Source organism: Mixophyes fleayi, chromosome 3, assembly GCF_038048845.1.
Source record: "Mixophyes fleayi isolate aMixFle1 chromosome 3, aMixFle1.hap1, whole genome shotgun sequence".
NCBI classification, from domain to species: Eukaryota; Metazoa; Chordata; class Amphibia; order Anura; family Limnodynastidae; genus Mixophyes; species Mixophyes fleayi.
In genome coordinates, this window is record NC_134404.1 from 187,267,345 (window position 1) to 187,411,523 (window position 144,179).

General features: G+C 39.3%; 2 protein-coding genes across 3 annotated transcripts; one reads left to right on the forward strand and one right to left on the reverse strand.

The window, feature by feature from the left end:
• Nucleotides 1-12,784: 12,784 nt before the first annotated feature.
• Nucleotides 12,785-95,078, forward strand: ARMC2 (armadillo repeat containing 2). Its single transcript, XM_075202884.1, has 18 exons — nt 12,785-12,870; nt 17,789-18,007; nt 33,428-33,500; nt 34,767-34,938; nt 37,348-37,522; nt 40,207-40,280; nt 52,761-52,856; nt 62,316-62,491; nt 69,962-70,064; nt 71,922-72,145; nt 73,355-73,500; nt 76,160-76,259; nt 85,475-85,793; nt 87,570-87,692; nt 88,454-88,567; nt 90,461-90,593; nt 93,958-94,118; nt 94,790-95,078. Exons 2-18 carry the CDS (start codon nt 17,799-17,801, stop codon nt 94,942-94,944), a joined length of 2,553 nt encoding a protein of 850 aa, XP_075058985.1. The 5' UTR covers nt 12,785-12,870; nt 17,789-17,798; the 3' UTR covers nt 94,945-95,078.
• A 15,490-nt stretch (nt 95,079-110,568) lies between these two features.
• Nucleotides 110,569-119,638, reverse strand: SESN1 (sestrin 1). Of its 2 annotated transcripts, none has more exons than XM_075202886.1 (10): nt 119,386-119,638; nt 116,452-116,517; nt 115,474-115,563; nt 115,040-115,222; nt 114,687-114,923; nt 113,697-113,844; nt 113,352-113,464; nt 112,468-112,658; nt 111,809-111,953; nt 110,569-111,142 (listed from the first exon to the last, which is right to left on the reverse strand). In XM_075202886.1, the coding sequence occupies exons 1-10, from the start codon at nt 119,461-119,463 to the stop codon at nt 111,056-111,058; spliced, it is 1,338 nt and encodes a 445-aa protein (XP_075058987.1). In that variant the 5' UTR covers nt 119,464-119,638; the 3' UTR covers nt 110,569-111,055. The 2 variants fall into 2 exon arrangements, with proteins under 2 accessions (XP_075058987.1, XP_075058986.1); XM_075202885.1 differs by having other exon boundaries at nt 115,474-115,674.
• Between the last annotated feature and the right edge of the window lie 24,541 nt (nt 119,639-144,179).

Below are 144,179 nucleotides of genomic sequence, written 5' to 3' on the forward strand. Positions count from 1 at the left end.
TTTCTGGTTTACAATAAAATTCATTTCCTCCATTGTGCCAGCGTAAAACATCTTTCCTGAATTACCTTATGCGTTTTATAACTAAGTGACTTCGTCAGAGAGTAATACAGAAGTCAGCTGAAAAAGCCTACATCTCTGCTGCACAGAACAAAACAAAAAAAAAGTGTTGTGCAGCAAAGGGATATATTTGTTCAGCTGATTTTTGCATTACCCTTTCTGATTCTAATCTTCTTTTGATCATATCCTTGTAATACCATCACATGACCCATCTCTCTTAGAAAAAGGAACATGTAGACAGGGCTGCCAATAGGGAGCTTGGGCACAGGTGCTTCATTAGGGGGAGTTGTGCACACAGCCTGGGAGTGTCTGACTGCAGACCAATAGAAAACTGCAAGCTCTGCTAGCGGTCCTCGCAGTCACGCTTCCCAATCTTGTCTAACATTGCTCTGTACAGGGCATATGGGGCCAGAGCTTTGGGCCCCACTACTGCTCTGGCAGTAATACGTAATTCAGCACTGTTGCAAGCCCCCCAAGTCAGGCTCAAGCCTAGGTAATTTGTACCCACCCTCCCCCTTTCCCTATGCATGCAGCACTGTGTGAGTCTTTCTGTATTGCAAACACAATAGCATGTGAATGTATATTTGATAAGTCTATTTATATTTTTTCCTCATTCAATATTCACATATAAGGTAAAGCTGGGTACACACTACAGAAATTTCAACCAATTTTTTATGCCGAGCAATTTTACATGCGATCGATGTTCCGATCGCTCGGTCCATGGACTGCATACACACTAGCCTTGTTTAGGACGATAAAGGGAAGAGCGGACGTCCCTTTAGCGACTTTTTACAGCCATGTTGTCGTGAGCAATGACTAATTTTATACTCACTGTTGTGGATCGGTCGGAAGTTTATACACACTACACAAACGAGATTGGAACGAAAATATTAAACGGTACGACCAACCAAATGAGGCGACAATCGTCCATTTGGGCAGACTTTCGACCATCGTGTCACTGCACACACTGACCCGACTTTTGAACGAGCGGTCGCATGACGGCTGATTTAGCCGATTATTGGATGAAAACTGTGTAGTGTGTACCCAGCTTTAGTTAGTAGTAGTGCCTTGTGCACTATGTATGAACTAAAAAAAACTAAGTCCCCGCACTGCTGTCTTTGTTATAACATATGCATATGTTTTATAACCAGTATATTTCAAAAAGATGTGTTTTATGCATGTGTGTAAGGGCTCTTTGTTCTTTATAGGTCATACATTCAACATAAGGCACTATGTAAAAAGTACTTTACAAAAGGACAAATCCTTAAGCTTTATTTTGTAGCATAATGTGAAAAGTATCTTAAAGACATAATGAAACATCAAGGACAGGTCATATGAAATTTATGATGTAATTGTATAATGTTATAATAAAGACATTTCTTTTTATGTTAAGAATTAGAAGTTATGTTACCATGGTGTCTGCAAGAACACTATGTAAAAGCAATTAATTTCATAAGCCTATTGAGGTAGAAATAAATAATCTGGACAATAACAATGTGTCTGCTTTACCAGCGTATCTCTAGACTTAAAACTTTTATGTTTGAAACTTTCCTTTACTCCTGCTTGGTTTAGGATGCATTGGGACAGGATGCAGTTAGAACACTTAAAAGGCAGTGTTTACTTGCCACATGGAATCATATAAAACAAAGCCAATATAGATTTACTATATAAAAACAACTAGCAGTCAAAGTGGAAATTTAGAAGTGGCGGTATGGAAATTTAGAAGTGGCGGTATGAAACGTGTGACAGGAATGTAAGTTGATGGAATTTAACAAGTTTTACAATAAAGGCAGTAGGAGAAGTGATGGTATGGCATATCACCGTATACACTCCCACTTCAAACACTGAAAACAGCTAAATAGTGTACGACAACAGTAGGCAGGTCGCTCACTTGGCTCTCAGCTAGTTGTTGACCAGCATTCCTACTATGTTCACTAATTTTATTTTTCTGTGTCTAGCTGGCTCATAATAATAATGATAATATGCATAAAACAAGAGAAAATGTTTTAAAAAAACTCAATGGATTAGTATATGAAAACAAAACATAAAATAGTTTAAATCAAAAGGTTGCAACCTTTGCATAGACAAGTTAGCAATTGTCAATATTTTATATACAATAGATAGTGGATTATGATATATAAATTATATGTTATAAGTGTAATTGTATGTGCAGATGAATGAAGCACAGAAAAAGTCACAGTTCCACCATGTTGTTCCAAGTGAGAAAAGTCTGTAATAAATCCCAATCTAGCAGGACCAATGAGAAGATGAAATAAAAATAACAAGTCTTACCACCTAACAGCAAGACACTTGGAGGAATAATTATAGGAACACCCTTTGTCCAGGGAAATCTTAGCAGTGAAATTAGGGGCTGCTGGGAAGCATTCATCAGTTCCTCAGCTGCCCCATACCTCTCCATCATCTCCACAAGCTGGACAGCTGTATTAGGGTCCCCGTGGCTCATCCACTTGCGCAGAACAACAGGCAGGGACTGTAGTCATCGCTCCATGATGACCCTTTCCACAATTTGTGGCCGTCAGTCTCAGGTTGGAGCCACTTCTTAGTGAGATGGATTAGGTCATGCATCTGTGAGCTGGTAGGTTTATCCACCTGGTATCCCCAGCAATTAAAACAATTTTGACTCCCAAATGAGTCAGGATTTCGGCTTATTTATCATAATTCTAAGCATCAGTCAAGTTTAGGTCAAAATATGTCTTTTGTGATTCCCCGGACTGCAATGGAGCCAATAGGCCTGCCCACTGACTTTTAGGCCAACGTTCTCTCTCTGCAGTTCTTTCACCTGTCGTTTGGTAGGCTTCCACATCATCATCCTTGGTCATATTCTGAAGAAAGTAACTAGCCTGTATGGAGCTTGAGCTAGTGGTAACCTCTGGGGAAGCTTTTCCCGACAAGGCGGCGAAAGACTGCACCACCTCTTATTTTAATTCACAAGTAACATCATTTCACACAGTTTCAGTTTTTTTACCTTGTTTTTTTAACAACTTTATTTATGTTTTATGTCACACATTGTACAAATATACAGACTGGTCAGGGAAAGATATAAACAGTAAGCATCATGAGATAAAACCAAGAATATGAAACCAGCACCCAGGTGGGGCAATCAAATGTTGAAGGTAGATAGACAAGTTTTGATAGCAGAGGAAGTATTAATAACCTCGACGAGTAATGCAAGAGTGCGACAGTGTGCATGGTAGGCAGGGGAAGGATAAAAGAGAAGAGGGGGGTTGGAAGCCGAGGCTGAGACTTAGCCCGGGACTCTTGGTGACCTGTAATTAGACAAAGCGGGGTAGTATGCGGTACTTAGCCCACACATTACCGTTCAAAGGAAGAGGACAGACACATTTTTGACTTATTCGGGTGGTGTCAGACGGGCTATTATAAATGAACCAATCACACCAAATTTGGGAAAATGTATGGGACTTCTTGTTTAAATATGCTGTTATTTTTTCCATGGATGCCTAACACCATATTTTATTGAGAAGTTGCTGTATTGAGGTGATGTGTGGATTTTTCAGGGGTTTCGCAACCAGACATCTGGACACGTTGAGGATCTGAATGGAAATTTTATCTGAGTATTTGTCTAGGACTTCTATAGGGGAGCCCAAGAGGAAGGACCATGGGCATTTGGAAACCTGGACTGTAGTGACATCGCTGATCAGAACGGTGACAATATCCCAGAAGGACACGATCTTTGGGCAAGACCACCAGATGTGAACCAATGACCCCTGTTCCCCACAGCCACTCAAACACAAATTGGAAGTGGACCCATAGATTCTTTTCAGATGGATAGGAACCAGGTACCAACTGTAGTATATTTTGTAGGCATTTTCCTTGACAAGGGATGAGATATAAGTCTTGGAGACCCGTTCTCCAATTGTCTCCCGCGTGTTAACATCTGGCGGTCTTCCCAAGTCAGCCTCCCACCGGAGTTCAGTTGCTTAGAGGAGGTAAGGTTATATAAGATGGAGATAATACCCCTCTACAGGGATGTGCGTACACATAAAGACTCTAAGGACGTTAAAGGTCTCTTTATCTCAGGCTTAAAAAGGAAGTTGATAGTGTCTCACTTGTACGTAAGCCAACGGGCTGACTCTGGGGAGGTCAAATTACTTTCGCAATAGTGGCAGTGAGATATATTGTGTCCGCGTTCAAAATGTCCCTCATCATCCTGATGCCCCAATCCAACCAGAGTCTGAACTGAGAGAGGCACCGCCCCAGGAGAAAAGCAGGGTTCTGTCACTTGCCTTGTTTTTAATATTATCGCTGGTGGTACCGAACAGATTATTTGGTGAACGGAAGCAATTCCGCAACTTCAGATAAAGTTGCAAATTTCACATTAAAATGAAAACTTGCTTCTTAAAGGCAACTTTACAAGCCATTGCCACTTTACATTTCCCCTGCAAAGTCACCGATTTCCGGTGACTTGCAGAAATCGGAACTTGATACATTTACCCCCTGGAGTTTATCGTACTATTATAACAAGCTAACTCCTCAAAACGCTCCCGCTGACGGACTTTCCAACCTACTGTTATAAAAAATAAATAAAAAATAAATAAATAAATAAACTGTCCGCATAACTATTTTCCCTCTTCCAAACACCCCAACTCTACCCCCCCCCCCCCCCCCCCAGCTTCCTCAAACATACTGCACACACATCTTAAAAATATATTTTCTCACCAGGTATATCTGAAGGTAATTTTTCAGAATTTAGGATATGTAATTATTCCAGTAATTTTAACTATATTACCTGATGGATTATTGTAATCGTTATATGTTCACCTCATATATGCCATTGTTTGTACTATTTTATGTGGTAATCAAAATAAAACAAACAAAAGAGAATATATTAATATAAATATTAAAAGAGTAAAATATAGGGAAAAAAGGATTTACAAAATTCTAAATATCTGCTAGGAATCCAAACTGTACTAGATTATTGGTCACTAAAAATATATAGTGGCAGGACATTTATATTCTGACCTGAAACCACAATATACTTCCAATGGTATAGAATCTTCATTAGTTCCTTATCCATTTGGGGAAATAAAATATATATTTCTGGAAAGCACATCCAATAAGTGTCCAATATTCACAACTATGGGCCATTATTACATTAGATACATACTGACCTCTGCATCATAATACACGTCTATTCCATTAAGCTCTAAAGTCTTATTGAGGTCCTCTAGATGCAAGGTATGTAATCTAAACCTAAAGAGGGCCTCTCTGAAATAGAATTTCTTAAATATAATATTATTAATTGTATTAAGTACATATTACCCAAAGCCCTGATTTTATAGGATTATTTTGAAATCACATAAAAATAAAATTATTATTCATAAAGTAATAGAGTATGGTAAAAAAAAATAAAAAAAATTGTAAAACTGTTACCTGGATCTCTGCAATGTGCGGTGTATTCTTCAGACAGATATTTGTTGAGGAAGGGGATAAAGAATTATAGGATACAAACGTTTTCCTCCATTAGAGAGATAGAAATTAGTTTAATAATGCAGTACAAAACTTGTCAAAGACACTATAGATCTTGGAGATTACTGCAGTTTCCTACAGAAATCCTTGTCTGCTGCAATTTATCTTTATTACAAGAAATACAATCTTAGACCATTAGGCACAGATGAAAAGTTAAAAAGACACTGTAAGGAGTATGGACGGACTGAAAATATCAACTCATTATACACATAAGCAGTCATTCTGATTTGCTGCCTTTTTCATAAGAGACAATAGCAGAGTTAATCAAGTGTACACTTCTCTGTGTTTTTAAACTGAACTTAACTGGAACATCTGTTATTATTAACATCTTATTTTGAATTAACCAGGCATAGATTTTTAAGCACATAGTAGTTTTAAAGCCCAGCTTTTGCTATTCTTTTGTGAACTCAGCACAAAAAGCATATTCACAGCTCTAAAATAAAATGCTCTGACACATACCAAAGACCTTCAATAGCTCTCTGTACTCCCCCCTTAGTGACAGCCAAGCCATTGGTCTGTGTCTGATTTGAGGGCTCTCCTGCTACTGGCTGAGGCAATGTGGCTTAACTGAGTTGATAGGTAGGGAGCAGATGACGTGATGACCGATTGGGTGCTGTGTATCCAGGAGAAGCATGTTATGTATAGCTATTTAAATCTCAGCCAAATGATGCAAGCAGTGTTGTCTGCTTCCAAAAAAAAGTAGAAAAAAAAAAAAGCTTAGGAATAACACAAACTAAGAGTGAAATCTTGTCATACTGAATTATTCAAGTACTGAACATAAGTAACCAAGCATACCTCTTCACTGACCCACATAATATAGTACATTTACAATAAACATTTCTGCCATTAATTTATCCTCAAGTTACATGATGTTTGGAGTTAGACATAGGACTGCTCTGAGACTGCAGCAGGTAGTGTCATTACCTCAACAAAGAAAGCTATTTCCAGAGGTTGTACAATTATATGTCTTTGTGACCTACATTTAAATCAATGCACGCACTATAGTTGGTAATTAATTTAAATAAAAAAAAAATAATCATTTACATACTTTTTTTTGTTTTAAATGTTGCAAGATCAACATTTTTCTAGAGAAAAAGCATCAAAAATTGCACACCATTTAAAGCACTGATCTTTACCAAATTGTTTAGTTACAGTTTATTTATATTGTATACAGTGGAGAAAGTAATTGGGCATGGTTCATCAAAATTTTGTTTTATCGAAAAGATTAAAACTTACAAATTGAGAGGATGCGATAATCCGGGTCATGTGACCGTTTTATTAAGGAAACAATCACATCCAATTTTTGCCTTAATATAGCACATGAAACGACAAATGACTATTGTCTGGGATCTTTATGCCATTGCACCCACTTAGTTTGGAAATGTTAACCTTTTGGATAATAAGCAGATATTCTGAGTGGGGAGTGCTGTGTTACTAATTTTCTCCTCTAATAATGGGATGAGCAGGTCCAAAATAATAACAAAAAAGGACTCTTGTACAATAACAACGAGGGCATGTGTGGAACAAAATAGAGAAAGATTAAATATGAAAAGTTATCGCATCCAATTAGAAAATACCATACATAGATCAAGTCACCAGAAGGTGGACAGTAGATAGCCTGTAGTAATATGTGTAATTGAAGGATCACGAGGTGTCTAAGCTCAAGATAATAGATAACACCAAATCTGAATGATAATTAGTTGCACCTCCAAACAGTAACCTCTATTCTTCACAAAGGATTTAACTACAGGCTGCTATCTGGCGGTGTGGCCGAGTCCACCTTCAGGCTGCTATCTGGCGGTGTGGCCGAGTCCACCTTCAGGCTGCTATCTGGCGGTGTGGCCGAGTCCACCTTCAGGCTGCTATCTGGCGGTGTGGCCGAGTCCACCTACAGGCTGCTATCTGGCGGTGTGGCCGAGTCCACCTACAGGCTGCTATCTGGCGGTGTGGCCGAGTCCACCTACAGGCTGCTATCTGGAGGTGTGGCCGAGTCCACCTACAGGCTGCTATCTGGAGGTGTGGCCGAGTCCACCTACAGGCTGCTATCTGGAGGTGTGGCTGAGTTCATATTTGGTGCTGCGATCTTCATATTCCTGCACTGAACTAAGAATACTTTATGTTGCGGACAGTAAAGGCTGCTCTTTGTGTAGACATTTTTCTACTGCTTTAGACTAAATGTAATTTTCAGGCTTCTATTAACATACAACTTATTAGAAATTATAATGTATTTTCAAATGAAACAACAAAAGCCCTATGTGCTCCCATACCCTTTCCAGATAATTCATTCCACCTCCTCCAGGCTTGTTGTACCCAAAATGGAGACCTGGGTAGCAGGGGCGGAACACGGCATAGCAATGACCCATATCAAATTTTGCAAGAGGGTGCCCTGATTCCAGTCCAGTCTTTCAGAAGGCCTTGCACTGCTCCTGCCTTTTGGGGCCTAACTGCACATGTTTAGAAGAGGCCCTGCTTTGCTCCCACATGGAAATGGGCATGCACATGGGCTGGTGCATGTGCTATGAAGCCCTGGGCCTTCTAGCGGCCACACCCCCTGCAGTGGCAGTAGTTCCTCCACTGCTGAGTAGAAAGAAAAGTGGGGCCATCTGCACTGTAATAGCTAAACCATCTCTGCACAATTGGAAATTCTCTATTGACAGCTGCACTGCACACAAGCCCCATTGCTCAGACCCAGCATACACAGATTGCCCATTGCAGACCTAATATTTTTATTTTATTTGTTTTTTCAACTGTGCCCCATCTCCACCACAGTTAGAGGAAGGTTACATTGCTACATTGAAAAGAGTAATAAGCAGCTGTTTCTTAAGATAGTACTTTCTACTCGGTGCCTCACAGAGACTGCCTTACTATGTCCATAGGACTGGAACGGACAGCATGTGCAGCAACTTGCACATTGAGTGTACAGCTATTAGGGTAGGCACTTCCAGTATGAGGGTGTTGCCCTTCTGCTCCAAGGGAGGTTTCTGACCTCCCTGAGCTCGCCTATGTTTAGAATATGGATACTATTAGGGCTTGAGGTCTGAAGCATTTGCCATTTATGTATGTGCACAATTAGCAGATAATTCCAATAAGAGGAGAACTGCATTTCTACATGCAATATTAAGCCATTTACTGCAATTTAGCAAAGCGTAACTTCTTGGCTGAAGCCTAAGACAAGGGTTAAGCATTTTTCAGCCCGGAAGTGTAACTTCTTCTTTGCTGTATGGACACAAAATTTGAAATCACTGGAGGAAGCCATAAGGGAAGGCCCACTGCAAATTACTTTGCTTTTGTATGTAAAAAAATACAAATGGTAAATTTTAGGCAGTAGGTCACAACTTTATTGGTAATTAAATACCACTCACATTAATAACAAGAATGCATGGCTTACCCCACATCTGGTGTGCCTCCTCCAGCTTGGCTAGAATCTTGGCCTATATGAAGCCCCTCCTACCAAACTACTGTTCTACCATCTGTTACTGCTGCCAGCCAGGATTATTTCCGTAGGGTAAGATTAGTAAGTTACCAGGCTATTCAATTATGTTTTTGAACATAATCAAAAATAGAAAAATCAACAAATTGACAGACTACAAAAAAATTTCACAATCCTTGAGCTTCTTGTTATTTTGTATTGCTGTTACTGGGCAGGTATCATCTTACCCAATGGAAAGAGTTAAATATTTGCCTTTGGTATTCACCCTTTCCGGCCCCAACGTTTGATTCACGGTGCTCACTCAGGAGGTATCAGTTTTGTCATGTTTTACTTTTTCACAACTAATTGAATCTTTTTTTTGGGGGAGAAATAGGGCTTTCTTTTGGTACCATAATTGAGTGAATGTTTTTTTATCTATAAGCATCGTATACGGAAAAGTGGCACAATTAAAAAAAAAATACACTTTTTTCCAAATTTTCTAAATTGTAACAATGCTAGCAATGCTAAATATATGTATTTTAGAGGCAGCATGATGGCTTAGGGGTTAGCACTTCTGCCTCACAGCACGGAGTTCAATTCCCAACCATGGCCTTATCTGCTTGGAGTTTGTATGTTCTCCCCATGTTTGTGTGGGTTTCCTCCCACACTCCAAAAACATACTAGTAGGTTAATAGGCTGCTATCAAAATTGACCCTAGTCTCTGTGTGTGCATGTATGTTAAGGAATTTATACTGTAAGCTCCAATGAAGCAGGGACCAATGTGATGGAGTCCTCTGTACAGCGCTACTAAATTAGTGGCGCTATATAAATATCTGCTGCTGAGACATATTGTGTGTGTTCGCCGCATGCTGTTTATTGGTGCAGTGCCTTGTATCCATACACACTAGAGTTCATGTCAGTATAACTCATACATACTTACTAGTTTTGATAGTTACGTATGCATACAAGAACATGTGCCATCAGGAACAATTGTAATAATGCATTTTATGTACAGTAGACATTCATAACATCCCAATAAATGTATTTTATAGTCATTAATGACTATTAATAATAGGTGACATGAACTGGATTTTTGTTTATTTCTGTGTGTTCTCTTAAAACATTATATTCTACATATGTATTGGACATATCCTGCCGTGTACTGTCTCTAAGAGCAGAGCAGACCTAGACCTGTATTCAACAACAGATGTAAACTAAGATCTACCTCTAGTTGAATATGGGTATGCCTGATTTATGTACGTGTAAAAAAAACAACACAATTTGCGTTCACTTTGCATGCCTTAGTGAATCAGGTCCTGTAAGAGCATGGTAATACATAACCTGGGGCTTTCCCACAACCTTAGCTCTGAGGTCAGGGGAAAGCCCCAGGTCATAAACAGACCTAGCAGCTGAATTTCTTTCATAATGCAGTGGTAGCAAGAGCTACTTTGTTTCGTTTGTAATGGTTTTTAATTTTCTCAAGCACGCTCAGATGGATTGTTTGGGTATCGTGCAGCAGGACATGAAATGTTTAGTTTTTTTTGTAATGGACATGGCTTTTATTTAGGTGCAAGCTGATAGATTGAGGGCTACCCTTTTATATGTTTTTTGGGTCAAGATATTAGATTGAGGGATATAAATTTATGGACATGGAGAATCCTAGATTACAGATTAGGATTGGCGAGTATTACATGGGTGGGTGTTTGAAATAAAAAACAAATAAAAACTTTTTAAAACGAGGTGTGTGGTTTATTTCAATTTGGTCTTGATGCAGTACAGGTCCCAATGCAAACACCAGCACTCTGCTGTGCTGCCTAATTCAACTACTCCTAGGCAATCCCTCTACTCTCTTCCCTCTCATAGCACATAGGTTATTCTCACCACCACTCCATTCAGACATTAATGCACCATCTTCCTACTTCCCCTCTCTCCAACCATTTCTTTTACTACTCAATAACACTACCCTTTCTTGCCTGCACCTTCAAAATGCTAAATACGCCCTCCTATATTTGCAGTCTACACAAACTGGAAGAACCATCACACCCACATATTGCTTTCCCTTGTCCGCTTTCTCACCCAACTCCTCCTCTAGGCTGCTGGTGATATCGCCCCCAATCTAACATCTCTCAGCTGCTCTCCCTTCCCTTTTCTTATGCATTCTAGAAGGATAGATCTATCTGCCCCTCTGACACTGCTTCCCCTGCAGCTTTCTCAAATGGGGGACTATCCCTTACCCACACTGCTCTACCTGGTGGCTGTCAATGTGGTGGAAATCTTACATCTATGGTGCTGAATTACAAACTACTCTTCCCCAGCTTCACTTTCATTCTTCTATAACCCTTCCCCCATCGTTCAAAGTACACACCACCTGTCTCTTCTCTCCAATCCCCCTGTCCATCCAGCATATTACCACCCCTCCCTTAACTTTTCAGCTCTCACTCTCCTATTTTGAAATCTAAACATTCTCTATGACAATGCTAAAGACTCTGCTGCCTCTAAACTCCTCTCACTTACCTCATCCTCTGGTCTCTTCCAGTTGAGGTAATCTCCCACCCATTGTAACGGACACTCCCCGTACCTTGTGTTCTCTCATCTGTGTTCACACAGCGACATGTCCTTGACCAAGACCTCTTTTCAAGCTCACTTGTACCACTCATCTCCCGTTACCAGCGTGTCCTGCCCTGAAGCAGCAGTTTCATAACATTACACTTAATGTAGGCCTTGACAAGCCAATTCCAGCCACCTGGCATTGTTCATGGCAATCCAAACCCCAACTTGAAAACAACCCACCTTCAAAAGTGCTCTCAAACCACCATTCTGTCTTACTACAGTGCCCTCTCTCTGACCAAGCAAACCTACATTAAGTCCCTAATATCCACCTTTCTACCAACCCTTGCTGTCTCTTTGCCACATCCAAATTGTTTCTCTGCTCACCACCATCCATTCTTCCCTCTCTGGTCTCAACATCACTGCTATCTGCAAAGGCAAGATCAACTGTTAAATTTCCATCCACCAGATCCAACACCTCAAACCCATCTTCTCTTCAACTCATCAAGTCCACTCTCAGTTCTTTCTCTCCTGTTGTTTAGGATGAGGTATTTGCAATCTTCTCTTCCTCATCCCCTTAACCTCATTCCTTTCCAACTCCTCTGTTGTCAACTAACTAGTGTGAGAGAGAATTTCTGGCTCTCTGTAAAAGGAGGAGGGTAGAAATAAATCTTACATATTTGGTGCATAAAGAATTAAAAAGATATTTAAATACAAACAAAATTTAAAGTTTTTTCCTCCTTTAAATTTCTGCCCTGGAATCATTCCTTCAATATTGACCAAGTGCACAGTACATAGTCTTTCAACTGAATGCAAACTTATCTACTCTCATTTCATGGTCTTTTAAGGTTAACATTGATTGGAAAAGGGTATTTTCCATGCAAAAAATGACTCTACAGCCATGCTCGGTTAATACCTCATGATAGTAATTGTAGTGCACCAGCCCCCCTAAACATTACTGCAAGTGACATGTTTAGATGCCTCTACCAGGTAGCAAAGGGTGCCTGGAAATTATTTTAAAATGTTGACAAGTATACTTACAACAAAGAAAAATCATTCTGAACCTTTTGTAGAAACTATTATACAATGAATAGTTCATGGAGACTATTTTGTGAGGTGAGGTAAAGAAACCACAGCATTATCTAGTTTCAACGCCTGTTCTCAGTACTCTCATTACTTAGGTAATTCAACTCTCAGCTGAGCATCCATCACACCAGGTGATACTAACACTGGGCCCGCCTCAGTCATGTGGCTAGTGCGCAAGCGCGGTGCAACTTCTAGCTGGGAAGGCGGCGGTTTCGCTCGTATTGTTTTTCCAGAAACTAGGTATCGTGGAGCTACGGGGACAGGTGAGTTATCTCAGGATATGGATTCAGTGCAGACACCGGTTACACACGGTCGGTGTCTGTACAGTGTACACCGATACCATGCGCGGTAGGGTACTACCATAGATACTGACTCTGGGTGATACAATGAGGGTAAGAGGTGCGCGCGGCCGTTACCATGGTGACAGCTCACGCTGCTCTGCTGTCTGTAACCTGCACTCCACACGTCACGTTACATATTACTGTGAGTGAAATACTGTACATGCACTTTGCACAGTGTACAGTGACTGGTTATGTTGCTATTTTTATGTATTGTTTAAGAAGGATTAGCAGTTTTATTTAAATTACCACAATCCATTGCTAACTTGTGCTTTGTGACGTAAGTTATTGCGTATAAATGTAATGGTACCAAGGATCCATCTGCTTTCCTTGTGACTTATAATTGTTCTATCTTTTGCAATTATATATTTTTTTACATTATATACGCATTTTTACTTTTGTGTCTTATATCATTATCAGAGGCTGGGTTGGGGGCATCTGCCCCCTCGAATGGTCCCATAGGGGGCTTTCATGGGCTGGGTGACTGGACTACCTACATTTTTATTTTTACTTTAAATTGAATGATATTTTCTGCACTATATAAGATGTTTACTTTATATTCACTCTTGCCAAATACTAAGCTTTCTTTGTGATTCTGTAAGTTGTATATAACAACATATTGTATATGCAGAGCTGTAGCTTAAAATCTTAGTGCCTGGAACGAGAGAAAAATGCCGCCCCTCCCGAAGTCCTCAATTTGATCCAAATGAACCTAAAATATTAAAAAACTGCGCCCTTCTTAAGCGTTGCACCCTGAACAGTCACCCCTATTGCACAGCCCCAATTGCATGTATTCTCCATTAAAGGTAACCGTTAATACGTAAATTCTGGTACCTACGAGTACTGGTAATGCCCTCCTGAATATGTAGTCTCTACCCCTCGAAGCTCACTTTTGAGTTGCTCTCAGTACAAGACACATTACTATGGCTTGCCTGGGTTCACCGTGGAACTCCACAATCTACCCAGTTTATTCTGTCAGAGGGAACAAGATACTGCACTTTACAGTTGATGCCATCTTGATGTACTAATCCAAGCACTTACCTTTTCGAGTGTGCACAAGTGTCACAAACACGCTCCCAGCGGCCGTGACTTTGGGGTGTTTGCTGTATGAGGTAACACATGATTCCAGCCCGCAGTCTCTCTCTCTACCTATCACACAGATTATATACCTACTGAATCACCACCAAACAGCGCTCTCACACCCTCCACACACTTCAGGTTTGCCACCACCTATTGAATACGGGCAATAGGACTTCAATATACTGTCCCCCCACTGGAACCCAAGGCTTCTAGCTGCTCACAGACTAGCAAGACCCACACCAGCAAACAAAGGGTTAATTCTTCACACCTCCAGACTGTTACACAAATGTAAATGCAAGCATACACTAAGCTTGTTAATCAAATGTATTAACAAATCACACACTGCCATTCAAAGGGTTACCATGGTCAACCTATATTCTTAACAGGCTAATGGATTCGTTAGAGTATCAAGGACGAAAATATTAAATTATAGATTTAATATACAAAAGTACAGGGCATTCAGATATAAAAAATAAATAATAAACAATTAATAGACTGAGATTACATACACAAGCAAAGCAGTTTAAAGTAAAAGGGGTTACATCCAGAGTAGCATTTACATGAGTTGATTTTCTGGCCAAGGGAAATTGGCTTGGAAGATGGACAGCTTATCAATGTGAATTGATTTCCCACAAGTCCTTTCACAACACAGGTTTTTAAGCAAAATCAAATGGGACTGCATTCACAGGGGCAGTGTGGATGTTAATGTTGGGGGCGGAAATGTCCCCTGGGTGTCACCTAGGGTTTGTTCAAAACTATTCCTAAAGTTTTGACCTTTGGTAACTTCTCTCAGATATATCCCAGAGACATAACTCCCCTTTCAATAAACCGGTCATAATCTCCCGCACATTTAAATACCAAACATGATGGAATTATGACGATGTGACATACCATTTATGGGCAGCACGGTGGTTAGCACTTCTGCCTTACAGCACTGGGGTCATGAGTTCAATTCCCGAATATGGCCTTATCTGTGAGGAGTTTGTATGTTCTCCCCGTGTTTGCGTGGGTTTCCTCCGGGTGCTCCGGTTTTCTCCCACACGCCAAAAACATACTGGTAGGTTAATTGGCTGCTAACAAATTGATCCTAGTCTGTGTGTGTTAGGGAATTTAGACTGTAAGGCCCAATGGGACAGGGACTGATGTAAGTGAGTTCTCTGTACTAACTAGTTTTGCGATTTATCTGGTCCGGTAAAAAAAGCACAGATTCAAGACCGCAAAATCCACCATTGATGTACGTATCAGAGTGCCCATACAATTATTTACTGATGGTATTATGGTTCTGCTAGGTTCCCTGGCATCTTCCCAAGTGCCTTAGACTCCTGTTGGAGGAACCGTGGCCAGCTGGGGTCCTTTTTGCTCATCTGGTAGAGCTGCTCTAAACTTAAGTAATTCTGGAAGGAAGTTACTTCTAGCCCCCTTGATCAACAGATCCCGTTTAATACTAATAGAATTATCATGAGTGCTGCAACATGTCAAAAAGTAGCCTCATGGAAAAGACCCCCCCCCCCCCCATGCCCCATCCATTGTCTCTTTCTGCAACCGTTTGTGGCACACATATCATCAGATGGAGTGCAAAATGAGCATTTTGAGAAACCCTCTGCATCTTTCTATAAAGTGGCTCCATGGATCTCCTTCCACAACCAACCTCTCCCAAACTTTAAGCAAGAACTCGATATCTGTTCTATGGGGATTTCATTTAGTGTGTTTGCAAACCTGTGTATCTCTCACCTACCCCTTCTGCCCTGCCGCCCTTATTCCTAGTCCTTCCTTCCTTCCTTCCTCTTGTATATCTATATCTATATCTTTCTTGTATATCACAAGTTCCTGGCTGTACTCGTACATTTTGTTCTTGTGTTGCAGACTGCCTTGTGTATTTTTGGTTGTTAGCATGTTGTTATTATTCTTTTTCTATAAACTTTGTCAGTAATGCTTCTGATGCTTTCAATAATTAGTATTTGGATTGAAAAAAAACCATCTAGTCGGCTAGCAGACTCCACCTAAATAACAGAAGACCTTCCTCTCTTGATGGAATCTTGATTGGGTGTTTTCTTTCGTAACAAGAGATCATTCTCCATAGCCCAACAGGAGACCATATTTTTGCCTGCTTACCATATGTTCAGATGTCTCAACAATAAATTAACAGGTTATATTTGAGCCCTGCAAACCTCCATAAAATGTGTCCCTTCCATTCCAAGTATTGTTGCCGCACTTGCAATGAGATTGGTGATGTCTTTCATATATTCTTGCACTGCCCTGTAGTTCAGACTCTGTGGACGGAAATTTTCAGCTTAGAGATGTTACACACCCAATACTTACCTTTTTACGGGAACTGGCACTCCTTCATCACTCTCCCCAAGTACCATCTTGTGACAGATATGTGGTTGGCCACATCTTCATCACTGCTTGGGCTTGTATAGCTCAATCATGGAAGGATCCCACACTTCCCATCTCCTCACAAAATAATTTCTAAGGTCCAATTTGGTTTTCGAGATTGAGACGCTTTACATGCCTTACTCATCTGCAGCATCTTCCCCTTTAATTAAGTGCTTTAGTTGGCATGGGTATACCTCTGACAGCCCCTTGTAGCCAACCTACCCTTGTGTCTTTCCCACTCGATGTTAGTTTGGTTGAATCCCCAAATCCACATCTGAGCTTCTTCTGGTTGCTCTACATACCCTTTTGGCCTTGCAATGTTGTTGTTTCTATTGATGGAAATGTTTATACTGCTTTGCCTGTTTTATTGTGTTCACTCCCCACCATGTACCATTTTCCTTTGGTTTACTGTTTTTTCCTCTGTCCATTTTTTGCTCCTTTGTATCCCCAATAACTGCAAAACTTTAATAAAAATTTTTTGGATGTTAAAATAAAAAATCATTGTAAGACTCTCCCCAGGGAGAAAACACACCTTACTATTGGCCATTTTACTGGCACACACAATGGCCATAGCAGTGGATGAAAAAACAAGCATTTTCAATCAAACATCCCTATATCAAATATGGTTTATGCAGGTGATTTTTTGGAAACATATAAAGTACTAAAGAAAGTGAAGCGCTTTCTACCAGAGCAGTTGCCACTTCTTGGGCCAAGAATGCAGTATCCTCGTATTATCAGATTTGCAGAGATGCAACCTTGGCCAGCATGCAAACTTTTATGCGTCATTGGACAACCGATGTAGATTTTTTCTAAGACAAAGTGCATGTAAAGGTTTACGAATTTTAAAGTTATAGTCACTCCCTAATAGCCATTTTTGTTCTTCTTTCATTGGTTAGGTGATATCCTGGTAAAGTAATGGAAATTTAGAATTGCATTGATTGGTATTTCCTTTTTCAGGAATTGTCCAGAACAGCACCCCTGTGGTCCCACCCTATAATAAATAATTTTCTGAGTAGTAGCTTGGCATTGTGCATTTTTATTGTAAATACCTGTATGCTTCTGTCAATGAGTTGGTAGTACTCATTGGTTAGCAGCTCTCTCTGTACAGTATTGCTTAGAACAGGCCAAACTGTGGCTCTCCAGGTGTTGTGGAACTACAAGCCCTAGCATGCTTTACCTGTAGATAGCTGTTTGCCGTCAGCACATGCTGGGACTTGTAGTTTCACAACACCTGGAGAGCCATAGGTTGGACAGGCCTGGCTTAGAATGTTGACGCTATTTGACTGAAAGACAATTATAATAATAATATTTTGACCATGTATTTTCATTTATTCTTAAGAAGTCTTTTTTCTGATGGTGTCACTTGTAACTGAAATAAAATTAACAGGAAAAGGAAGATGTACTCTTCACGTGATAAGAAAACTGACCCTTTTTACCAACCTCCCACGTCTGTACAAAAGACAAGCGCTGAAATAATTAATGAAGCAAGACATTCTTTACGAACATTGACAACCAAAAGGCCTTTTACACCAAGAGAGGATCAAAGAAAGCTGTTTGGACCATCATCATCTAGGACATCGGACAACAGACCACCTTCCTCATTTAGGTAAGGGATATATATATTTTTTATTCCTGTGTTTGCATATATGAAATTTGAAACCCAATTAACGCAGCTATTTTTTTTGTTTTTCTCTCGCATGGGGGTTCTTTCAGTTCTGCTAACCTGGCAAAATAGAGGGCTTTCAAATTGGATTGTTACCATGTTACCATTGTTACATATGTGACATCATTATTTTATAATTGGTAATTTAAGTGTATCAGCTATTTGCTTACACACAAGTATTTGTCTTTTAGTGGTGGTTAATACGTCCTTATACATAGCACTTAAACTGATGCTACATTTGTGCCATGTTTCTAATCTTTACATGGGTTGAAGGAAGGAACACAGTGTCTGTGGATATAGAAATAGTTGTGTTAAAAGGAATAGTTTTTCAGACCACTACAGAGATGTTTTCTAAAGGCTAATGCCACTATTACCATATGTCTCAACAATAAATTGATTAACAGGTTTAGTGGTTTATTAGTTAGCACTTCTGCCTCACAGCGCTAGGGTCATGAGTTTGATTCCCGACCATGGCCTTATCTGTGTGGAGTTTGTATGTTCTCCTTGTGTTTGCGTGGGTTTCCTCCGGGTGCTCCGGTTTCCTCCCACAATCAAAAAACATACTAGTAGGTTCATTTGCTGCTATTAAATTGACCCTACTCTGTGTTTCTGTCTGTGTGTGTTAGGGAATTTAGACTGTAAGCTCCAATGGGGCAGGGACTGATGTGAGTGCGTTCTCTGTACAGCGCTGCAGAATTAGTGGCGCTATATAAATACATGATGATGATGATAATCGCCATAACCTAACAAATATTCTAATAAAAGCCTCACCTAATTTGTTTACTTAGCAAGTTTATAGGTATTTGTAACAGTCTAAAGTACTCTTACATTTCCTTCTGGTTGTCGTGTAACTAATGTAACAGCATAATTCCATTGAAGATTTAAAGCAATAATAAGGTCTAAGGTATTATTGAATGGACCATCCTTTTTTCTAAATATGCAGGAGGGCAGGTATTTTGGATATTTATCCTGGATTACTGTATTCCAAAAGAGGATTTGCATTTTGAGTAGCATATATAGTATTTTTTTAAATTTAACATGTTACTGTCGTTTATTTTCTTGATTTTTTTTTTTTTTTGTATGTAATCCATATCTTAGTTTGTTTAGCTTTTAGTTTTTTCACGTTTTAGTAGATTTGTATTAAAGTTTGAGGGGAAAAAATATACTTTAATGCCTTTAACGTTTGGTGCTTTGAAATCAAACCATAGCTGATATAAATATTAAGAAACATGACTCTCTGAATTTGCTTTGTGTCACTAAGGAGCAAATAGATTGTCTCTGTATTTTTTTTGTGAAGAATATTCTCCAAAATCATTATTAGTTGGCAGAGGATCGATTTCTTGTCGCCACCTTAAGGTGCTTTTACGATCAGCATGTAATTGTATTTATACTAGAGATGAGTGGGCTCGGATTCCGCTAATCCGAGCCCACCCGAACAGTGCAGATCCGAACGGGATCCGAGCACTGTTCGGATATTTCCGGCGGGCAAAAAATTGAAAACGAGGCTCTGTCGTCCAAGTCTCGCGTCGAATCTCGCGAGGGGTGGGAGGGAGGGCCCAGAACAATTCCATCTTGTATCTCTTTTTTTGGCATTATGTGCTCAAGCTACCTCGGTGCAACCTTTTGGCCTAAAAACAATATTGTGAGGTGTTCAGAATAGACTGGAAATTAGTGGAAATGATTGTTATTGAGGTTAATAATAGCGTAGGAGTGAAAAAAAACACAAAACTTGTTTTTAGCACTTTTTATGTTTTTTTTCAAAATAAATCCGAATCCAAAACCTTAAATCTGAACCAAAACCTTTCGTCAGGTGTTTTGCGAAACAAATCCGAACCCAAAACCTCAAGCAAATCCGAATCCAAAACACGAGACACCAAAAGTGGCCGGTGCACATCCCTAATTTATACAGGGTTTGTATTATTGTAACATTTAATTATTGCAAAGGTCCCCAGCCGGCTACTTCTTGGTTGAGTAGTACACTTCAACACCTCAACAACAATCCAAAGGTATCCACATCTCCATACTAAGAGCAGTGTTTAAATAACAGTGGGAATACCACTTGTTGATCTTTTAAATTACACTTTAAAAAAGCAAAATGATGAAAGAAATATGAGGTGCAGTATCTGCAAATGTTGTCTCATATTTACTAATTTTACATCCCCTTACATTTGGATTCTGTAATGTGGAGAGCGTGAGGAGTGAGTATGAAAAGTGATTTCCTAGGCTCTGTCACGCTCAGAGAAGATAAAGTAAAATGAGACTGGGTTGTAAGGGTAAAGAGGTTGTGGTACACATAAAATTAGTATTTAGCCAAGTTTAGACAGGAGAAAAGGTCGCAACCCCGGAAGATAGGCTATTTAATGTGACTCCTTCCATAGCTGAGTGAGGCAGCGGTAGTGTCAAACTAGAGGGTCCTGGTGTCACACCATGATTTTGTAGGCTGATTATGATAGGGGTGGCTCCCTGGACCATAAATCCATTGTGTCTGTAGTGAAAGCGGTGGTGGATTCCAAGTGCTGAATGTGGTGCCATGTCATTGGGCAATGCAACCCGAGCAGCTGATGTCACTTCTGGGGGCACCGGTCACTAGTATGGTGGCGGTGGTGTTTGTGGAACTGGTTCAGTTCACTGATTCTTGGAGGCACAGCCTGGAGCATGGATCTGGAACCCGCCCCACAGAAGCTTAAAGATGCTCATTGTAGTTATGCCCATAGCTAGGGGTCTTTTGGTTCAAATATAGCAGAGATAGATAGACATTCTTATACATTCCCTTCTTTTAGTACTCTTATAGAGACTGTAGAGAGGAAGAAGACCGTAAATCCCATAATCTTATATGTGGAACCTATGTTAAGAGTTTACCCGATGATTATAAAGAAGCCTTACGCATGAATTGTAATCCACATAGATGATACAGGGCAACACCCAGAACAATTTAAAGAACTCATTGGATGGATGATTAAGTATTTTGTATCAAAAGAGGATCTTCAGCCTAGCCAAGGGGATTTAAAGGTCCAGGTCTCAGAAGTATATGGAGTTTAACAGCATGTAGGAGGTCTTCTCCGTGGAATCTGTATAATCATGTGGCAAGGAATATTCAGATAGTGAGAAAAGGGAACCCAGAGATAGTTGGTATATTGATTAAACATGTTAATAGACTATGGTGCTCTAGTTTGTCTATCAGCTAAGACTGATTGAATGTTAAAATACAGGGAACCTCTAAGATACCCTATGTACAGAAAAGTGAGAAATATTGTTTCAGCAGGAACAGTGATTAAAGCAGAAGTAGCTATGATATTTGGTATTACAGGCACTGAGAATTGGATAACTTGTTTGAAGATATGCTAAGGAAGGTAAGCAGACATAATCTTAAAAATTAAAAAATCCTGAAGAAAGGAAATTGATTTCATGTGTGAGGCATTCCTGGAAGCAATTACTTTTTCAGCCAGAAGCATAGCATCAATGTGGTAGCCAGGAGAGTACTGTAGCTGTGCCTTTGGACAACAGATCATCAATCAAAATATAGGTTACACTATCCTTTTGAAGGTGGTATCATTTTTGGCAATAAATTAAATTTGATAACCAGGAAGTCCACAGAAGGCAAATTACATTGCCTACCAATCATTATGGCAGTAATATAAAGCAGCCAGGACATATTCCTCAGGTAAGCAATATTCAAGACAATATGGAGAGATTTCAAATAAACAGCTTTTTCAATGCTTCAGAGGCAAAGAAGGAAGATGCCCCAGAAATCCACTGACTCAAGGACAATGCAGTCTTCAGCATGTTTGCTGGGAGGCAGGATCACAAAGTATTTGGAAAAGGATTACACAAGATCAATGGTTTCAAGACAATATAGGCAAGGGTGACAGGATAGAGTTTTGTTCTGCACCCAGGAAGAATGTGTTTAAGAAATCACAAAACCCAGCATCTTTGGCACAAGAAAGGCATTGTGTGACAATTTGAAAACATTAATGAAGAAGTTTATCACTTTTTTTTCAACAACACAGAAAGTAAACTGCTTTTACTCCAAAATATTTTCGTTAAAGACATGAGGTTTTCAAGCTGTGCTAGACTTAAAAAGTCTCAATCAATTTTTAGAAGCAAAACATTTTGGCATGGAGTCAATCAATTTGATTCTAAATGCCATCAGGAATAGTGACTTACTGACGTCAGACCTACAAGATATCTGGACCCCCTGTTGCGCAACATCACTGCTTCCTCAGGGTGTTCTTCTTGGGACACCATTTCCAGTTTACATGCCTCAATATCAGAGGACAGAGCAGAAGCTGCAACAGTCGCTTTTCCAAGTTCAACAGTAGCAATAGTCCTCAATAAGAGTTTGTCAGACTGTTAGAGATGTTTTCATCTCCGATAAGATTGCATTTCAGAAATAAACCAATGGGATCTCATCGAAAGTCCCTGGATCAAGTCCAACAATGAAAAATAAGATAACTCCGCAAGAATGAAAGCCCAATTTACCACAAATTCGAGCTCCAGAGGATGGGCTCCTTAACAAGCAGAAGTACTACAGTTGGTATGGTCATCAAAAGAAATTGCATGCAGATAGCTTGGAAGGAAGAGCAATATAACATTTTTAAACCAACAAAGGGACACAGGAGTGTGTCCATTATGACAGAAGTACAGATTACAGAAGTACAAGACAGAAGAATCTAGCATGGGCAGGTGACTATTCAAAAATCCCTGGAGACCCTGCATATAGCAGTCCTAAACAACAAATAGCAGACTAGATTGGACAGATTTGTCTAGGGGGAATGAAGACTAAACAGGGAAGTGTCCAAGCAGGTCACAAAAAAAAGGTTCCTAAAGGATCACAAGAATCTCAAAGCACAGAAAATGGACACATTGATAGAACCATGGAGTTACAAACTAAGTTATATATTCACCCCCAATACCCCTCGTAGCTTGCACACAGAAGAAGGAGGGGGTTCAAGTGATAGCAATTGTTCCATATTGGCCTCACTGGCAGTGGTTCACAGGCATGGGAAATGGGCCTAGAACAGCTCTGTCTGGTCTCTGCCTCCTCATCCAGATCGGTTACATCAAGGGCACATCTGTCATCCAAGCCCAAAGACTTTCCTTGAGAGCCTATTAATTGAATGGTCCATTCTCAAGAACAATGGAGTCTCAGACAAGGTAGAGAAAGAAAGAAAAGAAATACTGGAGTAAAGGTTGGTGCAAGATCATAATTATTAATCCTGTGGATGCAAATATACCCTAAGTTCTGGACATGCTTCAGGAGGGATTGCAGAAGGACCCAATATGCATTAAAGGTGCAGATTTCAGCACTCAGTTTACTACCAGTCTTTAGTCCAGAAACACACTATTTAGTGGGGGAATTTGTCCAAGCAACTAAATGAATACTCCCCTGCATTAAATACTTTCTGGCACTACAGTCCTAGAATTTCCAGTGTCAGAATCCAGCAGAAGAGTCAACTCAAGGTTTTTTTGTTTGTTTTTTTAGGTGACCTTGAAAAGTGGGTGAAATTCAAGCATTGTGGTTTAAAGAACAATTCCTCAACATATACAGTGAAGATGACAACAAACCCAGATTTTTTTGGTAGTGTCAATTGTTCATATAAACTAGTAAATTGTACTTCCGGGGGTAAATGTATCAAGCTGAGAGTTTTCCGGCGGCTTTGAAAAACCAATCAAATTCTAGTTATCGTTTATTTAGTACATTCTACAAAATGATAGCTAGAATCTGATTGGTTGCTACAGGCAACATCTCCACTTTTCAAACCCGCCGGAAAACTCTCAGCTTGATACATTTACCCCCCAGACTTTTTAGTTAAGAGCGAACTCTGTATTTTTCAAGGGCAGAGAAATATAGGAAAAAAAGATAATTTATTTTTAATCCTGAAGGGTTCACGCTAAGGACAAAAATCATCAAAAGACACACTAGCACAGTAGGTTCGACAAGTAAAAGTATAGGCCTATAAGAATAATGAACAAGAGGTGCCAAAGAAATTGAGAAGACATTCAACAAGAGTAGTGGTGACCTCTTGGGCACATGAAGTTCAGACTTTGGCAAATTGCCGATGCAGACTGGGCTTTGCTATGTACTTTTTCCAGACGTTGCCTTCTGGATATGTAGCAGCAACTGACACACAATTTGGAAAAATGAACAATAAATACTTTTATATGCAGAATCTAAATTGGTTGCACTGATTTATTCCTTTAGAACCCACCCCAGAGTATTGCTTGGGTACATCACATCTGTAAGAGCTTTCATTTCATTAGGGAGAGACAAACTATGAAATGAGCATTCACATTATATACCTTCTGGGATGGCAACCTTTTTTCCTGTCTCTACTGGGATAACCCACCAGTAAGGACTGCCTTGGAGTAATTCAAGAGAATGCAATTATTAGTGAGTACAATTCACTTATTTTCCCTTCATCTCAAACTTTTTATGATTTCAATTTCTAGTATTAAATGGAAAAACAAACTCTGCTGGTTTTCAGTTACATCCAAAAAGAACAAATACAGGAAGCTTATGCCAATACAGAACGAAAGCATCTTGAAGATCTGTTGTTATTTTAGAAAAGCATATGGTTTCAGTTTAATAATTTCTCATATTACTCAAACTCCCACATGCTCTTGTTTTCCATGTGAGAGTCATGTTTTATTTGAAAATGCACGGTTTGTTTAGACAGTAAAAATGAAACAATACATACTTTCAAGTAAATTGTCACTTTCTAATGGTAGATATTCCATTTTGAGTAAGATTCTTTCATGTATCAGTGTTTCTGACAGTTGAACGGCCTTTGTGTGTGGCCAGCTATAGATGCATGGATCTTTTCCATTAAAGGTCACTGCTGGACAGTGAAATATAATGTAAACATCATCTGGTTGTTTTGATTGTTTAAGTTAAGGGTGGGGAATGTGTGGCCGGCGGGCCGTGTAAGGCCCGCAAAATCGGTTGTTCTGGCCCTCTGCGGTCCCCCACTTCTCCGCCCTCAAATATTTTTACAAAAAATTAAGTAAAAACAAATGTGACAGTCCGGACCGGCGCAGCAGTTTGTACCTCTTTCCAGTTTCCAAATGTTGGGAGGTACGCTAAAGTATGAAAGCAGTCCCATGTTCTTTACTAGTATTTTAAATATAGACCGTTATTTGAAGCACATTTTCCCACATTTTCGCTCTTCTTTAGCAGACGGATCCACAAATATTGCAAGGTATTAATTTATACATCAAATCCATATGCTGCTCATAATTGAGGTCTGTACCTTTCACACCATGGCTGAAACATACCGAAATTGAAAATTAGTATGTGCTCTGTTTTTGTTTGTATAAGCGTTTACTTTCTTATGCTGTCCTAATTGAATTGGCATGCACAGTAGGAACACTTCTATATCTGCCTTATCCTTGACTGTTTGGTCTGACTCCTGGCTTTAAGTAACAAGAGAGGGATCCCCACATAATTGCCATTGTACACAATTTGGCTTAATGGTTTTATAAGCAATTGGAAAATTCTGAGGTCATAATTTCTCTCTAGTTAATTAAGAACTACAAAGCAATACATGAACTGGATTCCTATTTGCATATATTATATAGTGTGGGAATCTAACAGGGATGAACAAAGTAGGTAAAAGAGCAAGAAGCTATACATACAAGAGAAGGTTAGATGGTGCATGGGGCAGATAGCAGCATGCAATATTTTGGAACACCGATGTCAACTGATATGCAAGAAAACTTTACCAAATACTTTACTAAACACAGTTTGCTCAGAAACAACTTTGTGATAATCCCCAAAGTTATACCCTAGGGCAGTGATTCCCAAACTCAGTCCTCCGGGACCCCTAACAGTGCAGGTTTTCCATATCTCCTTGCTGGAGCACAGGTGTAATCATTACTTACTGACACATTGTAACAGATCCACAGGTGGTATAATTACAAATTATCAGTCACTAATGGATACACCTGTGCTCCAGCAAGGAGATCTGGGAAAACGTGCACTGTTAGGGGTCCCTGAGGACTGAGTTTGGGAAACCCTGCCCTAGGGCATATGTTTAAAGCTTGATATATGATAGGAGGAGTCGCTGAGGGGGGGAATAGCCTGATGCTAACTATTTTATGAGTGGCTAGTTTGATTCAGATGGTGGTTAACAGTGGGTTTGGCCTCATAGTAGTCTGTAAAGGGGCCCAGGCTTGAAAAGTTGTTTGGCATATTACATAAAATGTCTGATGTTTTCCATATAATTTAACAAAATGCTATTGATTGAAGTGGATAGGGAGGGTGCTTTTCTCTCTTTCCAGTTGGAAGCAAAGTGACATTTTGCTGCGTTTAGGATATGTCTTACAAATTTTTGGGTGTGTCGTAGGGTGTTCAGTATTGGTCTAGGCAGAAGGAGTAGTTGCTGGACACTGGTTATAGTTTTGATAAGATTGTGGATATTTGTACAGTAACGTCTTACATAAGGGCATGGCCACAATAATGTGCCTCTGTCCACACTCCAGCATAAGTCTGTGGAATTTGGGAAGATGGAGTGGAGGCGTGTTGCACCCAATACCATCTATAAAAAAAACTCCTTAGTTTCTTTAACTTTACTGAATTTGAACTGTTTGCTAAATTAGATTTCATTTTGGACCACTCTGCTGGGTCCAGTGTTTTCCAGCTATTTCATGACAGTCTTTTTGTTGATTGTGTTTTAACATCCGTTGATAATGAGTTGAAATTCATTTTGAGATTTCACTGTAAATTTGGGTTTCTCTGTGTAAGGCTGGGTACACACTACAGGGTTTTCAGTCAGTTATCAGACCAATCACACGATAAACGACCGTTCGGGTCGATATCACATTAGTGTGAACGCTGTAGCGATGAACGATTATCAGTCCAAAGCACATCGTATTGTTTCATTTGATTTTTAAACAAAAGTAGAAATATGTCATTCAACGATAGAACAATGTTGTTCCAATTCTGCAGTGTGTATGTACTCATGACCAGCAGTGTCCATAAATCTCTATGGAGTGTGCAGAGTCAAGATCTTTTCAGCCGATGATTATGACCGACGAAGAGCATAGATCTGAAGGTAAATCTTGCACAATGTGTTTAGTGTGTACACATGAATCTGCATTTGACTTCTGAGATGTCGGGGTTTCTGTGAATGTGTCCTGCTAGTGGTTACATTCCTAATACAAATATTAAAGAAGACAGGGAGCAACCCGGCCTCATGATCTTTCTGATCTGAAAGGGGATGATGAGAAGCTAATTGCAAGCATCAAAGCTGTTGTAGTATTGTTATATACCCCCATCAGAAGGCTACTCTGATTCCTCTGCTCAGCAGAGATTTTTGTATAATGGGTCATTCTAGCCTATCAAAGAGCTTTTCTACGTCAAGGACCACCACCAGAGCCGGGACTGCCTTTCAGTTAGCAACATGTATTAAATGAATGATCCTAATGCTGTTGGGACAAACCCCATCTGGCCAGGGTGGACCAGGGCAACTGTGACAGAGCCCAGTCTTTTAGCCAACATTTTTTGCTCTATTGAGTTGAATAAACCTACCCACATGAGGAGCAGGACACCGCAAATTACTTATAATAGGATGTGGTGAAAACGACTGGACTTGGTCCTGCAAAACGCTTTTTTCGAGTCTGTAATCTTCTCAACAGATCTCCTCATGGATATGAAGATTGGGCTGTGGTAAAGTGGGGGAGATGGCATGACTGCAGAAAATGTTTAATTTTCAGCTGTTGTGTCTTCCCTTTCAGTTTGAGATTGTATAATGAAGTGTAGAAGTCTTGAAACTGATTTGCTGTTTTTTGGAGGGGTCATAGGTTAGTGTGCGGTCTGCACATAAAAGTGATACGATTCTTACTTTTTTTTTAAACATATTTTATTGAAAGGTTTTCCAAGTTTTAACAGCATGTAGGTTAGGGCATAGACCGCTCAATCAGTATATAATGTTATTAAGAACTTGGTTATCAATACAATAATACATCAAAATTAGAAATGGAGGGGGGGGGGGAGCCAAAGAAAAGAACAATAGAGGAGGAGGAAACACAGGTTGGGAATAAGAGAGGAAAACAAAGAAAGTGGCTAAGGGGAAGATGCATGAAAAGGAAGGGAGGGAAGGGAGAAAAAAAAAAGAAATAACAAAGAGAAAGGAACTCAGCCTGGTGTCTTAATGAATATCAAATCTCATATTAAATGGCTGATATTCATTAAGTTTATGGTATCAGTATCTACCTCAAGAGGTGTTTGATTGTTCTACTCCGCAAGACGCAAGCCAAGGTTGCCAGATGTTCCGGATTTGTTTGGTTGGTCATGAAGTTTACTTGTGTTCGCAGCGATAAGTCTGCCAAATCCTATTAATTATTTCAGGCATCACTGGGGGTTCTAAGTGTTTCCAATTTGCCGCTATCACGCACTTGGCAGCATTAAGGATATGGCTCACTAGTGCTGTTTCATGTTTGTCAGTGGCAGGTTTTTGCCTGTGCAGGAGTGAATAGGAATGACATGTAGGAATTTGTATTGAGGTTATTCTAAGGATTAAATTATGTATCTTTTGCCAGAATCTGACCAATTTAGGATAAGACCACCAAATGTGTAACAAAGAGCCTTCTTGTCCACAAGATCTCCAACAGGAATTGAATGCATCGGGGAATATAGCTTTGAGACGAGTGGGGACCAGGTACCATCTATAAAGTAGCTTATATGCATTCTCTTTAGTCCTCACGCAAATAGAGCTTTTACCGATTCGGGTCCTAATTTCAGCCCAATCATCAATTTCCAGTTCAATTCCCAAGTCTTCTTCTCGATCCTTGATAGGTTGATGAAATGCCACCAGAAGACTATAAAATGTCGAAATTAAGCCGTTGGTGGAGATCTATTTTTGACAAAAAGTTTCCAAAGGCGTTAATTGGTAGAAGGTTTTAAACGCTAAAAGTGATTGAAATAGATGCCTTAGTTGAAGATATTGATATAAACGTTTATGGGGGATGTTGTATATCCGCTGTAGATCTGCAAATTCAGGAAAAAATTGCATAGGTGCTATATCTGTCATAAACCAGAGCCCACGATTAAACCAGTGTTGAGAAAAGGATTTTTACTGTGCATGAGGCAAGGCTGGGTTGTTCCATAACGGAAACATAATTTCAGGATTAGCTAACAACTGAAATGTGCGAGTACTATAGTCCCAAATCTGGAGTGAGAAACGAGTAGAAGATGGGTGCGAAAGGAGTGGTGGACGATGTTTAATTGGAATCTATAAAAGGGTGTGTGGCGAAAGCAACTGTATGCTATTTGCCTCTATGTCAACCCATAGTATAGTGCCAGACGAAGAGTGAAATAGAGCTAGCTGGGTCAGATGCGTAGCAATGTAATACTTAGAAATATTTTGAAGACCCAGTCCTCCCTCCGAGGTCCGACGATGAAGCGTGCGAGCTTGGACCCGTGGTCGTTTGCCTGCCCAGACTAAACGCGCAATTAGTTTCTGAAGGGTTTTAAGTGCCAATGAGGGGACCTTTGAAAGACTCCAGCAGGTGGGGCGTTAAGTTAAGAGGAAGGATTTCGGATTTGTCCATATTGATTTTAAAGTTAGATAGCTCGCCGTGTTCACTAAGTTCTCTCTGTATGGAAGGGAGAGAAGTAAGGGGATTAGTAACTGTCAGCAAGATATCGTCCGCATATAAGGAGATCTTATAATCAGTCTTGCCCGCTTGAATTTCTGTGATTGCTAAATTGGCTCAAACTCGAGAAGCTAAAGGTTCCATCGTTAGGGCGAACAACGGAGAGGAGAGCTGACATTCTAGTCGAGTGCCATTAGTGGTTTGGAACACCGGCAACACAGCTCCATTAGCCCATACAGTAGCAGAGGGATTGAAGTACAAAGAAGCTAGACCAGTCATAAATTGACCCTCAAAGCCCATCGCCTCAAGAGTGGCTCTAATGAAGGGCCAGAAGACCCTGTCAAAGGTCTTTTCTGCGTCAATGGAGACCACCAGAGCAGGGGCGTGTTTCCAGTAAGCTGCTTCAATTAGATTAATTGCTCGTCTTGTATTGTCCGATCCCTGTAGAGCGGGAATAAATCCCACCTGGTCAGGATGGACCAGGGCAGGGATCACTTGAGCCAGCTTATTTGCCAGCAGCTTAGCAAATAGTTTTAGGTCTACATTCAGTAGAGAGATGGGTCTGTAGTTCTCACAGTAACTAGGCTCGTGACCCTCCTTAGCAATAACAATGACATCTGCTCTGGTGGTATCCCTCTCAAAGCTTTCACCACTTAGTACTGCCCTGAAAAGTGAAAGAAACATCGGTGCCGTATCAGGTGTAAATTTTTTATAATACGATGCAGTAAGGCCATCTGCTCCTGGTGCAGCCAAGTTTCTAAGAGACTTGATAGTCTCTTTTCTCTCTGTCATCGTAACATCTGCATTAAGTATCGACAGCTGCCCATCCGAGAAACGTGGGAGAGAACATGTTTGAAGGTATTCATGTATTCGTTCATTGAAAATGTCTGGGGAGTCTGCTGGCGGGGGAAGGTTATATAGTGAGCTGTAATAAGTACAGAATCTTTTTGCTATAACATGGGAGTCATATATGAATTGCTGTGTCTCATCTCTAATGGCCACAATACGATTGCATGAACGCTTATTCTGGAGTCTACGCACTAACAGCGTGTCAGCCTTGTCTCCTTTCTCATATAAACGCTGTTGAAGCCATTGAAGTGTTTTAGCTGCTTTGGTAGCCAGTAGTTTACCTAACTGCCCTTTCAGGGTTAGAAGTTTAAGATAGGTTGTGCGTTTGGGGTATCTCTGATGCTAGTAAGAGCCTGTATTTGAGACTGTAAGTTGGCTACAATCTGCTTGTTTATCTTTTTTTATCATAAGAGGCAAGGCTGATCATACAGCCCCTAATAGTTGCCTTATGGGCTTCCCATCTAACAGTAGGGGCGGTTTCTTCTGGACTATTGTCTGCTTGAAAGTCGCTTAGAGCTTGTCTTATCTTACAAAGATTCTCCTTCTTTTGAAACAGATGGTCATTTAATCTCCAACGGTACCGTGGCACAAATTGTGGCAGGATATCAAGACGTAAAAACATAGCTGAATGGTTGGACCAAGGAACTGGAATGATGTTAGCCGATCTCAGGCTCTGCGTCGTACAAGCGTCTACAAAGATCATACTCATAAGAGTATGTGCCATGTGGCATCGAGTAATGCGTATAAGCTCTGTCACTAGAGTATAGCACTCTCCACGAACATATGTAAGCAACGACTGCAAATTAGAACCTTCACGAATAGCACACTTGCTACGCAATATAGGTAGTAATCGTAGGTTTAAAACGGTATTAAAATCCCCTCCTAATATTCTTTTTCCCTCTTTAGATTGTAAGAGTCTGGCAAAAAAGTGAGAGAAAAAAGTGCCTTGAGGTATTAGGTGCGTATACCGTGGCTAAAGTAATAGGGGCATGCGAAAATGAACCTGTTAGTGTGGTGAAGGATAGCTGTGCCTTTGACCTTCTGCGAAGAGGTTGAATAGAATACGTGCGGATATTGTCTACATTTAAGAGTATGTTTAAAGTGCGTTTTTTGGAGTATTACAACTTGCGGAGAGTGCCGTTAAAGGTACTGAATCAATATTGTGCGTTTCTGCGGAGTGTTAAGACCATTAACATTAATGGTTGGAATTGAGAGAGTCATGGTTGATACCAGTGATAGTCTGACCAAGGTCGGCTGGGGTAGCATAGTTGGCGAAGTAAGACACCAGGTTGAGACAGGAAAGCTAAAGAGAAAGGAAAATGAGTTAGGGGGGACTTAGGGGAAAAGTCTAGGGGGAGAAGACCGTTTGACTGGCAAGACATGTCTTCCGAACAACGGAACCAGTACATCCTGTGTACTTGGGAAGCGTGGTGGGTGGTAACGTAGCAGAAAGGGGACACTTGGTGGAGGGGAATCCAAGGGATTACAAACCGGTTAGCATCTGTATTTGCAATTTAAATAACATTCAAAAGACATTCAAATGGGAGAGAGAAAGTATATAAAGGAAACATTGGAGTATTTTAAAGAAACAACACTTATAGTTCAGATAATTACCTGCGTTCAATAGCCATAGTAAACAATAAACTAATTCCCAACCATAGGGACATTCTCAGACCGGTAAACACATGTTTGTCTATTGTGGTGTTGCTAGTCTAGGCAATTATTTGCATCCTGATCTGGGAGGCAGTCCATCAACAATGAAAAAATACTACTGACCAGCCGTCCCCAAAATCACGAGGCCATTCCTTCCTATCGTATCGATAAAAACAATGAACTTTGCAAACAATTGGACTCAACATTTGGTCAATTCACATGAGGACTTTTACGGGGATAGGATTCTCTTTCATGTACATGTAACTTTTAATATCTGTGCAAGAAGGTTGTCTGCCCTATCTCAATATTTTAACAAAGTGTTTTCATGGGGGTTTTTTTTCTTGGTGTTCAGATGTCAGGATTGAGATTTGCATTCTTCCTCTGCTTTTTTGGGGAATCTACACAGTGTGGCCTTATGAGCCTTCCATAAGGTATTGTTCATTCTGTAGTAATTAATTGTTTTTATAATCTCTAAGATGTACTCTAGTTTGAGATTTAGACGCCAGCGATATTGACCTTGTGCAGGGTTTGGAATTAAGAGTTCCATCTCAACTGCTGCATGGTCTGTTCAGGACACAGTGGAGATCTGGAGGTTGTGAAGTGTCTGTTTAGCCGTGTGATTCTATGAGAGAGATTTCAATGCGCGAGTAGAGGTTATGTGGAGCTGAATAGTGGATGAAGGCTTTGCTGGTGAGCTGAAACTCTCGTCAAGCCACATATACAATTTTAAATTATAGTTATTAATTTGCAGGCTTTTTTGTTGTGGGTGTGATAAGGCTTACTCGTATTTTAGAAATTATATTATCGACACTTAGGTGGTATGATGAAATAATATTGCTATACCTCTGCGCTTTGCATTAGCTTTGTTGTAGAATGGGGATTTAACTTATTAGCTAGGAAGGCTTGTGAGGCCCTAAAATGTCTCTTGCAAAATGATTATATCAGGGCTCTTGACATTTGAAGTATTGCATGGTCATTGTGCACTTCGTGGGGGATTGGGTATTTTACATTGTATGCCATCTATCTCACTGTTATTTATTGCATGACTAAATTATGTGATATGTACTTATGCTTCTAATCTACTAACATGGTACAAAAACTTCAGTTAGCAGTCACAAAGTAAAACTACTCAATAATCGCATAGCAAGACAGTAAAGTATTCTTACCCACATCCTGCTATTCTAATAACATCCTTTTTGCATGAACCTAAATGGCTTTAATTCCACTTACAGTATGTGTAATAACATCTTTTGTTTCTTTTTCCAGTTTGCATGCCCTTAGCTTTGAATCACCTGACTCAAGACCTGTGTCTGGGACACGCCTGAGCCCCTTGCCACATGTGAGTAACTCGGTACAGGTTGTACTTTTTTTTTTATATACAAAACTGTGAGGATATGAGGTTCTTAGATCACTCAAGTCGACGACAGATGAAGATGCAAAGGTACTTTCATTAAATTGCAATGTATGTCAATAGAATGGCAGAAGTCTTTAGCAGTCGATGTTCTCTTTGCCTTGTCATTTTTTGGGCTATTTTTACCCACCTGGCAAAGTCCCAATATAGTAACAAGATAGACCAGAGTATGACCTCTTCAGTCCATTACTCCAAACTAGCGCGCCTCTGGACTTGTGGACTTTGGAGACAAACCCTCCGCTTTCAGTTGTACCATCACATCACACCCACTGATACCCCTAATGCTCTGGCATGCACATTTTATAGGCACAGAAATAGCCTCCTCCTACCTGAGTAATAATATATATATCCTATATGATTTAACCTATTCAATTAGCAAAGGTCTGCTATACATGCTGGTATTAACGTTGTGCAATATAATATACCTTCTATACACAGCACAATATAATGCCCTGTTTGCTTTCTGTGCAGTGAGTTATTAATTACACTGAGGCAGAGAGTTTGCCATTCAGTTGCCATCGGGACTAGCAGGCCGTCCTATGCTTATGTTTTCCGGGCAAACAATATCCAGGCTGCTGACTACACAATAGAAGGCTGGACCTGGATGAATAATTGGATTAAGATATAGGGCTGCTACAAACAGTCTTAGAATATTAAACTACATGTAACAGTATGCATACCCTATTAACTGTGCACATTTTACCATCTACATTATGTCATTACCCAACTAATAACTATACTCAGTCTGCCATTTTAACTTGTACAGAATAGTTACTGAATACACATTGCCAATTTGTTACATCACCCACGTGGTTTAATTTAAACATTACGTCCCAATATACCAATTCACCGATAACATCACAACATATGAAATGTGACAGACACACTATTCATTATAATGTTTCAACCTTGTGATTACACCAGCTGCATGATTACATTACGTATATTGGTGCGCAAGCCTTACACAGGATAATGTTGATAGTGGTTGCATTATGATTTTAATATTGTGTCCTTACCATGCTTTCCTCACACAAACATCAAAGTAGGTATAAGAAATTCAGCATGTGTAAGCAATCATAGTATAGATATATAGATAAATAAACCAAAACAACTACACTGGCATCTCCGGGCAACTGGTAGTAGAAGTACAGGGTTCTCCGATTGTCTAATCCTTTTATTTACTTTATTTCACAGAAGCCAAAGCTTCCTGTATCTCCAGCAACAGATGATGATATTGCACCAACAGTCCCTCAACCACCTTCACATACAGTACAAGCGGGGAGGCCCAGTGTAACTCATCCACGCTTGTTCAGAGCTACATCTCATGGACAACTATGGAATGATTCTCAAATTAACCAACGAGAGGGTATGTGTGTGTTTGTGTGAAAGCAGTGACTCTTCATACGGAGGGAGACATAGGGTTTAAACTACATTAGTTTCACTGTGCCATCAAGATTACATTTTAGACTGCTGACAGTTATCTGCTACTACATGCAGATAAAGCATTGTCTGTCCCAACAAAATTGACACCTGCTAAGCATAGGTATTCTGATATCATAAACCGCCTCCATTCTGATATCATAAACCACCATGGAGGCGAGCAAAATGCTTTTCCAGTATTGACATAATTTTCAATACCCCCACAGCATCACCTTCTTCTATTTTACACTTAACAGACATTGGTGTGGACCTTTTGATCCAGTTTTATACAAATGAACGGAGGTGTAATTAGAGATGTGCAAGCAACTTTTTGCCTGAAGGAAACACATTGAAGGGACTATCAGCCGTATCAGCAGGGCCGGATTAACCCGAGGTCTAACTGGGCTATAGCCCAGGGGCCTCGGGCATCCAGGGGGCCCTTCAAACTCCTCAGCAGCATTATTGATCGGTCGGGGGCGGGGGCGCCCCCGGCCCGATCGATGCTGCTGAGTACTGTCAGTGCAGTCCTCCGTCCCGGCGCGCTGTAGTCTGCTTACTGAGGATATCTCGCGAGAGTTCATGAACTCTCGCGAGATCTCCTCAGTAAGGAGCTTACAGCGCGCCGGGACGGAGGACTGCACTGACAGGTAAGTGCTTGGGGGGGTCCTCGCGGGGGGTGGGGGGCGGCGGACGGCTCACATTGGGGGCCTCGCGGGGAATGGAGGGCCCCTTAGCCCAGGGGCCTCCATTCCCTTAATCCGGCCCTGCGTATCAGACAACTATTCAGTGCATATGTTCACATTGGGCCTCACATAAGTGCCCCCCCCCCCCCCAATTCACATTGGGCCCTCATTACCATCTGTGTATGCGACTCGCCTCTTGCAGACACAGGAGTGATCCGTTCTGCAATGGAGCCCAGGGGGAACTGCTATGTAGTCTATGGAAAAGAAAATTTAAATGTATGTTTAATAAAAGAACAGAGTCCCCTCTGAGCAACTTATTATAATTTGGATTGACCCATCAACTTTCTGCAGTGATATCTAAATTTTAATCTGAGGGGCAGGTGTAGGAGGTACGTGTAGAAAGAAGTTTTGAGTAAATTAAATTCCTGCTGTAAATCCATAATTGATTGCAATTTGCCATCAAAGAAAAAATAATGTCTGATTCGCACTCTACCATCAACTTTAACCGATTTGTTTGTATAAGATTAAGGAAGTTGAACACGTAGGGTCTGAGTCATTTAGGAACGTGTCTGCTGGTTTTGTGCTTATCATTCGCAAAAATAACGCTGCACATGCTCAGAACCGGATTTTACACAACAACGCAGCCACGTACAAGTCTGCTCCAAACGCAAACAACACTTACTACAGGCTATGATTTAGGGGAGTGAACAAGGTGTGGAATAGATGAATTTAAATTTAATTTATAATCATAAATGACTATAGTATTAACAGGTAACATTAATTGCTTAATATTTTTCTGTGCATTCTCTTGAGGTTATATTCCACATAGGTATTGTATGTATCCTGCAGCATCTGGTGTAGTAGAGCAGAGTAAACCAAATTAAATTATTTCTGGGACAGTTAGTGAAAGGGATGGTAGAAATCAGCGATAAGTAGGCCGAAGCTAAGGAAAACAGGGCTAGCGAAGCCGTCCAAGAGGTACAGAGGGAGATGGAATAGTAGAAGGAGCACATAAGGAAGGAGGGCCCTGCTCCTGAGAACTTACATCCTAAAGGAAAGGGGAAGACACAAATAGGGTGGTACTAACTGGGGGAGAGAGCCAGGACACGGGAGTTAGGAGGTGGGCTGATAGAATTGAAGAAAGAAATGAGTCTTAAGGACATGCTTAAAGCCTTTGAGAGTAGATGCTAACCTGATGGAACGTAGAAGATCGTTCCACAGCAGGAGAGCAGCCCGGGTAAAGTCCTGAAGACAGGAGTGAGAAGAAGTGATCAGTGAAGTAGTGAGGCGGTGGTCACAGGCAGAGTAGAATGGACGGGTAGGAGTGTAGGTAGAAATGAGATTGGAGATGTAGGGAGGGGAACATTGCTTAAGAGCTTTTAAAGGTGTTAAACTATCTGTTCTCAAATACCACTGCAAGAGACAACAAACAGTTGTTGTTATTACAGTACTTGAACCAGGACGTCGATTTAGGGTTACCTATACCTTCAGTGATAGTAACTAGATATTGAGTTGTGTATTGCAGACGAGTTATTGTATATAGTAGGAGAACAATGGACAACCTGTATTTTTCAGAGATTTATTTATCAGAAAAGTAGCTGGTACCAAATGTTAACTTAATTCGGTTGGCCATAATTTTAAGAAATTTTACTGTTTAATATTTACTGATACAGGAAAAGACTTTTCCAAAGATGCTATCTGTACCACAATTGGCACATCTAAAAGAGAAATAACGTCCTTGTCACTTTATAACCATGTGCCCCAACTGGAACCCAATGTTTCTGTTACCCCAGAAGTGCAAAGAAGAGCTCCTAAGACACCAAGCCCTCCCAATAGCAAGAAAAGCCGGTTTGTATTTAAGTGTTCATTTTGACTATTTGTACTGTACCACTGTGTAATTTACCCATTGCTGCTTTGAACTGTGAATTTGGGCAGACCATTTGAATATTATTCTCATTTTTCCATATTTCAATGCTCTCTTTATATAAATACCATAGCCTTATAATTTAATATTTGGACCTGGAAAAATATAGATGATTGTCTTGTATTGGAGCATTTTCGCTCACTTCTTTTTATTCCATTCAACCTCATAAAATGAAGGCTGTGTCTTTTCCCTTCACTAATGTATTGCTGATCTTGTAGTACATTGCCAGATGTTACAGTAATGTGTAATGATGATAAATAATATCCAAATGAGCTGAATTTTCTAAGCGGAGAAAAACATCCAAATGGTGAAAAGAAAGATGGAAATGATTTCATGTAAATAAAACATAGTGGCTATTTTATGCATTTGCTGCATGAACATCTAGCAATAATGGACATTTCTTAATGTTTGCAGGTGCCAATGACCTTCTGCCTAAATTGTAACAGTGATGAAGAGGAATACTTTGGTCATTAGGGGATTTAAAAAAAAAAAATGAAAAAAAATAATCCTGCAGTTCAACGATTTTTGATTTGTTTACTTATTTTTAAATCCACCAGAGATGCTTTGTTTAAAGCGAGCGCATTAAAGCTCTTAGTTGACAAGACAGACCTCTAGTGGCAAAAACTGTTTGTGTTTTAATATGCAGCAGTAATGAACACATCCAACAAAATTTAACAATATCTGCCTCTTAGAAAGCTGCGCTAAATTAATTTAACAATAAACCATCATAACAAATGTCACCTATGTCATTAAGACTACAGCACTTGAATGTTCTTGACACAACAGTGTCCCATTATAACTGAAGAAAGAAATAGCCACAAAAATGTGTATATTTGTGCCAGTTATTCACAGTTGGTGCGACTTTGTAAATTACTACTTTATTAAGTATTTTGAAAACATGAAAGGCAACATGTAACCCATAGAATCCAATAAGATATGAAATATGACCAATCTAGTGTATATTAGACTAGTATTTATTATGATTTATTTACCACTCCTCGCAAGCTTACAGTCTATTTGGAATTAGGAGTTTAGTACATGAGATTAAGTGGCACAGATTGCATATTGGTCCACTCAGATTGCAATATGAAAGAGTGCTTAGTGGGGCTATGTGATCTAGTCACACAGCATTGTTGGTTTAGGAGCCAGTAGGTTTGAGTATAGGAACAGAAAAATGTAAGTTTTTAATGAATCATGTAGACAGGTCGTAGTAAGGTAGAAGAGACTAGGTAGGTTAAGAAGGTGGCTTAAGAATTTTATAAGCTTTTATAAGTTTTCAGGGAGTGCTTAAACGTTTGGAGGTAAGGGGAAGGTTTTATTGTACAAGGGAGGAAATTACACAGTGAGTGATTTTATGTTGGTAGAAGTTTTTTATATTTGATTAGGTTACAGTACAAGCAACCAATGTAGGAACTGGCAGAGTGGAGAAGAAGTATAAGAAAGTTAAAATGGATTATAGCGGTGAAAGTCTGTTCCGGGAAAGACCAGTAAGAAGGGAATTGCAATAATCAATGCAAGACCTTTTGTTTTTGCTCTACTCTATAAGCGATGTGATCACAATGTGTGCTGGTCTCCTATCTGCCACTTGCCAAAAGCACAAAGGCCTAGGGCGGTGGTAGTCATGTTAACGGCTCTCATTATGCCGACAACTAGTATATCTACAAAATAAGTCCGATTTCCCCAATGCCTGTAGAAAGAAAGAGAGGCTTACCATAAAAATGAGTCTACATGTCCAACATGCTTCTGCTATATACCGATTGATGGAAATCATGTCACTTTCTAGTTACGTCACTTATCAGACCTACAGTGATATTTTGGGATTTAAAGCGGCAATGCCAGGACGACATTATTTCCTAATTTAAAGGTTAGGATCAGTGGTATGGTTAAAATTGCAAACACCATCAACACTTTTATATTACACACGGGGCTGCAATTGCCGCTTTAAATCCCGAAATATCACTGTAGGTCTGATAAATGGCGTAAATAGAAAGTGCCGTGATTTCCATCAATCGGTATATAACCGAAGTATGTCGGATATGTAGACTGACATTTTTATGGTAAGTTTGATGTTCCTTTCTATAGGTATTGTGGAAATCGGATTTATTTTGTAGATATTCTTGTCGGCATAATGAGAGCCGTTAAATCGTCCCCAACGCGCCTAGGGATCCTGTGGTTAATGCACCTTGCCATTCACAATATAGTGAATGCTAACGACCATCATGCCAAAAATGATTTTGAAATGTTCCTAGTGTGGTTGGCTTTGGTGTTCTATAGTGTGGACAAGGAGGAATGGGGACCATAGGAATAATTTTTTTTCCTGTGTCACCATGCACTTTACAAGCCAATATAAAAATGTAATGGGCCCTAAATGCACAGATTTCCCACGGTTGCATGTCTGACAACCATTTGGCCTAGGAGACTGGTAACGACCTATTGGGTGTCACTATGCTCCTCCCCCTTGTATTATATGATAAGTTGTTAGCCATTAAAGTGTATTTAATGGGAATAATGTTGGTTTGCATTAAGCTTGCTTCTATACTGACTTTTTCTTCTATACTGACTGATTCTTTTTTTTTTTTTTGTTTTTTTTGTTTTAATAACGTCCAAGGGATGGTGGTGGAAACAAGAGCAAATCTTCATACTCCAATAAAACTGAGAATACCTTACATTGTGACAAAACAGGTACAGATTACAGCAATTAGACTTACCAATTCTTGTCAGCAAACTATTTTAGTCAAATTGTCTACAGTTTGTAAACGCAGTAAAGCTCGTTAACAAAGCTACAAAAACGCGGGCTTCAGTGCTAATTGTTTTGTGACATCATCTGCTTTTTTTAATGTGGAGCACATAAATGTTGCCATAGAGGAGTTGCAGGCTCAGGCACCCCTGGTCTGATTGCATGTTCCACTGATACTGAAAGCTAAAAGAAGTTAGCACAACCCCTGCAGGGTACAAACTTAAACATAGCAATTTCTGCACATTTTAATTTCAATTACTGTTTGTTTGGCTTTAACATATTGAGAAAAATAAAACCTTGACTGTAACGTACAAGTGTTTGAGCGCCTGTCAGTTAGCACTTAACACCTCCTTTGGAAGAAATTGCATCTTCCAAAAACTTCTAGGCAGTTAAGAGTCTTTCTGTTCCTGCATTAGTATTTTCTCCCCACAGATCTCTAAGAATATTCTATTCTGGGGACTGTCAAGACCTTAATCTTTCATTCCTGTACCCTGGTTGATTTTGTGGTACGAATTTATTCACTAATGCATTCAGATATCTATATGTAGCCTTCCCCTGCTTTATAACTGTCAATTATCTTTAGTTTCTAGTTCGGAGTCAGCTGATTAGAGGAACCCATAGTTATTTAGAGAAGGCACAACATCCTGAGCATTTAGAAGGCTCAGATTGTTTGACTCCTTAAATGTTTTCATTTAGGTTAATACAATACCTAAGTAATCAATGAAGTTTTGGGAACTTACAAATAAATAAAATTAAGTCAACTGAAAGTGTGCACAAACTTTTGTATGTGCCACTTTCACTGTTTTATTTTTTTTTTTTATTTTTTTTTACTCTGCAAATAGTGTTTGTGCATTAAAATGTGTAGCATTTTGTGGATTCCGATTCACATAGCAAATTCAATCTGACCACTGTTGAAAAACTTTTACACACTACTGTATAAGGTATACTATATAAAAGAGACTGATTTAAAAATAATGAACCATTCGCCAGTGGGAGCGACCACTCCCGTCCTGTTTGGGGTAACAAACTGCAATAAAAAAGAAAACAATCCAGTTCAATAATACGATCAGAAGAAAAAAAACATGTCACATTTTGGTTTTGTACCTTTTCTGGAAAGTTGGAACAGTTATAGTTGACCAGAAAATTATTTGGAAGTTGCTCACTCCATGCTGCCATGATGATAATAAAGAATTTGCTTTGTAATAATATAATATGGTATATAAAATAATAACCGAACATATTTTTGGAGCTTTGTTGTGCTGCTCATTTGGCGTCTACCTTGATGAAAATGTTGAAACACTGTCAAGCTCAACAAAATACTGTACGTTTATAATGTTTAGTCAGAAGTACATATTTTCTTTAAAAAATGACAGTTGTTTTGTAGCCATTGCATTCAGTTTGTTAAATTTAGTTACATTAGTTCATGTATTTGATACTTTGTCTGTTTTATCATCAATAGTTCTATTAAAATTTTATACGTAAGGGGTGAGGAGGTACAGAAAAAAAAAGGGAAAGGAGGGGGCGTACAGAGTGGGGAGCAGACATAACAGAAAATTACTGGTTTTATGGTTAGGTATTTAAAGTACATAACAACAGTAGACAATTTGGGGAGTCAGGAGTTGAGGACTCAACTAGAAACTAGGGGTATATCAACCGGATCAGAAGTGGGGGAGCTGGTCATTTCCAGAGGCCAAATAAGTCTGGAACCTTCTCCGTCAGTTGTAAATTTGTGCAATAACATCCAATTTAACAATGGAAGAGGAAGGAGCCATAGAGTATGGGGCTTCTAATGTCTCCCTACGAAAGCTAAAGTGAATTTTCGTAATAACTTAATGGAGGGTAGGAGGAGATCGATGTTTTTGCGCTATTGCTGCTCTAGCGACCACCAAAATATGAGCCCAGACATAGTGATAGTGTTTTAATGGTTGATTGGGGTATAAATAGAGGAGGGCAGTGAGTGGGATTGGAGTTAAGGATACAGAGGTAACTCTCCGGACTAGGTCAAAGACCTCTTTTCAAAGGGATTAAATGATGGGGCACAACCAGAACACATGTAGATGATCTCCTGTATCTCCACAGTTGCTAAATAAAAGTGGGCTCCCTAAGCGCAATAGGTGTAATATATGTAAATGGTGTCAAGGTCAATCGTTATAATATAATAAAACGTTTATTCACAATGGGGATACTAGAACGTTCTGGCCAGAACAGTAATATGTCATCAATAGAATAATATAAAGTTCGAACTGGATAGCGTGCAACAAAAGTCAAACTCCATATCGAGCGCCAGAAGTAACAAGTGCGGTAGTACGGGTGCTGGTCCAACAGGGCCATATAAAGGCTGTGTAGTTACTCGCTGGTCAGTCACATAAGTAGATGAGGGTTGCTCAATGGTCATCAAAACGAAGAGTCCAGTAAGTAAAGCAAACCTCCGGTATACGGAAATAAAGTTCCTTAACTTACATATGAAATAAGGCCGCCATTGCTGCTCTCGGTCTTCTCCTTAATGAGTTCCACTACCTCCCCATAGTGCCAGGGGGCGCCGCTTGTGGATGACCGTGAAGTTCTCGGCAGTGGTCGGGGCTCGTCGGGTTGAGTTGCACATGCACACATGTGCTAGTTTGGTCAGTTGTGTGTGTTGTCGGCCAGTGCCTGATCGCAGTTCTCAAACGAAACAAGGTGTGCTGCAGCAGTCTTGTAGCATTCTCATCCAGAATGCGTATGGGATGTGTGTTAGCTTTGTATTACCAACACGTTTCACCCAGTGAATAACAATGCCTCCTTGGTGTTGACCAAGAGCAGCCCCAACGGCCTTATTTCACATGTGAATTAAGTTTATTTCCATATAGTGGATGTTTGTTTTACCTACTAGAATTGGACTCTTAGTTTTGATGACCATTGAGCAACCCTTATCTATTTCTGTGACTGACCAGCCTTTATAGGGACCTGTTGGACCACTATCCGTACTATCGCACTTGTCTCCTCTGGCTGTCGATATTGAGTTTGCCTTCTGTTGCATGCTGTCCAATACAAACTTTATATTTTTATTTATGAGCAATTTCTGTGCTGTCCAGAACGTTCTAGTATTACCATTATGAACAAACATTTGTTTTATTATATTATAACAATTGTCTTTGAAACCATTTACAGACATTATACCCATTGCGCCTAGGGAGCCCACTTTTATTTACTATCCTCCTGGGAATTGAGGAATCCCTATCCCCATTTTCTCCCTGTGTGGCTGCAAACTTTAGGGAGCACAGTTGACCCATCACTTTTGAACAGTTACGCCAACAAAATTTATAGTGACTAGGCCAGATCTTCTGGAGACGTGCTAGGGTAAGGTAAGGTAAGTTCGATACAATAGTTTAAATAACATTTCCACATTAGAACATTTAGAAACTGTAGACCGGTTACTATATATGATTTCCCATTGAGCCGGGGAAAGGGAGGTGTCGAGATCCTTACACTGGGGAATATGTTTGGTAGTGTCGGGCAGTCAGGAAAGGTGTTGGTACCAAAAGGTAATACCGCCTTAGTTAAGCAAAGATAAATATTTTGCTGGTCTAGTACTTCCCGAATGGGGAAGGGAGTTAAGGATGCTGCAAGAGACCTTTTTTGAGTTGTCTTTTTTTCCCCTCAGTAAAGAATAAAATATATTTATTTTATTACCCTTAGTTAGTTTGGCATGGAGAAGAGGTGGGGGAAGGTGGATTGGGGAATTTTGGCGGCAGAGAAATCCGATCACATGACACAACCGCAAGTATTTATAGAAGTCTTTGGACAAGATGTTCTATGTGTCCTGCAGCTGTGCAATGGAGCAGAGCCACCTAGGGCCAAATAGGTGTGCAATGGAAGAGGTTTCTACATGGGCCCAACTGGAGATATCGAAGTCAGGGAGTAGTATAGAAACTGTAAGGAGAGAGAGATTACTGGTCAGGGGGGAGAATCTGTAGATGCTCCAATGGTTCTGTCTCAAACTTTAAGAGCATTAGCTAGAGAGGTTGGGAAGTTAGGAGAATGGGACCTCAAATGTTTGGAGAATCAGATCAAATCTGATGCAGGGCACACAGCATAGAGGGCTCGTTCCATATCTATATTGCAAGGCCGGGAGGGACCAGTCTCTAATTTGAGAGAGAATGCATGCTTCCAGATATCTGGTCAGGTGAGGCAAAGCAAAACCCCCAAGCCTTTTACATAGTGTCATACAGGCACAGGACAACCTGGATGGTCGGCCTCTCTAGATATAGCAGAGCATCAATAATTGGAGTACGGACATAAACTTCTTTGGGAGAATATAGCAGATGGTGTTGAATAAATACATGAGCTTGGGGCGGAGCATTGTTTTAAAAGCTGCCACTCTGGCTAACCATGAAGCCTCATGTGTCATCCAGAAGCGAGATAGTTTGTGGAATTGGGCTATTAATGGATGGTAGTTGACCTCCAATATCGCTGAGATGTTTGCAGGGACATGAATCCCTAAATATTTAATCGATTGTTCTTTCCAGATGTGTCTAAATCTAGACTTCAGATGGGCCAAAGAGTCCGGGGGTATATTAAGTGGAAACGTTTCAGTCTTGGTGGTGGTGATGCCAGAGTGTAGTCTGATGCCTGCCAATTTACTCAATATGTGGTGTAGCGGATCTAACGAAGTTTCTGGGTCAGAGATAAATAACAGGACATCATCAGCAAATAAGCACAGACTGTGGCTTGTCCCCCCAAGATCGAAGCCCTTACAGGACTCCAATATTTGCAGGTGTTCTGCCAGGGTCTATATTGCTAACACATATATAAAGGGCGACAAGGGACACCCCAGCATGTCCCATTAGTAATGGGAAAGGTAGAAACCCGTTACTAAAAGCTTTAGCAGATGGGCCGTGATAAAGTGCCATAATAACCTGCAGGAAAGTCCCCTGGAACCCAAATTTAATTAAGGCTTGCCTCATTATGTCCCAGAGCAATCTGTCAAATGCCTTCTCCGTATCCAGAGAAAGCATGAACAGTTCGACACAGCGTCTAGAGATATACTCTACGAGATGGAGGACTCTACTCGTATTGCCCGATGCCTGGTGCCCCAAAACGAAACCCACCTGGTCAGGGTGAATGAGGGAGGGGTATGATCCTATTGGCAATCAGTTTGGCATAGATTTTAAGGTCCATGTTGAGGGGGGCAATTGGCCTATAGTTTCCATTTCAACTTTGTCTGTTTTAACTGCATAGCTCTGCTGAACTGTTTAAGGTCTTTGCTAATTTACTAGAAAAAACAAGCTCTTGCAGCGCTAGACAATAGTAAATCTAAAAACACAGAGTAAATAGAAATATATTTAGACATATAAACTCCTGGTCACCATAATAATCAAATAATCTGTTTAACCAGCAATGTATATAAAAACACAGTAACTTGTCATCAATTGACAAGAACTCAGTCAAGTTAAGTCACATAAAAAAATAAGTTTAGAGATTAATATATGAAACTGCGAGCAACTCGCGTCGTTGTGAGAAGTGAGCGTTACGTGAGGATGCATCCCGTAAAGCAGACTAGTTGGTACACTGCTACTATAAATTCATAGCAAGATAAGCGGGACAAGCGATAAAAACACTTGACAAGAGTTCAGGATAATAAACTGAATGGTAAACTGACGCGTTTCATTACATAATGTAATTCCATCAGAGGGAAATCTAAGTAGCTCCCATGTAGCTGGGGGCTCTTACTTACATAAAACTCATCAAATCATTAGCCTATCAGATACCACTAGATTATTTGGTGTACCAGGAGAAACTGAGACCTAACATTTAACCTCTGGGTACCAAAATCCACTGAGTCAAAACACAAATATGTATACAACAGAAATTGTAACAAAATAATTATACCAGTTGTCACAGTGATAAAGTCAAAAACAAATAGTATATAATGAATAAGATATTGGATTATATCTAATGTATACAGATATATAAACAACTAAATAGATGGAAATTATTATTAATCTTATCTTGCAATTAGAAGTTGTATTCTTAAGGAGATGTGCTAAAATCTATAGTATATTATAAAGTTCCACAACTTCATTGAGACCTTCTGGATGAAAAGTGTTAAGCTGTTCCTTCCAATATACTTCCTGTTTACATAGCTTTCTAGATCTGTTACCCCCTCTAATGGTAATTTTAATATGTTCTACCCCAACAACTGTCAGACATGTTGGGTCTCCAATGTGGACTGCAGCATAATGTCGTGAGACACTACGTGACAAATATTTTCTAAGGATGTTTCTTCTATGTTCAGTAACTCTTTGAGAGCTCTAGTAGTTCTAACAATGTTCTGTAGAGAACATTGTACATACTTTGCCTTTTTACTAGGAATGTTTGTCTCCAACTGTTGTTGGTGGTAAAAAAATAAATATATATTGGTTAATGCCCATAACATTACTCTTTTTATTTATTTAATTTTCTGCTTTCGCCTTCAGTATCTCTACTGATTTTGCATATATACTATACAGAGTGTAAACAAAATGACGTTGGTTATTTTGCACTCATCAAATACATTATAAGTGCTAATCTAGATAATGCAACCTGTATTCTGTATCAAAGCAGGGAATGTTAGTTCCACACATTCTAATACATGTTAAGCTGACAAACTCACGCCATCTCCTTCCCCTCTGGCCAGGCCTACACTAAATATAAACATTAATTCAATCTGAATTTTAACATAATTACTGCTAGGCTTTTCAACTGGGTTGAGTCTCTTACCTAGCCAGCTTTTAAAGGCATCTCCTCCCCAAGCAATAGCCGCTAATAGACACTTAGAGAATCGACACAATTTGGATAGAGAGGAGAGCTACAATATATATATCTAGGAACTAGCTCTGGTAGTAGCCTTTGTTAGTGATATAGTGTTATGGTGCCAAAAATAAGGGTCACCACCCAGTAACTCAGATTTTTATTTTTTTTTAAACTCTTTATTTATGCAAAAAAAAACCCAGAAGTTCCATATAGCAGATAATAACAGGGAAGAAAAACATTTGAATATAAGGGCCAGAACATGACAATTGAGAAACGGGAAGAAAGTCAGGCAGATGACAAATTGTTAAACAAATTCCTAAACATAAAAGGAAGCAGTAAATTAACCCATAGAGAGGAAATAGGTTGGCCCAATCAAAGATTATGGAAGACTCAGCTGCCTTGGAACTCTAAATCGATGCTGCTTTAATTTTTTATTTTTTAGAGAGAGAAGTAAGGGAGAAAAAGAGGGGGGAGGGGGGGAGGGGTGGTGGTGGTGGTGGTGGTGGGGTGGGGGTGGGGTAAGGACCTGGTAAGAGCTTCTGAAGAAACAGCCTTTTAAGTAGCGGGCATATTTGCTTGATGAAAAGAATACCAAAAATTCCATACCTTTTTGAAATTTATAATTTTGTCGTGGAGAAGACTGGTGATGTATTCCATGGAGGCCATGTACCACACACGAGAGACTACACTTTAGAGGCTGGGTGATGAAGGGACTTCCATTCCTTCGCTATCTGTAGGCGAGTAGCTGCACAAATGTGTTAAACAAGTCTAGTAACTCAGATTTTTGAACATTAAGAAATGCTTTTAATTATCAGCAACGTATTTAAAAACATCAGATGCTTAGGCCATTCAGGGCACTGCCTCAATGTCTTGACCCTCACTATCAAGTGGGCAGCTGGGCCGATTGTCAATTTAGCTGAAGTGGCTTAAAGTACAACAATACTCAGTTAATTTACTGCTGGGGTTCCTTCCTCAGCCAGCTAATTTCTCTCTTCTGGCGCATGATACACTCGTGTCCTCACTGCGCCCTCTCTCCTTGCCTGCCACCTGCACATCTGTACTGAGCCCCTTTCCTGCCACCTGCACATCTTTACTGAGCCACTTTCCTGCCACCTGCACATCTGTACTGAGCCACTTTCCTGCCAGCTGCAGGTCTGTACCGGGGCCTTTTCCTCAGCTCTTCAGCATCTCAATGAGGTATAAGGTGGGATATAGCGCCTCCCTATAACAATGTTGGCTAACCTGTGACACGCCAGGTGTTGTGAAACTACAAGTCCCAGCATGCTTTTCCAATATATATAGCAGCTTATTGCTGGAAGGGTATGCTGGGACTTGTAGTTTCACAACACCTGGAGTGTCACAGGTTAGCCAACACTGCCCTATAAGATAAGGAGTGGGGCATGAGGAGAGGAGAACAAAACAGGGAGCAAATCAGTGCCAGTTGATCTTGTGCCCAGGATTATAGATATATTTTTTTCTATTAGCCACGAGCACACTGCAGTGTCTCACTGCTTGCTTCTATTTTTGTTCGTTAAACTTGACATGTTTTGAAACTTTGTTTTGATTAAAACTTAAAAACAAAGTTGTTTGTCATCCATAAATGTACCTGGATAAAACCGGTCTACATAGCAGGGTGTGTACGTACCTGACAGTTCCTAGTCAGTGCACTGGAACCAGAGCAGTTACTGAGAAAGGAGTGCACTGTTGGACAGGTTAATTCAGCAGTGTAGTGTGCTACTACCATAAATATTTAATCTGCTTAAAAACAAAAAGCCTTTCTCTTTCTTTAATAATGTATTCTGAGTAAAGTAATACTTCAGAAATGTTTGTGTCTTTGCAGAGGGCAATTTGATGAAACATCACATATGCATTATTATTTTGGGCTACCCCTGACACATGTTGCTGTAATACTCTGCTTTCAGCTGCTGCTTGGGCAAACTGATGTTTGATCCATAGGATCACACATCCAAGTTTTACATACCATGCAGTGCATACTCTGATCAGGATGCGAGGGGAAATGAAACCATTTCCCAATACCTTGCAACCAACGCAAAGCCTCATTCAATCCATTCTTGTTTAATCAATGTACCGGTAGTACCCCTTCACATAAGCCTTAATCCTACTGCCTCGTCCATCCCACTGCCCCTTCCTTAACAACTCCCTCCCTCTAGGAGGGGATGGGGGCACTGTGAATCTTGTATTTTAGGCCCTGCCCCCTGCAATTAAATGACGTGATTGTGTCATTTCATCGCGTGGTGGGGTCAGGATGATGCAGATAATAATTACCTGCACTTCTGGGAATTCTGGAGTGCCCCAGACATCCAGGAGAGTTGGCAAGTATGCTTAACATTCAGTGCAATTCAAAAATTAAAATGGTCTTCTTTATGGTGGCATAATGTAAAATGTACAGCTTATGACCACTTACATCTCTGGTTCATGAAGTAGAGCAAGATTGAACAATTGCTGCTTCTCCATTCATAGCTGAAGCCACACCTGCATATTTAGGACACTGTCCTAATGCGATCTGATGCAAAATAAAAACATTCAAATGCAGTTTAAATTAAATTACTGTCATTGTCCTACCCATATTTATTCCACCCATTTGTATCATGTACAGAATATTTCTGTTACATTGGATGGTTTAGTCAGAAGCTCTGCTTTTTCATTGCTTTAATGTAGAGAAGAAACGCCCTCTTTAGCAATGAAGGCTAGCATGTTGGACAGGTGTACTTAAATCTAAAATAATGTTATAGTTCAGGTATATTATTTATATGTATATTATGTATCATGCTTTATGTATATGTGTATATATATATATATATATATATATATATATATATATATATATATATATATATATATATATATATATATATATATATGTGTGTGTGTATATATGTAACATATATATTTATTTTAATGCAAGCCATGTGCCCTTCAACACATACAACAAATAGGACCCCACACACATACACACACTATACCTCAATGCCAGAACCGGCTTACACAGTGCGATGCTGCCTGCAAAATAAGCTGCCATTTACTTTCATTGCAGCTCTATGTAACAGGTTCCATAAGGCTCCATTATAGAACTGACTTTTTAGTACTTATCTTTGGGGAACTTTCTGAAAGTGGGGGGGTAAGAGGCGGGGGATCATGGACAAAATATGGTGACAACTCCTTTAACTTCGGACAGTATGCCATTTGTCCATTACATCCAACCTATCCTAAATTAGTGCCTGTTTCACAGTCTTATGGCCAGACTATTGTCTTTGTTTACACAATTATTCCATAATTGCTGCCTTCATGCTATTCTGTTATATAACAATATATTTATCTATATTTTTATTTTACAATAAGAAAAAAAAAGTTTTGCTTAGAATTTATAGATTCTAACATGAATCTTGATGTCAGACTATTGTATTGTAGTAATGTTTATCTTCTTTTCTTACATTATTGTGCCAGATGTAGGATATAACCATGTCTCAGCAGGAGTTTAGAGGTTTGTTTTGTTGAATAATTTCTTTTTGCAGCGGTGAGTACTTTGAGGAGACAATGAAGCAAAATATATGTCTTGGTATTTGTGGGAGAGGCTTCAGTATTACTGCAGTGTTGCTAAGGCTTCTAAGCTTCCATGCTAAAAACAGTAGCCAATCACTGAAGACAGGGTAGTTTTTTTTTGTGACCAACTGAAAGAAGTGTGAGTTGTTAGTACACCACCAAGACCGCAATAACTTGGCAGTCGTCAGAGCTCATTTGTTTTTTCAAGTTTCCTGTTCATTATCTGAAACCCAAAGTTATAGATGAAAAACCACTCGTCTCAAGATTATTTACGTGGTTAGTAAAGGAGAAAGAGAACTAAAAGCATAGTTATGACTTGCTTTCTAAAAAAATAAATCTAATTGTATGTATAAGTATATGTGTATATATGTGTGTGTGTGTGTGTGTATATATATATATATATATATATATATATATATATATATATATATACACATACACTGTATATTTTTACTTGTATGTATTTTTAACATTAAAAATCAGTGGACAATCTTTTGTGTAAACTTATTGTGTACATTGACTTCTATACAATGCTATGAATATGACATGTTCTTATACTTTGCACTATTGTTGCCCTTTTCATCAACACATTTTAAAAAGTACTTCGTTTATAAAATGTTATCATCTCTGCTATAAAGGGGACTGTTTATGATTCACCATATTTTTTGAAGATTAAGAACAGATACATTTTTTACAGTGCCATAAACATAGATACTTTTTATGCCCTGTCTATAGGTAGAGCTGCTTGCTGCTATTAAGGTGTTTGCAACCTAGTGTCCCACACATGCATTCAAAACAACAGTACTCACCGGCTATAAATTGTAGTTTCTCTCCGCAAACATCCACCTGCTCCTCAAATTGTGAGAGACTGAGTGAACTGCCTAGCAGCCTTTTAACAGCACCTTATCAGGTGCAACTCCTGACTATCCAACAACTTTCTATCTCTCTGATAAACCTGAAATGGGCCATATAAATGGAGCCTGCCCTTCTCTCTACAATCAAAACCCCCAGGGACTATTACAAGTATTTCTTACAACTGAAGACAATCTCTGGGAAGCTTTTTCCAACCACAAACAATCTCCCTGGGGTTGTAAAATACAAATGACAGAAATTCAGGACTTAAATACCTGCCATTCACTACTTTCCCAGTCTTTCTTGCACAGCAGGATGCTTGCCATCAGGGTCAGGACACTGTGTTGCTGGGTCCCATGGCAAAATTTAAGTAAGGGCCCAACAATGCCATTCTAGTCCCCTATTTTCTCAATAGAGCTGAGCGGGAGCCTTATGTGAGCATGCTTGGGCGGTAAAGCAAGGGAAACATTGCCAGGCCCCGTTGTCTCCTAGCTTGTCATTTATTTATTTTTTAGCAATATATGATATCAAATACAAATGCCCTAGATTCAGGAAATCAAAATAGAAAAGAATATAACAAAAAAAGTAATTAAATACCTAGTCATTTGTGGGTAAATCTCATGAAATAAATGTGTAAGTAATATACTATTCTAAATGTTTGTTAAAGATTGAAATGATATGAACACTCTAATAAATGGGGTCCTTTAAATTTCTAAGGCACAGACAAGTATATTATAAAAAAGAGAAGGGGTATATTATAGCTTCTGCAGCAAGATTCACGTGTAATTGCAGCCTGGTCACTTGGGCAGATAGTTTATGATAGCAGATAACTAAACTGCAGACGTTTTTGGTTCTGTCTGGTACCCTGAGGTTGACCTTTATCAGAGAAAACCACATCCTAAAAGAGGTAATTTATAATGAGTTATTTGAAAAAACACAAAGTAAGTCAATTATATAAAGGACAATAGCGGCATCACTAAATACTGTTAAGAGATAAGAATTTTAGTTATCTAATCACATGCAGACTATACTAAACATATAGGTATAACCTGTGAATAGCCCCTTGTATCTGACAATGTTTTGTCATAAGTATAAATGTCAGTTCCAATGTCTATGAACAATACACAATTCTTAATTCTATCCTGCAGCAAAATGAATTATCTTTCTATAGCACAAATAAATTGATTTTGTGTGCTCATATATTTCTCTATTGCATACTGCTTTTTCCTTTGGACGTGTAGAAGATGAAGCAACAGCGACTGAAACGGAGACAGAGGGGGAGACTAATTACTGGAATGAGAAAATATCACCAATTCTGCAGGTCCTGGAGGCACCAGGTATGGAGGAAGTTCAGCTCTTTGTACAAAAATTAAAATCATTCTGCAGTTCTGAAAAGCAGTTTTTTAGCTGAGTGGGGGCAGTTGTTATACTTTGCAATAATATTGACACATTTTGGAGGTTTTGGTCTAATACACACTGCTGGCTGTAGTGCTCACATTGTGCCTGTTATAATAGGAGGAACAATAGTTTATTCCAGTGTAATAGGACTCTGGGCTCCAAGTGCTGGGTGACATGTGAAATCAGCCATGTGGAGCACCCGGGAAATAGGTGCTGGGGAGAATGCTGCCTGTGGTTCTTTTATGTCATCTCCAGTTTCCCGACGTGTGCTATTGCCAGAAGACACTTTAAACACATGCTGGTATTGGTGCTTCTTATGTCTTTTTAATCTACCTTGTAGGGTATATCAGAATCCTTTTCGATCAGTCTATAGAAAGCAGTCTGAAAGGACAATTGGCAATAAAAAAGTAAAAATGTGCTTGTTTTGGTTAGGAAATCACTAAAGGGAAGATAAAATGTGTATATGACTTCAATCATTTATTTGAATGGACTGTGTCTTTTCATGCGTTTTTAATGAGTTTTACATGTGCAAAAAAGCTTTCTGCCCAAGATGTAGCAAGTTGGGATTATTTTTTTATTTTTTTTTTGGCTGCTCTTGTACAGTAGATTAATAAATATATATTTATAAATTTGTTCTGTATTACTTTTATTATAACTTTGGTTATTCCTTTGATTGACAGCAGGGCAGTCGAGATGGAGGGATGTGGCTATAGAGCACCCCCCTCCAAACTGGGTATTTTAAAATGTTACCTTGCAGAATTGAGACACATTTCTGAATTTATTTAATTCAATAATACCCATGATTTTTTTTAGATGTTACAATACTCATGTTAATCTATCTTACACCTCTTTATGAAGAATTATACCCCACCTGTCTGTGTAAGGTTTAAAGGAGAGAATTTTACAGTAAGCATTAAAATATCTGGGTGGATTTGAAAATGTTTGGCGTAAGTATTATAAAATTACTTTCTGCAGTGGGAAGCAGAAAAGAGATTGTATACATGATGCTCTCTATATGTTCAATACATGTAAGGTCTTGCATATTTATTGTATAGTGGAAAACTATTGCCTTGTGCTGATCCAATATGGTTACCAGAATCAATAATGGATCAATGTGAGAGCTATGACCCTATTGCAAATGTGTACCTTCCACATTGGGTTCACTATGGAAATCTGGCGACATCATTTTAACGTCACTTGTAAGCCAACCTAGGTCACCCTGTATTCCAGCAATTAAAGATTGGCTAGCATGAGATCACTATTACCAGTAATCTTATGACGCTAAGGAAGTAAAAACAAATAAATAATACAACTACTTGAAATAATTAAAAATTTAAATTAAATAAACTGCCTATACACCCCCAACTCACTCCACTGCACCTTGAAACCATGTTGCCCACTTTAATTGACACTGATACATTTGTATCATTCAGAATGAATGTTGCCCAAACCTATTTTAAAAATAAAAAAAGTCAACCCCTAAAATTTTCTATGCCAACTTCCAGCCCTATCTTTCCTTATTCCCAAGATAGATTTTTGCAGTTGCTACATATTTTATATCGCCTACATTAAACTATGTTCTTATGTTCCTGGCCCTATAACCTTTATACCCAGAACAAACCGTTTTGGTTTAAAATTCTAGGAGTTACACTAATTGCGTTAAAGTAACGAAGGTTAGAATCATGGCAATCTGCCCCACCAACCCCTATTTTTCTTGTTTTTGCCCATAAAATGAAAAACTATGAACATAAGTATGTTTTTTTAAAAAAAAAAAAGCGCAAAACAAAGAATTGTCAGTCCAGAAGAAAACCAGTATATCATTTACCAGGGTATATTTGAATTAATAAAGTCATTCCCAGAGCAACAGGCTACAGTTGCACCTCTCTATCTTGCCTTTATATTGTGGTCTACAATTCCCTTCCACTTTACTGCATACTTCATAATTATAGCCTAGTAATGATAATTATGGAAATTGTATGTTAATGTTGTCTTGATCTATGCTTATATCTGAAAGTACTTCAAGCTAAATGGTTTTCTGCACAATGACTGTGTGTAAGCAACAAAGCAGTTAATATATTTTGTTGATGGAAACAGGCATACTTTCGGGGCCAGAGATGCGATGTTATCACAGAAGAGTAATCAACCCAAGGGCGGGCTGGAGCGTGGGGCAGGGGGGCCGATGTCCCCCGGGCCGGACCCAAAAACACTATTTTGGGCCGGCCCTAACTTCACTTACTCGGTGGCTGACCCCTTCTCCGGGACCAGCCACCTTCTCATTGGCTGCTGCCGAAAGCCCATCCTCCCTTCTGTTGTGACATGGGACGCGCACCACGTGTTAGGTGTCGTCCCATGCCAGAAGACTGCAGAGCGCGCGGCGCGTATAGAACAAGGTAAGTGCGGGGTTGTGTGTGGGTGCGTCAGTGTCAGCAGCATCTTGTATGTATGTCAGCAGCATATTGTGTGTGTGTGTGTGTGGCAGCATATTGTATGTGTGTGTGTGGAAGCATATTGTGTGTGTATGTGTGTGTGTGTATATGTATATGTGTGTGTGTGTATATATATATATATATATATGTATGGGGCCAGTATATTGTGTGCGTCTGTGAGAATGAACGGCCAGTAAATGAATGCAAAATGTGTGGCGGCCAGTAAATTAATGCTGTGTGTGTCTGGGGGGCAGTACATGAATGGTGTGTGTGTGGGGGCCAATAATTGAATGCTGTGTGTGTGGGGGGGGGGCAGTAAATGAATGTAGTGTGTGGGGGGGCAGTAAATGAATGTAGTGTGGAAGGGAGGGGGGGCCTTAATATAATGTGGGAGGTAGGCTATTAATTTAATTGTGGAGTGCAGGTGGGGGCTAATTATTGGGTGCTATTTTATTTGTGGGGTGATGGTGGGGCAATTTCATTTAATAGTGGGCCTATGAATTTATAATGGGGTAATTAGACCTTTAATTTAATGCTGAGGTGGTTTGGGAGCTACTTTATTAATTGTGGGCTGGTTGTGGAAAATGAGGTCTATTTATTAAATGTGATTATGTTTTTTTAATGCCTGTGATTGTTGTGGGAAATGGTAATATTTGTTAAATGTAAATGCCATTTAAATTATTGTTGGGGCTGTTTGGAGGGAGGGAAATAGGTTTATATATTAAATGTGTTTGCTATCTAATGTCAGGGTTGGTTGGAGAGAAAAAGATATATTAAGCAAATGTGAATATTATTTTAATGTTGTGGCTGGAGGGAGGCCTAATTATAAAACGTGAGTGCTATTGATTTAACATCGGGACTGGTTTGAGTTTTCTAACTTTCATGTACCCATTTTTTTCCAAATAGGGCCTCCAACATTCCAGGATCCAGACAACCAGCAAATGAGCTAAAGTAACCAGCAGCCGCAAGTGGTGACAGTGACAAGACAGGTAGGAGAGAGCAGGACAGTCTGCCAACTGTCCTGAATCTGGTGAGACAGTCCCAAACTTGGGTGACTGTTCCGCTTAGGACAGTTGGGAGGTATGTCCCGCTTCACCGTGTACTGCTTGTGAAGGCAGAACTGTGTGCACCTAACAGTAGTGCACACAGTATTGCCTGTGTATTTGTCTAAAATGATAACCATGCTACAGCTCTGGGCCTGGGCATAAAAATATATATATATGGATTAAGCAACACTACAATAGCCTCTTTTTATATATATATATATATATATATATATATATATATATATATATATATAGATAAATATATATTGTACCAAAAACCACCCTTTAAGGATGGGCTGCTGCTGTGTGCTTGCCCCACTGGCTGGAATCTGCCAGCCCTCCCCTGAATCAACCCTTTTTATTACCCAGTAAAGAGCCTCAAGGACCATACAGGTTTGACTTACATATTCAAATTTCCTTTTGCTAGAAAGGATTGTATTTGGGTCACTCCAAGTTCAGTGTGTATCCCCTGGACCCAGCACTCAACTGTTCAGGGAGGTCAGGTCCTGGGAGTGTAGAGATATGGAAAGAGGACGCTCTGGCTAACAGCAGTCCAATGCTTCTTCAGGCGCAGAAAATTACACATTTTAGCATGCTCGAGGAGCAGAAGACGAGAAGTGAAATCAGAGCCCGCCACTTGTTAGGAATTTGGCACCAGAGAGACAGGAGAAGCTGCTAAGTTTGCTGCCTATCTCAAGAGGAGCTAATGGACGAAACAAAGCAGTGCAGCTGAAGCCTGTAAGTCTGCCTGACAGCACAGAAACTCCTTGGAGAATGAGTGCTATGAACAGAGAAGCTGCATAATCAGGCACAGCCAAAAAGGACAATGCCAGTATAGAGAGGCTAAATGGAATGATGAGGACTGCCAATCCCTTAGAGAGAGCTGTTAGTCTTACAGGAAAAGCTGCCAGCTTACTAGAGACTGCTAGGTTTCCAGAGGGAACTGTTCATGTTAGAGTGAAAGCTGCCATTTCCATAGAGTACTTTGCCATGTCAGAGAGCAAGCTTCCAGACGGTGTCTCGATCTGTTCCAAGTGTCGGAAAAAAATGAGAAACAAATCTGAATTCCATTCAAAGTACCTGCTACTATTTCTACTCTTTTTCCACATGAGACCCCTCCAGGCTTTTGATCTCTACATCAAGAGCCCACCAGGTGTCCATAGCATACAGTCAAGTCCATAAATATTGGGACATCGACACAATTCTCATATTTTGGGCTCTATACACCACCACAATGGATTTGAAGTGAAAATAACAATATGTGCTGTAGACTTTCAGCTTTAATTTGAGGGTATTTACATCCAAATCAGGTGACCAGTGTAGGAAGTACAACAGTTTCTATATGTGCCTCACACTTTTTAGGGGACCAAAAGTAATGGGACAATTGACTCAAAAGCTATTTCATGGACATGAGTGGGGGTATTCCCTCGCTATTTCATCATAAATTAAACCGGTAAAAGGTCTGGAGTTGATTCTAGGTGTGAAATTTGCATTTGGAATCTGTTGCTGTCGACTCTCAATATGAGATCCAAAGAGCTGTCACTATCAGTGAAGCAAGCCATCATTAGGCTGAAAAATCAAAACAAACCCATCAGAGAGATAGCAAAAACATTAGGTGTGGCCAAATCAACTCTTTGGAACATTCTTAAAAAGAACGCACTGGAGAGCTCAGCAACACCAAAAGACCCGAAAGACCACGGAAAACAACTGTGGTGGATGACGGAATAATTTTTTTCCCTGGTGAAGAAAAACCCCTTCACAACAGTTGGCCAAATCAAGAACACTCTCCAGGAGGTAGGTGTATATGTGTCAAAGTCAACAATCAAGAGAAGACTTCACAAGAGTGAATATAGAGGGTTCACCACAAGATGTAAACTATTTGTGAGCCACAAAAACAGGAAGACCAGATTAGAGTTTGGCAAACAACATCTAAAAAAGCCATTAAAATTCTGGAACAACATTCTATGGACAGATGAGACAAAGATCAACTTGTACCAGAGTGATGGGAAGAGAAGAGTATGGAGAAGGAAAGGGACTGCTCATGATCCAAAACATACCACCTCATCAGTGAAGCATGGTGGTGGTATTGTCATGGCGTGGGCATGTATGGCTGCCAATGGAACTGGTTCCCTTGTATTTATTGATGATGTGACTGCTGACAAAAGCAGCAGGATGAATTCTGAAGTGTTTTGGGCAATATTATCTGCTCATATTCAGTCAAATGCTTCAGAACTCATTCGACAGCGCTTCACCGTGCAGATGGATAATGACCCGGATCATACTGAAAAAGCAACCAAAGAGTTTTTTAAGACGAACAAGTGGAATGTTATGCATTGGCCAAGTCAATCACCTGACCTGAATCCGATTGAGCATGCATTTCACTTGTTGAAGACAAAACTGAAGGGAAAATGCCCCAAGAACAAGCAGGAACTGAAGACATTTGCACTAGAGGCTTGGCAGAGCATCACCAGTGATGAAACCCAGCGTCTGGGGATGTCTATGCCTTCCAGACTTCAGGCTGTAATTGACTGCAAAGGATTTGCAACAAAGTATTAAAAAGTGAAAGTTTGATGTAGGATTGTTTAGTTTGTCCCATTACTTTTGGTCCCTTAAAAAGTGGGAGGCACATAAAGAAACCATTGTACTTCCTACACTGTTCACCTGATTTGGATGTAAATTCCCTCAAATTAAAGCTGAAAGTCTGCAGTTAAAGCACATCTTGTTAGTTTAATTTCAAATTCATTGCGGTGGTGTATAGAGCCCAAAATATGAGAATTGTGTCGATGTCCCAATATTTATGGACTTGACTGTATATAAATTTCCTGCAAAAAACTGCACTACACCATACACAAGGCTTGAGCACCGGTACAGCGGCCCATCTGAGCTAGTGGCCTTGAGCTACTTAACACTGCTGTTACTACTCATCCACTCATCTTCTACACTTATTTGTGATGATTACCAGACCATTGCCAGTGTTGGGAATACTACTCCCTTAACCTTATATTGCTATCGGTAACATGGTTACATTGCTGTTATGAATTGATACCACTGTTATGTTCATGCTAAACCTTGTACTGTTTCATTATTGAATGCCACGCAATTAAGTAAATGTTGATGCCTATAGTCTGCTCAGAATTTGTACTATTGTTTTTTATGCCACTTGTATTTCGTGGCTACTGTCATTTAAACTACCTTATTTGAAGTACTCTTCCTTTATTCTTTACTTACTGATATAATGGCCTTTCAGTGGTCAGGCCACTTAATAAACATGCCAGATGCCTTCTCCTCTTTTCACCTGATGTGTATGTGAGACATAACCAGCAACTTGTGAGTCATCCCCTGGTAGGCCTTGCCAAGAACTACAGCTCTGAAGAGCGAATATGACTTGGGTGGAGGCAATGCATTTGAGAAGTGGTGAAAGGAACTGTGAACTTATCCCAATACAAGTTAACCTGTGCATGATACTCATGCATTCTAGTCAAATCAAGCTACTTAAGGTGTTAAAAAGGTTCTTGTCAGGCATTTGGGGCTAGGCCAGGCCTCCTCAGGGGAAGAGCGTTACTTCCCGATGCAAGCACCCTTTTTTAACGTGGTTTTGTCCACATGTCACCACCTAATCATTCTTCTCCATCACCTCATCCTTCATCTTTATCGCCACATCCTTAATCTCCATCGTCTTACTGTTCTAAATCATCTCGATACACAACGTTTCTGCTAAACACCTTATCGCTGTGCTCAATTAGTCTTCCTTGAAGGGCAGTATTCATAACCTGCACTTTCACATCACTGCTTCTCCGTACTCGTGAAAATGCGACATACAATTGTCCATGACCAAACACAGGCTCTGGCAAATAAATACCCACACGGTCAAGAGTTTGAGCCCTCAACTGATAAATTTAGCCTTCACTACCCCTCCCACGGGGGGAAGGGGGGATGATGGAAGTTAACTGACTTCACTATTATAATTTTTTTGTCTAATATGTCAGTATACCAAATTTCAAGTCAATTGGATGAGCCCTTTCTGAGAAAATATTTTTTTCCACACACACACACTAACACACACGCCGCTAGGCTTATATATATTAGATCCCCCCCTCCACAAACTCTGAGGTACCCAGAGGGGCAAGAGCTACAAGTGTATAATTCTTTTGTGAAACACAATGGATCATAGTAATGCTCTCCATAATATATGTTTGTGAAGACCTCTGTCTAAATTTGTAACCTCTAACGAAACAAGATAATGTGTCCATAACATATACAGGCCACAGGAAGCAATAGTGATTTTTTTTCCCAAGGAATCAATATAACATAATCATGTTTTATATGTATATGTGCAGAAAATCATACCATGTTTAGAAAAATGAATGCCCTATCTGTGCTATGTCCCAGAAGAGCATTATAATATATTTTTAGAATCCATTATTAGAACTGTTCTTCTACAAAATGGCAATCAATAAATATACCAGCACACATCTCTCAGTAATGTCACAGAGGGTTTTGAGCAAGAAAGAAAGCTTAAAAAGATAATACAATAATTTGGAAAATTGTCTACTTTAGCCTTCCTCAGGGGGCAGAATTATTTAATAACGTTCTGTCTTTTGAGTCTTTAAATAATTTCCATATCAGATGGGCTTGGTTTTTATAAAACTACATTTATGCAGGTAATTGTTTGGTTTACAGTATGTCTAATTCAATTAGGTCAGGACTGCATTTTCACATTTTTTTCATCAGAAGAAAGAGATTGACTTTCTGTTGTGCCTTTTTGCTGCTTTTATCTATATCTTATGCTGTTCTATAGCAATAAAATATGGCTAAAATAGCTTTTGTTGAAGCTTATAAGTGTCCTGGTTCTTCTTTTAATTTGCTAATTTTGATAGAGTACACCTCTATAAGATAGCTTCATCTCTTGATAACATTAATGAGTGCTAGTTAGAATTTTCACGTTATAAGAGTGTCAGCTCCTGAACTAATTCTTAGTGCTAGCAGTACTTAATGTTAAACCCTTTCACAATCACATGTCACACTTGCCCATGTGAGTCTTGTCCTGACAGCATAGTATAAATGTTTTCCTTTTACAAAGTATTTTACAGAGTACGCTAGTTTATAAAGTTATAGCTTCATTAATAAGTGTCTAGTTCAGTTTGGTTTAACCAGGGCAAAGTTGCTATTTTCTTATTATGAAGTTTTAGATGACTTTTAGGAGGTGTGTTCCTTAGATTTTTATTGCATTTTGTTATTATTCTGCCAGTGTTCCCCTGTGACTTGAGTACAGTTCTCATTGTAGTTGTAGGGATTTCCTATTCTGATATGAACCAAACTGCACTGCAATTACCGGAATAAAACTTGTATATGTGTACAGTGGTATTCCCAGAACTGATATGTAGTATAAGAATGAGAGGAATTGATCTCTTTGGCATAGCTCTGTTATTATTGGTACATCATTATTCGATTTGTATTTATAGTTATTTACAAACACAGCTTTTCATTTTATTCTGATATTGGTGATGTCTATTATTTTAAATTGACCTATAGTTTTTGGTTTTTGTTCTTTTTTTGGTGTCTTTATAGTAGGAGGAGTAGAACCTCCTTTTTAACTGTGGCTGAAGTCAGGTTTTTGTTTTTTTTTTTGTTTTTTTTTTTAACCAAATGCCCTTTTTAGGGCTTTTTCTCTTATCTGTATTATCTGTATTGAGATGTGATTAGTCATTAAAAGCTTTTATATGAACAAAAAACAGCAGGCAAAAGCATAAACCAGCTTATATGCTTGCAAGGAATACTGGAACTTGTAGTGTCACATCACCTGGAAAGCCACAGGTTGTCTCAGTCTGATGTATGTTTCAGACTACTATACTGATTTCAAGTTTTTGCATAAATGAACATAATTTGACAACTTTAACAGGTACAATTGTTCTTTCATTTGAGGTAGAGACAAATCTTGAAGACCTCTGCAGACTATGTATGAACTTGCACAAGACCTTGGATGATGGCAATATGTTGGGCAAGAGATGCAAAAGGCGATCTCACATGTTGAAGACTCTGTTCAAGTTGGTCGACATTGGTTCAGATAGGCTTGATCTTAGCCTGGCAAAGTTAATTCTAGCGGTAAGCCTACAACTTTTCGAAGAGAAAAATGTATAGCATATAAATGTTTTTCTAATTAATTTTCAATGTACAATTCTTCATATGACTTAAGATGTTACAATTAATATTGAACAGTTTAAGTAGTTGGCCAGTACTAGGTGTGAAAGATTGAATTTTTGGGGTCTTTTTGATATAGCAATAAACATTTACATGGACCTGTAGATGATAGGACTTCAAACAAATATACACGATTTTTCATAGCTCCATACCAAGTCACTGTAAACCTGAAGAATCCGACCGTATTCAGTCCAAGTGAATCTGGGTGGAAGTAAGCTCTAGCTAAACAGTACTTGCCGCATGTAGGCACACATAACAGACTGCAGTATACACAAATGCGTAATAATAAAAGGTGACATCAGAATACATTAAAAAAATTATTTAATATAAAATATAAGAACAACTCAACAGTAATATAATTTATGTAAATGTTTATTTTAAAAAAAAGTTTTATTTACGTATTTAAAGCAAAAAAAAAGTAAAGATGCTTTCAATGCATACTGTACATACAATGCATTTTTTATAGTCTATATAGCTGACATAATTTCCTGGGGGTAAATGTATCAGCGATTTAAAATCACGGCAAATCCTGGGTGGTGACTCACAATTTTAGTCCCCAGGTCGCCAGATGTATTAAGTTGCGATTTTTACCCCTGCCACGTGTCCCCCTGCTATAGTGCCACCCACCCCGGCTGGTTTGCTTAGTGCTGGTTGCATGAAAATTGGGGGGACCCCATGCAAATTTAACCCGATTTTCACGTAACCAGCAGTAGGTTGGCAGCGCTTGGGTTCATAGTGGTCGGGCGGGTGGATCTCACGCTTTTTTCTTTTTTTTTTTTTTTTGGAACATTTATCTATTTTTAAACGTTTGACAGCCACCGGACCTCCGGCTCTGTAGGCAGAGCAGTGTAACAGTGATGTATTTACTAACCACGCAGCTAGGAAACAGCGTGTTGTATCTATTTAAAGCTAACGTAGGAGAGTTTACTTAATCGCAGCTTCATACATTTGAGACTTGTGTAGCTAGAGTAGCAAACAGTCAGGACTTTGATCTCTCTCGATATTGGAAATGGCGATTTTGACAGAAACACATCTCAATACACCTGCAAGATAAAACACCCGCAAGAAAAGCGCGAGATATTTAAAATCGGAGCTTGATACATTTACCCCCTGGTGTCATCTCATCACCTGACTGGGCAGGATCACAGCTGTTAAAATGAACATCTTTCCCAAATGGCTATATCTCATTTAGACTCTTGCGGTGGCAGTCACTATATCATTATTGAATATCATTCAGGAAGACTTTACCCACTTTATTTCGAACAGTAGTTCCCCAAGACTCTCAGCTAATATTTTGAAGAGTTCTATTTCTAAGGGTGGAAGGGATCTCGATCATATAAAATCATAATATTTGTCATCACATTTTTCCAAAGTAGCCCTCCAGCCACAACCTCTTAGCTTGATATTGAATCTGGCTTCCTAGGTTGGCCTGACCTGACATCCCTGTGGGGCTTTTCCAAAAAGCAAATACCTCTTATACCAAATTACTTCCAATACTTAAATTTGCAACTAGGCTCTGAGACCTTTAGTCATTAAATGTTACCTCCTTGCTCTCCCACCTGGAGCTATCATGCGTTCCTTCTGCAATTGACTAAAACAAGGTCCCTCATCTGGATTTTAGCTAGCCTCAAATTTCTAGCTTATTTCTGTGGACATGTTTGTTGGCTGTCCCTGGCAGAACTTCAATAGGAGTCCCTCTCCAAGATACTGAGTCCACCTGAGTTTTTCCAAATTCACTATTTTCTGCACTCCTTATTCCTGGCATACACTCTTTGCAGAAATGTTCAAATGGAATCAGATCACAGACATAACCTAACAAGTAGAGGTTTAATTTCTAAAATTTATGGTGTTATTCTTGACCTGAGATATTTTGAGATAAGCGGACAAAGTCGCTTTCCTTTTTCTTCCAATAGTCCTTTCCGCCCCCACCCCTGCTCACTCCCTTATTGTCCTAATCTCATGTTTTACTAATTCTTTAAAATGTGATTATATTTTTTTAGATACCTTAATTCTCTGTTCCATTATTTACTACCCTAGTCCTCTCAATGTTAACTCACAAGTTTGGCACTCCCTACCTCCTAGCTCCTCATCCTCTTTGTAATATTTCCTTTGTTCTAGTTGTGTTTTCTTATGTAGTTGCTTGCTCTATAGTCTCTTGTATTGTTTTTTTACTGATTCTATTGTTTCTCTTGTCCCTTACTTATCTGTATCTTGTTCTGTTTATTTTTTGGTGTTTGTGTGGCGCTGCGAAGGGCTAGTTTTGCATCGTCCTAAAGGGTTTTTGGATTTTTGTGCCAAGCCAGGACCCCGTGGATGTTTGTTTGTTTTTTGTTTGTTTTAGTTTTGGTTTTTTTGCCAAGCAGGAAGTCCCTGGTTGGATGTAGGTGAGTACTACATTACAAATATTTACAAACAGGTGTGTGTGTGTGTTTTATTTACATCTGGTCTTGATGCACTACAGATCCCAGCGGGTCCTGGGTGCCAGGGCATGCTGGCACTTGTGGTTCCCCAATTTCCAACATGCCCCGGTAGCCATGGGTGTGCTGGTGCTTGTAGTATTACAAGCACCAGCATGCCTGAGCAGTTAATAGCAGCCTGGGCATGCTGAGACCTGTAGTGCACCAGGGACAAAATGGTTTTATTACCATTGAATATTTATTGTTGTCCCACACCCACCACTCAGGGGTGTGGTAAGAGCCCTAGTACTTTCAGCCCTGTGCTGTCATTATGGCAAAGGGACCCCACGCTGTGAGTTCCCCTGTACCCTGCTATAGTGCCAGCAGCCCGGCTGGCAAAGCCTAGTGCTGGTAATAGTAAAATGGGAACTCCATGATATCCCCCCCCCCCCATTTTGTTAGTACCAGCATAGGCTGGTAGCAGCAGGGTTGGTTAAGCTGTTTGGGGAGGATAGGCTACGTTGTTTTTTTTGTTTGTTTGTTTTTTTAAAAAAATGTATTGTTGTTTTATTTATTTGTTTCTTAATGTAGCACCTTTTAATTTAAAGCATTATGGTGACATTGTGACTGTCGACATTACAAGCTGTTGACTGTCAATGTTATTTTAACTTTGGTGACCTAATAACTGTTGACATTCTGAATGTCGACTGTATTGTGGCCAACATTCTCAATATCGACATTTTTATTGTTGACATTTCGTACCAAACCCTAAATGATGCGGTTGAAACCAAAGGTACTTACTAGAAGCCCAGGACTTAAATCGGCCGAACACCCTTACTGTACATTGCCTATGTTAGAGCATCCCTTTCCTCCCCCGTTCTGCTTCTCAAGTGGTAGGCAGACATAAGTGTCAATTGCAGTCAGACATGAATTGCATGCAATTGCGTTCATTGGCATAAGGTTCGTTTCTGAGCATGAGCAGAGCTGTTTCATGCAAGACACGCTGCGCAAACTGAACATGAATCAGACCCAATGAGTCCAAATATCAAACTGCATTTTTAGTCTAAAAGCCAAGTCAGCTTTGGTTTTAAAGCCATGTGCTTCACTTTAACCATAGGTCAAGAGCTACCACATTCTTCTCATTCCTCTTTAAATGTTACATTTTGGGGCAATTCTTGAGAATTTTCCTTTCTTTTAATCAACTAAGGATTTCTAAATGCAGCTCATTTGCATTGAATCTAGATGTGGGTTTTTTTGTTTTTTTTAGGGGGATGTTTAAAAACTTCATACAGATTTTTAAGAGGGTCAATATCAGCAAATATCAAAGTTAGACTTACTGAGGCATATTCAATTCTTGGCGTTATAGGCAAAAATCTCGAAGCGCGCGCACTATTACCGTTATTACGGTAAAAGTGCGCATAAATACCGTTATTACGGTAGTTTTCTCGCTGGATTTCAGCTTGCGGCTTAGGGAGCCATAATAACGGTAATAGTTTTAACGCCGTGGGGAAACTAAAGAATTGAATATGCCCCACTAAAATCTTCATCTTTTCAGGGGTCAAAACACTTCACAGCTTGAAGCTGTTACTAGTATGGATTATTTCCTGTCGGGTATCTTACAGTATTTTTCTCTCACATGAATGTACAATGGACACCCATGTTTACTTTAGTAATACAATAAAATGAATAATATGAATGTGCTTTTCCAGTTAAGAAAAACAGAAAGTTACAAAGTTATTAAGGCTAAAACATATATAGCTATGTAGCAAGGGATGAAAGCATATGGTTTCAAATGTTGATAAATATGTATGTTTAGTTTCTAATATTCGGGGTTCACCTCAGCCAATAGATTAGAGATGTACTTTATCTTTTAAGAGCAACATTTTTATAACTTTTGGGCACATTCCCATATATGCACTTGAAAAATGGGTAAAAACACATAAAAACGAAGGCATGCTTTATATGCAATTTAGTTATCTACTTTAATTTGTTTCCATACACGTTTTATGTGTTGTGGTTTTACCCATATAATCTATCGTTCTAGTTGCGCACATAAAAACATGAGAAATAGGGAGTCTGGTGTTTTAAAATTTTAAATGCTGCAGTAAAATTTTAGAATGCACTGTTGGGAACAAGCCCATAAAAAATCATTAATCCTATTTTTAATTCACTTTTCACTTGTTAATTAGAAGATAAAAATCACATTAATTGTGTATAGGTGCGAATGATTCCTTATAGTTGGGGCTTAATGAATTGAAAAATGCTTTGTGATAGTCAGTCATTTATTTTATTTAAAGGTATCCTGTATATGTATGGTGATGTAAATAAATGTATTATCTATCTTTTGAAGTCTGTGCTCTCCTTACATTTACTGCACCTCTGCTGACCACCACACGTTCTCTGAGCTTCTTAATGCCCTCATGAAGAGTGGAGAGAAACTTCCTCCACTGCAGAGGGTGCAAGTGCTATGGGCCTGAAGAGAGGTATCCCTCTGAGAGTGGAGTGGAGACCTCTTTTAAGCATGTGCCAGTCTAGCTCAACTCTGCTCTTATGAGAGGAGAGGAGAGAACTGTTTCATAGTAGAATTATATTTTTCTATTTAGCTTTTATTCCACATAAACAGCATTATTTCTCTCTGTATTTGAATACAACCAATATGAACTGAAAACTCTGGAACTGTGGCTAGATTATCATAAAATATGGTATACTCTTGGCTGACTTTGCCAATCAATGTCCTCTGTTATCAGCAAGTTTAGACTTCAAATGCTCCCTGCATTACCCTTCAAAAATTTGCCGACAGAAAGTCTGATATTCTTGGTGAAAGAGGACTCCCTCATGACCTAGCCCTGTCACCAATGTGTATTTATATATTTGTAAACATTATTAGAACCAATTATTTTATATAGTGCAACATAAGTTCTGTTTTTTGATGAGTCTGGGAGCAGTGAGCGTAGATGATATGTTCCTCATAGTTCTCAATAGATCACTATTTTGATGTGGAGTTTATCTGAGTTCATCACTCAATGCAGTGAAGGGTGTTGTACCCAGGGCTGCCAAGAGGAATTCAGGGCCCCAGTACAACCAAATTCATTGGGCCCCCTTTTATAGTCGAGCATGGCGCAAAATTTTCCGTGGGTGTGGTCGGCCATTTGGGGGTGTGGCAAATGCACCATTGGGCGTAGCTAACATCAAAATCACTAGGCTCTTAATTCGCCGGAGCGTCACATATGTCCAAGCACTCCTGACTTTCAGGACATCTAGCACCACAGTGTAGTATACAAAGAGTGCAGTGTGTACAGAAACAGTTCAGTCTTGGCCTGCACCTTACATTGGGCACAACACTCACCAAAAATTGCTATTGTCCCTACTAGAATCACAACATTTCACACACTGTGCTGCTCTCTCCTACCTGTTCTTCTCACTTTCTCCACCTGTGGCTGCTGTTTTGTTTAGTTGCGGCTTGTCTGGATCCTGGAATGTTGAAGGACCTATTTGAAAAAAAAATGGCTACATTTAGAAAATTACAGCCAGCCCCGGCGTTAAATCAATAGCACCCATGATTAATAATTAGGCCTTCCTCCAGCCCCAACATTAAAATAATAGTATTCACATTTAATAAATAAACCTATTCATCAATACCTATTTCCTGCAACCATCACTGCCATTAAATAATTCATAGTCACATTTAATAAATTTACCTCATTCTCCCCAAACTCACCCCTATATTCAATAGCCCCCAAACCACCCCATCTTAAATTAATAGTCCCCACTATTAAATGATCTTACCATCACCCTACAAACAAAATAGCGCCCATTAATTAGCAGCCACCTACCTCACACACACTACATTGCAACAAGCCCCCTGTGCCATCACACACACAATACTGTGCCCCTTCATCACAACTACACTGTGCCCCCTCTTTCCTCTGTGCCTCTCTCCCCCATTATCTTTCCTCTGTGCCTCTCTCCCCCTTTTTCTTTCCTCTGTGCCTCTCTCCTCCTTTTTCTTTCCTCTGTGCCTCTCTCCTCCATTTTCTTTCCTCTGTGCCTCTCTCCTCCATTTTCTTTCCTCTGTGCCTCTCTCCTCCATTTTCTTTCCTCTGTGCCTCTCTCCTCCATTTTCTTTCCTCTGTGCCTCTCTCCTCCATTTTCTTTCCTCTGTGCCTCTTTCCCCCATTATCTTTCCTCTGTGCCTCTCTCCCCCATTATCTTTCCTCTGTGCCTCTTTCCCCCATTATCTTTCCTCTGTGCCTCTCTCCCCCATTATCTTTCCTCTGTGCCTCTCTCCCCCATTATCTTTCCTCTGTGCCTTTCTCCCCCATTATCTTTCCTCTGTGCCTCTCTCCCCCATTATCTTTCCTCTGTGCCTCTCTCTCCCTTCTTTATAGTACTGTCCCTTTCTGTTCTTTCCTCCCCTTGCCTCTGTTTCTTTGCCTACCTTTTGTCAGCTTCTTTCTTTTCTTTTCTCTTCTGTCTTCTTTCTTCCGGCTTGTGCCTGGCTGCGGTGCTCCTCACTGACTGACTGGCGTGACTTGATGACATCACGCCCGACAGTCAGTGTGAATGAAGCAGAGAGGAGGAGCGCAGCTGTCACGTGAGTATGTATTTATTTATTTTTTACTTACAGCTCCCCCCACCAACGAACGAGGCGTACCCGCGACGGATCCCCCGCAACCCCCCCCCCCCCCCCCTGTGCGGAAGGGAAAGAAAAACAAAAACAAAAAAAAGGCAGGAAATAAAAAAAAAAGTGTTTTTTTTAAATTAACAGTGAGGGCCTGGTATGGCCGGGCCCGGTTAAAATGTACCCGCCCCACCCCCCCTCTCGGCGGCCCTGGTTGTACCACAGATGGTTACACAACTGCTGTTATAACTGTTATTAGCTAATGGTATGTTTCATCTATGTGGATTTCTAAAAGTGTCTTAGGTATTTGATTTTTCTGTAAGTAATGAGAGTAAATTATTGTTTCTTTATGTCCAGCTGAAGGTGAGTGGCAAAAACCTCTTAAATATCTGCAAGCTTATATTCAAAATAAGCAGAAGTGAAAACAATGATCAAATCTTCCAAAATTATAAGATGACTGGTAAGTTTATTCCTCATTTTATTCTCTTCTCTATTTTGCTCAGTAATGCTGGCTCAGCAGCAGATACACACTATGATCATTAGCCACATATTTATCTAATGTTTTGAAAGACCTGACAAAGCACTTAGATATAAACTTTCATCCAATTAAAAATTGTTTGGCCATGAAAACATTTTGGAATTAATGCTAGTGACACACAGGCTGATTCTGCTACTCTGCCCGAGCGCTGAGCTAAAGAATCATATTTACCAATTTACCCGCCCACATGGGTAGCTAGATTGAACAGATCTGGCCATTTAGCTCTGCATGTGGGCAGCTGGATCATTTGGGGATCTAAGTGTGGTTGTGCTTGTCTTATGGCTTAAATGTGTTCTACATTGAGAGCTGCATACACAACATTTGCTTACTTACCAACAGTCCCAATTTTCCCAGGACAGTCCTGATTTTAGATGACAGAATGGATGCAATGTGATGGAAAAGGGGGCATGGTTTGGGCAGATCTGATTTTCTGCAGCTGTGACATATATTGTCCCAAATTTCCACTTGTTGGCAGAAATGCAGCTTGCACCACATAGATACATACTTATTAAGGAACTATCCAGGCTGATGTGAAAGAGTTAAAGCTACCAAACTCACTTCTGCACTCCTGTTATGGCATGAAATCATCTTCACCCCTAAGCATAACAAAAATTGTGCTTTACAGGGGAACTAGCCTGTGTTGCTCAATAAAATTTAAAAAATTGCACTTTTTCTCCCGCTGTCAAAGTAAATTATTTATCCCGTTATTGTTTTAAAATAATGACTATAAATCATTATAGCTTATAATACACCAAAGACATAAGTTTGGTATAAAGTATGTATTGAAAAAACACTATTTTAGTTACTAAGGCAGATAGCAAACTGTATAGTTCCGCTCGGGGTTATTTTTCAGACACAAGATATGGAACACTTTGTCGAGCCGTTATTGCTATTGGGTAAATATGTCCTCCAACAGGGGGCTCTCTTTTTAGTCTCGTGCAGATAACCTGAAATGTATAATTTTGCAAATAATAGTTTACCTGACTGCTCCTTTATTCAGCATGTAGTGTGTGACTGCAAGGCCATGATAGTTTACTTTTTATTTCCATTTTGTAAAGGAATATGGACCTCAAGGATTTTCATAAATACCAGAGTGCAGACTGACATTCTCTTTTTCCCATTATTGTTGCAGGGGGCAAATGTATAGAACCGCAACTTCACTATTGTGTCAAACGTTAAAAATCAAGTAAACAACGTATGGCGTAGTATTTTTCCACCAGAAGCACAACATAAAAGTTAATACCACTAAATCGCAAATCATCTTAATATCATTGAGGGGGTACAAATTTAAAAAAAAAAAAAGTGCTGTCCTTTTCTTTAAAAAGTAAAGGCCATTGAACCATTGCCGATGCGTTTACTACACAGATGTTATAGTTAATATACATTGGGTGGCACAGTTGTTAGGTTTGCTGCTCACAGGGCTGCATTATGGGTCCTTTTCCGACCAGGGCACTATATGTGTGGTGTTTATATGATCTCCCTGTGGTTGAGTGGGTTTCCTCCCAGTGCTAGGGTTTTCTCCCACAGTCCAAAAACATTCTAGTAGGTTAATTGGCTTCTGACGGAAAAAAACTAGTGTGCCTACTTGTGTGGTAGATATTTTAGACTGTAAGCCCCACTGAGTAAGGACTGATGTGAATGATGAAAAACATTCCCTGTAAACTGTTGCACAATATGATAGAGCTTCGTAAATATAGTACATATTTTGGCAGTAGTCACACATTAAGCAAGCCCCTTGCAGTCTTTGCTTTGTCACCTAACAGGCAATGTTTCCTACAGGTGTCCTGCTAGATGTCCTGCAGAACGAAGATGCTCAAACGAACACTGAGGCTTTCTTGTATTGTTTGGGTACTATCAAATTCCTGTCTGGAAATACAGTTCTGCTCAATGAATTACTCAGAAAACAAGCAGTGGAAATACTAGTGGAGTTAATGAAGCAGATCATCCATTTCAACAGCGTTCCAGAAATTGCTCCTTCTGATATGAGCCATCTACTAGTACAGGTTTGTTCAGTCTGTAAACTGTTCTTATCTTGGCCGCTTCTTATCATGGGTATAGTTTGTGTAAAACCCTTCAAAGGACCAGTCCATTGCCAAATTAGAAATGGTAATGTTTGTTTTATTCTGCAACCAGGAAGTTGTTTATAACTTATTACCCAGTGTTCCAGTGGAATGATCCATATTTTTCTTTTTCATGTCAAAGACTGTTGCTGAACAGAGTGTTCCCAACGCAACATAAGGACTATATGTTTATTATAATGGCAATACTACTTGTGCAATATTTAAACACTTTGCTAGTGTTGACATTAAGCAGCTTAGTGTGCTATTCCTGACACTAGCCACCTACCGAAACTTGTATAGTAACTTCAAACACTTTAATTTACCTGTAACCTGTAGGGTTTCATTTTATGCAAAATTCAAGGAATGGAAGAGGTGATTTTAAAACTGATCCCACAAACTGTGTATGAATGTGCTGTAAATATAAGCATATTTTATAATACAGAGCTTTGCACACAGGGATAAGTGTTTTGACAAAGCACCAACTACACAGCAATGATAAATACAAGTTTACTGATGATTTGGAGAGTGTAAATGAAAAACTTTACCTGAATCTTATCCAATGTGGTTGTCTCTGTTTTGGTCACAATAGAAACATAAACATTAAAAATAAAAGTGTATGTTTTACAGGTGTGTGTGTGTGTGTGTGTGTGTGTGTGTGTGTGTGTGTGTGTGTGTGTGGTCCGTGTCCTTATAAAACTGTAAGACATCTGCTGGCTATAGAAATAAATGATGATGATGAAGACATACACTTTTATTTTTAATGTTTAAGTCTCTATTGTGACCAAAACAGAGACAACCACATTGGATAAGATTCAGGTAAAGCCTTGCTAGCACTATTGCCCATTTTTATACCAAATGCGCAGTGACAGATAATTAGAGGTATCCTGAGAAGTAGAGAATTTGAGCAGTGCCATAACCCATACCCATCTGACAAAAATTACTATTTGAAAAAGGAAAGACAACCCTTGTTTATCTTCTGGGGTGAAGGCAGCAGCTTAATTCAGGCTTTAAAGATATGATCTCAGTAGCAAATATATGTATTTTTTTTTATATTTTAATTCTATTCTCCTATCACATGTGTAAACAATTGTAATTTTAACGAAAAATTAATGTTCATGTAATAAGAAAAAAAAATTGTTTTGATTCATACAGCTCACTGCAACACTGAGGAATTTTGCTGATCTTTCCCAGTCTCGGCCAACATTTCTTGGAAGTAACGCCTTAATGGAGTTTTGTGTTCTCTTGGAGAATTATATGTATGATAAGGATATATGCACCAATGTTTCACGAATACTCAGGTTTGTCTCTCAATTATTCTTTTAAAAATTATCTGATATTAATAACAATGTTCTATAAATACATGACTGTTATATTCTGCTCCTTGAAGGTGTGTACATGTTGATCACTTGCCGCCTTACTTATGCTCTGTTGAAACCCTTTTCATTGATGTGTATCCTACTGAATTGCCCTGTGTATTAGAACTCCTATTGAAGCTTAGCGGTAAGGCTGGATTACTCCAGAGGGGAACTATTGGGAAGGGATAAGGAGATAATTTGTCATCTCATTACATCAGGCCAAAAGGCCCAGGAGAGGCAAAGCACAGGGTGTGCGCAGGCAGGACAGGGTCTCTGGGCCAGAGGAAGAAACATATAAGAGGTCCACCTGTCACTTCTGTCTCAATGTCCACCTAAACAATAATGGAGGGGAATGCCATTGCATGCATTGTGCCAGCTAAGCTGAGTAGTAGTATTTTCAAAAATTAGGCATGCCTTGGCCACCTGCTGGAGAGGATCTTTGGAAAATGTGGGCCTGAATCAACATTTTTTTACCAGACCAAATAGAGTGCATCACTAGTTTCTGCAGCAAACAGAGAATCGAGGGAGGGACTCCAATTAGCAATGCATGTAAGAGATATAATAATCTCAGGAGGACGTTTCTATTCTCTAAAGTGAGAAAATGAGGTTATTCCATGAATCCAGGTCATTTTTAATGTGGTTGAGAAGTGGGAGATAGTTTGCTTGAAACAACCTTTTTAGTAAGCATAACCACCAGATACTTCATTTGGTTGGAGTAGTCTGTCTTAGAGTGATAAAAAAAAAATGTTGTAGAATTTCCATCTTGGTCGTGTTTACTTTAATTTAGACACAGCTTAGAAAATGCTGAATCACAGCAAACTGGTTTTAGAGCTATATTGAGGGGTTCCATATAGGAAGAACTATGTCATCTGCGTAAAGAGCAACTTTGTGATTACCAGATACATCTGGATAACAGAAATATCTGGGTTCAACCTAATTTTGGAGACGAGCGTTCAATAGACAGAGCAGAAAGAAGTGGATATATAGGGCAGCCTTGTCTGGTTTCATTGCCAACAGGGAGAAAAGGAGCAGTACATCCAATCACAGGAACCAAGGTTGTTATGGTATAGAGCTGAAACTCCTGTAGTCTTGAAAACTATAGGAGGCAAGAGCTCTCATAATGAAGGGCCACCACAATGCTGTCAAAGGCCTTCTCCGCATTGAGGGAAAGAAAAATAGTAAAGGCAACCTGCACTCACTTGCATGGTGAATTAGATCAGTAGTTCGCCTGGTGCTATTTGTTGCCTGATGGCTTGTTACAAAACCAACATGATCTGGATGGTTAAGGAAGGGAGGACTAGACTGAGCCTGTTAGTGACAGTTTTAGCATATGTTTTCAAGTCCACAAAATTGAACACAACCAGTATTTTAGCCCTTGTCATGGCAGGGTCAAAGGTCTCATCAAACACATTAAAAAGGCAAGATCAAATTAAAAAGCCAAATAAGTTTTAGGAGCCAGAATACCAGCACATTTTTTAATAATATAAGGCCTGGAGCTGACTTTACTTTCACAGACCGTAGAATATCAACTGTTTCCTTCTCCAAATCTCAGAATTTAGCAATTTCAGAGCCTCAGGGGAGAGCTTTAGAAGATTGCATAGTGCACATATTCCTCTATTGCTTGCTCAAAATAAGAGCGTAAGGGGTGGGAGGGACCTAGCTTATATAAGCTAAAGTGGAAGGATTGGACTTCTTTCATAATTAAGTCTGGGTGATTAAAGGACCTAAATAACCAAGCTTTTGATTTGCAAAATTGTATTGAAGGTTTGCCTTAGTCCAAGTCGCCTAGCAAGGAGCGGTGTCCTCGAAAGTTAATTGCACTTTAACATAGGCTTTAACAGATGATAGAGGGATTACTATCATTATGACTGGTGCTAGCAGCTGCTTGGTGCTCCTGGTCTTCTGTGTACAGCTGTGAATCCATTTTGATAACAGTACAATGTGACTGCAGATTAAGAACAACACTGCCAGCCCTATTATTTCTATTTCAGCAATGACAATTAGCAATGGAGCTCTCCTCTTTCTGTTTTACCTATAGAAGTACAATGTGACTGCAGATTTATAAGACCAAGCCTGTCAGACCTATTATTTCTATTTCAGCAATGACAATTGGCAATGGAGCTCTCCTGAATGTCACTGGAGACTTTGAAGAACACTGCTACCCCTACCTATGATTTTGGTACCCCGATGGATTAGCAAATTGTAGGAATTATGAGTTGTCGTGTGAGAGGGCTTGGTACACACAGAGCTCCTGAACAATACATCCAAATGTGATGGCGCCCCCACAATTTGTTTAAATAACTTAATGTGTCACTGTTAGGAAGCATTCTTAGTAAGTAAACAAAGAAAAATTATGTCCCTCACATTTCATAAAACATGACTATTTATTGTTTCCTTAATTTATACTAAAAAAGTTCCGTTCTACCACTAGACAATTTTGTTGTTATCTTGAGTGCAAGCAGAGGAAATAAAATCCATATGTCATATTTTTATTTTTAATTGATAAATATATTTTAATTACCATAAGGGCACATTAACCACAATGGCACATAAATACGACTTTGGTGTTTACCTTCTCTTTTCACCTTTTTTATTTTTTCAGCAAACTTTCTCTCTACCATGATTGCTGCATGGCTCTAGCAGATTGTTCTAATTGCTACTCCGTATTCTTGTCTGTATTGAACAAACATCCCAATAAACAGGTAAGATATTTGTCTCTACCTATGAAACATTAAATCATGATATTCACCTGAAAAAAACAATGTAAATGACCAGTCTCACTATTGGGCAATCCATTTGTAGTGCATATATCAGTACCAATCTGCTGAGCAACTTATTGTAACACTAAAGCTGGGTACACAATAGTGAAAATTACCCCTGATGCGATTTCTGTAATGATTTTACCAATGACTGGAAGTTTCAGGCGTACAAATCTACACAATTTACCTTTTATATCTGTGATCTTCATCTCTCATAACCATCTGCTGAAAAGATTGACTCTGTACACCCTACAAATATCTGCCTACACTGCTGGTCGTCTTGCATACACACTTCCACATTTGCCAGACATCATTCCATCGTTGATAGTGATTTTTAAATAAAAACAAATCAAGCGATACGATGTGCTTTGGTAGGATAAAACACGATCGTTGGAGTGTACACACTGATGCGATATCTGACCAAACGGCCATTTGTTGTGTGATCTGCATGATAATTGTATCATTGTGTACCCAGCTTAACTGTGTACTGCACACAGGTTACCCAGTTTCCAAGACACACTGGGCTTTTTATTAATATCTGACAATAGAGCTAATTTTCTATTGCCCCTTATGTCAGTGATGGAAAATCACCTATCGCCATAATTTATTATGAAAAACCTCACCAAGACAGCTGAGCGGTTGCCTCACTGACACTGTACTGGAATGGTAAGAGTTAACTAACCACTTTGAGTTAAGTTAACTCTGAGGGGAATAAGCGCATTTGTGACTTGGCTATAGCTTTTAGTTCCACACTAATTAAAACAAACAATACAAATGAAATGATAAAAAATAGATTAAACTATTACAAAATGTTCATTGGGGAAAAAAGTTTGTATTCTACAAATAAAGCATTTTTTTTCATTACTCTTCTTCTGTTATCAACATCCTGTGATTGCAATATCAGAACAAGGATTGTAGAAGTACTTGTTCCCCATGAGCAGCATGAGTCAGTGGAGTGCTGGTGTTATAGTGACGGTATAAAGAGGGTGCAATGAATACATTTTAGTACACTTTGATGTACTAAGTGTAAGGGTGGTGGTATAAAGGATGAGTTCTTTAACACACTCCGTCATCCCACTACCAGAAGTACAGCTTCCCTGTAACCCCAGTTGTCAAAAGCTGCATTGTCAGGGGTGGGTGTACTAGCCCTTTAAGACTGTCCCCATCATATTGTAAGAGAGGAGTTTGTGTTCACTACTGTAAAGAGCACAATATGATTGATTGTAAACTGCTTACAACCTATTCATAAGCTGTCCACTATGGTAGTGGACTCCCCTTCCTTATTTCGAACTTACACCCAATAGCTGGCGAACGCAGCATTGGCAAGATAGTCTGTACAACCCTTTTAAGCAAAACACAATATCACACATACTGCTGCTGAGTCACTATACTTTTTTAAGGTGAATTATTTATTCTCCCAAAAAAAATTTGTGCATTATTTTATTGCTTATGATTCCTATTCAAATAATGAGCAGTGTTTTACATTGCAGCTGAAACCACTAGCAGATAATATGTATAGTGGGATACTCTTCATTTGATTAGTAAGAATCCATACCCAGGCTAGAGTCCCAACAAAAAAAAACAGCACTAGCAGAACTATGAGAAGAAATGTGTCTGGCAGTATTTAATATATGCAAAATGGAATCTCCCTAAGGGGGAAAAGCCACAGTTTAATTTATTTTTTTCTTTAGTGCATGAGACAGGCACAAACATTTCCTAGAAATCTGAGCAGAGTTGGCAGTTTGTTCATGTGCTGCTACTTAGTCAGTATTAATGTGCTTTAATGCCACGCCAGTCAAGGGCAAATTGGCCGTTTGTCTATCAATAAACCTCTTCTGAACAGGCTGTTTAGTTCCCACCTGACATGATACATCAAACATTGTACCACAAGGAGATGCCTGTAATACCTTTACTAAATACGATCCGTAAATACATTCTTATTTCCAGAAATACATTGGAAAAACTCAGATCTTCCAGTTTTTAATTTGTGCAGAAAACACATGCAATTGACATTTAACAGTGAGTGGGTGTTAGTAGATTTTAGTTTCTCTGAAATTAGAAGGAAGTTTTCTTTATCAGTCATTGTGTAGAGGACGTTAAGCTGAATTGTGCAAACTGCCATACTTGGTGGAAATGCCAGGAGAAGGAAGAATGTTTTGTGTTATGAAATTAGTGATGGCACACAATGGTTACAATGGCTAGAGTGTGAGGGTAACTGCACAATTGTGTTGCATACTGCTTTGCCTTATGTAATGACAATGAAAGGTGATGAAGGCATCCTCATGCGCTGTATGCTTATAGTTCACTCATTTGGATGGACTCATCTATAGTCTATAAAAACTGAATCAAAAGGACTTGTACTTATTGGCAGAGTAGGATGTTAAACATAAATGTTCATTGAATGGAACCTTACTGAATTCATGAAACACATATGTCCCTAAGCATGTGCATTTCAAAGCTGGAGACACATGGACATCCCCAGCCTGAAAATGAATACAATAGGTGCTGACATCCTAGTGTTACTGCATCGCATCATTGATTACAAGTGATTTTGCTTTCTGAATTCCAATATTTTCAAAGATTTCTCACTCCTTTCTCTCTATGATACACAAAGGCCCACATGGAAAGTGGCCGTGCAATATGCAGGTATGAATGGTACAGGGGCAATATGCATTCAATGCAGAAGTGTGAATGGACGCTTAGGAGTGAGATACTTGGCGTAATAAGGAACTGCATAAAGCATGGCAGATAGCTTCTACAGAGCATTTATACATTTCTAAAGTCCTGGAACTTCATGAGTTAAAGAAACATGGAAGACTTGTTTTGATTCCTCCCTTAGTACAACATTTTCCTGGGCGTGTTGACACTTGTGGTCAGGGAGCATATGTTATTCATTTATGGCCTTTGAGTCCAAGAATATCTGCTGTTTTTTATTGGAATAGTGTGCGAGGAAAATATTATACTTTGCATACCTTAGTCTGTCTGGGGTTTTTTCTTTTGGAGTTTGTGGAGTGTTCTGTGGACTTTTTCCTGGGTTTCTTCTACTCTAATTACTGGTTTAATGGGAGAGGTTGGTAGCCATATGCGGGCAATCTAATATTTTTATTGCAAAATAAATGACAATTATACCCTATGTTGTATGAGCTGGCAGAGGCAAGTTAAACTCAAACCACCACAGTCCCTAGGAGGAGGGTTTATTGCAGAAATAAAACATTTAAGGGAGGTCTCTTTCCTAAGAACAGAGTGGCTCACTTGGTTTCCTGCTGAGATACTTACTGGTCAATCTAGTATTAGGTTCTGAAAGGTCTAGAGTCCTGGTGGTGATGTCACAAAAGTCCACAGAGCTGCTGGCACTGTGTCTGCCAAGGATACCCAAATTATCTTCACATGAGCAGAGAGAGAGATTATCTGATTGAGGTGTCGTAGTAGGTCACCCTGCTTCTTTATCGTGCTGAAGGCCCCATGGTCTCTGAAAGACACTCATGTCTATTAACTTGCTGTTTCTCTTTCCATATACTAATGTCTGATAACTGTTGAAGGAAATCTGCATCTCTACGTTGTATGGTAGATAGTCCGGCCCTGTGATTACTTGCCAGTGTAGCCTCTATTGGCATTGCCCCTGGACTTACCCAATGATACCAACATACCCTTTGCGGAGCATCAGGATAGTACTGTTTACTCCTAAAGTCATTGAGAAGTTGCGTTGTAACACAACCATATTACTGAGAGAGTTCATCCCATAACTCAAACTCAAATTGTTGCCTTGGATTATTCAGTCAGCAGCCAATGTATGCCTACCGCTTGGTCAGAATGTTTATAATACAGAAATGATCAGTGAAGTACTTGCATTATTATTTTTTTTTACTTTTTGGTTAGTATATGTTGTATAGTGTGTGTGTGTGTGTGTGTGTGTGTAATGTATTGCAAGCCACTTTTAGAGAGATCAGCATGACAGGTCCCAGTAAGAAGGTAGTGATTCTGCATGCTTAGCAAACATAAGTTTAGCAAAAAATTAAATTAAACTCTCGTGCGTCTAGGATAAAACTCAACGGATCTCTATCTTTCAATATTTTAAATAGCACCAGGCTTTCGCCATTGATCTTTGAGCTATACATGAAGACCCTTGCGAGAGCAATTGGAGCTAACCCCAATATATCTGGAATTGAGGTGGGTGGCCGGGAATGTAAGTTGTCCCTGTTTGTCGACAACCTGCTAGCTTCGGTCTCACTCCCCAGTGTGAGTTCCGCATTTTTGGAGCCCTCTCAAACTTCAAAATTAATCATGTAAAATCTGTGGCTATGAATCTTACCGCCCACTACCAGGTAGTTGAGGATTTCAGGAACAGCTTCCCTTTCCACTGGCATCCTTCCCACCTCAATTACCTAGGGGTTGGATTGACTAGAGATCTTTCACAACTCTTTCACTCCAATTTTCTGTATAATCTACAGTTCCTATGGGCAAATGATAAAAACTGGTATTTTAAACAGATTGGTAGAGTTAACGTGATCAAAGTGAACACGTTACCTAAAATTTTATACTTGATGCAACACTAACAATTCATATCCCCCAAAATAGCTTGAGAACGTCCATCGAGTGATCAAGCGATTTATTTTGGGAAAGAACAACCCCCCTGTCTCCAGCAAGATAATCTATTTTGACGCAAACATTTAAGGGGACTACAACTCCAACATATATATATATATATATATCTATTATAAAGCCATTACGTTGAACATAATTTTAGAATGGATGAGAGCCAAAAGGTAGCTAGCAATGGGTATCTATTGAGAAACACTTTCTTCGGATCCCATCCGAAGAAAGTGGTTGCTGAGCGTGCCCTCATTTACTCACCCAAATATATCGCCCTCTCTTGGTTGCTGGTAGCAGTTGAGATCACTAGCCTACATTTCTTCTGGGATCTCTCCTCTCACTTCCTTTTTGTCAAACCTGGATTTTTCCCCAGGTATTCACCTTCTAACTTTCTGAGACTGGTCTCGAATGCGATTCTTCAGGTCAGGCCAATTGGTGGACACCATTTGCTGAAATTCAGTCTTAGTGTGGCTTACCTAATGCAGACTTCTGGAAGTATTTACAGGTAGGGCACTTCTTGCACTTCGCTAAATGAGCCCAAATAGTTCAAAGGCGTCTCGCCTCTTTTGAAGCTTTGTGAGTCTCTGTTTCCACTCCCTCCCATACAATATTTCTCTATACCGACTTATTGTAGAAAACTTGTCAGCCACATTTCAGAGAAATAGATTTAAATAGGGAAAGAGATTTAAATAGAGCTAGCCCTGCGGAGAAGTTGCGGAAAGTCATTTTGTTCACACACGTTTGTTCCATCAGCACCTCTGGAGTGAAGACACAATATAAAATACTGACATGCTGGTACAGAAATCGAAGTGTGCTTCGGAAAGTATATCAGACTCCCTCTGATGTTTGTTGGAGGTGTTCGACGGCCCCAGGGAGCTACTTACACATCTGGTGGGAAAGCCCCTGCATGCAACAATTTTGGAAGAAAGTTAACTGAATCATTAAAGTTATTTTAAATTGTGAGGTTCCCCTAGATTTGGCTTTTTTGGTTCCTAAATCTGTTTAAAATTCCCATTAACACATATAAAAAAATCGGTACTGAGCCACCTGAATAATGATGCATAGTCCTCCAATCCCCCATCACTTAAAGTTTAGTACACTCAAATTGATTACTATATGTCAATGGATGACCTTATCTCCTCAGCTAATGATAAATCCTCAGACGTTGTCGTTACATGGCTTTCTTGGTTGGATTTCAAAGAAACTGTTATAAAGACTACAGTCATGGCCAAAAGTTTTGAGAATGACACAAATATTATTTTTCACAAAGTCTGCTGCCTCAGTATTTATGACGGAATTTTGCATATACTCCAGAATGTCATGAAGAGTGATCAGATTATTTGCAATTCATTTCAAAGGCCCTCTTTGCATGACCATGAACTTTATACCAAAAACAACATTTTCACTGCATTTCAGCACTGACACAAAAGGACCAACTGACATCAGGTCAGTGATTCTCTCATTAACAGAGGTGAGAGTGTTGATGAGGACCAGGCTGGAAATCACTCAAAACGCTTGTCCAGAGAAGGAAATGTGAGCACTACCATCAGTCCTGTGTCATGTCAACAGTAAAGCAGCCTGAGACCATTCATGTGTGGGGTTGCTTCTCAGCCAAGGGAGTGGGATCACTCATAATTTTGCCTAAGAACACAGCCATGAATAAAGAATGGTACCAAAACATCCTCCCAAGAGCAACTTCTCCCAACCATCCAAGAACAGTTTGGTGATGAACAATGCCTTTTCCAGCATGATGGAGCACCTTGCCATAAGGCAAAAGTGATAACTAAGTGGCTTTGGGATCAAAACAAACATCAAAATTTTGGGTCCATGGACAGGAAACTCCCCACACCTTAATCCCATTGAGAACTTGTGGTCAATCCTCAAGAGGCGGGTGGACAAACAAAAACCCACAAATTCTGACAAACTCCAAGCATTGATTAGGCAAGAATGGGCAGCCATCAGTCAGTATGTGGCCCAGAAGTTGATTGACAGCATGCCAGGGCGAATTGCAGAGGTCTTCAAAAGGAAGGGTCAACACTGCAAATATTGACTTTTTGCATAAACTTAATGTAATTGTCAATAAAAACCTTTGACACTTATGAAGTGCTTGTAATTTTACTTCAGTATATAATAGCAACATCTAACAAAAAGGTCTAAAAACACTGAAGCAGCAAACTTTAAACCAATACTTGTGTCATTCTCAAAACTCTTGGCCAAGACCGTACATGTTTGTGGCAGACAGGGACAGCTAAGCTCCCAATTTTTGTGACCTTTTTGTTTTTTTCCACATGGCCCTCCTGTACCTTTCCATCAATTGGAGATGACTGTTTTCTGTGATTGTTGTTTCTCTGCTGGTTATGAGCGGTCCCCTCTTCTATTTCATTACATGTTTTGCATTTCTTCCATTTGTTGTATGATATGTTTGAAAATGGAAAGTATCGGATTGTATTTTATTATGTCATTGCTTGTTCTCGTTTTCATTGCATACTTTCAATAAACACAGTTCAAATTTAAGGAAAAAAATAAATAATGAAAAGAAAAATGTCACTCTCGTTCCAATTCCATTCTGTGATACTGACACATTTTGTATAAGAACAAAAAGAGGGAAAGCGCAAAAACCAATGTAGTTGAACAAATATGTTCACAAACAACACATGTATAATGTAAATGATAGGTATATGTTTATAGCCCTTTCCGTGAATAGAAAGATGGCATCAAAGGGCTTGAACGTTCAATAAAGAAGCCGCTGGGAACAGGTTGGACACTTACCCTAACGCTGTCCCTATCATTTACATTATACATGTGTTTGTGAACATATTACTACCTTGGTTTTTGCGCTTCCCCTCTTTTTGTTGTGGTTATATTTCTTCAGGAAACAGCACCTTGACATATCATTATCTGGAAAGCGCTCACTATAACACTCTATATACATTTTGTATGAGGGTCACACACTTATGCAGAGATGTGTGAATGCAACACAGAATGAATATTGACCAAACTTATGGACAGGGTGCCACATTTGGTATTCCTATACTCAAAAAGACAAAAAACAATTTTGGGAGTAATTTTGTATGTTTACTTTAATTCTCTCTATGTTGCTTGATTTTACTAGAAAATGGCCATAATATACAGATACATCTTGTCTACTATGCTACCAAAATAGAACCCTAACAGCCCCAAAATAACAATATAGCATTCACCAGGGTATTCTATGAAATAAAAGATATTCCCGGTGAAACTAGCACATCTTCTAAAATTAAATTTAGTCTGAGTACGAAGATATATAAAAATCATTTTCATTTAGGGGTTAAATTACACTATATTAGCATTTTTATTTAGAAATCAATATAGTTATATTCCAATCATGTCTGCTGATGAGATGATAAATTTTCAGCTTGTACGTTCCCCCAGTTATGTTTGCTAAATATTTTGCTTTCTCGGTCTGCCATCTTTGCTCTTCAGACATATTTTTATATCACCAGGCAGGCAGAGTTGGTTATAATCCGTTGCCCTGGGATATCACACAACTCTGTTGTGCTGTCTGCACAGTATTTTATTGCATTCATTATATTCCAAGGCCAAAGCATAAATATCTCTGCCTAGAGATATGATTATGGAAAAGGAAGCTAATAAAGGTTGCACACGGCAATAAATTAGTATTATGCTAATTTATTAAATATTCAGAAGTTGTTACATACAACATACAATACAATCAGGCCTGATTCATCTTCAGACGTAAGTCCCATTGCATGTCCTATCTTGAAACTCCCTTTACGCCAGTGAGTGCAAATGCATGCAATTCAGGTCCAAACACAAATGGCACTTCCGACTGGCTATGATTTGATGGGCAGAACAGGGGAGGACATGTAAGCAATGTACAATAAGGGCATGTCGAGGTCAATTGCATGTACATTCGTCAGATTCAAGCTCTGGGCATCTCTGAGGTACGTATTTTTTAACCGTATCACTAGCACCAGCTACAAGGACTGACTGATGGTGGTGACTGGCCCGTATGCGTGCCACAACATGTTTTGCAAGTAAGCGAAACTGTAAAAATGCATTTTATGTAGAGTAGCCATTAAGAACATCCTAATTTATGTGTTTCATGTTCTAAAAAAAAAAAATTTTTTTTTTTTATATGTATTTTTGTTAATGATTATAGTATTAAGAGTTGTTACTGTAGTATTATTTTTATTTTCACTGCGTTCTGATGGGACTTTATATATACTTTATACCCATATTCAAATGAGATCCGCTCGTAGTGAATACAGACGTACATGCGTGCAATTTCCTTGACATTTTAGGTTAGTAGCATTGGTTACAGGACTCTTTCTTTATTTAAAAGCATAAAATATACAACATATTTTCCATGATAATCTGCATTTTAAGTCAGATGTGACTGCTCACTCCTGCTTGCCATTGGCTAATAATATTTATCTACTCTATCCAAGCTGAGATGTAGCAGAGCACCTCTTTACCTGCTTAATGTCTTGATGTATCATGCTCTGTCAATTCTGTTGTACAACATACATATTTTTATAGTTACTAAATATTTCCCTTCTCTTTAGGACCTTGTTGTGCGCATAGTCTTTATACTTGGGAATCTTACAGCTAAGGCTGATACTGCTCGCGAACGATTTTATAAACTGAAAGGAAGCATTAAAATTCTTCTACATTTGCTGCACACATACTGTGACCTTGATATAAATGCACGGAGGTCTCAGTCTGTTGAGAAGGAGAAAACTAAGAACCAAAATATGCCTTCTGAAGTAGAAGATATCTTAATTAAACTAGTAAGACTCCTGGCAAACCTGTCCATCCATCCAACAGTCGGCAGAGACCTAGCTGCTAACCAAAATTGTGTGTCATGTTTAATGCAGATTCTAGGTAAGTCTGTTTTCCTGTTTGTGGCAAGTATTACAATTCCTTAATCTTAACTTTTTGTAGTGGAACCCACATCTCCTCATTATACACACTTGTGCCCTTTAAAATATCACATAGTGATTTGTCTGGCTGATACTTTGAGGGAGATGTTAATTTCCAACCTTTTTTAAAATTGACCAAAATCTCAATGGATTACTCTGACATTTTGGGGGAGATTCAATTAGCCGCAAGGTATCCATTGTTTTTTTAAAGTATATTGTATTTGTTTTGTGTGTTTTCATTCCCTGGGTCACCCCAGCAGTGTTATTTTTTTTTCTCACCTTAATAAAGATTGAAGTGTTAAATGTATTATTTCTCACTGTCATTTTGCTCAGTATTGAAAGTTCTTACAACTATTGCAATATTGTAATTGCAGTGTGTGCTTTTAATATTCATCTTAATGAATGTAATAACAATTAAATGAACTACTTAATTAAAGACATCACAAATCTCTCTTGATGTGGTAATAAAATCAATTAACACTGATGTGGAGTTCCAGGGACATGGCGACAACAACAAAAAATGCATTGGAGTATAGCAGACAACCTCCAGCATGGTGGTCAAATGTCAGAGTAGTCCATAACTAGCCTATGTAGCGAGAGAGAGAAAATCTCTGTATATGTTATATGCCAATTTATTTCAGCGACCCATTCAGATCTGTAGTTTGTATGTTCATAAATTATTTTATTTTTATTTTTTTTTAATCTTATTTGTCTTGCTCTTTATGAACTTCTCTCGAATGAAACCACTGAAAACGTTTTGGCGATTTTCATCGTGATAAATTACATTTACCATTCATAAGCCTTTCATAGACTTCACCTGCTCTACACATAGCACTGAAAAAATGGGTGATTTAAGTGGTGTGGTGATTTGTCACTGTTCATTGGGGGAGGGGAGGGGGATTCAATTATTTTTTGGCCTCACATTGTGATCCTGCATGCACTTCCGGTTAATACGGTACTGAAATCTTTGCTAATTTTTGCTTGCAGCTCATAGAAGTGTGGGCAAAAATAAGCACTGATTTCAGATCAGATATAGCCGCAGAGCCTCATCCAGCGAGGCTATTAATTGATAGGATTTCCCTTGATAGAGTCTGCAATTATTAAATAGACTTGTAAATGAGAAAATAAATGTTTAGCAGATATCCCGATATAAGATATGACTTGTGATGGATTGTAAGACCCACAGCAGCACTTCTCATCACCCTTTATTGTAAGAGCATGTGTTTACTTCGTGTACCCCTACACACAAACCTCTAGGGGTAAATGTATCAAGCTGAAAGCTTTCTGGCGGGTTTGAAAAGTGGAGATGTCGCCTATAGCAACCAATCAGATTCTAGCTATCATTTTGTAGCATGTACTAAATAAATGATAGCTAGAATCTGATTGGCTTTTCAAACCCGTCGGAAAACTCTGCTTGATACATTTACCCCCTAGTGTAGCATGTTTATTTGATATCCATATAATAAACATTAGAGGTTGCTAAATGCAGAGCAATGGTTTCATGCAGTTTCCTAATTCTGCTTTTTTTTCATGTGTAATTCAAACAAAATAAGTATTTAGTAAACTAAATCATTTTTAAATTTATTTTCACTGTATCCTAAGCAATCATTAATGTGAAATGTGGCTTGGCAACATGAGGTGCAAAATCAGTGAAGACCTCTTTTAACCTTGACTTCATCATTTAGTAATTATTTTACAATTTACAATGTTCTTGATTTTTTTTTTCCTTTGCAATTAGAATGCAAGGTGACTGGTAAATGTGAAGAACTGGTGATCAGTACTGTGGCAACTATCAGCAATTTGTCTTACTATCAAAATGACAGCTCTGTTATTGCAGACAGAAGACTAGAGATCTGTAAATGTAAGTATTAAAAGAAAGCTTTAAAAGAGTGGTTTGATTTGACTCTTTGTTGCTAGACAGAGAATAGGAAAGTCCTAGCTCTGTGCTTCATGTGATCTGCCATATGATGCCACCATATACATTATCTTTCTGGGCAGAGAAAGACTGGCTTATCTTGCATGGCTCTGTAATGTTATTATATTTGTGAAGGATGAGCATGCTTCTTCCTCCGGGGTAACAGGGTTAAGGTTGAGTATCCTATTTTCATGAAAGAGCTTAAAAAGGTGTTTATGAAATGGCAAAACTATATTGCTTATATCCTAGTCTGGGCTTACTGTAAGCAAATACAATGGACTACTGCTCCATACACACTGGGTAAATCAGTAGAGTTTTAGATCTGTGAAGGTTGACCTTCACAAGGTGGACACATATATAGAGATCATTCAACTGTATGGTAGGTGAGACCTCTGTGCTTACTAAAGGACATGAATCGCCTTTAATTGTTTTACTCTGTGTGTATGTAACCTTTCCTATTGGCTGTGAGATGTCACATCAGCAGACAGGAGCCAATAAGATTACAGATCATCAAAAAAACTTTCATTCTCATGCTAACCCTTAAAATGTGCTGTTATTAACTAGAAGTCTGAGTTATATAATGCGGTATATCTCCATTATGGTTTCCCTGTAAGCCTTTTTGATTTCATTGGGAGGTGCAGGGGCTTTAGTAGTAATCCTACTTCAGAAGAGTAAAACGCAATAAAACATGCTTATCTTATTAATAGTGCTATTAAAACTAATGCTGTCTAACAACATGGAGAGAATTTTGGAAGCAACCCGAGTGTTTGGCAATCTCTCTAAATACCAGGATGTGCGGGATTTCATTTTTGAGAAGAGTGGTGAGTTTCAGTATTTATTACTGCCCTGCTGTGATGTCCTTTGCTTCATGACACTAAACGTAAATTATCATCATCTACCCTGCTGTGTTGTCCTATCTTTATATTACTCCAACATAACCAGTACTGTGTGTAACTCAATCCTAATTTCATAGATGACCTATAATCTAACACTCCTTTTACAACACTATACACATGTTAGCGTTCTCATTAATCTGAATAGCCCTATAATATAACTTACATGATCAGTGGAAATATAAATCATGTATTTGAGAGCCTTAATGAAGACATCTCTGTCTACCTATTGGTTAATCTCTGTATCCCTCTCTGCAAATACACTAAGGAGGTTATATATAAAGCGTAAAGCATTTGCTGCATGGGGCAAAAAGGTTTTGAATTTGCTGAATATCTAGATTTCCGCCAAGGCTCATGGTTTATGGACTAGGATGGTGGGATTTGCGGAGGAGCAGATGTTTGCACAGGCAGGGGTAGGAGTTGGGCAGAATACATTTTTATCAAAGTATGGTGTAGGTCAGTGATGGCTAACCTGTGACACTCCAGGTGTTGTGAAACTACAAGCCCCAGCATGCTTTGCCAGCTATCAGCTAGTTATCTACTGGTAAAGCATGCTGGGGCTTGTAGTTTCACAACACCTGGAGTGTCACAGGTTAGCCATCACTGGCGTAGGTGCTTGTTTTGCAGAGCATTTCAAAACTGTCATCTCCTTATGTGGAGTGAGACGATTGAAGTTAGATAAATGAGTTACAAGGACACATATAGGGTCTCTTTGCTGTGTGCGCCTCTGCATGGCCATTTCTTGCACCAGCGTAGAGCTTGGTATCTGCCTATACTTTTCATGGAAGCCAGATTTAAATATGTGTATATTTTTTTTTTTTTTTAATACGCTGCGTAATGAAATGAAAGAAAACCAAAACTGTGCATTAGTCACCAAACAAGCGAATAAGGGTCAATAAATCGTTTTGTTTTGAGCATTTCCTTTAAATGCACAGATTTTCAGCAACAGATCTCAGTGGTACTTTCCTTATTTCACCAAGACTTAGTGTGAAATATGCAACTTCCCCAGAATTACCCAAAGGAGAAGAACAATTCTACAAAATAATATAAATGCTGTACTATAAAGCAACACACTGCCTGGATCCATGGACTTGATTACTTATTCAGTAATCACTAAAGTTTAAATTTTGCTCCACACCAATAATACGTTTCGTTATTAGACTTCACCAGGAAGGATGGCTTGGAGTGACACACACAAGTTTAAAGCAGACTCTTAATACACATATGGGCTAATTAACAGGCATTGAAATAGCATGATATACAACAAAAACTAATACAGTAATAAGACACTTGTATTACAAATGATGGATAGCTCCTAAAAAATGTGTTATATTTTAATAAAAATAAACATAAATTAGGACTATTTCCTCTAGATGGGCTGAAGAACTAAACTTTCACTGTCATATTTGTAATGGGATGTACTGCACTGTGAATGTAGGCAGAATATTGTACACTGCAATTTAAATGACAGCTTCTTCTATGTAATATATACTATGAAACCATGATCAGTATCGGGGCCTATTTCTGCAGAGACCTCCACAGGAATGAGCTAAAATGAAGAAATAAATGGGTTTATATTTTATTATGAAAATGCTGAGATCATGTCTCCTGTCTATGTACATGAAAAAAAATCAAAACTGATATATCCCTTTTAATGATATATTAACATTGTAGCTTTAACACCTATAGTATGTTTTGCTGATAGGCCTCTTTTACATGTATGTTATATTAGTCTGAATTTTAATAATTTAAATGAATCATTACAAATCTTCAAATATATGATCAGATTTTTTTTGTTTCTTTCTTTTTGTACATGCATAGTGTACAAATTCATAGTTACATTACTGGATGCCAGACACCAAGATGTCTGCTTCTCTGCCTGCGGGGTACTGATTAATCTGGCTGTAGACAGCAATAAGAAAACGCTATTGAGAAAAGCAGGGGTAATTAAAAAGTAAGTGCGAAAATGTGTAAAATCATTTTAGAACATGTACAAACGTAACAAACATGTAGGTTTGATTCTGTTCTGCTGATGTCAAAAAAACGTGTTCTTTCTGTACTAATTTGACTGTAATAGTCAATGGGTTTGCATGTGTATCTTTTTAAAGAATTATTTTGTGATTTACATAAAGATAGAGCAGTCTTTTATGTGTATTCTTTGAACGTTTAACAGCTACACCCAAATTGTTCCACTTTCTTTAATTCGCCCTGTAGTGCCTCTGACAAGTGCCCTGGATACAACATTTTAACAGGTTGCTTTTTACATCCTGTGTGGGCTGCCCTATAGTTTAGAGTTATTGGAAGATCGTCATTAGATTGACTGATGAGACATTAGGACTTTGTAATATATTTGACCCTGGCATTGAGTGCTGGATGAAGTGGGGACAGTGACATCTACAGTGGCTACTTGAACCCTTCTGGCATTACTGTTTAAACGTGTAAATTTGGCTTCACTGTTGTATGAGCTAACTTTGCTATTGCTGACCTGTGAATTCGATAAAGTTTGTGGGTCTTGGATTCATCCTTTTCCTATGGTCATTAATTATGTATAATGTATGGCATTAATTGAGGTCTTGTCATGTTTCTGTTTACTATTTAGCTTTTTATGACACATGAAGCTGAAGTTGGAGTAGATTTGCCCAGCTGCAGTCTTTCCAAAGTTCATTGTCCCCTTTGTTTCTCACCCTTATCCTCTTCTCTTTATCTGCATTGTAAATTTGTATGTTCATTTCTTTATAAAAGCAATGTTGTTGTTGTTGTTGTTGTTCTTTATACCATGCCAACATTATACGCAGTGCTTTACAGAGCATGTTTAATCATTCACAAGTCCCTGCCCCAGTAGAGCTTACAGACTAAATTCTCTGCCATACAAACATACTAGGGTTAGGTTTGTCATTTTCACCTCTTAACTACCAGTACTTTTTTTGGACAGTGGGAGGAAACATACAAATATATTTGCTTTTTTAAAGCAAAATGTTGTGTTATTAAAAAGTTAGAGAAATAGATGTGAAGAATGGGATATTTAGTTTTGGTGTTTACCATTTTTAGATTTGTTTTCACAAGAGTCACTTTGGACTTGCTCTGCCTACATGTATCACATGACCTTTTGAAAGTACAGCAAAATCAACTCTACTCAGTTATTTATATGGTTGGTTGCAATTTTATGTTAATGGAGCCTGTGGAATAGAGGAGGACTCAGTGGAAAAATATGGCTGCTGGTAATAAATGATGTTTTCCATACATATGCTCTGCTTCCAGGGCCGGATTAAGGGAATGGAGGCCCCTGGGCTAAGGAGGCCTCCATTTCCCTGTGAGGACCCCCCCCATGATCCGAGCCATCCCCCCGGTGAGCCGAGCCGCCCCCCCCCCCCCCCCCCCCCCAAGGCACTTACCTCCTTCTCCTGGCATTGCAGTCCTTACCTGGCGCGCTGTACGCTCTTTTCAGTAAGGAGACTACAGCACGCCAGAGAAGGACCGCAGTGAAAGTGCTCAGCAGCATTGATCGTGCCGGGGGCGTCCTCGCCCTCGACCGCTCAATACTGCTGCTGAGCACTTTCAAGGGCCCCCTGGATGCCCGAGGCCCCTGGGCTGTAGCCCAGTTAGCCCTAGGGTTGATCCGGCCCTGTCTGCTTCTGAAAGTGCAATTCAACAGAATGTACAGCAGTCAAGTAAAAGCAAAACAGTCTTAAGTACAAGGTGCATCTCAGCAGCTTTGTAATGAAGGGGTTAATGAGTGAATCGCGGCATCCTGGCCAAGCAGTCGGTACCAGGATCTAAAAAGTTGGCAAGTGTGTATTACGAGTAGGAATCTGATATTGCCATTTAGGAAATCAGAAACAATATTCTCCCCTTCATTTTTTTATTTTTTTTTAAATCGTTTTTTTTATTTTTCAGTTCTATTGATTTTCAGGTATCAAAAACAAGAGTAAAATAGAGAGATACAGAAAAGGTGATGGGTAAATCACAAAAATAAAATGCATTTTCTTGTATCACAGTGATCAGACTACTTTGATTTGTCCAGACCTAAATATACTTTAGTGGCCAAATGATTATTATTCCTGTTTCTACTGGGCAACACGAGATCTATAAAACATGTGATTTAATCATTCAGGCAAATCTTCAAACAAAAGTTATGTCTGTTAGGTTACAGCTTTGTTCTTATTTAAGAGTAAATGGGTGCCCTACCCTTTTTCATTTAAATGCACAGTTCATTAGTATCCTCAAATCATCAATTTCCCCTTTTTATTTTCCTCCATTGGTATATAACTGCTTCCTCTTTTACTTACTTTGCTATGTTAAGAAACATATTCATGTGCAGGCTGCATATGGTCTTCCGTTGTCTAAATATAAGTCTGAGAACCCACAGAGCTTCTTTATTTGTATAAAAAAAAAATATAAATAAAATAATAACTTTTACTTATTTTAAAATATTACCCAAAACACAAAATAAAGCACAAAAATATTGTACTGTATCATTTGACTGCGTGTGTGTGTAATACTTTTCCCAGTTTTTTTCTCCCTGCCGCCTGGACAGTTTAGGTCTATTCCTAGGGATTCATTGTTAATACTGCTATGGGCTATTATAGTAACCGGATTGTAGTGCCCGGTGGTATTTCAGTTTGGAGTTTTCTATCATATTGATTTATTTTTAAATGCTTTATTCAAAGATCCGTGCAATACAAATGAAGTCACTCGTAGACTAAATGTTAATAACAGAGAAACAAAATAAGCACTCATGGAACATACCAAGTGGTTCGAGTCAGCAGCTGAAAACAAATAGATATAACATTAGTCTAAGCAGCTAAAAGTGACATTCGCTGATCAGATCTTGGGTAGTAATAACTAGTAAAGGATGAGTAAAGAAAGGTGGCTGTGTGGCCCATGGAGGGGAGTTATTGGGTAATGGAGAGGGAGGAACCACGTGGACCAAACCTAGAAGTGTATAGAATTAGATTTAGAAAGGGATATGTAGATGGACTTTGTATTATGGAGACAAGTCATACATTCCATTCTATAAATATGCTAGATACGGTTACCATTTTACATATTATAACCAGAATATCATACACTGAATTACTGCTCAAGCAATCCCTATCTCATCATGTCTCATATGGAAGTTTGTTCTTACATTGTAACATTTAGATGTTTTTGTGTTTTTTGTTAATTGCTGCATTGTTTTTGTCACTTTTTTTTTTTTTGCTTTTTTTTTTCCTGCACCAATTTTGAGCCAACCTCAGAGTAATGCCGGAGTAATGTTATAGTTTCCTTGTTTCTAAGTTGAAAAAGCATCAGCATAGTAAACAATCTTTCTAATGCAGGCTGGTTGAGTGCTTACGGGACTTTGGTTGCTTGGACTGGCAGCTGGCTGGCTTGGTATGCAAAGCTTTCTGGAATCTTATTGACAGTGTTACAGATACAGGACTGTGCCTTGGAGTGCAACAGACCAATACACTTCTGGACCTCCTGTCCTCTTTTCTTGGTAAGACAAGTGGGTGGATTGTAACCTTTTTCTTTTGTCAACAAAAAAAACACACATGTAGCCTATTTTTAAATGTTACAGTGTAGGGATACATTAATGCCTCGCACACATTGACGTTAAAATGAATACGTGTTCTTAAAGCCTGTATGATTTGATAGTCAAAATGTAATGGAAACGAAAGGATCTGCACAAACAGCACTAGTTTTGTTGTTGTCTGCAGCTCTCAGAAGCATTAACACACTGTAAAATACAAAGGGGTTCAGTCAAAAAGATGCAAAGGAGCTTTACTGAATGCGCTTCTAACAATCTCTTAAAGCAAGAAAAAAAATACAACATTTAATCTACATTTTCAACCAACATTTTTCAATGCTTTTGTGTACGAGCCCTAAAGTTAACTGAATGATTCTATTTGAACTTCTAGGTTAATCAATGCAACATGTTCCAGGTTAGAATAAGCTTTATCCAGTATTGGGTGTAATCAGGTTTCTGTGACAAAGATCACAGTATTATTTTACCTATGATCATTTTGTTCTGATAAGATCTTGAATATTTTACACATATATACTTGATTTAAATAAATGAATTACTATTAATCACAATTACACTAGGCTTGTATGTCTGTAAAGTGGCATGCTATTGTTATTTCTCATCATGTGTTTCTTCTTTTAAAGATGAACAAAATGTTTTGGATTGCCAGTGTAATGTAGACTTAATGGAGTACCAGAAAGAATGCTGGGAAGTGGAGTTTAAACCTGTGGCTCTACGACTCCTAGACAAAATCCGCATCCATCATTCATATTTGGAACCCTTACCTGAGCCAATTTAGTCTCATTGGATGTTTCACATCTATATACCCACTGTATCAACTATGTCGATGTTCATATGCCTATATACTAAAGTAAATTTTCTTGTAAATGTATAGTAACTTATTGATTACAGACCAGATGGCTGCATTGTAAATGACATGTATGGAAATTTATAATTTTTTTTAGCTCAATATGATGATTTTTAAATGTTTCTTAGTTTTCAAAAGTTTCTAAAACTAAAACTGAACCCTATTGAAAGTTTTCTGTGTTCCAGCGGCATTACAACCATAACCACCAACATTCCAAATGGTAAAATCAGGCCACATGACTCTTCAACTCAAAATCATCCCCATTTCAGAGGAGTCCATAACACTTTACAATAGTTCATGCCCACTGTGAATGTCAAAAACCGAGACAGATGGGCAGGTATTCCTATACATGCAGTCTTCTCCCTGTAGCAGCACATTGTCTTCTCCTCCCTGTAATAGCACAATCATGTGCTCAAAGGAGATGTTATTACCTCTGTAATAACATATGCACCCCTGACCTCCGTACTATTACTCTCCACTCTCCCCCCTTTATGAGCACATTCTCCCCTCTCCCCCCCCCTCCAGTAGCAGCACATAATTCCCCCCCCCTCCAGTAGCAGCACATAATTCCCCCCCCCCTCCCCAGTAGCAGCACATAATTCCCCCCCCCTCCCCAGTAGCAGCACATAATTCCCCCCCCCTCCAGTAGCAGCACATAATTCCCCCCCCCCTCCAGTAGCAGCACATAATTCCGCCCCCTCCAGTAGCAGCACATAATTCCCCCCCCCTCCAGTAGCAGCACATAATTCCCCCCCTCCAGTAGCAGCACATAATCCCCCCCCTCCAGTAGCAGCCCATAATCCCCCCCCCTACAGAAGCAGCACATTCTCTCCTCCCCCCCCCCACCCCTCCAGTAGCAGCCCATTCTCCCCTCTCCCCACCTTCCCAGTAGCAGCACACTCTCCCCTCTCCCCACCTTCCCAGTAGCAGCACACTCTCTCCTCTCCCCACCTTCCCAGTAGCAGCACACTCTCTCCTCTCCCCACCTTCCCAGTAGCAGCACACTCTCCCCTCCACCCCTCCTAGTGGCAGCACATTCTCCCCTCTTTCCCACCCCCCCCCCCCCAGTAGCAGCCCATTCTCCCCTCTCCCCGCCTTCCCAGTAGCAGCACACTCTCCCCTCCACCCCTCCTAGTGGCAGAACATTCTCCCCTCTTTCCCACCCCCCCCCCCCCCCAGTAGCAGCCCATTCTCCCCTCTCCCCGCCTTCCCAGTAGCAGCACACTCTCCCCTTCACCCCTCCTAGTGGCAGCACATTCTCCCCTCTTTCCCACCCCCCCAGTAGCAGCACATTCTCCCCTCTCCCACTCATCCCCCCCCCCACCCCACCCCGTGTGGCAGAACATTTCCCCCCCTGTGGCAGCGCATTCCTCTGCACAAGCATTACCAGTCTTCCTTAGTCAGTGTCATGAGACCAAGCTTCACAGTTGTACAATGATAGTCCAGCAGCAAAAGAAAGAAAGCATGGAATATAAATAGGGGCACTCTTGGAGTGATAGAGTAATATTTAAAAATAAACACTTTATTGGATATATATTAAAATGATCCCTAAATGGCCAATGAGCCACCAGTAGCGAAATATTTAAAAACAAAAATGAACAGCGACAAAAGTGCAAGAATGTGTGATTAAAATTGGCAGCTGCTGCCGCACCACCTCGCTAGGTTGGGTATATATTAGTGGTGAATCAATAATCACAATAGTAAATTGTTATAGGATCCTAGATAGTTAATCTTTCAATATAGATTATATAATCTCTTTTAATGTCCTAATTGATATAATACAGCAAGACCTGTTTAAAATTTGACAGATTAATATTATATCTGAGAATTAGCTAGGTACAAAAGAAAAAAGCCATAATAAAGTTAGAGAAAAGAACGCAACTCTAAGTGGTTCACGTCCTGGATATACCAGCCTTGTTAAAGCGAGTATGAGTTTGCCTCGCCGTGCTTTATTATAATAGATCCTTTCTCTTCTTTTAGTCCTAGATAACAACATTCAGCGGCACTACCCCTGGTATATCCAGGACGTGAACCGCTTAGAGTAGCATTCTTTTCTCTAACTTTATTATAAGTAGGCTACTCTTAAGATAGCATTTATTCAGGAGTAACAGTATCACAGCATTCCACTAGGAAGGGGAGAAGCCTTTTATTCAGTCCAATCTCCATACAGAGGCTGTTACCTGTATAGAGCCGTCTGAACCTGGTGCAGCATATTTTTCAATGGCTTTTTTCTCTTTACCTAGCTAATTCTCAGATGATATATATATTTATCTGTCAAATTTTAAATAGTTCTTGCTATATTATATCAATTAGGACATTAAGGGGCATATTCAATTGTTAGTTTTCCGCGCCGCAAAAAAACTAGTACCGTCAATACGGTAATATGTAGCTGGATTTCAGCTCGCGGCTCAGAGAGCTGCGAGCTGAAATCCAGCGATAAAATTACTGTATTAACTGTTTTTTACGCGCACTATTACCGTAGTAACGGTAATAGTGCGACGAGCGCACGATTTTCGCCGTTTCCACCGACAATTGAATATGCTCCTAAAATAGATTATATCATCTAGGATCCTATAATAATTTACTATTGTAATTATTGATTCACCACTAATATATACCCAACATAGCGAGGTGGTGCAGCAGCAGCTGCCAATTTTAATCACACATTCTTGCACTTTTGTCACTGTTCATTTTCTGTTTTTAAATATTTTGCTACTGGTGGCTCATTGGCCATTTAGGGATCATTTTATCATATATCCAATAAAGTATTTATTTTTAAATATTACTCTTATCACTCCAAGAGTGCCCCTATTTATATTCCATGCTTTCTTTCTTTCTTTTTCCTTTGCCAATTTCTATGAGTTATACATGGTAGGGGAGCACCACCCAAGTAACTGTAGGAAATTCATAATTCAATTATATATTATACGTAACATACAGGGTGCTGCTAGACTGACATCATTGCTGAATGTTGGGTCACACTGTGGCTACGTGAGTGGTCCCTCTGAGCCACAGGGAGAACAGCAACAATGCTATGCGGTACAGATAGGGGAGGGACCTGGACAGAAAAACCTCAGACGTACCAGTTCTCCCTCTAGGCTCTGCTTCACCCAGGCCACAAACAATGACCTTGTGGGCTGCTTGTTGTGCCTGTAGTTTTAGACAGTACCAAGCCCAGCGTAAGATCAAAAGGGAACAGGTGGGAGTTTTTTGTTCAGAAGGACATATATATATATATATATATATATATATATTGCTTGTCAATTCATCCAACCAGTCCTGGGGAATGTACTGCATAACAAATTGACACTACAAGGCCAGGACAAGATGTCCTAGTTGTTGAAACCTGCTCAATGGTGCGGTATTGTTTTATTGCTGCCGTCAGCACAGAACAAACACTCATTTAGGATGATGGCTCTATGATTTGTAACTTCGTCAGCACCACAAACGTCACCATGTTGGCTGCAGCTGGGTCTATCCCAAATATTTCTCATGTTTTATGATCTCATTTGCAGCATGGTTAAAGATTAAGATTTTATAAATCATTAACCTCGTGCTAATAACATCAACTAATAAACATACGTTTTCTTTGATAGTATGGTTTACTTTTTACTTTACTCTACAAATGGTCAGAAAAATATATGCTGTTTGCCATGAATTATCTTATTAAGAATTTAATATGCCATAATGTTTTCTTTTATGAGTTATAATATTGTATTATCAGCAGAAACCTTTTAGACCAGTGCACCTAGTATCTAAATTACTGCAAAAACAGGGAAGAACTTCACATGTTATTGGATAGGTACTCTAAATATTATACATTGTTTTTAAAATATTAAGTGTTTACAAATAAGCCTCTCAATGGGGACATTTTTCAAAGAAAAATTATGCAAAAGTCATCCTAATATCTACTTCACTCTAGTGCAATTACTCACTATCGAAATGAAAGTAATCTTTCTGTATCCTGCATGTGTCCCAGTACATACCAGCAGACACAAGTTAGTTTGCTATAAATGTTCTGAAAAGAATATATAGTTTTCCATTGCTTTTTCTCTGTTTTCTTAGAAGCTGTCAGAGAACTGCCTAACTTAACATGTGTAGTGTATTTTTGACAAAAAATAAATCAACTAATCAATAACAAGGAGAATGTTTTTACTTCCTAAAATAGCTATGTTTTCTCTAATACTCGGACAAACACTTTTGCCTTTAACACTGTGGGATACTAGTACCAAACAATATCTATTAATGAAATCAATGTAGAAGAATTCAATATGGAATAATCCAGCATTTCCACTGGGCAATCTCATGACTCTATCAAATTTTGGATAAGTCAAAATATAATATTTATATCAGTTATCTTCTTTCTTCTACTTGTAGCTCCTATGAGGAGCAAAGGGCTTTCTAGAAGCACTTCCATCTGGTTCGATTGCCAGCAAGTCTGTCTCTTTACTTCCACGTCTCCCCTACTGCCCGGGCTTCCATGTCAATGGTCTACATCAAGGTCTTCTTTGGACGACCACGTTTCCGAACTCCCTGATAGTTCCAATTCATGGCTCCATTTGGCTTCCTCAGCATATTTCCTATCCATCCCTGCCTACTTCCTTTGTTTCACCTGGATGACAATCAATTGCTGCTCTGTCATATTTAGCAACTCGTCATTTGATACTGCTTTGTGCCATCGACGTTGATAATCATACGAATACCTGCAGTCGGCTAGAGATCTGGTTTGTGACCTTCCAAGATTCACAACTGTAGACTCATCTCCGTTTTTTTGGTAATGTTCCAGTTTTTCCAGACAAGATTTCATTGTACAAAAGCACCATTTGCTTTGCGAATGCGGTTCTTAACGTCCTCATCAGTCCGCTTTCTTTTGTGACAGTGCGTTATAGATAAACACTTGCTCAATGTAATTACTACTGATGCTGAGCTTGCTTGCAATGTTAATGATGTCCCTCATCTCCTTTGTTTTGCAGACGTTGGCTTTTAACCCAGCCTGCTCCGCTTTCTTTGCAACCGAGCTAGCTTCTCTTTCATATCTTGCCATTATTTTAAGAGGCGCAAATATCAGCAAAATCTAGGTGTGTCAGCCTTTCATGTGATCTCCATTGTACCCCTCTCTTCCTACCCTCCAAAATGTTCTTCATAACTGTCTAATAACAGTAAATACATGGTTGGAGAAAGAATGCATCCTCACCATATTTCTGACTTCACTGCAGAGGCCTCCGTTAATGTTCCCTCGTGGGGAACATATATATCAGATATAGCTCCTTAAACCATCTTCTCAGAGTTTAAGGATCTACAAAGTGGTTTCACCTCCCTCAGGAATCTGTCTAAACAGACATATATTTCGAATCAACTACCATGACCAGTAACCAAATCATCTCCACTAGCAACATTTTGTAAATTTTGTAATCAAAACCTAGTTGCCTCATGCAAACTTTCTATAAATTATCAATTGCTCCTGGTCAACCCCAGAAAGATGATCGCAAACTGAAAAACCTGGAAATAGGAGAATGTACTAAAATTAGGAAAATTTTAACAATGAATAAGAGCCCAATTTGCAATAAAATTAAAGAAAATAGAAACACTTTCACAGTTGGTACAGTTAGTGCCATTATGGTAGAAATGTCCTAAAATAACAAGATTCTGGTATGATATTCTTCACCTCTTTAAAGTAATTACAAGAATTGTTCTTCTGTCATGTCCTATATATTCTCTCCTTCACCTCTCCATACCAGAGATTCCCAAACATTCAGCGGCAGAGTGCTTAAATGCAACTCTTTGGGGAAAAAACAGCCACCTATACAGGGCCGGTGCTAGGGTCCCCGGCGCCCTAGGCGCAATTTTGAAATCCGCCCCCCCCCAAAAAAAAAAAATCTGCCACCCCCCAAAAAAATCCGCCCCCAGGTCTTTCCTTACCTTAAACTTCATAGCACTGCTCCTCTCTGCCGGGTCCCGTCCCTCACTGATACTGTCGGGCCCTGATGATGATGTCACGCCCGACAGTCAGTGAGGGGAGGGGGAGTGGAGGAGACGGAGGTGCGCCCCATCAGCTGTTGGAGGGGGCCCTTTGCGGCTATGGTGATCCATAGCTGTGCGGCGGCCGTGGAAGGTATGCCCAGCGGTCGCCGCACAGTTTTACAGTATAAAACTATCTGCCTTTTAATCCTGTGGCGCCCACCAGAGCCCGGCGCCCTAGGCAACTGCCTAACGTTGCCTAATGGGAGCTCCAGGCCTGCACCTATATGACAGTAACAGATTTAAAGTGATATATTTGCCAAAAGTTATTAATTACTAACATCTTTCATGATGCCTATAGTAAATTTCTTAAAACGTGGTCCCCATGGCTTTTCTATTATGAGCGTACCATTTAATCTTTATGTAATCTAAAAACTATAATGAAAGGACAGATCTGATTGTAAAAAATTTCTACTTATGACACTACCCATCCCAAGTTTTCCCTAAAATGGGCTGTATCTGACTTCTTTAAGACCGCCTTTTCTCCATTATTTATATAAAAAGAATATAAAACTACATTTAATCTATTTATCAGAATGTTTAATCTTCCATTGATCTTTGTAATGGATGCAGTTTAAAAAAAATAAAAACAAGGTTTCTCTCAAATTTGAGTCCTACTCCCCATTTTCCTAACTTTGTTATCGCTCTCCCAATATGTATGTATTTTTAAAACTCAACAAAACTATAATTAATTAAAAATAATATCTGACAAATAAACTAAAATTAATGTATGTTTCCATTAACCAGTGGTCAGGGAACAGGGGTAAATTACCCCAAATGGGGTAAAAATGAAATTAATGGGGGTAATACTGCCATCTCACATGCTGTCAGTTGGATTGTAGACCCCTTTAAATGTGAAATTGCTGTTGTACCAGAAGAGCCTCAAGGGCTGGCAGAGGCACTTTTTGAGCTTTGATGTAATAATGAAGCACGTATTGCATTTGAAAACAAAGCATATCTGTCATATTTTTGGATGTCAACAGCTGCAAAGACATTCAAAATTGCACATGAGGAGGCAGTCAAAAAGTTGCTGCCTTTTGCAATCTACCTTTGCGAACAAATATTTTCCACTCTAACGAATATAAAAACAAAGCAGAGAAATCGATTGAACGCTGAAGACTGTATCCAAATTGCTTTGACATCAAAATTCCCCAATATTGATGCTCTCATATCAAAAATGAAGCAACGTCATTTCTCCAAAACCTGAAGTTTTGAAGTTGAAGCTTTCAAAGAAATATAATAGATTCAATAAAATTTTGAATTCCAATAATTAATGATATATGATTTCCTTCCTTTCAAATCAAGGGGGTAACGTCAGCGTATCTAAATATATTTGGGGGTAAAAAAGTTCCCTGACCCCTGCCATAAACGGTCAAAATATTTAACTGGAAAACTACTGCACAACAAATGGAGTAGTGTAGCTTTTATGTGTTTTTTTTTAAAAAAAAAAAAACATATGCCAGATTAATCATGGAATGAACCTATGACATAGGATTACTTGTCATTATCAATTTATATATGACCATGCTGCACCCACCAACACATTCTTGAAATTGTTAGCATGCATGCCCACCTTAACTTATAATTAAAGTGTTGATGCATTTCAGAAGCTTATTAGAATGTAGTCAGTGTAAAGCTGGGTACACACTACAGAAATTTCAACCATCTTTATGCCGAGCGATTTTACATGCGATCGATGGTCCGATCGCTCGGTCCATGGACTGCATACACACTAGCCTTGTTTAGGACGATAAAGGGAAGAGCTGACGTCCCTTTAGCGACTTTTTACAGCCATGTTGTCGTGAGCAATGACTGTAATTTCATACTCACTGTTGTGGATCGGTCAGAAGTTTATACACACTACACAGCGGAAACGAGATTGGAACGAAAATATTAAACGGTACGACCAACCAAATGAGGCGACAATCGTCCATTTGGGCAGACTTTCGACCATCGTGTCACTGCACACACTGACCCGACTTTTGAACGAGCGGTCGTATGTCGGCTGGTTGAGCTGATTATTGGACGAAAACCGTGTAGTGTGTACCCAGCTTTACAGAGTAACATAGAATTTGATGGCAGATAAGAGCCGTATGGTCTTTTAACCTATGGTAACCTCAAACCCTATTTGATCCTTTCTTCTTTGTAAGGATATCCTTATGTCTACCCCAAGCATGTTTAAACTGCTCTGCTTTATTAGCCTCTACCACCTCTGATGGGAGGCTACTCCACTTATCCACTACCCTTTCTGTGAAGTAGTTTGTCCTCTAAACCTACTTCCCTCCAGTTTCAGTGCATGTCCTCGTGTTCTAATACTTCTCTTCCTTTGAAGAATGTCTCTTGTGTACCTTGTTAAAACCCTTGATATATTTGAAAGTTTCTAGCTTAACCACCCCCCCCCCTTCTGTTCCCATGTCTGTTGCAAACTATACATATTAAGATCTATTAGTCTTTCTGGGTAACAGTATGTGGTGTGATTCTACCACTAGAATCCAAAGAGGTCAGCTGTGAGAAGTGCAAGCAGAGAGATAAAGGAGAGCAATCCTAGCCACTAGCTCAATATGCAGATCATACAAGTGAACTAAAGTCTATAGACAAAATGGAAGTATTTAAAGGGATAAAAGTGCTCTAGATCTCAAATGAGCATTGAAAACGGTCAGGTGAAGGGGTTGTCAGGAAGTTCACCACACTTTTTAGGTAAAGATTATCTAGTGAAGAGTTGCAATAAATCAGTGAAGAGGAAAGGTCTTCTAATACAGACATGAGTGATTAAAGAAACGTCTAAGGATTGAGGGTGACTACTGGACAGTCTGGTTGACATTGGACCCAAAAATAGGAGTATATGTTAATTAAGGACAGAATTTTCTTGTGCATGGAATTTCGCAGATAAGACAGATGAAGGCACTATAGAGAAATTTAGCCCTTTAAAGAAAATTATTTTGTAAGCTGTGTACAGTACCAAAAATTGGTAATTCCACCATTCCCCTGCCAGATCAAGGTTGATTTGAGGATCATAGAGACTGGAAAACAGAGCGTTTCCTTAAGAAACTACAATCTACCATAGGAGCAACACTGAAGCCAGTCAGCGCCACAGCTTCAGTTTCTAGAACAATAAGAATCTGGAGTAATAAGCATAGTCTGGGGAATTGGAATTCTGTCTCACTATTCTGCTTCAAGATACTATTGACAAAAGATTGGACATTTCAAATTTTAGTCCTGAATAAAGGTGATATTACACTAATAGACAAAATAAATCCAAGGTGGGCATGGCCTGTATATCCAGTGTCACATACACTAATGAAATGTTTTGAGTAGAAAGCGGTCACGTCATTTGAGTCCTATTCCCTCTTCTTCCCAAATGAGCCTTTTACACTCCAGCTCGACCCGGTCTGCACTCACCTCAACTGACGTGCTCCTCATGGGGGGGTTGGGGGGAGGTTTGGGGGGGGGGGGTGGAGGTTAGTACACCCTATGTAAAGTGTATAGCTGGATTGGTTGGCCTCCCTGGCACTAACAACTGCACACCTCATCACTAATGGGTCCGAGGTCTGTTTCTTCTTTTATTTTTAGGTGGCTTGCTCAAGCAACTAAAATTAAAGATAAGGGAGGACATCAGCAAATAAAATAGATATTATTTTGGTGGAACCTAACTGTTGAGGTAAGATATTAAGATATTAAGGGGGGCTGGAGTAAGTGTAATGGAGAGGCTCTTAAAGGGATGAAAACATTTTATCTAAAGGTAATATTGTAGGTATTATTGTAAGAGGCAACGGAATGTGAAATTAGCTACCATCTGTTGAGGTTCTATTATTATACATCTCTGTCTGGCCACTTATAGGACATAGATGTTGAGAGCAGTAGAAACTGTGTAGATAATTGATATTCTACCTATAAAGTTCTTTACAGTTTAGGTGGTTAGGAGTAACTGGGTACTCGCTGTGGTTTTAACAGTTTAGTCTCTTATCTGGTGTTAATATTGTGGCACATGAACTGCAAGGGAGGTTTTAGAGAGCAAAGTTTTGAAAACCTGTTCAAATCTTGGCAACTTTTCAGAAGTGAGCTAGCTCACGTCACCAATTTAATGATCATGGGAACAATGTCAGAAGAATACAAATGGAGAGAATGCTCCAGAGATGCAGATTAGTTGTTTATATCTTACAATAACTCCTCATTTCAGCCTGACCCGCCTGGTACGTAGTGGAGAGGGTTCCACAGAGTATATAATAAGCTGCCTCATGTGGTTCATTTATGAGTACTAGATTAAAAAAAAATGCACTTTTAAATGAAGTGCATGTGTCCACTTCAGATTCTGGGCCAGGCTACGCCTAAAGTAATTTCTAAATTTAATATCAATTGGCTGCTGGTCCTTTACCCTGTTCTAAGAATTCAAAAGAACAGATGCACAATCTGCGCCAAGACCTACTATATAGGGCAGTGATGGGCAACCTAAAATACGTCAGTAGCCACCAATCTTCAAAAGGGCTGCACATTACTCTTAAAGATTAGAGACTCGGGCATCATGGGGTAATTTTGTGTGTAATGAAAATGTCATACTGCGTGTGCACAACTTGTGCCAGTTTTTGAATCAAGATATATTTTGCATTCAAGAGATTTCTTTTATATTGTTATTCAGATATAACCACACATTATGGGGCATAGTGAATTAACTTTCCTGTTCGCGTTAACATGAAACCTGCCCAGTATTGCCGGTAATACGGTACCGCAATAACGCAGATTTTTGTACGCAACCCTATGGGCTGCAAACGAAAATCCACATTATTGGGGTACCGTGGATTGACTTTGCGGCGCGATCCTGCGGACGGGAAAGCTAATTGAATATGCCCCTATATGTCTTTACAAAAGGTTATTAGGCATTACTGAGTTAGGAAGGAGACCAAGAGATGGAGTAGGGCTGCTGTGGCTATGGAGAGAAAAGCTTATCACTAACTCATGAGTGAGGAAATCATTTTGTAGCAGCTAGTCTGAGATGTATCTAAATAAATCCACTTGTGCAAATACCAAAATATTAGGAAAGCCTATCCCGCCTTGTCCTTTACCTTATTGTAATTTGCTTTGAGTTACTCTTTTTTTTGTTTTTGCCATAGGAAGCCATTATATATTCTTTGTATGTCTAAACTATACTGAAACTCAGTCTCATTTCTGAGTTGCGTTTGCCTACAAGCCTGCAATAAACATATATGGTTATAATGTTTAATATTGCAGGGACAGATTTATCTCAGTTTGATACCATTACAGATCTGCAAACAAGGCGAGTTTGCTTTCCTGGGTGCCTATACAGATGTAATCTTTATTTTCTTTTAATGCAACTGCCAAAGGCTCTATGACCTGTGCAAATAATAGTGACAATAATGGACATCCCTGGTAACCATATCAATGTTTTTCAGCATCCAAACATAAAATTAGATTAGGTTTCCCATATTATTTGAGAAATTGCATTAACAGCTAAAACCTTACATTTGTTATTGAATTCCTCATCCATACAAGACCTGTTTTGGTCCTATGTATAAGTCCTGGTAATATCTTCAACCTCTAATCCAATATTTTTGTAAGTATTTTATTATCTACATTTGGCAATCAAAGATTAACAATCGTGCAGAAATAGGTTAAAAAACCCTATTGAATTAGTTCAATTATTCGTTCTGGCAAAATTCTCCACTCAGTCCATCTGAGTGGTTTTGATGACCATCTTCTGTCATTAAGTGCTGTGAGAGATGTGGCTAATAACTGAAGCTTTTGCCAAAATTAATATTTGTGAAACACCTCTAATAACCCCTTAAAAGGTAAGAGAAGGCCCCTCTCCCCCTTGATCTTCGCCCTTATAATTGAGCCGTTAGCAGCCAGAATTCGTAGCAACCATTCCATTTCCGGTATAAAAGTCGGTTCTACGGAAAGCAAAATTGCTTTGTATGCAGATGATGTCCTCATTAGCATGTCCAACCCTATTACCTCCCTTCCCCCCCTCCTTTCTGAATTAGATACTTATGGGCACTTCTCGGGCTATAAAATTAACCCGACCAAAACTGAAACTTTAGATTTTTATATTTCTAAAACAGATAAGTTAACTCTAGACCAAACTTTCCCCTTTACTTGGCACCGCCATAAAATAAAATACTTGGGCATCTTTCTGACCAAAAATCTCTCCCATCTATTCCAAGCTAACTTTCCTTACACCCTCTCCCAAATTAAGAAAGATTTTAACGCCTGGTCTCACCAATTTATCTCCTGGATAGGCCGGATAAAATTGGTCAAAATGAATATCCTTCCCAGATTATTATATCTTTTTCAAACCTTACCTATCCGAATTCCCCCCTATGTATTTAAATTCCTTCAATTTGAATCATCTAAATTCATTTGGGCAGGTAAGCGCCCATGAGTACGACTCAGGGTCCTGCAGAGGTCCTCGCGGGGTGGTGGTCTGGGTATACCTAACTTTAAAAAATATTACCTATCGGCCCAAATCGCTCAGTGTGTGTTATGGAACGGTCCCACTTCCTCTAGGGTTTGGGTGACATTAGAGGCTGAAAGTCTGGGAATGCTTACTCCTGCCTCCCTTCTGTGGATTCCAAGGGCACGTCGTCCCAAAAGGGTTTCGTCTCATCCCATAATCTCCCACTCACTGGCTATATGGGACGCATCCATCCGGCTCTATGGCCTCTCTCCGCATCCATCACCAATAATCCCCCTTTTCTAATAACCCAGACTTCCCACCAGGCCTACACCATTCCGCGTTCCTTCCGTGGCATACGTTTCCTAAATGACATAACTCGAGATATTTTATTTCCCCAATTCGCAGACATTCAATCCACAATTGGCCTCCCCACACAGATATTTTACCAATTCCTGCAGATTCGCAACTTTCATTCCTTCACCAAAGTACGTCTTATTTCTCGTCCTCTGACAACAATCGAAACATTGTGTCTGCACCAGGCATCGACGTCAGGTCTTATATCTAGTATCTATTCTGAATTAGTTGCTCCCTCTATTCCTCCTCGTGATCCTCATGAGTTAGCATGGGAACATGATCTGGGCTCTCCTCTTGATGAGGAGGAGTGGTTGGAAATCCGAGACAATGCGGCCTCCAGCTCAATTTGTGCCCGAATAAAGGAAAATGTCTACAAACTCCTCTTCCGGTGGTACTATGTTCCCACTCGATTACAAAAGATACTGCCTGATTCCTCCGATAGATGTTGGCGTTTATGCTCTGGCGCGGGCTCTTTCCTACATATATGGTGGGACTGTCTGAATTTGACTTCTTTCTGGCATGAAATTAAAGCTTTGATAGAAATGTTAATTCAAATTCCCTTACCCCTTGACCCTAAATTTTTTCTTCTTCCCCTCAGGTTTCCCATGGCCACTAGACACCAAAATAAACTTGCTCGTCACATTATTTCAGCGGCCACTTGTCAAATTGCCATAGATTGGAAAAAGGTTGCCTCTCCTTTTGTCGCTGTAACTAACAGGATTTGGCAAATGTATAAGATGGAATACATGACCAGTATTATACGAAACACGGCCAAATCTTTTAATAAGGTTTGGGATCCCTGGATGTCTCACTTCCAAAACCGCTCCCCTTTTTCCTAATTATACCCCCCCTTATCATTTGTAATCCCCTCCCCTCTGAGCTCATTACTTTTTGATTCCAGAGTGTTCTCTCCCACACCTCCCCCCTCATTTTCTTATTTATCCTTCTCTATTTTTTTCCTTCTCTTTCAAATATAAAAATATACCGGTCTCTTTTTCTCTCATAGAATCTGATTTATTTTCTCTCCTATACACAGAGTTCTGCTTATCTACTCTTTGATTTGAATATATTCTGTTTGATATACTATGTATACTTTTGTTTTGTTAATTCTTTATGACAGTCAATAAACACTTGTTTTAAAAAAAAAAAAAAAAGTAAGGAGTCAAATATATTTAATAGATATTTCTACGACTCCTTAAAATTTGTCAAAACTGGCATTTACTATTCTTTGCATATTTAATCCCCATTTGAGAATCTAATATCACACCATTTATCTTTGTACACTATTTTATGCTCGGAGGCTATATATATTTTCTTTATTTTTTGCAAAAACCAAAAGGATCATCCTTTTGCTCTTGATTAGACTGTGCATAAGACTGCCAAGAGGTTGCTAAACACCTTATATAATACCCTCAATTTCACAATGCTATACAGAGAATATTTGTAAGCTGCAATGGGGCAGTAACTGCTGACAATTTTGTCAGCAGCCAATTAACCTACTATGTGGAAAATCACCCTATGTGTCTGGTGCCACAATTGCCAAAAGTCCTCACATGACTATTAGGAGCAAGGACAGCAAAGGCAGATTACATTATGACAACATCATGGGTGACAGTATTTTGTTTACAAAGGAGATTTCATTCCTGGGTGAAAATCTAGCAAGCTGCTGGGAGATTTCAGATACTTTTCAAAAGCAAGAAAAGTCACAATATGTCAAACTCTGGCCCCATCACCTGAAATAATGGCTACAGTCATAATCGAAAGATATTCTAAAGTATAAAAGAACCAATCAGGATAGTAGGGATTGGAAGTCAGTACTCTTTAACCCCTGAATTGTTTACCAGCAAGTAATTTAGAAAGGATACACAAACAAAGTCACTGGGATCAGAGATGCATATGTTGTTCCCAGTATTGTGTAATCCGCTAGTCAAATGCAAACTGCTGGAAAATGGTAATGCACAATTTTCTGTTTTGGGCTGTCTTATGATTTATAATGCTGCCCATGTGAACAGCACACAGAAGACCTGATGATTCCAGTGCCTGTAGTATTTACAGAGTGGTTTGCTTGGAAATTGCATGAGCAAATTCTATTAAAATGCTTGTCTGAATAAACCATTAGTCTTAAACCAGCCTCTATTTAACAAATGATTACTCGTCTCAGAGGTGACTGGTTCGCTTTCAGGAAATAAGGAGCATGCTTCCTGAACACAAGATTAAAATGGACAAACCCTTCAGGAAACTAGAAATATAACAAAATGCTGCTCTACCATGTATTGACAATTTGTACAAGAATGAGATTGTAAAGACAAGTGTACAAAAACCTTTGCATATTAAACCATCATTCTTCCATCTACATTTAAACATATCCACACTTTAAAAAGCAAATATTTTACTCATATAACAAAAAAGAACCCACAATCTTTGTTTCTTGTTCTTTATTTAGAAAATATCAATACTGAAAAAAAAAAAAAAAAAGCTTCAAAAGATATTTACCAATTTATATGTTCATAATACAAATCCTTCCATACATTTGTTTTCCAAAACCATTTTTTTTTTCTTCAACATTCAAATCATAATCAAGTTTGAAACTTGGTAAACCGCAGGTGTTTTTCAGCAGCAACAAATGACTATAATGAATCACTAACTTAGAAAGGCTAACAGCATCCCTCTACCCAACTGCTGCTAAAGAAATCAGCAGAGTAATATTATAAAGTGTTCACCCCACAACAAAGATATAGTCCTTTTAGTTGTAGAATATTGAACATGCCTTATAATTGTTGAAAAGTATATATATTTGCTGTTTAATGCAAAAACATGCACAAATGTATGGGAATGCACACTTTCTGTATGTTCTAACAAGGCTCAGGTTGTAGCAGTGTTCAGTTTTTTTTTTTTTAAGTTAGCTTATTTGGGATGCTTGCATCTTGTCAACGGGAGAGCAGCACCATTCTTGTCCCACTGGGAAAACAGAGTACAAGCTTCCCAGTCCATCTTCAATACTAAGTGTCAGTCACTGCAAAGACACGCACCATCGCTGGATTCCAAATACCAGACGTGTATGTGTTCATAGCAGGAATCTCTTTCACAACATTCAACTGTCAGTTCACTGTGAGAAGTCGGTGGTACAAACCAAACAGCTGATATGATGGGAATTATGGCACAATCGAAAGTAGCTACCAGATAGTCAAGGGAACTTAGCAGTTCAGAAAGCAGACTTCCCTGTGGAACATTTATTTTTGGATATCCCTACAGACAAGGCAGTCAGGTCATATACCAAGTGATTGCTCTCAGAGCATAAAGAAGTTCTGCTTGCATCCTCGCTTCCATGAGAAGCAAATTAACGTGAACCTACAGAAGAGGGAGGGGAAAAAAAACAAATTTAGTAAAATATTATCCACACAATATTACTGCTATGTACCTGTCAATTAGATTTTTTGCATATGCGAGTTTAAAAATGTTAACATGCCTGTTACCCCAATTAGCTGCACATACAGCCTAAAAGGCTAATGAAGGAAAGTGAGAAGACCTACATGAAGCTAAAATAAAGAGACAATAACTGAATGCTTATGATCCATTTATTGTATGTATTAAAATATCACTTTTTCTTAAAATGCATGTATGGTGGAAAAAGCTAGCAGAATCGTTTTACAATCTGTAGATTAGCATCTGTCTGGGTGTGTGAGGCGAGCGGGGTCTTGGGATTTGTACACACCTTAGTAACATTTCTGTGTACTGTGGCTTGGTAAGTAATGTGTGAAATGCAGGGAATATACATTAGAAAACCATCAAACTAAATCAATCCTTATTTAAAGGACACTAGTGACATTTTATGACATGTCCACTTTAACTGCTCATTACAAAAAGACCAAAACAAAAACTAGTGCTCACTGTTAAGGCCACATTATAAATTGAATATGGAGACAAGCACTGTGTGACCATCTGCTCTGGGTGTAAGTTGCTATGCAAGCATGGCTGTGTATTTAACCAGTACAGGGACTGACTCCAAGTGCTCACCTTCTCAGAATGCTTGAACTGCCTCCAGAAGCTGTCGTACATTCTTTTTGTGGTCTTCTCTGGACTACACACAACATTTTTAATGTAAACTTTAAAACTACGGTCCAATAATTGGTTTATTTCCCCATAGTCGTAGTCATCATACCTGTGATGGATCAAGAACACATGTTAAAAATATAACCATAAAAGCCTTCTGAGATCTATACATGTGAAGGGAAAAACAACATCCATGACATTTCAGTGCCCAGAACATGTTACAACTTCATGGAGCAAAACTAAAAAAAACGCAAACATTCCTGTTTTTATTATGCAAATTAGGGTTGGTATTTAGACTTGTATCCATAGTATGTAGACACAGATTTTTCTCCAACATGTTTTTATGAAGAAATCTATTGACCAAATTTTACTGCCAATGAAGATCTAAGTGTGCACAAATACCCTTAAAAAGTAAGTGACTTGCGATTCATATCATTCGTTTGGTCACAATGTTTTGTTGTATTACTTGACTCTGTTTTTCCTTTTATTACAGAAGTATGCTCAGCCTGGAGAGACACCAGGCATTTGACCATTTGGAACTCGAGCAAAGTTTACATCCATAAAGTTATCTACATCACAAGCACAATCGGTCAATGTACAAGATAAAGCTGAATAAACCTCACCTTATTCCAAACATACAGTGTACATAGTTCCATATGGCCCGTCGCAGTGTTGAGGTATCTACATCATTGTGCATTGCCATGGTGTTATAAGTCAAGTTATAGGCAATGTGAAACTTTTCATCTAGTAGCTGTCCAACATCTGGATAAAGACGATTAACTAAGGAATAGCCATGGTCTTCCCAACTGAAATCCTAAAAATAAATGGATAACTGTTAACATATGGTGAACTTTGCAGAGAACATCCTTATTTGTGGTCCCTGTAGGAATGTTTACAGAATTAAGGATTTTATGGTCATTCTGTTAGAGGGTTTTATTGCATTAGGACACTGCTGTTAGTTTTTAATGGAGAATGCCACAGATGTTATAAAAAAAAAAAAAAGTGTTTATGGCCCAATGCCATTCTAAAAATGGCATACAATATTTCTGGAAAAGTACTGGGATACTGGTGAGCAGCCATTGCATTTTTACAGCCTTGATCTAAAGCACTATAATATATAGAGAAGTTGTAATACTCTGAAAATTGTGAATATACCTAAAAAGTTTAGATGCTGGAAGAATAGGCTATAAAAAGCACATGAAAGTAAGACACTATTTCCAATCGTGTTGTTCCGACATCTGTGTCTATTTGTCAAAATTCGGTATACTGCATTATAATAAGTCAGCAACGTTACCAAATAGACCATTAGGTGGACAACAAAATACAATTATAATCAACAAAGCCATTTATTTATAAATTTCTTGTCGGTTTACAGCAATAAAAGACTTCTATATCTAGATCTATATATTAATTTCCAAAAGTTGACATATTTACAGTGATTCAGGAGAAGTGCACATTGACTTGCAGGGCATATACACATAACTATAGTGAGTATTAAAAGATGTACCTGCACTCGGAACGTGGGAACGTGCATCCCACGGCGAGAGAAGTCTTTGTAGCCATAACTTGTATCTTCAAAGTGTCTGGAGACATCTCTTGCTGGAGGAGGTTCTTCATCTTCTAATAGGGAGAACAGACAATCAACATTAATGATCAAATCATTACATTCCTTTTATTGTACACAGAAGGGCTGAACTTTGATAAGTCATACCACAGTGGAAAACATTAAGCATGGAAGTTACACACTATCACATACAGCTCACATCACAGGACACAATCCACTAATGCTATAAACATGCAATACAAGACAGTTGTGTATTTTCCCCCTTTCAAACACTGCAGTTAATCGTACCTGTAGCAAACGCCAGCATACTCTCTATTTTCTCTCGCTCAAAGCGAGTAGCCATCTCTTCCTGACTCGCTTCTTCTTCTTCTCTGCTTTCCTGAAGCTGTTTCATTTTCTCCATAAGAACTTCAACCTCACAAGACGAATCCGAACCCTGCAGAAGGCACAGAAACATGGACAGCGATAACTAACCTCCAGATGTATCTGCATGTCATCTGTTAATGCTACAAGAGTCAAGTTATAGATCAGTTATGTCCAACATCTAGTAAAGACTAACTCCACTTTAAAGAAAACTATCCATCGCTAGTTTGTATAAAATTACTCCCTTTGCAATTACCATTTGTTAGATGTACTCATAATAAGAATGTATCTAACAGTTTCACTCATTCCTATTTAGATTGGTTTCCATTTGAGCAGACAAATGATGTGATTCAAGGGCTAAATAATGCAACTGTGCCTGTCACCAGTGTTACAAACATGCAGTATGACAAGATATTGGTGCAAGCCTCTGAAAAATGACATCTCACAGGTCCTATTTGCAGCTAAATGGTTATACATGGAAACCTCTGAACAGAGAGTCGATGAGCTTGTTATAAAGTTTATCTAACTAGCAACTCATGGCAAGCAGGCGATTTACATCAATGATCCTTAGGATTTAGTGATAGTAGATACAGACCAGAGTGTTTTACATCACAGATTAGAGAAGTAGAAAGAAAGGTTTTCTAGCTCAGATATACAAGTGCCTCAACTAGTTGAAAATATGTTGAGTGCACCTGTGGAGGCCGGCATGATGTGGGCATATCCATGAGGATTCAGCCTCAATTCATCAGCTCACTAGGAAGCACTTTGCAAATTGTTATCAATGAGGTACAATGAATTCTTAGGTTGTGGTCTTATGAATATTGTCAGCTCACATGATGTGTGCCTCCACCTTGTGTAGCTAGACAGATGCACATCGCCCTCAATATAAACATGCGTTTACACGGCAAAACATACCATGCTTCCTGCTGTCCGATGACTGTCGTTCCCTCCATGGTTGCCATTTGTTATGTCACAGATACAGTAGTTGCTGACAGATGGGGGACGGAAAGTGTGGCCTCCGTCACTGTGAATTTCTGGACTTATTCCACAGCCAAATGTGAAAGAAGCTAAGGAGTGATAGTGTGCAAGGAGAACTACTGCATGGATCAGCTCTGCCAAAGACCAACTATGCTCCCCAGTTTTTAGCAATTGCTGAAACACAAAATTAAAAACAGTCAGTCATTGACAAACCCTTATATAATATATAAAATCATTATAGAACAGTCTCCATTGCGTGCCCAGCATACACAGATATCACAGCCATTTACCTCAATGTGTTCTTTTGTGATCAGCCAAGGTCTGTGTGCCAGCAGCTTGTTCAACACTCCGAGATTGCGAAGTTTCTGTGGAGCATTTTCAAGGCCATTTAACCATTTCTGGTCCCCTCCATTATGAATAAAGTCGTTGACATGTAGGTTGACAAGATAAGAGCACTGATGCCTGGCTGCAGCCTGAGGAAAACACAAAAAAGTGGTTGTAAGAAAATAAAAACAAAAAACCTTTCACAGTATTTGGTTTGTTAGCAGTTGTATAATTTACGCTGAATCACAGCATTTATAGAACCCCCACCCACTTAAATTGAAAATTAAGTATGTGTATGATAAAGAGATTCACTTTCTAAATCCACAACTTTCCCAGAAACACTATTATATGTATAGGTGTTGAAGAGCAGTAAACACATGGCTGTGTATGATGTACTCACCATAATACCTATGTAGTGCTGGTAACAGGAAGGCAAGGGACCATCCATCTGCAGCAAGTAATGTTGTGTTTTAAGGAAGCTTTCCAAATACTGGGGATGAAAAACCATCACCAGAGTTATATTATCCAGACGGCCCATATCTGCAAAAGCATTAGCAAAAACAGAGTGCACATTTGCATCCTCTGTTCCAACTTGTAGAATCTGTGGAAATGTCACAAGAGGTGTACAAGGTTGATTTAGACACTTTTAGATGAATAGATTCATACATCAAAACTATTCCTGCCACTTGGAGAATCACACAACCACAAAAAGTCATTTTCACTATAAATGTACAGCAATACAAGGTGATGTGTGATAACTAGAGTGCGCTATCTTGGCACTAATATACATGTATAGTAGTACAATATATAGCAAAGGGCTTTTATTGTTCAGCACCACTTCAATTAAATCTCAGGCCCCCACATTAGAAAATATATTTATAATGAGGGGGGGGGGGGTTGGCACCATTAAGAAATAGCTATAAATGTTAATCAACTCTTTATTAAACCAGCGTTTTAAAGATATTCACATGATTATGCAAGTTGTTTTCGTTTATAAAAAGATCTGTTATACAATGAAATAGTATTCATTTATAAACCATTAACAAAATACATATTTCAAACAAACATTCCCAAACCATTAAATTCACTTGGCTAGTCTAATAGGGATGAGGGGAGTTTCCTATAGCGTAGGACACTATAGGAGAGTATTACAGTTCCGATCTGGTTTAGGGCACATTAAGTTTTTTAAATATTTTATTTTGGTTTGTGGGGGACATTTGATACACTGGGGCCAAATGCAATTAACTCACATGCCTTGCTCTTTAGCTAGTCCTTTCAATGACCATCTGAATGCCATTTTCCACCATGAATGCATATATCTATATCTGTCTGAACGGTCATAAATTAACTTATAATCAAAAAGAAGACAAACACCAACCTTTTCTTCTGGGATGAATCTGCTAGGCCCCTGTCCTAAAGGGCGAGGGACTCGAATGCCCAATTCCTAAAAAAAAAAAAAGGAAAAACAATCACAACTTTATTTATAAAGTCAAAACAAGCCACACACATTTCCCTGAATAGACACCCAAATTGATCGTTTCATACAAACACATTCAATCTCTTCAATGACTTGTAATTTGACAACATTGCAGCAGGCACTATAAGGTGCTGTGGAAATACAGTGTTTGATATGGTCACTTTATGAAGTATTTTTCTGCTACATTACTGTTCCTTATGATGAACATGGGGTTTTCCAACCAGGAAAAAAAAAATGCTGGCACCCTGACCATTTTTAAAGCTGCTATCCAGCACAGGCTATTTTTTCAACAGTAATTGTTGTACCTCTTAACATGAACCTCACATTTCTAGGATATCCTCCTATAATAAAAACCTCAGTCTTTTTACAAAAACTGAGGGAGACAAATTGCAGCAGAATATCTCAGCTGGAACATTTGTATTTCAGCACTCAAGCTTGTTCCCAAGGAGAGGGTGGGAGATGATTAAACTAGGAAATCCTCCTAGGTTTCTCTGGAGTTCAGAGCACCATAGATAAAATATAATAAGTCACTATCTTTCCCCTTGGGATCACAGAGCAGCAGTGATTTGAATCCTACCACAGCTGTTTTTGAACTTTTTGGATACCTGATCTCTATACAATTCATACACCCAGACACTATTCCCCTCCCCTGTGTGACTCCTAGAAATGCTCCTTCCAACTCCTTTCATTAAGTAACATGTATGTATATATCCAGTCATTAAGAGCTCATTAATAACAAGTATGTCTTTGTTAGCAAAACTGTGTGTGCATATGGCGAAATATGACAGAGGCCCTGGCACTTAACTTTTAGGCAAAGTGTACAGATTGGAAAACTCAAGTTGTAGCTGACAATTACAGTAGAGTTCAGCTAAAGTAAAAGGTCATTAGTACAATAGAAAATCTATATTGTTCTGATACCATTGCTTGCAGTGTTCTTGGAAATGATCTGTCTTGCCACAGAAACAAACTATGCACAAGTGGTTAACAAAACACCCCAAGTCAATCAATTTTGGAAGGGGGAAATACCTTGAAAGCCAATTTTGTTGTGATACAATAGTTCTACAAAAAAACAAGTGTAGTTTATACTAATTAATCGATGACAATTGGTATTGAAATCCTATATGCAGCTTTCCTAAGTCTTTAAGCAAGGATGCTAATTTCATTGAATAGCTCAGCTTTTCTCTCTTCTTTAATAAATATATGCAGGTCACAGTGACTTCATATACACAGGTATACATGTGACAAATGTAAGGCAAGACCCATTGTATCTAGCGTTAAAGATTTGGCAAGTCTTAACGACGAAGAGAAACAACTGATACTTATGCAACTAATCAATGCAACTAATCACCATAGTATACTTTGATAACAGGCAGGGAATTACCAATGCTTGGGAGAAAATTAAAACTTGATTTGGTATTAGAACCAAATGCATACACAGCATGCAGTGCAGAATGTATGTATGCCTTCAGTAAATCAAAATCATTCTTAAACATACATTGAATGTAGAACTGGAGGGGACAAAAAACTCCAAATATTTATAAAGTGTACAGAATAATAAAGCCACTGATAAAATACCACTACTTATATCTTTATCAGTTAGGAACCACCTAGTGATTTGGTCTCAGAGAGCAGTAAAACACATAATACAGGTACCCTCAGTACAAACAATGCCTATGCAGATGCTGTAAACATTCTTTTGTACCTTAAGTAGCTTCTGCCATTGGGATTACTGCAAATCTTCTTTTCAACAAAGTAATTCTATTACAGAGGTTGTTTCATGGAGTGCACGGCTGTACTTTAGCTTGATATAGGTTGTTTGACAAAAGAATCTAACGCCAATCACCAAATTATGACATCACATTCAACTGTAGATCTAGATCACTTACACAGGATAACATTTTCTTGCAACGTACAATATATCAGCAACTGTAAGCTTTGGGTTCAGTAGGAGTTTAAAGCCCCCGCTACTGAGAGCGCTTCCTCCTGGCACAGACGTGTCCATACATGTTCTGGCCATTCATGTACCACCATCCCCAAATGTGCACCCTGCTGTTCTGGTCTGCAATACTTTATATGGTGCAGACATTATCAGAAATTGTTAAGACTGACTTTCTAACAATACACAGTATGTAGAAATCTGCTGGTCTGACCGACTCCTTTGTCCATAGAACACAGCAAACTCCCAGCCAAAAGAGAAAAACAAGGCAAAGCGCGTCAGGCTTTGTGCTGCTACTGATGTAACACTGCGACATCGGAGATCACACAACAGTCCTACGGATTGCAGAATACCTGCCAGAGTAATGAATGAACTTCTGCCCATAGAGAAAAGCACCGGAGTATACTGGCTCCTGCACTGCAAGGTCCTTCTAAAGTGCAATGTGTTGCCATGACACATGAGGACTGACAAAACAGGGCTGTGAGCAGCATGATAAACACTTTGCAATAGAGCACAGGGAGGCAGAACATTGAGCAGGGGGGTGGGAGCTGAAACACTAGATTGCAATGAGAGAAGAAAACAGCTACTGGGGGCACTAAAAAGAAGCTTTAACTATAGCAAGGAGAATAGTGCAGTGTCCGTACAATCTGTCAAGGAGCCAGGTGACAACCAAAGGGACACCGCAGGACTACACGCACCTTCCTAGAAGGAGGATAACATTACACAGCACTATGAAGAGACTGACCCTGTACAGCACACTAGTTGCCAGCACTATATGCACAACATCCCAGGGACATGGTTGCAGCAGCGATCCGACCAGCGCATATCAGTCCTATACAGTTTGTCTAGGACACAGCTCCATAGCTGGGGACCTCTGTAGTTTTCCCTACAGGTCTCACCTTGTTGCTGCAGACTCCGCTGCACCGACTGCAGATGATCTCAGGGATCGGCATAGCTGCCCGTGGAGACAACCTCATCCTCACTATGGCCAGTATGACAGAGCTCTAGGTAAGGGGACTAGTCAGGGGATGGCGCTGACACCGTAACACTGAACTGTGCGCCTGTGCGTGAGAACAAAGCTGTTGTCGCTGCTTGTATGGAGCCGCCTCCACTCACACTCCGCTCTGCAGCACACAGCCAGCGAACACTGCCCCGCACTCTGCTTCATAAACAAGTCCTGGCCGGGGGCGGGCCGGCCCATAATGCACGCCCACCTGGGAGGCTTGACCAATCGTGCGCAGCCCCAGCTAGACACTACTGAAGAGGGGCGGGTCTACGACCTGACCTGACGTAATGGGGGCGTGGCTCCAGTCTGTGGAAAAACAAGATGCTCAGAAAAACACCAGGCTCTGCAAACATTTTTTTCTGTCTTAACTCGTTGAAAGCTGGAATTTGTTTGCAGACCTCAAAAAACTGACTTTATTGTATTTGCAATGTCCCAACCCTTACAGAAATGCCCTTCCTATCCAAGCAGGCCAATGTATTTTTAAAACCCTCTTGTAAATTAAATAACAAGGATACAATGTCTAGTTTCCCCATGTAAAACCCTACTACCATGCATAAAAAGGGAATTCATATTGGCGAGAGGCAGTGTACTGAAAGGCCAAAGGAGCAGAATAAAAGAAACAGTCCTCTTGTTCTGTTATTCCTAATCCAGATGCTGCCCAGAAGGAATTAATATTCTGATTGTCAGCCAAAAACCTGGGGTAGAACATAAGGTACACAGGACCAAACCACTGATGCTCTTCTGATGGCTGAGTTCCTTATTTAACCAAGGTTTTGTATGACATTTTGTTTCTTCCATTACTGTTTTGGGAGAATTTGGCCTTTTGCAAGATGCAGAATTTGACTACCTTCTACCTTAAATACTAATATTTTTCCTGCTGAAAAGGATTGGTCATAAATCAGGGCCAAAAACTCTAGAAATTTCAGGCAAGCTGTGGGTGATAATGGTAGCAGGTCTGACTTAAATATAGTATATCAACAAGTTCTGCATTTACCTGGTTCCACTTTTCACCTGCAGCATAACTGGTTTTCTGGCTGTGTCATGCAATAATGAATCAGCAAGGCAGTGACCGCATTGCAAACAAATTATATGACCTGCAGGTCACATATATTTCTTTCAACTTTAAACCATACTTGTCTACATTTTCTACCTCCTTACCGGGAGATCTCAGAGGGAAGGTCCAAGGGGCAAGTGCGTGGGCATGACAATGCGCATCACGTTATCACTGTCCTCCCACTTCGCAAGACTATTGTGCAGGAACCAGGAGAGTGGCCTAATCAACCAGAAGTCTGGGTGAACTCCCCAATGTTTGGGAGTATCACGGACATTCTGGGCGAGTAGACAAGTATGCATTAAACCATAACAAGATGCACGCAAAATTCAAAGTAAACAGTTTAGTCATCAGAACTACTTACTCTACAATGATCAAACCTTATGAATTCATAACAACAGTTTCTAAGCAGACTTCCCACTTCTCACAACTACATACAACAATTTCTGGAGGGAGTGGGCACAGAATTATACTGGATTATAATTGGTTACCTGTTTAAGTATAGTAGATGTATTGGTAGATTGGTAAAACATACAACAATGGGAGGTACATGTTAACAATGATAGAAATAAGTACATTGCGTTTGTAATATTTATACAGTATAAACTTCTTTTTTGCAGCCAGATTCACTAAATAAGCTGCAATTGCCTCATTTCTGCATTTACTAATGTAACTTATAACTAATCTAGATAACATCTTGTTTATTTATATTAATTTTGCAAGGATGCAAGCTCAGAAAATGTTAAGCACTAAAACTCCACCGCCATTAAATTGTCAGAATATAGCCCTTTTTAAATGCGCAAAACTGGCTAAGGACAGGCATGATTGTGTCCTTCAACAAACCACTAATGATGCATTGATTGCCAGAAAGCAATGTGTTCTAAAAAGAGTTATATTACCAGGGCCTGATTACAGGTTCTGGCCGCCCTAGGCTAATATACCTGTTGGCAGTGCCGCGCCCCCCTCAGACCCTGCGCCACAGGCAGCAGCCTGATCAGCCTAATGGTTGATCAGGCTCTGTGTACTACTTTGAAGCAGTTCTCCATCTAGATACATTCTTCCTGCACCTGCATATGCCCTCTCCCTATCTAGCATCATACTGGTAACTCATTTGTACTTACCTAGTCAAATATTCCAGTGCTGGTTACTGCTCAGCTGCCTGGTATCTAGATCAACCTATATGGTAATGATTTGAAAGATATGCAGACCCACATTTTCATACAGCTCTCATACTACAAATACCATAGACTACAGCGCAGTATAGCACAATTTAGTATTATAAATTGCTATCACATATAGCACATTATATAACAGGGAGGCATGAGAGCTGCATGGGGCTGTGGTTCTGCATCAACTCATTTCTCTACAGGCAGCCAAGGTGTGCATGCTTGATCATCACTTAATAATAGAGTATGCATAAATAAATACCATTATGGGAGCAATAATCAAAGTGGATAATCCCTTTAAATAATACTAATTTTCTTACTATCACAAAGAGAAAACATTGCATTAAAAAAGGAATATATTTGCAAATAAAACACACATTTTGTAGAGGTCTTGTGCCAAGGAAAATATTACTGTGCATGTTCATACAAAAACACAAGAGAGAGACTTTCTAGTGTCACATTTAGTTTAGAAAAGATGGAAATGACTTGATGAATTTGAATGACCACAATTTCATGCAGCTCTCTTGCCCCCCTGATAAACTGTAATGAAATGGAGAAAAGCGTTTAGAAAATATTACAAGCACTCACACCAAAACACAGCAGAATAGCACATGCACAGTTTTCTGGTGTTATACTCCGACCAATGGTTTACACTGCTGTCAATGTGACCAGCAGGCATGTGCAGGCATGTACAGGCAAAGTGCAGCACGGTGGCTAAGTGGTTAGAACTTCTGCCTCACAACACTGGGGCAATGAGTTCAATTCCTGACCATGGCCTTATCTGTGAGGAGTTTGTATGTTCTCTCCGTGTTTGTGTGGGTTTCCTCCTGGTGCTCCGGTTTCCTTCCACACTCCAAAAACATACTGATAGGTTAATTGGCTGCTATCAAAATTGACCCTAGTCTGTCTCTCTCTCTCTGTGTATGTCAGGGAATTTAGATTGTAAGCTCCAATGGGGCAGGGACTGATGTGTATGAGTTCTCTGTACAGCGCTGCAGAATCAGTGGCGCTATATAAATAAATGATGATAGGGACCAATCATGTTTCTTGTGTCTCATTCAGAACAGAAAGCAGTGGTAGAATATTCATGTACAATTACTTACCTAAATCAGCCTTTAGAAGTGCATGATAACCTTTTCCTGGAACAGAAAATTCTTGAACCATTAAAATATCCAAAATTTTAATTAGTCCCATGTTTACTTGCATAAACTTTTTAATTATCATGCAGTAATTGAATTAAAAAATGATGATATAGGTATATGTCTGAAGAGAAAAGGGTTGACAGGTTATAGAGTAAAACCCCCTTCAATCCTACTAGGAAAATCTTTAACACATTAGCACCTCTCAAAACCACTGGAAAGGGCAAGAGAATTGCATCACTCAAAATTCTCGTGCCAGTGGTGCAGGTGAGGGATTGCTCATCATCATCATCATCATTTATTTATATAGCAGCACTAATTCCGCAGCGCTGTACAGAGAACTCATTCACATCAGTCCCTGCCCCATTGGAGCTTACAATCTAAATTGCCTAATATAGACACACAGTCACAGACAGACAGGCAGACAGAGAGGGAGAAACTAGGGTCAATTTTTGATAGAAGACAATTAACCTACCAGTATGTTTTTGGAGTGTGGGAGGAAACCGGAGCACCCGGAGGAAACCCACACAAACACGGGGAGAACATACAAACTCCACACAGATAAGTGCATGGTCGGGAATCGAACTCATGACCCCAGTGCTATGAGGCAGAAGTGCTAACCACTAGGCCACTGTGCTAACATTCCGCTCAGTGGCGGAATGTTCTATCAGAGCATAAGGCCCCAGAGGGACAATGTGGTGCAACTGCTCCTTTTTGCTGAGCGGCAGAAGCTGCATACAGAAGCAGGTTACTGGGACTGCAGCACTCCGGAGCTACAGTGTAATCTATCATAGCTGTCAGTCATGATCCCACTGTCTACACTCTACAGAGCCATTGCTAGGCATGGCCATCAAGTCTGATGACTTTTGTCACTGCCAAGCTGCTGGCCCTATAGGTTTGTGTTGTCACACCGCCTAGGCTACACCCCATAGGCTACACACTGGTTCAGCTGCAGTCATGTGAAATATACTTTCAGATTGCAGGTTCCAGGGCTCAGAAAATGGGAAGGAACGTGCCAGTTATTTTTAACATTAACCGAGAGTGCTCCTTTAGTAACCCCATGCGCTGATTTTATAAAAATCCTTTGGAACATTTTTCTTTACAATCTACCCCTGAGAATAACTGTAAAAGAAAAGTGATTCCAGGCCCCAGACCACTAATCTTTTTCTTGGTCAGCGGGGGCAGTTTGCCTTTATAATTCAGATCAGTAATAAAGACTGAAGTGCTTCTTTAATGCCACTAATATTCCAGAACTGCCAGCACCAAAGAAGCACAAATATTTTGTGTATTTTAACATCATTAGAGAAAAAAAATAATGTTATTTTGTTTGAGAATTAGTCACACAAAAATAAAATAACCCATATTCCTTAAACAAGTTAATTCAAGTTGAATGCAGAACATTGCTTATTATTGTTATGTTCTTACATTGCTGCTTGGGTTAAAATTCCTGCCTAGACCAAAAGGTGCTTCCCTCTGGATTCTGCTCTCATGCTAGTTGTGCAGAAGGTCAATTACTGGAGCAGCAGAGGAAGGGTGTGCAATGTATCCTTTCCTTGCCAAATAATGTTACTTCTGCTTGCAGCAGAATCCGTTTCTCATTGTATTTCACTTTTTTCATTGACGACAAACAAAATGTAGCTGTAAAAGTTTGCTGTATTTCAGAAGGAAAACTACCAGTTACCTTTTTCTGTCTGGATCAATTTTCCCCATGTGTATTTATTAGACTAAGATATACAAGGGATTTTCACAACTGTCCCAATTTAAAGGCTATCTCCACCAAAAAACGAATTTCCATAAGTTAAATATAATTGCAAAATATTACTTATCTGTGCTGCGACAGACCCGCTAACATCTGTTGTGATCAGCTTCCATCCTCACCCCTGCCAGTAGAGAGTTGTCCAACACTGCAGGGGTAGGTAGGGTGGCTGCACAGACCAATATGAAGCCATACGTAGTGTTAACATGACACCCACTGCAGCTCTGTTAGTAAGGGAAGTATAAACCTCCCACTCCATTACAGACAGGTGAAGTCCCTACCACATTTTAGGACAGTGTCCTGATGGGATCGTCACAGGCCAAAAAGCTGAGAATTCACTCATCGCTGCACCTGCCTCTGTACATCAACCAATCCACACAGTGCATTTCTGCAAATTGTCTGTCACTGTGTGTCTGTGTGTTAGAGAATCACCTCCCTCCTAACATAGTAACTTGCTGCAGTGGACTGGCTGAGTATTGTGGACATATTATTATTATTATTATTATTATTATTATCCTTTATTTGTTAGGCGCCACAAGAGTTCCGCAGCGCCGTACACAGTACAAGCAGTAGACTATACAGGGTGAGACATAACTGAACAGTAAACAATAAATACCAAAACTTCAGAGGCTCCAGGCAGGCTGATGCAGTACAGACGGAGCAGAAGAACGGTAAGGAGACAGGAGGGAAGAGGGCCCTGCTCAAATGAGCTTACATCCTAAGGGAGGGTGAACAAAACTCAAGCACAAAGGGAGCCAGTTGACGTGTAAGGGGCAGAAGAGGGGCGGGTAGGACGGGTTAGGTGGAAGATTGGTAGGCTTTAAGGAACAGGTGGGTTTTGAGTGCCTGTTTGAAGGAGCTTAGATTGGGAGAGAGACGGATGGAGCGGGGGAGGTCGTTCCAGTGAAGGGGGGCTGCACGGGAGAAGTCCTGGATTCTGGAGTGGGATGAGGTGACCAGGGTCTAGGAGAGGCGACCGTCATTTGCCGAGCGCAGGGAGCGGGCAGGAGTGTGAATGGTGAGAAAGTTAGAGATATAGGGGGCAGTAGACTGGGAGAGGGTCTTGTACGTGGTGGTCAGGAGTTTGAACAGGATTCTGAAGGGGATGGGGAGCCAGTGAAGGGCAAGGCAGAGAGGGGAAGCGGAGAAGGAGCGGCGAGAGAGGAAGATTAGTCTAGCCGCCGCATTGAGAATAGAGCGGAGGGGGGCAAGGTGGGAGAGAGGGAGGCCAGTAAGTAGGAGGTTGCAGTTATCGAGGCGGGAGATAATGAGTGCGTGGATGATAGTTTTGGTGGCATCCTGAGAGAGGAAGGGACGGATGCGGGCAATGTTGCGAAGTTGGAAGCGACAGGCTTGGGCAAGGGATTGAATGTGGGGGGCAAAAGAGAGGGAGGAGTCGAAGGTAACGCCCAGGCAGCGAAGATGGGTGACAGAGGAGATAGTGGTGTTGTTGACAGTGAGAGAGAGGTCAAAGTGGGAGGGGAACCTGGCGGGAGGAAAGACAATGAGTTCAGTTTTAGATATGTTAATTTTGAGAAAGCGCAAAGACATCCAGGAGGAGATGGCAGAGAGGCAGTCGGATACACGAGAGAGGAGGGTGGAGGAAAGATCGGGCGAGGAGATGTACAGTTGGATGTCGTCAGCATAGAGGTGATACTGAAGACCGAAAGAGGAGATGAGAGCACCAAGGGAGGAGGAGTAGAGCGAAAAGAATAGAGGGCCGAGAACAGAGCCCTGAGGGACTCCAACAGGGAGAGGGGAGGGGTCAGAGGAAGAGCCAGACGTGGATACAGAGAAGGAGCGGTTCGCAAGGTAGGAGGTGAACCAGGCGAGGACAGACCCAGATAGGCCAAGAGACAGACGAGTTTGTAGCAGGAGGGGATGGTCAACGGTGTCAAAGGCCGCAGAGAGGTCAAGGAGGATGAGTAGGGAGAAGTGACCCTTGGATTTGGCTGTTAGAAGATCATTGGTGACTTTGGCCAGGGCAATTTCAGTGGAGTGGAGGGGATGGAAACCTGATTGGAGAGGGTCGAGGAGGGAATGGTCCGAGAGGTGCCTAGTGAGGCTGCAGCAGACGATCCTCTCAAGTAGTTTGGAGGCAAAGGGGAGAAGTGAGATAGGGCGATAGCAGGGTAGGTGGGGTCAAGATTGGGGTTTTTTAGGATGGGGGAGATAAGAGCCTGTTTGTAAGAGGAGGGGACTACGCCAGAGGAGAGTGATAGGTTGAATAGATGAGCGAGGTAAGAGCAGGCCGTGGGAGAGAGAGAGCGAAGGAGGCGAGAGGGGATAGGATCGAGAGGACAGGTAGAGGGTGGAGAGGATAGAATAAGTGAGTGAACTTCATCCCCCGATGTGGGGCAGAAGGAGCACCAGAGTTGGTTGCTGGGGGGAGGTGTAGAGGAAACGGACGATGGAGAGGAATGGCAGGAGGAGATGTTGAGTCTGATGGCCTCAATTTTGGAAGAGAAAAAGGTGGCGAAGTCAGAAGCAGATAGGGAGGGCGGGATGGGAGGGGGCGTAGGAGAGAGGAGGGTGTTGAAGGTGGCAAAGAGGCGGCGGGGATTGGAGGACTGAGAATAGATAAGGGACTTAAAGAAGGATTGTTTGGCAAGGGAGAGGGCGGAGCAGAATGAGGTGAGGATAAACTTAAAGTGAAGGAAGTCGGCCAGGGAGCGGGATTTTCTCCAGATGCGTTCAGCATCTGGACATATCTGGTTAAGTAACAACTAGAGTTATTTCATACATATTCAATTCATGAGATTAAACAAAAATATTCCAAGTATTCTTTATCAATCCACTTATACTGGCTATAAACAAACCTTGCACTGACTAAAATAAAGGGAAACCACTAGATGTCCACTAGACCTTTCTGCAGTGACACCCAACTTAATTTACTATGTGTAGATCAGTGACGGGCAACAGGGAGCCTTCTAAACCTTCACCTGCTGCCCCCCTGAGCCTTCACCTGCTGCCCCCTTGAGGCTTCACCTGCAGCCCCCAGCTAATTCCTCCCTTATTGTCAAATTTGTGTGTTATAGCAAGACATATTTAAAGTGCCTGCTGATATGTTATTACAGATAGGTGTCTCTATCTTTGATTAATTGTATTGTTTTACCTTTCTTATTGAGACTAAGGGTAATGTGTGGTCCTTTTGAAGGTTATAGGGCCGCACCAAGCAGCTCCTCAGATATATCAGGTTGCCTATCACTTGTCCAGATCTTAATTACCTGTACACTGAGGATGCTGCCAGAAGTCTGTTCAGGGTTCGGTCTCACAATGGGTCAAGATGAGTTCCACTTTATTCTTTATATTTGTTCCACAAAAACTGCTATCTTGAACAACAACGCTGGAAACTATTGACATATGGGAGCTATGCATTGTCATGGGAGGAAATTAAAGTTTACTCCATCCATTCACTCTCACTCCTCCCTTACTGATTTCACTTACAGTGTTAAATCTACAGTGTGCCATTCTCCCACAGAAAGCTGCCACCTCCAGATTATAACCTTCACTACTAAACCTCCATCCTCACCGCACGTCATCTTGCTTGTACCATCACAGTGTTCTGTGGTGAGGTCTATTTCCTAACTGATTATGCCTTTTATAACTGTAAGCACTTAAACTAGTCAGAAAAGAATATCATGTTACTCAATAAACACCCTATCTTCCAAATTAAAAGTCAGCTCTCACCACCAACTTTCAATCATTTGCTGTGTAAAAATGAATGCATGGTATTTGTTTACTGAACATCAATGTGTACATGTCCTTGTACATATTGGCCACACATATGGCTATTTCAATCATTTTAGGGGCCCCCTGCAGTCCTATTGTTCAGATCCGCTATTAACATTCCTGTATAGGTGAAGTGTGGTACATCACACGGCCACAGAGCCAGTTGATCAGCAATTGGGTTAAACTATTGGAGCAGTTTATATGTGGTTAGCATAAGACTTAATCTAATGGTGGAATTAATATATGGATTAATGAATCAAAACTATAAAAATTTTAGAAAATCACAGCGGATGTCCATGATCTAAAAGTACTGTAAATAGAATTATACATTAATACAGACAACTCTAATAAGGGATTAATTGGTCTATTGATGACCTTTCACATTTTGTTTACTTTAATTATCATTTGTTATCACAGTGATAAGAAATTAATTAACATATCTATTTATTAATTTTTTTGAGCCAGGATAGAGGCTCTGGTGGCATAGAACAGCTAACACATTAACTGCAAGGATCAGCTCGTTAACTGTAAGGATTAAGATCCAAATTTTAGAGCTTTATGAGTGGGGTGTTTCCGCAGGGTTTATAGAGACCTATGGGGAATGCATTTGCGATTGAAGGGGCTGGGGCAACAGCAGCAAGAGAATCCTATAATAAATAGCCTTAGTGCTTTAAAATGTTGTAATCCCCCCAAAAACAGCAGTTTTCAGGGGATTTAGTGTCATAAATCTTCAGAGGTTCAGAAATAGGCCCCTAAATATGGTATTCAGCTGTGAGAAATAGTACTAATACTTAGCTCAGTGTTAACTAATACATTAGTTATTAAGTTTCTCCTGGTCTTGGCTGAGAATGTCTACTGTATTGGTGAATGAGACATGCGGGAAGCTTGCACTTGTCTCATTAAGTTAGCATACAATCACGTCATTAAATAAACATCATGTGCTGTAAGGAAACTGCAAACAACACCAGCATTGTAACTGTGACTCAACAACCTGTGCAATACTAATTATCAAACTGTTTATGAGACTTTAAAATCTAGTTCTGATGAAAGCAAAGTTTATATTCTGTTTCAGTTTTAGAAGCAAAACACTTCTTTCCTTCCTTCTTGGATCATAAGCAACCCTTTTCACTTATGTTGAGTACAAATTAATGCAAACCTATATGGACATGTTTGTTAGAGTAGTCTGAAATGCAGTATCAAAGCCCCAGTATTCTCTGCTGGAGACGTGTGACCTTCCTCATACAGCCCTCTCCTGCTACCTCTATAATCTCCTGTACAGCCCCTATGGATAAGCAGTTACGTTGTCCATCTTCTCCCCTGATAACTGCAGAAACTGTGTTCGCTTGTAATAACTGTCGATCAATAAGAAAAACTGGTCTCTAATGGCAAGTGCTGATTACTAATATTACCAAGGAGCTTGTCTAGAAGGACTAAGGTTTATATTTTGCATAAGTTTACAATTACTACTCCTTATGTGTAGAGTTTATTTTTTGTTGTAATCAAAGTGTTGTATGATCTCAAAATTCAGGGAAGAATATGTGTTGGCGGGTGCAGTACTGGGTGCATGCAAACTTTACAATTTGCAAAAACAATATGCTTAAATAATGAGCAAGTGATCAAAACACTAATTCTCTGTAAATATCTGAGTTCTGTGTAAATCTATTTGTCCTGCAGCATCATACGGTCGTTTGTTCACAGAACTCCTTGCTGAATTTAAAATTTAATAAGGGGATACATTATCCCAAATGCATCTCTTGGTAATAACAAAATATATTTGGATAAAATTCTATTAGCCAAAGGTATCCATTAGTTGGCACTAATTTTCTAAAAGAGCTCAAGTTCATCAAGACTTGTTAACTATGCACTAATACTAACCAGCTACAATATTTATCTATTGTATTATTATTGTATATTAAAACGAGAGAAAAAACAAGCCTGCGTTCGGTATATCCCATATTATATATGGTACCAGCTGAATGGCAATAAGCTGGTACCTATACCTGAGAGGTTGGTGCATCTGATTTTAACTGTACTTTAATGGTGTTTAAAGCATATAGGTCAGTGTAGGACCTGCATATAATGAGGTGCCCTTGACACTGGGATGCAGGCTTAAATGTTTTGATCAAAATATGAACTAATACCTCATGTTTTCAATTTGCTAGATAAACACATATATGCAGTGTAAAGGATAAGCACTGACAACTGTCTTTTTGTTTTGTATATTAAAATAGTCTGTATATTACCTTAAATTGAAAGAGCATCAATCTATAACTACAGCAAGACCAAATCTTTACAGGAGGTAAATGTCATTAAGACATGGCATCTGTGTCTCTGCATGAGCAATTATTCTCCAGCATTACATCAGGCTTATGCATGCAGAAGTATTTATTACAGATTTGGCACAGGTTCACAATATCCTAACTTGATGAAATTGAAGCTGCAGTCTCACCCAAAGGGATCAATGTAACGTTTATAATTGAAAAGAGGGCCACCACAAAATATGGGCTCCAAAAGGCACCCTCCAGAAAGTGAGATGCTAGAAAATTAATAAGAGGCTATATATATATATATATATATATATATATATATATATATATCAGATTGCTGATCTGCAATGTTAAAAGCATCTTGCTCAACATTTTTTTAGCTAGGAACACAAATGCCACTGTACCATTTGCTTGGGAGGCATCGTGTGCAAACAAGACTGCCCCCATACCCCTTTAGAGGTGGCATCTCTAGCCTCTCAAAAGGCGCTAGGCTGTGACAACATAGCATATCAATGACGCTGAGGGACAGAAAATAGATTTACAGATAAGAAGCTGCCGCCTGCTTCTCCTCTGTATCTGAGGACGTTGCTCCATATGGAGGGGTCGCAGGGGCATTAAAAATACTGGATTTTGAGACCATGAAACATACAGTACCCAACGGAGGAAGTAATTTACAAACGACAGTCAATGTGCAGTACAAAACACATTAGTTCAGGGCTGGACAAACTGCTACTCTCCAGGTGTTGTGAAACTACAAGCCCCAGCATGCTTTGCCAGTAGTTAGCAGCTAATAGCAGCCAGTGCATGCTGGGACTTTTAGTTTCACAACACCTGGAGAGCCACAGGTTGGCCAGGCTGCATTAGTTGATCATCTGTGCACCTACATATTCTGCCCAGTGCAAATCAGTGCGTACACCTACATATTCTGCCCAGTGCATATCAGTGCGTACACCTACATATTCTGCCCAGTGCATATCAGTGCGTACACCTACATATTCTGCCCAGTGCATATCAGTGCGTACACCTACATATTCTGCCCAGTGCATATCAGTGCGTACACCTACATATTCTGCCCAGTGCATATCAGTGCGTTCACCTACATATTCTGCCCAGTGCATATCAGTGCGTACACCTACATATTGTGCCCAGTGCATATCAGTGCGTACACCTACATATTCTGCCCAGTGCATATCAGTGCGTACACCTACATATTCTGCCCAGTGCATATCAGTGCGTACACCTACATATTCTGCCCAGTGCATATCAGTGCGTACACCTACATATTCTGCCCAGTGCATATCAGTGCGTTCACCTACATATTCTGCCCAGTGCATATCAGTGCGTACACCTACATATTCTGCCCAGTGCATATCAGTGCGTACACCTACATATTCTGCCCAGTACATATCAGTGCGTTCACCTACATATTCTGCCCAGTGCATATCAGTGCGTACACCTACATATTCTGCCCAGTGCATATCAGTGCGTTCACCTACATATTCTGCCCAGTGCATATCAGTGCGTTCACCTACATATTCTGCCCAGTGCATATCAGTGCGTTCACCTACATATTCTGCCCAGTGCATATCAGTGCGTTCACCTACATATTCTGCCCAGTGCATATCAGTGCGTACACCTACATATTCTGCCCAGTGCATATCAGTGCGTACACCTACATATTCTGCCCAGTGCATATCAGTGCGTTCACCTCCATATTCTGCCCAGTGCATATCAGTGCGTTCACCTACATATTCTGCCCAGTGCATATCAGTGCGTTCACCTACATATTCTGCCCAGTGCATATCAGTGCGTTCACCTACATATTCTGCCCAGTGCATATCAGTGCGTACACCTACATATTCTGCCCAGTGCATATCAGTGCGTACACCTACATATTCTGCCCAGTGCATATCAGTGCGTTCACCTACATATTCTGCCCAGTGCATATCAGTGCGTTCACCTACATATTCTGCCCAGTGCATATCAGTGCGTTCACCTACATATTCTGCCCAGTGCATATCAGTGCGTTCACCTCCATATTCTGCCCAGTGCATATCAGTGCGTTCACCTACATATTCTGCCCAGTGCATATCAGTGCGTTCACCTACATATTCTGCCCAGTGCATATCAGTGCGTTCACCTACATATTCTGCCCAGTGCATATCAGTGCGTACACCTACATATTCTGCCCAGTGCATATCAGTGCGTTCACCTACATATTCTGCCCAGTGCGTACACCTACTCTCCAATATCTGGAGACACCTTCACAAACTAGAAGTGCACCTAGCACTGGGAAGAGGTGTAAAACGAGGGACGCTTACCACTTTATAACCACCCCTTTCATTAAATAAAACTTTGAAGTTTTTATTATAAAATACTGTTTAGCATAGCCTTATTTATGCAGCGGTGAATCCAGAAGGGGCTGATTTACTCTACGTACATGTGCCTAGTGGTTGTGAGACTGTTCTGGACACAAACGGAGCAGCACCCTCTGACTGCGTATCAGCCGCCAGATGCAGCCCATTCACCAATCACAGTGAACGAGGGGGCGACATCTGCTAAATCCCCCACCAAAAGAAATCTACATCTGCCCCTCCATTTATGGCTTAAGAAAATCATAACAGTGACTGTCTTAATTATATTAATTACATGAGGCATTTTTGTGGGTTTAAAACTTTATTTTACATGGGCAAAGTCCACCTAGAAGGGTGCTTCAAAGTGTAACTGGAAGGTGTATGATTAGTCACACTAAAAGTATAGGACAGGACCTGATCTCAGCCAGCTTATTTCTGGTGCAAAAATCAAGTCCGCTTGCAGAGTGAAAATGGCCATGTCCCTCTCCACTCAGGAACTAATAGCCTAAAAAGACACCTCTGCTCCTTGTAAATGTCTGTTCCTCCACAAATGCTGTAATCTTGCTCCATAAAACGATGCTATGTAGAGGAAATCTAACTGCACGTCCATCACTGGGTCGGAATTCTCATTTACAGAGTAATTAAAGCTACTATTTCAAAGTAATATAAAAAGTTGTATATTACTGAGCTGAATAATATACATAAAATAACTTATTACTTTCATGTTATTGCACCTTTACTGAATCACTAAAAATACAACTGGTTTAAATAGTTTGTATTTAACTAAATGAGTGCATGGTAAAAGGTAGGTGCTTTAGTATCCGAGCGAGCAAAGTTGCAGACACAATGTTGATTGGTGGATTGAAAAAAAGGATCTTTTTACCTATATTAGATCTCCTTGGGACTCCATCATAAAGATGTGTGAGGTTACCGTTTCACGTTACCAAGCGATTAGGTAATACTCTAACAAACTTCACTTCTTACCAGAGCTACTGTGAAATATCAAAAATTGAACAATACATTTTACTTTTACATATCAAAATGTGAAAGAAAATTGGGACTTTGTGTGCCAGCAAATCAGCGGTATGCATAGAAAAAGGGCACATGGTCATACCACATCCTCCAAAGCACTAGGCCACCTAGAAACCACCCTCCCTCCTTGCATTTCTGTGCACACCATTGGCAGGTATGGGCCGAACCCATTCACCATGGTACAAAGATTCTGACTATCAGAATGGTGGGCCAGTTGGAAGGTACAGTCATTTTTCCAAATTCCATGATGATATAAGGCATTGAGTCAATAATTTTCTTTATTGCATATGGTGCTGTGTGCTGATGTCCCTGATATCTGAGCCCACGTCAACTATTACTAATAATTAATGATACACTGAATATAGGATGCTAAGTGTAAATGCATAAAGAATATTTATTTTGTTTTTGAGAGCAATTTTAAACCATAAGCTCCATTTATTCAATATTACAGTATTATCTTAGTGCTAAATGAGCATGGCTAAGCAGTGGTGTCATCAAGTCCACCTCTACTGTCAAGTTAGTGGTCCATGTATGCATCCTTTTGATCCATGTGCAGGGGCCAGTAAAATGGTTTGCGACATGCACCTTACAGGGAAAGTTGCTGCTTATAGAGTAACTCAAAGCAAATCTGTCAATCAATATTATGTTTCCTGTTACTGAGCCACATTACAAAGTTCTTAGATTATCTGCAGCTACCGTAGTGACAGTATTAGAATATCCTATTTCAAGGAATGACAGAACTTATTTGGCTAATTCAAGGTAGCATGTCAAAATAGTTAAAAATAAACATGACCATCATTCAGAATCAACCCAAGTTTGAACACAATCAAAACGTAATGGCTTAATGATCCACAGCGAATTCCATGTCAGAACTGAGAAATTGAGTCTGAAAAATCAAAACGATGTTGGCAAACCATTCATATCAGTGTTGACAAAATTGACATTAACTGCTACTAGTGGTACAGGACAATATTCTGCCTCCTCTTTGCCTGTTGTTTTTTTGGACCTGTCTAGACCTGGTCACTCCAACAATGAGGTGACATATTTTCCAATTAGGACAGCCCTCAAACTATTGTTTTGTGAGAAGATTATCACACTTCACTAGATTGACAGGGGACATCTGGAAGGAGATATGAGCATTCTGGGATAGAGCAAGCAAATAATGGAACGTACTAACACCATCATAGAAACTAGGTAATATTATGAAATTTACTACTTGTACAAAATACTGGAAGGGTTTAATTCTGGGCCCTATCTGTGCGGAGTATTCTCTGCGTGTCTGCGTGGGTTTCCTTCCACATATAAAAGACATACTGGTAGGCTGTATAGTAAATGTATACCTCTGTCCATGTGGCGAGGGAATATAGATCGCAAGCTTCACTGGGACAGGGACTGATGTCAATGATTACACATTCTCTGTAAAGTGCTGTGTAACATGTAGACACTATATAAATAAAAGTGAATCAATAAATAAAATGTAAATCTAATTATTATTAGTGTGTTAGTTGTTGTTGGTAGTAAAAGTGAGTTGAGCCAAAATATGATCATGCCTAGCCATTGTCAGTGGAATAAGGCTAATGTTATATGTTGTGACCCACAGGTTAAAACAGTAATCCCATATAGAAGGGTTAGTTATTCATTTCTCTTTTAGTTAAATATTGTTTAACTATGTATCTGATTCTGAAGTAATTTTTCTTCGCTACAAATTATTATCCCTCTCTAGAGGGTGCAAAGTATGGCTGCCAGTCACAAACGGCTCACAGCTCTCACTCATGTCATGTGAAGACAGAAAGAAGGGAGGATTGTACTGTACAAAGAGCAGTCAAGAGCCCATAGCCTTTCTGCTCACTACATCATGTGCCTGTGGCTGCAATGGTAGTCGAACGACAAACAAAGGACAAACGGTAAATACCAAAATGCATCTTATAGCCCGCCACTGAAATTTATGTTAAAAACCGCACCTCATTTTTCATGGGATTGCTGCTTTAAGTACACCTTCTGTAAAATGGTATCAGGGCAACTAATAGGTGAAAATCTTTTATAATCTAAAGAGATGGAAGTTTTCATCAGAAACAATAGCACATTTGAAATTTACCACAATTAAGACTAGTGAGTTCAGCAACTGCAGTGCTAAAATACATGTAATCTGGTCTGACTAAGTAGATGATGAAATGCAATGTAACTAGGTTTTTTTTTTTTTCATAGCTTACTCACAGCAAAACATAGCAGTTTTTACAGGCAGGGAGTAGATTAGTATCTGGTGGAATCTAAATATTAGGCGTGAAATTACCCTTTACATACGTAATTTTCTTCACCATGTTATGAATTCATTCGAGTTAAAATAAATAAATCTGTTCAAGACCACTGGCAATTGTTTTCAAAATGTAAAATTTTATTTAGATTAAATAGTCTGTTGAAAGTGGCACACGTGGTCAGGCATGCTGAAACATATTTTAACCTGTTAGTACTATTAACAGAAAAAAAGTCAATGTAATTTAAAGAAGTTTTAAACTTAAACTAAAAATGTAGTTTTTAGTTGTGTTTACTTAGCTAAGAAAAAAAAAAAGCAAAGTTTTCATACTTACTGTCTGTTTTATACTGATCTAGTGGCTCCCCAAATGCGGCAAACCTCTGTCCTTCTATTGTTCTTTTGCTTGCTGGATTCAAACAGCCAACGTTTTTGCCTCTACCCTGTGAAATTCCGATTCATGAAAATTGTAAGCTCACAGGGGAGGGACACCGACAACACTGCTGTTAATTTGTAAAAAGCCTGTCTTAGTGAATGGATATACTACAGGAATCTGCTAAAGGTCGATTTTTTTCAGCCTCTTTAAATCATAGTCATCACTGAAAAAAACAGGCTTTGGCTGGACTATCTGTAATCTTTGACACAGTCATTTTAAGCAATTTTAGTAAATAAGTAAATAAAGATGAATTCACAGGCAATGCTTAAAAATGTCAGAGAACCTTCCATTCATTGCATTGTATGTGCTATGTATAGAAACGCCATTGAAATTAATGGGCAAATTAAAATGGATGGAAAATCTCTGTAGATTTCCATTGCTAGCCAACTGGTCTAGTTAAAGAATAGTTAGACATTGGGACACCTTGCTATATGTTCCAGGTCTGCTCTAAATGATACTGCATGTTCTGTACTTATATATGCCTGGAATTCCCAGCAGCATTAAATGTTATTTTTTATCAATCAAAAGAAATTCAGAAGTCTTCAATAGAGTGATTAATTCATTTGTTAACTTAACAATTGTAATGATGAAATAGTAGAAAATTTTGACCATTGATCATAATCAAAGAAGTGCTAACAAATAAATGTTAATAACCACCTAAACACTTCTGAATCTCTTCTAATATGGAAGAAACATCTATGCTGCTAAGGCACTCGGGAACATGGAAACATTGAAAGCAGGATGATTTGGAACGCATCTTACAGAAATTTGGACAGAAATGTCAAAATGTCTTTGGAGCACCTGCTAAATCATGGTCACAACAGACTGAAGCTAGGTGAAACCTTGTAATTTATATTATTGAGTTCCACACAAACCTAAGTTTTTCATTTGGATAGTATTATCCATTATAAATACTCCAAACTCTGTTTACACAGAATTTCATAGACACTATTGTATGTTCAATGCCAGTGCCAGCATGCTAACAATTTCTGATTACATTTTAAAGAATAAATCCATTGCATCATGCTATGCATTTCTTCCAAATGATTTACTTTTTCATCTGTCTCCTACTATAGTGGCACTGCTTCCAAACATGAGGCAGCTGTCTTGACAACTGGGTGTTGATGGTGGAGCAATGGTATCGGTTACATGGAACATTAGGGTAGATAAGAGTGCTTAGAATATTGCAGATGGTGGATGGTTTTGGTTTGGAATGGACATTAAGGGTAGGAATTGGGATTCACAGCTTTAAGCCACAAACTTTATAAACCACTGTCAAATGGAAACCAATATTTGATTATATATATTTCTATTTTTCCTTCCTGAAACAGAATGGGGCTCTTTCCCTCAAAAATAGAATGATCAACAGATCCAGAAATGAGGGAACACCCTCCATTCCAATACTTTTAGAAATCCTCTGCCTCCTGGAGTCCTTCTTTCAATCTGCATATTAAAAGAGCTGCTGCTTTTGAGTTTTGCAATTCTTTCTACTTGCAGGAACCATGAAACTTAGACAAATCCCAGAGAAACTCAGGGATGGTTCAGATCCTCATCATACAGACATCACCAAGATCTAATAAAGGGTAGCATGAGCCCGCCTGCTGTCAAAAAACGTTGAATAAGCTTTACCTAGCCTGGTCATGTGAGTTTTTTTTATTCAGATGTTCAGAATTTGCATAAGTTATTAAAAACTTGAAATGATAGTTATTTTATTTAAATAAATTTGCCTAAAGGGTCCTCAATGAACCAGTGGTCTACATTTATAGATTGTTAACACATGTTGTGGAATTACACTTTAAAAAAAAGAAAAAAAAGTAAATATAAAGTAAATAACACACAGAATTTTTTTTTACATGTTTATCCCTATAAATGGTACACATTAGACAGAATTAAAGTTGGGGTATGTTTTGAGGCTAGAATTAATTATGTGAATTAAAGGAAGTGGGTTTTTGTTTTGAATTTATAACTTTATCCCTATAAAATGTCCAATCTTAACAAGTCTTTTATTCATCTGAAAATATAGGCAATACGATAGAGGTACTGGGTTTATCCATTGGTGTCTTAGCACTTGACTCATCCTCATAAAATTGCATTTGCATCCCTACAAACGTAATTATTATTATTATTATTATTACTGTTGTTCTTGATTTGTAAGGCGCAGTGCTCCACAGCACCATTCAGCAGGGAAAACAAAGCATACCTAAAACTGTCATAAAAGTTAGACAAAATAAATACAGATGTGAAACATTGGGCAGGGAGGGCCATGCTCACGAGGGAGTTTAAAATCTAGAGATTATGCTTGGTTGATAATTGGTGGATGAGCTGCTGGAAATTGTACCAGTGCCGTAATGAGGGTGGTGCGGGCGGTGCCGTCACCCAGGGCGCAAGGCCAAGGGGGCGCAGCAGCCGCCCGCTACCTGCCTCCAAGAGAGAGACATTCACATTCACTTACAAGACTTTGAAGCTTCAACCCTTAAGTCCCGCAGTGGAACGCACATTTCTCTGAAACAGATCTCAATATATTAAACTCACTTAAACCTACACATATTAACTTAACTGCATGAAATTACCTATCGCTATATATTTTTAAAATATACCACTGTGTGTGTGCATATAACAATTCTTTCACTAGTGCTAGCCACACCCATTTGTCAAATGCCACTCCCACTTACATGGGGGCGCCGGTGCCCTGTCTCGCCCAGGGCACCAAAATTTCTAGTTACGGCACTGGATATTACCACCAAACCTCATAAAAAACCAACATGAGGTCTACAATATCTGAAAAGGAAAGGCTGATGGCCATCTTACAGATATTATTATAACTTGTATTCAACATTATATAATACTTATAACACATCTTATAATGAACTCCTGACAAAAAAATATATTAAAAATCCATGTGGCATTCCATGACCTGTATCAAATATATTGAGTGCTTTTATACAGGACAGAGTTCCCCATTGCTTTCTAATATCCTATTTTTTTTTTTTATCTCTAGGAGGTCAATTATTCTTATAATACAGTAGTTTACATTTTAAACTGATAAAGGTTTATCATATTGTTTTATGCCTATTGTGTTTTTTATTTGTGTATTACAGTATTTAATAACATTATATTTCAACTTAAATTTTCCCGATTGGTTGCTATGTTAGAATTCCAGTTTGCAACAAAATTCAGTTTACTTATTTCTCAGTAAAGCTTTAACCTTCATCAGTGCTTTCTGATAGCAAGTATACCATATATAGCACTGTCTTCCAAAGGCATCCTAATAGTTGGTGTTTCACATCTTTTGAGGCATGATAAGTTGAGCACATTGGTCCTGATTCATTAAGGAAAGGAAAGCAAAAAAAATGACTTTGTACCTTGCCAAAACCATGTTGCATTGGAGGGGAAGGTAAATTTAAAGTGTGGGGACAGATTTATAGTTGGGATAGAGCATGTCCTAGATCAGCTTTAAATTTTAGTGTAAAAATAAAGCTATCAAGTATTTGTGTGCTACATGAAAAAGCAACCAGTATTTTCCTTATGTGCAAAATAATAAACTAATTTATACCCCTTGCACTGTAACATGGTTTGTCCAGGAGAAAACTTTTTCATTTTTTTTTTACCTTACTTTCCTTAATCGGGGCCATTATGTACCTGAAGATATAGATGTTATATACACATTTTAATAATGATATTATTTAGATATCGGGCTACTGGAGAAAAATGTGTTTGTCTATTGTCACTTTATTGTTCCTGAGAGTGTATGTATGTGGAGAGCTATCACAGATTGCACAGACACCACAAGTATTTCAAAGTTTTACAACTACAAAAAACTGTTTTTGATTGTTTTAATGATAATTGTTTATCTCTTATATTTTTACTTACTCATATATTTATAGCTGACAAGGCTTTTTGTACAACAGAAAATTTATATAGGCCTTATCCTAAAGGAGGACTAAATAAATGGAGATTCTTCTGTAGTACCACATACTCATACATGCCAACTTTCAAAACTTTTCCCCAGGGAGATCCCGAGGGAGAAGTCATGTGACTCTAGCCCCGCCCCCACTACAAAATGCAGAAATTCACAGCATTGAATGACGCGATTAAGCCTCGCCCCTGCCATTCAATGCCGTGAATTTCGGCAATCCGGGAGTTTTGCCTACTCTTCCGGGAGGACTCCCCGAAATTCGGGAGCCCCCCAGGAATTCTGGGAGAGTAGGTAAGTATGCACAAACTTACTTCTTCACTTCTTCACATGATATGTCCAGAAGCGTATAATACATCCTACATATCTTTATACACCAAAGAGAACCATTACTGTGGAATAGTATGGACATCTGTTTGGAATCAAGGAGATGTACTGGAAATAAGGAAAAAATTGCTTTATATTATGTTCCTCATGCTGGGCACTTCCTTGGCAATCTAATCAACCATCAACTATAACTATTTGTGCAAATATTATTTTGTAGAAATTTGCTATATTGAAATTAAACTTGAGAAACTTGTTATAAAACTAAACCAAACCTTGTAAGGTGTTTTTGTACTCAACTTATTATGTACAAAACAACAAAAAGTAATAATTAACAATAATTATCAGACAAAAAATGTCAGTATATAGCAATTATTAGAACCAACTCAATCCATGAACCATATTAGCAAACTAAAGATTACAATTGTATGAGGTACATATTAGCATTAGACTTACAATAATACACTGACCAATTACTATCTATGGATAAACTAAAAGAGTTTATCCATACATACTGCACACTAATAGAGCATTATCCATACATACTGCACACTAATAGAGCATTATCCATACATACTGCACACTAATAGAGCATTATCCATACATACTGCACACTAATAGAGCACCTCTTTTGTTTACCAGGGCAACCTTCTCAATGAAGCAATTGTATAGTATACAACCTTGTATAAATAATAATAAAAGTAATACATATTATATTAATATTAATCCACAGCTCTGTACAGAAGCTCCATTATGCACTAAAATAAGGGAAAGATGATTACAACAGACCTTCACATTTGAATAATGGGGTAAATGCACTATGTAGGACAAAGTTAAACAAAGTGCAGCAGCTTAGTAATGTAACACATCCTCTATCACGTATACTTGGAACAGTCTTATAAGTAAGCACTTGCAAAAAGTATCTGTTGCCTAATAATTTAAACCCAGACAAGTAACGTCAGCACCCAGGATGTAAATCTATATTAATTTCATAAGTCTGTCTACTAATGCAAGTAAGTGCTGAATGATTCACAAACAAGCAACATTTTGTAAGATCATTTAAAACATAAGTCTGATAAGTTATGACATCTCATTGTCGAGAAACAAATGGGAAGTTTAATTACCAGTAAAAAACACTGTAGCTTAATACACATAAATATATACAATGAGAGAAAAAAAGAATATTGCAAAATTATTCAGAACAGAAAAAGGAGATAATAATTAAATTCAGAAAACACTTTGTTAGCTTTCCAACTATGTATTGTTTGACATAACATAGGTAAGCTTCCTAAAAGTTAAAGTAGATCTGAATGTTATAGGTACGGTGCACAGAACCCGAGCTTGTCCAGTGTTTGGTGTAGAGAAGGATTTTTCCCTATTGCTACAGTAAAAGCTTGCAGAATTTTATTTTAATTTCTTCATGTGAACCCCCTGGTACTGGTGAGTGTGGGTAATAAAGGATAAGAGGAACCCTGCATAATGCTGGTGTTTAACACAAAGACTGCAAAGGTGGGCACAGATGTTGTCAGTTGTTCCAGTGTAAAAATATTACAAATGTTGGGTGCCAGACCATCTTATGAGTGGAAAAGAAGACTTTCATTTACAAGTCTTGCAATCACAGCTGATTAAATCCACCAGCACAGTAGTCACACAGATGTTATACGCTATATCTTAACACAGTCTTCTCACTCCACCAGCACAGTACTTACGCAGATGTTATACGCTATATCTTAACACAGTCTTCTCACTCCACCAGCACAGTACTTGCGCAGATGTTATACGCTATATCTTAACACAGTCTCCTCACTCCACCAGCACAGTACTTGCGCAGATGTTATACGCTATTTTTAACACAGTCTTCTCACTCCACCAGCACAGTAGTCACACAGATGTTATACGCTATATCTTAACACAGTCTTCTCACTCCACCAGCACAGTACTTGCGCAGATGTTACACGCTTTATCTTAACACAGTCTTCTCATTCCACCAGCACAGTACTTGCGCAGATGTTACACGCTATATCTTAACACAGTCTCCTCACTCCACCAGCACAGTACTTACGCAGATGTTACACGCTGTACCTTAACACAGTCTTCTCACTCCACCAGCACAGTACTTGCGCAGATGTTACACGCTATATCTTAACACAGTCTCCTCACTCCACCAGCACAGTACTTACACAGATGTTACACGCTGTACCTTAACACAGTCTTCTCACTCCACCAGCACAGTACTTGCGCAGATGTTACACGCTATATCTTAACACAGTCTCCTCACTCCACCAGCACAGTACTTACGCAGATGTTACACGCTGTACCTTAAGTCTCCTAAATCCACCTGCACATTACTTAGTTACAGCAATCATGATGGTGGACAGTAACATACCAGTTGCTTCCTGGGACCAGTAGGCCCACAACTGCTAAAAGTACTAGAATTTCAGGAACAGTTTGCTCCATGTTTTCTTTATACATACATACAATTATTAGATATTATAAAATTAGTGCATTTACTTGTCCTGCATCAAAAATAACCCCTGAATCTGTGCTGCATGTTCTCTTTTGTCTAACCATTAATGCGTACACAAATATTACATCTGAAATATAATTACCACCAAAATTGACAAAGGGGTTTTTGAGAATTCATGTAATGGTTTCATTTAACTATATAACATGTTTGTTTGTTTTTATGCTGTACTGGGGATAGTTTGTCCTGAAATTGCAGCTGGTAACCACAGTTTATTTGTTTCATGCTTTTATTATACTATTAAAGAGCCATGGACGTGAACACAGATTCCACTTACAGTACAAGGAGTGGCAGACAAGTTAACAGACTTGACTTGTAAAATTGATTATTGTAGTCAATGATATTAATATGAGAAAGACGTATTTGACATTATTATTATTAACCTTTATTTATAGGGCGCCACATGAGGTCTGCAGCGCTGTACAGAGGAAAAGCAATAAAACAGTACATGGTATAACTGTACAATACAGTGACCAAATAACACTACAACTGGTTGATTTTTAGCCGTGATTAATGTGGAGGTAATATGCTGGGTATATTTGAATTTATGGGGTGATACCCGTTATCACACATCTCACCTGCTATGCTGTCCGGGATGACCAATATTGTGGTTTCCTTTGAACACCGCTACCTTTTGGCCCGCATGGCATTCCTCTTCTCTCTGACACCATTTAGCTGGCAGCTGCTGCACATGTGAAAGCCGGGCACTTTCAAAGTTCTCCTGGATTCACATTGGCTGTAGGTC

Excerpts from the sequence above, each read along its gene's own strand:
- ARMC2 (XM_075202884.1), top strand. The coding sequence starts at position 17,799 with ATGTACTCTTCACGTGATAAGAAAACTGACCCTTTTTACCAACCTCCC. Across the intron at positions 18,008-33,427 it reads AGACCACCTTCCTCATTTAG|TTTGCATGCCCTTAGCTTTG; the intron begins GTAAGGGATATA and ends TTCTTTTTCCAG. Across the intron at positions 85,794-87,569 it reads ATGTTTAATGCAGATTCTAG|AATGCAAGGTGACTGGTAAA; the intron begins GTAAGTCTGTTT and ends CTTTGCAATTAG.
- SESN1 (XM_075202885.1), bottom strand. The coding sequence starts at position 119,463 with ATGAGGTTGTCTCCACGGGCAGCTATGCCGATCCCTGAGATCATCTGC. Across the intron at positions 114,924-115,039 it reads TCACAAAAGAACACATTGAG|CAATTGCTAAAAACTGGGGA; the intron begins GTAAATGGCTGT and ends TTTGTGTTTCAG. Across the intron at positions 111,954-112,467 it reads CACTGTATGTTTGGAATAAG|GTATGATGACTACGACTATG; the intron begins GTGAGGTTTATT and ends GATCCATCACAG.